The sequence below is a fragment of the Brachyistius frenatus genome, unplaced genomic scaffold, assembly GCF_029030835.1.
Source record: "Brachyistius frenatus isolate BFR_SWC_R1_liver_20210118 unplaced genomic scaffold, ASM2903083v1 Contig_3, whole genome shotgun sequence".
NCBI lineage: Eukaryota > Metazoa > Chordata > Actinopteri > Embiotocidae > Brachyistius > Brachyistius frenatus.
This window is the reverse complement of record NW_027210602.1, coordinates 4,150,481-4,294,659: the sequence shown is the minus strand read 5'-3', so window position 1 is coordinate 4,294,659 and position 144,179 is coordinate 4,150,481. Positions and strand designations below refer to the sequence as shown.

The 144,179-nt window shown below is 39.1% G+C and overlaps 1 protein-coding gene across 1 annotated transcript; it reads right to left on the bottom strand.

The window, feature by feature from the left end:
* Positions 1-81,501: 81,501 nt before the first annotated feature.
* Positions 81,502-138,836, bottom strand: trabd2a (TraB domain containing 2A). Its single transcript, XM_069703988.1, has 7 exons — positions 138,102-138,836; positions 136,335-136,895; positions 112,086-112,232; positions 111,290-111,464; positions 89,377-89,467; positions 87,232-87,498; positions 81,502-83,089 (listed from the first exon to the last, which is right to left on the bottom strand). Exons 1-7 carry the CDS (start codon positions 138,204-138,206, stop codon positions 82,903-82,905), a joined length of 1,533 nt encoding a protein of 510 aa, XP_069560089.1. The 5' UTR covers positions 138,207-138,836; the 3' UTR covers positions 81,502-82,902.
* Positions 138,837-144,179: the final 5,343 nt, after the last annotated feature.

The following is a 144,179-nucleotide window of genomic DNA, read 5'->3' as shown; positions in this document are numbered from 1 at the left end:
AAACTGTGTGTGAATATGTCAATAATGCTTCAAGCTTCTTTTTTGGGACACTGAACTGCTGGTGAAATTCTACTTGCGAGTACAATAAAAGCTACTGTTCATTGTCTAACATTGAATCCACTTGCAGCCATAGAGACTTTCCACGACAGTGCTACAGAATTAATTAAATGAATAAATAAACATAAATGAAAAAGCAACCCCCAAAAATTTAAATATTAAAGAATAACTTTTGACCTTTATGACTTCTAAGAAATGTTTCCAGTTTCTCAGAAGCTTCTGATACCTCTCTTTTGGGATTTTAGCTTGTTCCTCATGGAAAAACTTCCAGCATCTTTTTTCTTTAAATCCTGCTAAAGATTTTCAATGGGATTCAAATGTTGGAGCTTAAACGGCCACTCAAGGACATTCAAGGCATCATATCCTTCTTCACAAACAGTCGTGTATATCAAAGAATCCATGATGCGAAGCACACTGAAAAGTTTAGTATCTCTTGAAGCAGCAAAATATCTTTATAACGGGACCAACCCTCTTCCATGGCTGACTGATGGGATGGAGTTTTTCTTGTCATATAGGCCATGGCAGCCATACTGATCCAGGGGTCCAAACAGTTCCAGTTTTGTCCCTTCACTTTCTAAAACAGACTCTATGAACTATATGGCCTTGTCTATTTTTTTTATATCATATATTCATATTGATTTTTTTTTTTTTTGTTACGAATTGAGAGTGATGAATGAAGTTTACGGAATGAAGGGTATATTTACTGTTGTTTACTGTTTTTCTCCTCGCCTGTACTGACTTAATTATGTTCTCTTTGGCTAGCTCTGGTAGCAATACATTTTGTATGTTACCTTACCTGCCCATTATATGCTTTCAGTTGGCATCAGGACCATAGATACGTTTAGAAGTATCCTCCACCTCCTTGTCGGCTGAGGCCATTGTCAACAACAAATATGACCGTTGCAGATTACCAGGGACAGGTGTACCGGACCTCGGTCATCCTGTTAACAATAAAAAAAAAAAAAAACATGTGGTTAACAGTGTGGTACAGTCACAGTTTGGTTGAGTTCATTAGTCTGGGTTAAAATAATATGTTTTACATAAGTTACATACATTAACTTGAGATAAATCAACTTCGACTTTTGTTTTCACTCAGGACACAAACATCACTGAGTGAAAGTCCTGTGTTTTACCCATCCAACCACCCCAACCTCCTCCCTACAGCCTTTCTCAGTCGTTATACTACGTCACTCGACTTCCTTCTTTCACATAGTAGGTGCAGTTTTCCCAGTCTTGAACATATTTACTGTATGAAAGTAGTGACAATGGATAACAACTATTTAAAGGACTGATAACATTCGAATTTAGTGGTTCACTGCTGTACAATAATCTCTTATCATACCTATGATGGTGCCACATGTATTTCCAGGAGCTTCAAGTGTCTTGAAATCTTTCTTTAAACCATTGCATGTTTTGATGTAATGAAAAGAGGACACCTGGATAGATGATATTTTCACCATATGTGCATCACAGGTAAAGCAATTCAGAGTCATTATAGATTTTTCTAAAGTATATTTGCTTTTTTGAAATATTTTGGTAGCCCTACATATAAGAAATTGGTTAAACAAAACAGTTACATTAAATAGTGGTTAAATCATGGCATGACTATATTACAAAAAAAAAAAAAAAAAAAAAAAGTTCACTCAGGTCATGCAAATATAACAAATAAATAATCTAAATCATCAAATCTTTAAAGTGTAATTTCTTACATACTCAACAGACAGGGTTGAATCATTTTGATTTAAACTGTACATGCTTTTAATGAAGTCTTTGCATTTCTTAAAAACATACGTAAAAAAAAAAATCTTACAAATGATTTGCTTTTAAGCTTTCCGAGTTTGAGTAAAAATTCTGTGATTTGCTGCAATGGAAGTGTAAGGCATCGTATTCATACTTAAAATTAAAAAAAAAAGCAATATCAAATTCCACTTCTAGAACAAAACTCATTTTTAATGTCAAGCAGTGATTGAAAACACCTTTCAGAGATATAGCTATAGAAAAAAGGAGCTGCTTGGCAGGCATTCGCAGTTTGCAGGATTGAGGTTTATTGACAGCCAGCAGCAGCAGAACAAACCAGGATTGGAAGGTTGTGTAATTCTGCACGTAAATCCTGCTTTTTCCCACAAGACTAGTCACCTCAGGCCAATCGCACTGATTACCAGTTTTTCGGCTTTTCTGTCATTTATCTTCGTTTTTCTCTGTTTCATGTATCCGTCTGTCCTGTAATACGTTTTGCCCTTGAACTTGTTTCTTTTGGTAATGAGCTGTGGAGGAGTTGGTAAAGAAAAACACGATGCATTATTGATTCCAGCTACACAACTCTGAAGCTGTTAATGACTGGGAAGGTCCACGAGACATAATAGTTGTACATCATATGTCTCAAAAGACCATTGAGGTCTTTTTTAAGACTAAAACTGGCAGATGGGAGTTTATGATTGAACATTATATCAAAGCACCAGTGCAACATAAAAGCATTATCTAAAAGCATGGCAGACATCTTTTTCTGGACAGATTCCAACAAAGATAGAAACATGTACATGGTATAGGTCTGTTTCCAAAGTGGGATTATATCCAAAATAAAGTGCTAATCTTGAATATGGTGTTGACAACAGTATATGTTTTCATGCCGAACATTCAGGTCTTTTCACCTAAATATTTGGAATAAAATCATTTCTTCAACTGGAAACATCTTTAGCAAACCGGGACAGTTTAAGTAAATTATTCATAACATTCAATTTAGGGAAAGATTACTGAAAAAGTAACATCTCTGTGAATTAGATAAATCATATTCTGCAGGTATGAGCCCATTCCCCTGTTCTGTTGACTGTGACGATTATTGATATAGTCTGAGCAGCAAGCAGTCACCATCGATAGCTAAACAAAGTAAGATCTTCTCAATACACCAAGCTGGAAAGGAAAAAGGCAAACAAATAAGCGTGTTGGAGAAATTGGTGATGCCACAGGTCAAATGCCAGGGCCGTAGGTAATAGCAGAGTGTCGGCCTGTTTCTGATTGGTTAAAATTAACCCGAGGTCTACACCCAGTAGGACGGAAAGACTGCGAACAATTCTGTGTAGAGAAAATTCACGGCATGAATATATGGGTCTGGACATTCCAGGCTAACTGCTGATATCGGTCGCCACTAACTTTCAAGAGCTACAACAGTGACAAACAGTCATTGTAACTGAAATGTATTTATGCATGTATTTTGTCTACATCATTTATTTTTTCTAAGCCATGATTGACTTAAAAATACTTATTCACACAGGATTTGATGAGAGAAGTTACAGTGGAACTACAACAATTTAAGCATTTACTGTGTCCACACTGTAAGTCTGTTTATTGCATGACTAAATTATTTTTGTTAAGTATATGTAAATATTTACACTTTCCTTTTTACATATTGAATGAATACGACAACTTTTAACTCCAAAAATTCAAAAGTACCTTTGAAAGTTTTTAATGAGTTCTTCACAAGTCACTGCATCAGGACTCACGGAGTCATAATGACTCAAGTGTTTGAGTGGTGAACTACAAGAGATGAAAAACAATCAAGTCACTAAATGCAATCCAACTCTATTTATTTGTGGATTAGACTAGTAAATGCACTTGCATAAACCTCTCACATTATTTTTGGTGGAACATGATTTTAGAGCCCAAGCAGAGTTAGGGAACTGATTAAGAAACCCTCAGGTGCTGGTGTCACTGATGCCAATCGACCTGTTCCAGTCACTTCTGCCTCTGTGGGAATCAGAAATTATAGACACCTAGCAGGCTACATCTGGCGAAAAGGCCGGGACATAGCTGTTGCTGCTGCTGCTGTTCACTGTGTTGCAGTAATTTATTTCCCTGTCATGATGCCATGCGGTCAGAGTGAACAGGTCAAAAATCCAGAAAATTAAACTTCAGACCTGCAGGTGCCTTATTCCTTTTATTGCCAAATTCTGCATAAAAAAACAACTCACCCTGGGTTTTTTAAAGGACACGGCACAGCTTCCAATTCAGACTGGAAACAATTGAAAATAGCCTCAGCAGGCACTGAACCCAATGACCAGTAAGGTCGTCCCACCATTAAAATCAATAGGAGCAGCATTCAGGTGTAATGGATTGTCTCTGGCCCTCACATAGCTCTGCAACTGATTTACTGTTACCAGGTGCACCATGGTAACATAGCCAAGGGTTTGTGTTGTAAAATAAAGGGGAGGAAGGTAAAGCATCCAAAGCCATGCATATTTTTATTTGCCTTTTTGATCAAAAGGACTGAAAGGACACCAGTGTTATTTTTTACTCTTTCTTTCTGGCTGGTTAAAGGCTAAAACATCAAATAAAGCATTGCATGCCATCAGCTGCTACAGAAAGATCTGGGTTGTGGAACGTAGATTAATTTTCTCCAGCTAATTAGACTGATTGGGTTTGTGAAACTGCCCAAGTTTCGATACAGATAAAATCAAAGTACCACGAACAATGTGGATGACTGAAAGCTCTACAAATTCCACCAGTGTGTCACTGGTAACTAACATAACAAAGTCCTGCTACAGCAACTGCATGTTGATGTATCGTTAAGTGGCTTCATATTGATTTTAAGGGAATGAGCATGATACTGCTGTGAGGACAGAATATTAAGACTTCAACTTTGTTGCTAGCAACTTTGGTAAATGATTGTCAAACTGTCAGTTGGGGGGCACTGGTGAGCAAGATATGGAGTAAGACGCACATTTCAGAGTTCCTGCAGACCCGACAATATTATCATCAAAAAACAGCATAAATACCAGCCTCAAAATTCATCAAGGACAACAACACAAAGGGGCCAAAAGCTGAATTATGCAAGCTGTATCCTTTTGAATGGCAGAAAAGCTAAACAAAAATACAAATATAAATCCGGCAGTAGCTCATCGCGGCATACCACGAGAACCACGAGGCAGAGCCCACCGGGTGATCTGGACCAACCTTCCCCCACCCGAAGTGAAAGCTCATTTATGGCCTCTGAATCAATGAAAGCGGACATCTTATCTTCCCTAGGGGGAGAGATTTCCAAAATTATAAGAGAGGAACTTAAAAGTGCGCTAGCGAAAGATTTCAATGTCCCCATGTCCAAAATACAAGCGGTGCGGTCCGAAATTGCTAATAACACGGCCGCCATCCGAACAGAAGTTGACCACATGAAAGCCGACATACAAGACATGAAGGGCAGCTTATCAACATGGTCCGCACAACAAGCTACAGTAACCAGCCTTTAAAGACAGGTGACAACTTTAACAGACCGATGCGAGGACAGGGAGGGGAGAATGAGGCGGTGTAATATCCAAATAGCCGGCATTCAAGAACAACCGGACTCCAGCTCCCCCAAAACAGTTGCCAAAGTTATCAAAGAAGTCCTGCAGATGGACCGTGACATAAAGATCGACCGATCGTACAGCACACCCGCCACCAGGAAACCAGGAAACCACAAGTGATCATCGCTAAAGTACACAATGACCGAGACGCTGTAGAGATCCTGAGGAGAGCCCTGGACAGAGCCCCACTGGTCTACAACAGCAACCGGATCGCTATCTTCCCTGATGTTCCCTGCGTTCACAGACATACGGAAGGCCCTACGAGGAAGGAAAGGAGTCCGCTACGGTCTACTGTATCCAGCCAGACTCCAGATTTCACACAACAACCAAGACGACGTGTTTCTGGATCTCAGCAAAGCCATGGAGTATGTTCAGAAGAAAGTTATCCCATCTACTGAGGCTGCTGACTAAATGTATCCCTACCAGCAGTGTTAATCACAGTAAGAAACTGCCCAGTAAGTTTTGCATTTTGACATATTGGCATATCATTATTTCCTACTTTATTTTATATTTAAATATATATATATATATTTTAATATTACTCAAATCAACCTGAGACAGGAGAAGGAAAAATGTGCCTCATTGCTAATATTTCATAATATACCCGTCTCCCTTACAAGGCCACAAACACTTATAGCCTACATTGTGCCTGTTATTTATATTAATATTATTTGTATCATTCCACTATTTATCTGATGCAGAACATGAGAAGTTGAAAAGTATAAAGAATCGAGAAAGAAGGGAGTGTCCATACTTATACACAGACAAATTAATTTCACATAAACACTGGTACATAAAGACAGAGGGGAGATATAATTTAGTTAATGGATTAATTGATGGCATAGAAGTGTCCCTCAAATGTCTATGCACCTAACGAAGACCAGCTGGGATTTATCAGGACATTGTTCAATAAGATTGTTCAAGATTTACAGCAATGTGAATTTTCATGGAGAGACACTCTTAATGGCCGCCAGGCCAGGGGCACGCATTGATGAAAAATAATTATTGAAACAACTTTTAATCCCTAACATGTGAACTGTGCAGAGAAAAAACTTCAAGTAGAGCCGACAAAATCTCTAGGAGGAGTTTGTTAAAGTACAACATGTGCGAATCACCAAAAATGGCGACGAAATTCAAAATGGCGGACTTCCTGTTGCGTTGACGTAATGGTGCAATGTAACTTTTTTGTACGTCAAGGTGTGATACACGTGTCCACCGGATTTCGTGAATGTAGCTAAATGTGGCCACCAGGGCATCTCTTTAGGGGGCGCTGGCGAGCCATTTGGCCACACCCACTCACGACTCCACTAGAATATGACATTTTTCGCTGGGTTTTCGCACCTTTGGTGCTCGGGCCCTAATGAAAGATTTAGACGATAAACATAAACAATCGGTGTCAGTCAGTCTCCTAAACTACCTAAATGCAACCCTTTAGAAATCAACAGCCTACTATCAGATAAAACTGAGGTTTGAAATTTAAGATTCACAAACCAAAGAGACTATGAACACGGTAACAAGGCAAGCAGATTATTAGCATTTAGATTAAGAAAACAGCAATCGTCTAATATAGTACAGAAAATAAAATCAAAAGAAACTTTTGTTACAAAACCAGATAAAATAGCAGAATCCTTTGCAGAGTTTTACAAATCCTTCTACAAAAATACGGATACCTGCTCTGATGATGCAAAACTTACACAGTTCCTAAATTCTATAAAAATTAACTGAACTGACAGAATCAGTAGCTTAGGAATTAGATGAGACCATTGAGAAATGGGAGATCAAGCAGTTGATCTCAACGCTCAAAAATACTAAAAGCCCAGGCCCAGATGGATATATTAATGAATTTTATAAAACCTTTAATGATATGTTATCACCACTGTTGCTAAAAGCACCACCACCATGCATTAAAATCTAAAACTCTGGCACCATCTTGGACAAATATAGTGGTAATTCATAAAGAAGGTAAAGACCCCACAGAGTGCCAGTCCTATAGACCAAAATCACTGCTGAATGAGGATCTTCGCATTCTAACAGCAATCTCAGCTAGAAGAGTCAATCATATAATCACTGAAATTATCCATCCTGATCAGACGGGATTCATCACTGGAAGATTGTATGGCGATAACTTACGATTCTTATTAAACATAATAACCCATCAAAAAGAAGAGAAATCAGAAGCAATGATTATGTCCCTAGATGCTCAAAAGGCATTGGACCGGGTATCATGGCAATATTTATTCCAAACACTAAAACGGTTCAAATTTGGCCCTAACTTTTTAAATTGGATACAAACCTTACATTCATCACCACAGGTAGCTGTTAAAGTTAATGGTTATAGATCACAAAGATTCACATTGCAAAGTGGCTGGAGACAAGGCTGCTCTGTATCACCCCTGCTGTTCACAATTAGTATCGAACCCTTGGCCCAGCTCATCAGAGATGATAACAAAATAAAAGGAATTGTAATACATAAAGAAGAGCATAAAATATATCTAAATATGCCAATTATAGTAAAATAATTCAGTGCATTAGTAATGACGATGGTCTACGCTCCCTCTCTCCCTGCTCAGTCGTGTTGAAAGTATTTGCATGAATGTTCTGCCCAGACTTCTCTACTTATTTCAAATGCTACCTATAGAAATTCCAAAATACATTTTTGATAACCTGGATAACATAATTTCAAAATTTATTTGGCAAAAATTGCATCCTAGAATTAGATTTAAAACCTTGCAGCTATCTAAGCCAAATGGAGGCCTTAAACTTCCAAACTTAAAATATTACTTCTGGGCTGCACAAATGAAACCTTTAACAGTGTGGGTTCAGAATAGCACATCCACTCGTTGGCTTAATATTGAGAAAAACGTATGACCAGAGCCCTTACAAATGTTGCCTTTTTTAGATGCACCTATAAAAGAACTGGCAGACTGGACTTAGATCACTCTTAAAATCTGGAACAAAAGCTTTTGGGCTTCCAAAGTTAATTTCATCATGAACAAAAATTAGATCTATGAAGACCTTCACACCTAACAATCTAGCTACTGCCTTTAGAAAACGGTCAGATATTGGACTGGTTTATCTGCACCAGCTATTTAATGAGGACAACCTCAAGACAATCGAGCAGCTGAAAAAAGATTTTGATCTCCCCAAAACAGATTTCTTCAGATAGCTACAAATGAAAACATTCCTAACAACACACAAAGAGTGGGGGAAAGCTTGTGAAACATACTCCTTTAGAAAGGATTTTAATGGAAATACAGATGGGGAATGAAGATAAGAAAACAATAAGTAAATTATATAACATATTTATATTGATGAATCTGCATAATTCCCTACAGATAAAGCGGAGATGGGAAGCGGAAATGAACAAGGTCATACCACAGAATACCTGGGAGGAGATGTGCACAGAGGCACACCTAGCTACAAATTGAAACACCTGGAGGGTAATTTAAATAGAAAATAATCACCAGACTCTTTAGAACACCAGAAATGGACACATTCCAACTTGTGTTGGCGGAACTATGGAACACGTGCTTCCAATCACACATATATTCTGGCTATTCCCTAAGTTAAATGTATACTGGAGAGAAGTCTTTGATGCCCTCAAAGAGATATTCCAACAGGTCATCCCACAAGACCCCCACAATAGCACTATTGGGAGCGATACCTGAGGGCCAAAAAAATACCTTTGAAGCATACTACTCACAGCAGCATTGAAGTGTATAACCATCAAATGGTTAAAACTGGATCCCCCCCCACATACAATATGTAACAAGACATCCTCTTCAGAACATAGAGATTGAGGTCAGTCGGAAGTTACAAGAATTTACGACGCAGGACATTTCAGATCTACAGATAAACTCAAAAAATGTCATAAAACTCACCAGGTTGAATAAAAAACATAAACTGTTCTTTCGGCTAGGGTTTGCCTCGGTCTCATGCTGTAAACCGGCTGACCTCTGACGTCAGCCCCACAAGCTGAAACTATCCAGACCTACACGTTGCATATGTAATGTTATTTAAAAATACTTATTTTAACCCAAACCATGATCTTCTCCTAATTCTAACTACGTTGTATTTGGTGCATAAACCTAAAGCAACTTATTGTTCACACCTAGGTGAGTAATGTAACACTGATGCGTTGTCCTCTGGTAGAGTAACGGATGTATCACTCACCTTGCTGTGACACCAAGTTGTAAATGGCACTGAACATATGGATCCATAAACAGGCAATTTTATCTCCTCTAAAACTAGGTATGTACCATCTTCCACCACTTCAAACGAGGCTGAAACGAGGACGACAAAAGGTACAGAAAATTGTTAATATGCCAAAAAGAGGAAATGAACTCGGATTGAGTGTAATTTCTTTGTCTCAACACTCTACATGGATGCGATATGTTTGCCATGACTTTACACTATGTCAGTAACATCGAAGGAAATTACACATTAAATAATTGGCATTTAAATGAATGAATTTTAATGAGCTAACGATAACATTCAAAGAAGTTTCTTTGGTGGTTCAAAAAGTAACACCATTAACTCAAAATAAATTGGCTTTCTGTGAGTGACGTGTATTTCTACATAAATATTAAGGTATTTTATCACTTTGCACTCCGTCAGTGTTTTTAGCATTTTTAAATTCATTCACATCTTGAAAAGCACCCGTAATTAAAAAGCTCGGCCCAAGTGCTTGGAAAGACAGAACTGCATTTAGATAAAGTGAACTCTAAGATAGTAAATGTTGATGCCGTTCATCATGTGGCAAAGCTTTTAAGCCAGTTAATGGCCACATATGATGGACTGACAGTCGACCTGTAGATTCACCTTTAGCTCGCTGCTGTAATCAGAATGTATCTGTGCAGACACAATCCACCCACAGAGTGAATGGATAAGATTTGGAAGAGTAGCTTCTTAATCTTAGCCTGTTAGAGTGGAAGCTGGAAAAGAGAATTTGCTGCTGCTTATAAAGCCTTCCAGTATGAATGTTATTAAGCAGGTCATCTACCTTGTTTTTTTTGTCATGTAAAAATCCACCCATTAAGTCCAGGGCATAGCAGGTACCCTTGGCAGTATGTTAAATGTCTGCTTATTATTAAGAAATAAAAAGAGACCTCTATTAATATGCTGAAGGCAAACCAACCTTCAGATATTCCCTACTATTTGCATTCATGCATGCGACAGCCACATGTGCTGGGCTGTTTACTGGTCAATGAGTCATCATTTGAGAGACAATAGTCTGGATTTACTAACCTTAAAACGGCACACAAAGGTCAGTTATACATGGACATTTCTTCCCTTCTACTGACAGGGTAAAAATAATTAAAGGTGCCGTGAAAGGAAGGCTGCAGAGGAGACGTTTTATTTATTTGTGATCTACTGACATTTCAATGACAGCAGTCTGACAGTGCAATATCCCTGGTATGTGAAGTTTAACAGGGACAACAAAAGACGCGTGTAAGTAGAAAGAAAGCAACGGTGGGCCATGGTATAGAGAGCACCAACATTATAGAAGCTCAGCGATAGTGCCGTCCAAAGTTTTTAAGAGTTGCGTACTTAAACTTTTTTTTTTGCCTGAGAAATAATTAGGCAATTAGGATACACATAATGAGGGCAGGTTTTGGGATTGAGCTTGTACTGCAGTGCAGTTGGAATAATGTTCATCGTTTTCATAAAGTCCTTTGGTTGTGGAGCTTAAAAGCGTAGAACTGCTGTAGTGTTCGACATAATCATCACACAAAACAAAGGATACCAACAAAGTAATTAAAAGGGCAGCGCTGCCTACTAGAGTCCCATAATAAGCATCCATCTCCATTTGCTGCGATTAGAGCCATAGTGTAGGAAAGGTTTTCACCTCGTCATCACTGAAGCAACTTTGTTCAGGTCACATAAGCAGTTTAATTATCTTGCGAGATAATTTAATACTGCTTTTCCAGAGTGATGACTTGCCAATAAACCTTTGCATCTATGTTGTGAACCTGGTCATTCTGAAACACAATGATCACTTACTAAATCCTCCCTTCATGAAGATTATAATGTTTAGTTGTTAATGCATTCTGAATGAGAGAGGTGTTGATTGATTTAAATGGTGATGTAATTTCTCGTGCAGTTTAACTGCACAGTATATTTAAAAATATATATATATTGATCTCATCTTCAGAAAACAGTTGCAACTACAGATCTTTTTTAGTATGATGTTTAAAAAATATAATCAGCTCCCTCTGCTTTATATTGAGGGCCTTCTCATTTGCTACCTGCCGGTTTGTTGAGGTTGTGGTTGTGCTATGCATCTTCACTTATTTCCATTGTTGCAGAAAAAAGGTGAATATTTGTAACCTCTTCCTTTGCCAAACATAAAATCAACAGTTTAGCTGTTTGGGATGAGTAGAGGCACTCAAAGATGCTATTAGCTGGCGCTCTGGTTGCCAAATTCTTAGATCTCCTACTCATGTTGCAATGGCCTAACATGGGTGACGCTGCCAAATTAGCAACCGAGGTGTGTGACCAGACCAGACTGTGCCTGGCAATTCTGGCAGTGAAACCAAGCTGAACTTTTGTTGTTGTTCGTCCGTCTGAACACCACAGAGAGGTGACATTCCCCATTAATCAAATTTTACACAATGTAGTCACAAAGTGTAATGGATAAAAAAAGAATCAGAAGAGGAAAACCATATTTACATGCAGAGAGGATTACAAATAAATTACTACCATTCAGTGAGCTGCTGAAAAGCCATCGGGCATCCTTGTGTTATTGCTTAATCATCATGTTTTTCCTTCTGGCAAAAGATAAACTTTTAGATTTACAGTTCACTGACTTACAATATATCAGTCCTCTTTCCTCTGACATTCAAGGTATTTAAATATAGCAAAGGAGAGTTTACACCGTATCAATGTCCTTGTGGAAGGTGTGGTGGTAATGAGGTATGTACCTGATCCTCCTGGGATAAATTTGCAACGGGGGTCACCGATTTTAAATGCACTCACTCTATTCTCTTTAACGTGCTTTGACTCGAAGTGGACACATCATGAATACTGTCAATTGTAATGAGTTGTGTCTCCCTGTCTAAATGTATCATGGCAGAACTGTAGAGTGGCGGAGACAGTGGCATTTTGATGTTTTTTTAGGTATTTTTTTAAATGGAAGAATATGCATAAGTTGATGAACATAAATTATATATTAATCGCCTGACCACTCTTCAATTTGAGACCAACACTGCCATGGGTTCTAGATGATACATTTGCTCTTGAAACAACATGGATGCTGGACGAGAAAATGACAACTGCATCGGTGTGAAACCAGCAAAGTTACTTGCGCTGAGTGTAAGAAAAAGCCCATATTATTATTTTTTTAAACAAGTGTGACACTGGTAGCAATGAAAACCTGTCCTTATGCCAAGAATGAGAGTGTGTAACTGTTAAACAGGACAATAATTGATAAAACATGTAATTTGTAAAGTGTACTCCGAGGCTGAATGTAACATTACAGTAAGTGAATGAGAACAGCAAAGTTAGACTTAGCATAACTGGCAAACAAGATTAAATGAGATGACATGCAGATGATGGTGGCACGGCGGTGCAGTGGTTAGCATTGTCGCCTCACAGCAAAAAGGTTCTGGGTTTGAATCTTTGGGCCTTTCTGTGCAGAGTTTGCATGTTCAAATTGCCTGCATGGGTTCTCTCCGGGTACTCCGGCTTCCTCCCACCATCCAAAAACATGCACCTCAGGTTAATTGGTGGTTCTACAAATTGCCCTTAGGTGTGAATGAGAGCATGAATGGTCTTTGTTTCCGTCTGTCTCTACGTGTTGGCCCTGTGATGTGATGGACTGGCAACCTGTCCAGGGTGTACCCTGCCTTCGCCCTAAGTGAGCTGGGATAGGCTCCAGCCCCCCCCGTGACCAAGTTCAGGATAAAGCGGGTATAGATAATGGATGGATGGATGGACATACAGATGACAATAACAACAAAGACAATGGCATTTTGGCAACACTGGAAGCTTTGCGTGATCATTCTTGCTTTTAACTGATTGACTACAACTAAGAACAGCAAGCCACCTCTAAATCAGTCTCCCTTCACAGATGCGGCTCAATGTAAAGGTTCTTATAATGCCACGGACATCTCCCCATGCCTCCTGTTCCCCCACTTGCTGGAAATCATTTCTGCAATTGCAATAACCTATACTCTTCTTTTTTAATTTCTTCAAGTGCACCCACTGGACTCCCTCTTGCTCATGGCAAGTCTCTCGCAGATCATTCCACCCAGCCCAGAGCTTGAAAACCATCTAAATCAAGCGTGCTATATCAATACGGTTGTGTAAATCAGGGCAAAGGCATCACTCTCATCAGTCACAGGCTTTACCCTTACAGGGTCAGTGCAACCTCAGAGATTAAAAAGCCAATACTTTAACCAAGGTATTTTACTGGTCTCAAATGATTTCCGGTAGTTACATTATTGAGCAAACGATTTCACTTAGCAGTATGTTCTTCAGGGGAATTCAATGGATTTGTCTCCTTCCTTGTTTAGTAGGAAAGGATTTTTTTTATGTCATTAACTAAGATCACAATTAAAATAAAATAAAAACCTAATAATCTTTGGGAACATTTACAGATAATTTTGCATTTAAATCAAATTTGTCTTTACTATTTTAAGTATATATCTCAAGGCTGTTTCTGTGCGGCACACTAACACTCCAATTTTCACATCTCTGTCTGAGATGAACTTCTTGTCTTTGAGGTCAGATTAATTTTATTTTTTCTTTCTTTTTTTTTTTTAAGTACAGCGATGTTGGTTCATTATATCTAAATGCAGAGATTTTTTTCAGTCCAATTAGCTCTGTTGAACATTTTTCTATAATGAAGAATGTCCTTGCCATTCTGTGAATCATAGCTTCGAGATTGAATCGTTCTAATCACATAAAAAAGGCTCTTTGTCCAGTTTGGAATATTAAATTCACTCCAATGATACTCTATGTGTGCTGATGTTTCCAGCAGTGTAAACAACTGAATAAATGAAGTCATAATGCTGATACAGATAAAGTGTTTTTTTTGTGTGTTTGTGTTGTCAGTGTCACAATTTCCTCATTTGCTTACCTTCCATTTACTTTTCATTAAAGAAGCATCAGGCCTGTGATTGGAACTCCATTTAGCAAAACAAGGCTCCTCTCAGGGGGAAGGAAATGGCATTAAGAAGGAAGTGTGCAAAACGCCTTTTAATGGTTTGTAATAAGGCTGGGAAGCCAGAAGCCTTGCAACATCTATTTCTGCCTAAACCCGTCTGCCCCCTGATCCATGACCAATCTGATCAGCGTGGCTTGCAGAAGAAATAATATGCAAAATGTAATAACCTGTTTAGGCGGCTCTTTGGTTCTCACAGTGGAAACAGAGCAGCGCCTCCCAAAATGGCAGGGAAGGAGCAAACAGATAGAGCTTTAGATCTATTTAGCAGTGCCTTCGAGTCCTGAGGGGGGGTTTATCTTGTATGACTCATAACAATGTGTATGAAAGGCTACAAGTCCTCTTAGCTTCTTTATTTTTTTTAGTTTTTCTATCTTTACTCAGCATTTATGTTCTGTCAACTCATTCTGCTGTGTTTAACATCAACTCATGCTCAGTGGTTGTCCCCTTGGTCTGTGGCCCAGTTTCTTCATTTCTCTCTCTTCCTCCACATAGAGAGAAAGAAAGGGTGAGGAAGTAGCGTATAAAAGAAAACACTCAATTTGCGAAGGTGCATATTTCTAAGCACATCATTTGTCAGGGAAATAATTCTTGCATTTTAAAGCCCATTCTGAAGCCACCTTCAAAGACTTGACTCTTTTTTGTTGTTTCTTATTGTTCTGATAATTTAAGGCATGTAAAACATGATGTGAAGTGGCATATTTGGCAGAAACATGCCACTTCACATCATGTTTGTACTAAAATGATAGAAAACAAAGCATGACAGGTTTTGGCATGACATTGTACGAGTAGAGTGAAATACACAGAATGCAACTAAGCACAATGTTTTGAGCTTGAAGTAGGGTTATCAAGGTTTCATTAGCTAATGGAGAGCATGTAAACTTCTATTACAAACCTGTACAGTATGCAGGGAATTATCACCGGTGTGATCCAAAATGCTATATGATTGTAATATGCTATAATTCCCCCAAAGGTTTTTCAAATTTGGGTAACGGAGGTCTGTCGGGGGAATCCTGCTTTCTGTGTGCTGTGTTTTAAAGTGTTTCCGGTCTCTATGAGCTGCTGCTTGCTTTTATCTAACTACTACCACTACCACTTTTATCTGACAAGCTTCTGACTTACAGGACTGCCATATCTATGGTCTAATGCATCAATATCTCTACTAATGAGTAGCTCATATATTCAGTGACAGTTGTACCGGACCTTTGTCGTCGTGGTAACAATCATAAAGACATATCGCAGGTAATATTGTAACACGTCACAGTTTGTTTAAGTTTAGGCACCAACACTACTTTGTCAAGTTGAAGAAAAGATTACGGTTTGGGTTAAAATAAGCACATTTGTAGCATAAATTAGGTTATGTAATGACTTAAATGAAATACATTATGCAAGGTAAACAAAAATATGTACGTTTAAATAAGTGAATTTTGTCTTTTGTTTTTACATGGGACACAAACCGGGGTCTCCTGGGGGAAAGCTCTGAGTTTGATCCAAACATCCCCACTTTCACACTCTTCATACTCCGGTACTCGACTTCCTCCTTTGCTCCCTTCATAATTACTGCGGCCACTAAAACTCTGACATAGACACCATCATTTAAGCCCCCTCAACCAATCAACAAGTGCAGTCATTTTCTGGTGAGATTCGGCAGTTTTTTTTTTTTACCTTCTCACTGTCCAGAGGTCTTCTGCCTATTTATAACTGAACTGCCTTGATTTAAATTATGAGGTGCACAACTTGCCCTTCATTTATGAATGAACTACTGTAGATAGTGGTCTAATTATCATATGACAAATAATTTAGGACAGCATATTGAACTATGTAAAGTTCTCAAACTTGTCTCTATTATACTGTCTGTGAATTTAACATTTGCAATTCTTTCACTGCTTAATCTGAGCCTCGATAATCTGAATACTGGCCGTGACAGGGACCTGGAGCCTATTAAACTGTGCTTTCTCTTACTGCTCAAAAAAGTGATCCACATTACTCCACTCATCGTCCCATTATATGAATTGCATCGACTGTGTTGAAGGATCTGGGTTCATATACCAAGCCAGTGCTTTTCTGTTCTGATACTAGATACTAAAGTTAAGAGGTCACCTCTAATTAAAAGTAGAATGATTCAACTTCTCTGACTCTCTCTGTCCCATTTCTTAAAACATATATTTAATCTTAATATACTGAATTTATTCATGAGCATACACAGGAATCAGAGACACTGGAATCTCCTTGTTTCTGATTTGAAACATATCGTATAAAATATATATAATTGCTCCCTTGAAGTAAAACCTTTTTTTCCGACACTGTTGGACCTGTGGTAAATAGTTTGTCATCAGGTGCTACAGTTTGAAAGCTGTTACTGTAATCAGAGCATTTCATGTCCTCAGTGCTGTCTGCAGAGAGACAGTCAGCATTTGGCAGGTCAAAACAGTAATACCATGAGAGGGAAGTCAAGCGTGAGGGGTGAAGATAGACAGAAATAAACAGACAAATGAAGCAACGCAGGAATAAATGAGAAGGGTTAGACCGAAGGAATGAGACTATCAGGATGAAAGAGAGCACAAAACAAAATGAGGGAGCAAGGGTGGTGATGACTATCCATCATTGTAAGTACTCCCAGTGCATTACAGGGTGACATGACTGATTACTGAGCGTGTCTGGACGGTGTAGACCAGACACGAGTATCCCCTCTGACTGTTTCAGTCATGAATGATGGTTGTTGTCTGGCTGTTCTGGCTGCAACTCAGGGCAGAGAGGTGGCGATGGACAAGTCAGACCTGCCACCAGGTGATCTGAACTATTAGAATATATTTCGATTATTAATAATAATGATAATAGAAGGACAAAAGTAACATAAACTATTCAATTATTTTATAATATTCTAAAGTCTATTCGAATATATAAAAACATGGCCTGAGGACTGTTTCTGTGGCATGGTGCGGAAGGGGACATGTTTTTTTGCTCATTAAATCATTTATTTGATTTGATTTGATTTTTTTTTATTTCTCAGGGAAAGTAGTTTTGAAAGTAGAATAGTTTTATGCAATCCATAAATTCAGCATTGCACTTCCATACGGTAGCTGGACTCCCAGTGAACAGTTAAAGAAAATGTGATGGAAATTGATGCAGGAGAACCAGAGATATTCTCGGTGTTTGTTTTGTGGGCTATTCGTCCCACCATTTCTGAAACTGTCAATATTCACAGTCACTTCACTGTGGGATTGACCTGCTCTGCAGGGGTGAGGAAGCATCCAGGATTGGAGTTTTCAGCAGTATTTTCTTCACATTTTAGTCAACTATTTGAGGCACTTTTCATGCAAACATTTGTTTGACAGTATGAATGTCTTTCTGGAGACACAAAAAATATGCACCATTTCCCCTTTCTGAGAGCTGGCTTTTCATTCCGCCTTCAAATTTAACCGTCCTCAACAACTTTTCATTTCAATCGGGCAGCACTTTGTGCAACAATTTCTGAGCTGCTAATCTCGAACAGAGATGAGGACCGTCTTGTTTTCAACTCAACATCGGTCCCCAAAAGCCAGTTATAGCTTTAAACAACAAAATATTCAAGTGCGATTTAAAAATGTTTTTTCATCTTTGGATCGCTACAGCCAGATCTTACGTAGAAACATAACATTTGCAGTAGCCCAGTCATAGAATTGTGACACCATGTCCTAAAGTTTATATAGATACAGTGGCTCGGATATGATCAATTTGATCACTTTTGATCAATTAATCCACTATGTCTATATGCAAAGGAAAAAAAAAATTCTAAAACTGCACTCACAAAAAAGTATGTAACTCAGATGCTGCTGTTGATCAAGCGACAAAACTTGAAATACATACTCACAAAGGTTATAGCTTATCCCCTACTCTGTGCACGTCGTAGTGCTGTGCACCAATCACACAAGAAAAGCAGTCTGAACTTTCTGATCCAACCTCGAATATATATGCAGTAAAAATCAGGCTAACATAAAAACCACAATCCTAATATCAGATTAAGAAACCTTCAGATTAAGAAACCTTTCAACAAACTGCAAAAGAATGATCCTGTTCTTCTTCCAGGCAGAGAGTTCGATAGATCTCATTTCAACACCAAATATTGTCTACAGCATATCATTCAAGTCAAACTCCTTTACATTCACCACTTTTTTACTAAAAAAAAAAAAAAAAAAAAAAAAGACTAAAAGCTTGGATGCATATTGTTCAATGTACTCATACGATGAAAACACTGTGCAGCACATAATAATTTACGTATCTGCTTCTATCGACAACAGAAAAGTGAAGACACTGCCCTTTTGCTGTGTACGTTCTGTTATTACAAACTGAAGAACTTTTGATGCTACAGTATCTTCAAATAGTTTACACTGTTTGAATTGTGAAGTTTTGTGCTTTCAAAGAACGTGTAGTTTGTCTCATTTGATTGATAATAGGCTGATGTCATTCAAAATATAGTGGCACAACGGGGGAAAAAAGGGCGCGGGGGGGAAATTGTTAAGGTTTGGAGGTTCATTTGATTTCTGAAAGATCTTTTACAATTTTATGTATTCAAAAAAATTAAAGAAACATCAGTTTTACATTTATTGCGTGGTGAGATCTAGGGTGTAAGAGAATCAAGTATTTTGAACATATGCAGACTTCACTTTTTACATCCCTTGGGGAGTGTTGCATATGCAGAAAATGTGGCACCAGATTCACTTGTTGAAGGAAGATACAAACATTTTAATGAAAAACAATGTTTTATTATTTCTAAATGGAGAGAATATTGAAAAAAAGTTGTATATAATCAAGGATGCTAGTGTCATTCAGCTGAAAGACATAGCCGGAGGGAGCTCTGCAAATTCTGACAAATTGATAAAGTGAGACCAGTTAGCGTACTGTTGGCTGGAACCGATGTCTGCAAATTTCAAAATATTCTAGGGGTGTAGAGTTAAAATAAAAACAAGCATAAGGTTTTTCTTGTCAGCTGCTCGTCTCTCTGCTACGAGCGTAACACCCAAATCTCTCAAGAGTTGTCAGTGGCCAAGTTGGCCAAACATCTGTTATTTAACATGAGTGCTTAATTATTAAAGTACCCTTTTAATAAGATTTATGCAATCAAATATGGCAAGAAAAAAATGTAATTGCTCGGAAAAAACACATTTTGAATATATTTTGTGATAAAGTTAAAGAACTCTTCCACTCTTCTTTCAGCTCTCTGCCAAAATGTGTGCAAAGAATATATGTCTCAGAGGGATACAGAAAAAAACAAATTCCTTACAGCATGTACAATGTGGTGATGGAGTTCCCTAATTATGTTGTTGTTTTCCTTCTGAGCTCCCTGACTAATTCATAATCTCGCCTGTAGAATTGCCATGGATAAATGCTGAAGTCTCCTGGGGCAGTGAGCACCCATTTACTCAAATTGAGCGGAGGAATCAGACGAGAAACAACACAGCCCAGAGGAACTTTCCACCTGGGGGTAAAAATACGGTGAGAGATTTTTGGTTTATATTTCTCTGGGAGGGTAGCCCTTATTCTAAATTCAGACACTGAAACTGACAATATTGTGAGCCAGGGTGGTGTATTTAAAGGTGGTATTCATAGAGTGCCACACCAGAATGCAGGCTTGTGTTTAGAACATCTTTGCCATCAATGTTTGGAGCATCTCTGCTGTCTATTGTGTTCATATGCTGCTATGAGCCCTGAAGCCACCGATGGTGAACAGGGGACAGGGAACGGCAGAGCAAAACAAGTGTAGAAACAAGTTTGAAAGTGAGCACCTCTCACTGTGTTGCTACATGACATGATCATTTTATCTGAATCTCCTTTTACCAGACGTAAACCCTTTATGAATGCTTTCAACAACTTGGATACCTAAATGGACGATACAAAACAAGCTAATGAGAAGCCAAATATTGCATTTCATCTTTCACAGCATGAGCCCTAAATCTTACCAGATTGGGATTCAATTGAATTCATATTGTGTCACAGTGTAGATTAATTTGTATTTTACAAACACCAATATATCCATTACATTTTCTGCCCCACCCCTTTCTATTTAAATCGATATAGATTTGCAACTCCTCTCCTGTCTTCCACACAAATAGTAGGTTTGTATATTTTTCTTTTCAATCTCAGTGAATGCTCTGAATTGTGCATTTTAAGAAAGAAACACAGTATTTCACTTTTCCTCTGGGCTATTAAGGCTGCATGCCAACAAAGATCCTATAGAAGCTTTTTGGTGTCACAGAAAACATTCTGGTGTATAACTTTGCTTTCTTTTCTTGCCCTTTCTTGCCTGCTGTGCTCGACCATTTGACCGATTTTGAGTCGTCTCAACACAAACACACATTTTCCCCTTTTTATCGCTGAAGCACTTGCAGCCTGAGAGTTCTTTTCATGTCCCTCTGCAGGACAAAAGAACAAAATGGACAGCAAACAAGCGGTGCTGGAAATTCTACTGGTTTAAAATGTTTTAGCTGGCCCTGTGCACTGGCACTCGCTGACAAGCCTCTGGCTCAGCGGACAACAGAAGTGCTCTGGCAATAAACAGTAGCTGTCCCAGCTGAATATCGCTCTTCAATCTGCAGGGGGTTGCTGCTGCCATGAGACTGAAGGCTATTTCTTGGGGCTTTGCTTACCACTTTTCTGTGAGGACTGGACCTCCGTTTGCCAATAACTGTACCTACTAACACATGGCTGTCAAACTTTTCTAACAAAGGATACCGCTGTGGCTGTTCTCGGGTAACAAACTCTCCATTCCTTAGAAAAAAGCGGAACCACATAAACTCATGTTGTGCTGCCAATACCTTGGAGCTGAACATGCAAAAAAAAAAAAAAAAAAAATAAAAATAACCTGTGGTGATCACTTCCAGAGAGGCCTTTCAGATTCCTGTGGAGTTCATCATTTCTAACAACTTTAAATGAGGCAACACCATCTGTTAAATACAAAAGCCAAACAAAGCAAGTTTCAAGAAGTTATTTTAACGAGACATTTCACCCCAATGTTCAGTGTTCTCTCATGGAAAGTTGGACCGGGGTTTGAAATCTAATTTCGGTGTTAAACACCTTTACTGTGAGATTACAGAGAAGCAAGCTTTTGACTATAGGGTCGCCGGTTTCCTGCTTGTTACCGGTCCTAGGCTGAAGTCCAGTGTATTGTCTACACCACTGAGCGGATAATTGGCTGTCAGCTGCCTCCTATTAAATCCACAAAGTTAGGAAGAATAGGTTGGCAGAAGGCACTTATTCTGCACACAAAGACAACCAACTTCACACTCCGAGGTGGTAGATGGTAGCAATTATAGATTTAACCACACACAATCTAACTGACCCTTGTTTTCCCCATTTTACTTCATCTCATTATGAATGTGACCAGAAAAACAAGAAACACATTATGCATTGCAGTTGCACGTGTTCCCAAATTTAAAACTTGTGTGCCATAATTGGTGTAAAGTTACTGTGACAGCAGTAATTTAACTTCCTTAAGTTAAAGGCTGTTGTGGCTACTTTTATCAATTTAGAGGAGCACCAGTTACATGTTGTTACATTTTGATAACACAAATACTGACATTTATTCCTACACATTTGTCAAGTTATGTCCTCGTCCACACAACACTCAAAATTGTATTTGTTCGATACAATTACATACAATCTTTAACACAGGAGATCACTGTTCGTACCCCATTCCAAACCAATAGTCAATGTTACTTTTAACAATGAACTTGGCATAATGCTAATCGTATGGCTATAATTGTAACCATGACAACAAATATTGTCAAGATAAACTCTGTTATTTTTCTTAAATCTAAGCAAGATATGTTTGTGCCTAAAACTAGCAGAAGCATAAGGTAACGAACTACACTATACCATGTTATGAGACTATGGTTCGTATTTAAATGGAACAGACAACCTGAAGAGTAATTACAGTTGAGGGACTTGTTGGCCGAGCCTTATAGAGTTTAAAAAAACAAAAAAAAACATGAGCAATCTAATTTAAATTAATCCCCTGGGTTTAATGGGATTGTCTTTTATTATGAGAAACTTAAATTATGATGTTACATGCTTTGACCATTAAACAATATTTTCTTTGATGTTTCTTAAAACCAGGATAAAAAAAGTTGAGTTGATTACAAGATCAATACCATATAAGTTAAAGGGGAATTCCACCAATTTTACATGTCAAAGTCTGTTTACAGGTGGTGGGGAGTGTTATTCCATATGTAAAAAGATGGAAATTATTTTGTGGCTTGAGAGAAAGCTACATAAAATCATAGTGATGTCACTTGAGTTATTGCTGGTTGGACTGAAAGACGACGAGTTAGGAAATGCGAAATTGGAAACATGACATGCCAGATCTCTGTAGCCATCTCCTCATCTCTGCTTGAGGCCAGCAACTTGAAGCCTATACTAGCATAACACAATCAAATTTCCAAACCAACGGTCCATGATTGAGTTGCTTTGTTATGGAAGTGTGAGGTTTGAAAAAGCTAAAAGGAAAAAAGTATCATCTCTGGTTCTGCTGTATTGATTTTGAACCTTTTTTGTTCAAACTTTTCATTGTTATGTAGACAATGTTATAGCGGCGCAGCTCTAAATCAGTGTCATTCTCTTAATTATCTCCTGGCTCTAGCTTCATATCTAATGGACAGATATGAGAATGAAATTAATCTTCTTGGTTAATTATTGGCAAGAAAGTGAAATTTAAAAAAAAAAAGATGAAATATTGATGTTAATTTATACACTCACAAGTTAATCAGAAAGCATAAACCACATATTTCCTCCTGATTATACCAGGCTCTATAAATGTCTATCACAGCCATAAAATTAATATTCATACTTTTAAAATGTGTAGTTAATTGTTGACCTTGATTCAGAAAAGTCAGAAACTTTTTTTGTCATATTTGAGGCTGTAATTTCTGGTCCTGCATACACTGCATTACAACATATTGTAACTTCGTTTGTGGCATGCACCATCTACATACAGTACTTTACATAGTATGTAGGTGGTGCATGCAGGACTTGGAATGTGGAGCCTATCTATAAAGTCCCCCAAAAAACACCAATACAGCTGCAAAATAAACCAAAGCATTGAGCCATATTGTCATATTGTAGTTTCAACAGAAGCTAGTCATTATTTTTACAGGAGGTTATTGCATTGCATTACATCATGATTTTCCATTCACTCAAAAAATGGTTTTAATAAAGACATAGCACCATACAGTGTATGCTTAGTGCCTGTCCCATGAAACTTGCAAGGTTTGAATATCAACGTATGGAGGAACGAATGCTCTAAAAAAAAATGTCTCTTACCAACCACCACAAGGCTGAATCTGACACACAAGTACCTTAAAGTGCAATGAGGCCATATGCTGATTCCATATTTCTCAAGAAATCCCAAGACAATCATTTTTTTTCAACAAGTCCTTGAGTTATTAATCACAAGTGTGTCAACGTTTGTTTTGGAAATTGTTGCTAAATACAATTTGAAGGCTTAAAGAAGACTTTTACGTAATATGCAGACATTGATTTGTTGTGGAACATCTGTACTAAATATGTATGCAACAGTACAGTCCATTATGTCAGCGGAGTTCAGGATAGGACCCAATAGCAGACCAAAGGCTTAGATGGTTATTGTTAACAGGAGTTATAGATGGAGTTTGAGTGGATAATCGACAGTCTCTTCCGAGGTGAGGCTGTGTGTGAGGGTTTTACCAGTAAGAGTTCGCAAGTAGGGGCAGGCAGAGACAGGGCTGAGTTCTTCTGCTGGGGCTGAGTCCGAAACACACTGGTGCAACAGACGTGAGACAGATGTGGAGGAACCAGAGGCGGGACTCTCAAAGGAGCAGGCTAGTCCAAAAACAATAGGTGTACACGTCCCCCCCGCTCCACACCAGGTTGCGTGGGTTTGGACCGAACCGCACGGCGGAGGACAGGTCGAGTGGTCTGTTGGTTGAGTGGCCCCGTGGACCGACACCGGGCAGCATCGACTGTGTGGAAACCGTGGACCTGCACAGGACAGCAGGCAGGGCATCAGGTAAATCCAAGGCAAGACGAGGGGACAGGGCCGGTAGATTGCAGGTTTGATGACAGGTTGCGGGTGAGGAGACGTAACAAACTGACAACCCAGGACTGGGGGACAAGGGTTGATATAATGCCAGGTGGTAATCAGCTGGATTGTCAGCAGCTGTGCAGGCTGCTCAGGGGAGCGGCCATGAGAGGTGTCTGGAGACAGGAAGCGGAGACACAGACCAAAACACGAAGCACATGGCACACCACAATAAACAGGGGAATGACATAATACACTGGGGAGGGAGATGAGGGAAACAAAGGGAAACAACACAGGGCAGACAGGGATCCTGACACATTATGTGTGAGGATCAGTTTGACCTGCATGCTTTCACACACAAGGGTGGATCAAAAAGTTCAGAGAAGGTTCCTGCTGCATGTGAACGCAGCACGTGCATGGAAAAGGGGAAAGCTATATTGTTTGTGAGTAAGTAATCCAAGTTCCATCATTTTATCAACATCAGTATGTGAGTTACACACGTTTTTGTGAGGCACGGCAATCATTATACCACTCTCTAATTGTTTGTTTTTTTCCTCAAAGAACAGGTTCTTAGCTCGGGCACATGAGGTGGAGCAATACAAACAAGATACAAACTAGCTATAATCCCTACTACACATTTCACACCTTATGAAATGGTAATATGAAAATAATTTGTACACAGTATGTATTTATTCATAGGCATTTGCTACTTGAAAACACATAACGTCTTTGTCTGTACAAATTTCTTGTTTAAGGGCATGGTGGTTTGGCTTGGTTTGGGGGAAAATGCAGAATGGACATTGTTGAAGAACTGAATATCAGTTTTGGATATTCTTTCACATCTGTGGTTCAATTGTGTGTGAATCCCTCAATTCAACATGAGACAACAGAGATTTCTCAGGAGTTAGCAACAATCCTCCATCTATTCCTTTTGAATCCCATTGTGATTTCCCTCCACCCTCCACCCTCCTCCTCCTCCACCTCCTTCTCCTCCTCCTCCTCTTTCTCTAATCCTTTGTATTCCCATCAAGTAGGCCAGTTGATATGGGACAGCAAAACAAGCCCCTCTTTTTATATGCCTCTCTCTGTGGAACGGATAGCAAGCTCGCAACACAGCACCAGGAGTTCAGGAAACATCTTATTCTTGTCTCTAAACAGTTTGTGTTGTGCTACTTGCTTCAGGGGCATAATTTGAAAATGTTTAACAATGCACTATTTTTGCAGCGTCAGTATAATGTTAAAAGGATCTGGTTTAAAGTGAGTAGACTTATACTTACAATTCCATCTTAATTGCCCAATTGCTACTGGAATGGCCTTAAACCACATTAAATTGATACAGTTTCAATTTAATTCAGCTGAAAATGAACAGATACAAAAACGATTAAAGTCTTTTTGGAGTATTTGAAAGCTAAGGTTTGATCTACAGCCTTGTTTGTCAGCTTCTAACAGCTTCATCTGAGATATTAAGTGTTTTTCTCTTAATTAAAACATATTTCCAAATTTGACAAAGACGTACTGGGGAAGATAAATAAATGTTCTCCTACGGGTTCCAGTCTTCTACACACACCATATCTTGAATATTTTTTGTGTCGTCCTCTTGTGCACACTTAGCATTGGGTGATGCTCTAACTACAACACATAGGTCATCACTTTGTATGTGACCATTTTGAGCAAGAATGACTATTAACTGCATTTTGTTGCTAGATTTTAAGAAAAAAAGAAAAAGAGAGAGAGAGAAGCCTCGAGTTCGGCATTTAGCCCTTCATTATCTTGGTTTTTATAGTCACGTATGGCCCCAAACATATCTTTCTTTAAGGCCCAATATCTGATTTATTATTGAATTATTTTTAAAAGGACCACCAGCACACTGATCAGGAGGAGTGACTTTAGTTAAAAACACCGTAATAACTTGTGGAGAAAATGTATTACCTTTGTATTTAATGAGGGAAGTAGATGCTTTTTGAATGGGAGTCTATTGGAGCCAGAGATTTTATGGATCCAGCCCGTAACGGACCTCAGTGGCACTTCTCAGAGCCAAAAACGAGGTCAATTTTTATGGTCTATTGTTAGTACAGAGAAGTGTCGCTGTATAACACCGTAGTTAAATTTTTCTCCCTATGCACCACTTCTCATTTCTTCATGGTACTTTTAATATTTGTACTCCCTTGAGCTTTTGCTCTCACTTACACAAACACTGGTGGAAATGTAAGCTCCTGCTTTTAACAAAACGCTCAGCTCCACCACATTCTTTCTCTTTCTTCCGTTGCGGCTTGATCTACCTCTGTGGTATCCTGATCTGAACTGAATATGCCAGGAGGCTGAGAGTCTTGTCAATAACTGCAGCAGTTAGATTCCTGTTTATATGTTAAACAAGACTGAGAAAATTCATAGATTTATACATGCGTTATAACAAGAGATGCTATCTATTCTGGTAATTTTGCACAGACATAAGGTTTGTATTTTTCTTTTGTCATTATTAAAGACAATATAAAATAATATTTGGTAAAATGTAATAATCAATGTTCAACATGTTGGTCTTTTAGACACACATTGTGTCTCAAACTGCAACTGGTCCTTTCACATTCAAAACCCAGCGGCCCACATGTCTTAATTTAATCATAGCTGTAGCAGTACTACCACAGCTCAGCTCACTAATTAGCTAGTCAGTGTTAATTTATAACATTAACTCAAGAAGCAGTGAAGTTGCTCAAAACAACACTGAATATACTATACTAGTCAACCACAGCTGACAAAAGAAAGGAAAAGACATATACCTGACAAGTAGCCATGAAAGAACAGATTCATACACATAACAAAAAGATTATTATGAGATCAAACCATAAAAAAAAAGTATGAATCGTGTATGTCTTTTCTACCCCTGCATGAACTGATTTTTTTTCTAACCCTCCACACAATCCTCCAGTTATATAACAGATTACTAATTTAGCAACAAATTTCTTTTAATTTAATTATTCCTTCCCGGTATTCATGCTTCATTTCAGTGACTCAGCATCCTCCCTACAGCATCGCTTGGGTGAGGTGTCCACAGTCAGACAATCATTTCGACTCAAGTGAGACTGCATAAAATAGTTAACAATTAAATAAATCGTTTCAACTGACATTTAAAATGCATGTTTAATTTTGGCCCTCAGAGACTTCACTTGGGAATAATGTTGACTGATTTATTTATCACCCCAGCCAGTCTGGAAATGCCAACTAACTCTGTTAAAACCTAGCACATTGCTATATATTGTCCAATTGTGTCCAGGGTGAGACTAGACTCCATAGAGTACATGCTTAATTAAAACATTAATTCCACTGTTCTGTAATGTAGTGTCTCTTGGTGTGTGTGTCAGTAATTTTTCAGACTGATGATAATTAAGACTAATTTCTTTTCAGACAAGACTATGGGGTATATTCAAAAATGAATTTTGCGTCCAACAGATACACTTGCAATAGATGGCAATCAGAGGAAGGCTGACTTAAATGTCCCATATTTTACATTTTTATGGAGTTTTATTTGCAGTCTAAATATCCATAAGAATATATTTGTGATTTAAAGTACCAAAAATCCTCTCAATATACTAGTTTTAGATGCTTCTCTCTGGAGCTCTACCAAGAACACTGATATCAAAGATCATCTCTTCTGATTGGCTGACACTTTTCCGAGTTGTGTCAGGTTTTACAGAGTTTCTGAATAAGAGCTGTGCATATTTCTTAAATGACTTGTTTACACTTTCACCGTATTTATAAAGCACCAAGACCTGTTTTATAACCAACAAAAAAATGGAACTGAGAATTTTCGATGAGGTGCCTTTGAGAAAACAAATGTTAGATGAATTATATTTGTTGTTAATACAATTGTATGAATGGTATTAATTTAATGCTGGTTTTTATTTTAAAACCAGACATGTTGGAAGAAATATCCTGCAAAATAGATTTTACTGGTATCTGATCAATAACTTTGTGTTAGTTACTCTAACAAATATTAGGAATGACTTTAATTGACAAAAGCAATTCCAATAGATCATGAAATATGTTAACTAAATGTGTTTACTGCACATAGAAAAAAACAGGGCCTCTGGTGTTTAAAGGGATTTGTTCAAACATTGCATAATCAGGTAATTGTTATGGGAAGAGACAATTCATGTTGGGGAATATATTTGTGGATGAACAGTACCAGAATGCCAGTAATTAAATGTTAACTCAATGCTGTGCACTGTTTACATTTTACTATAGAATTTAACTTCACAAACACGTTAATTAGTTTAATATAATCTAGATATTCTATCTTTAAAGATGCTGTAAAGTAGAAATGAAAATGAGTTTTAAGTTCATCACACCACAGAAGTATGGGTTGTTAACTACCCATCCAAATTTGAATGAAAAAAAACACAGACAAGTTTATTAAATTAGGCTTTGAAATAGTGAGAACATCATCAGTCTTCTCTGCTCTGAGACTGGGGGGGCGTGTCCTGAAGGAGACACTATAGCCCACTCGCTAGAAGGTGTTCAGTGTTCTGTATGACAGTCCTGTGGCTGCAGTTATTTTCCCCACTAAGCGGTCCGTCTGACATCCAACCTCTCCGGTGACTTCATGCATGATGTCACACTGGCACTCTGTCTCTCTGGTGGACGGAGCAGCCTGCTTTGGGAAAACAGAATAGAATCAGAATTTATTTGTCCAATGAGTGAAACATACAGATGCATATAAATGAAGTTTGTCCCCCTGAGCTGTAACACAGGAGTAAAACTGGACACCAGAGACAGCAGACAGTGAGTCTCCAACTACTTCTAACGCACCTGCATTACAATAGTGGAGATAATAAGAGCGGAGGAGTTGCCTTAGTTCTGTAACTGCAACATGCACAACGCTGCATTACATCACATGTCTATTCATTACATCACATGTCAATTCATGACATCACATGTCAATTCATTACATCACATGTCAATTCATTACATCACATGTCAATTAATTGCATCACATCAATTCAAACTTTGAACCTGCTCAGGTCGAGCCGACAGTCTTTCTCTTCCACTGATGTCCCTCCACCTCCTCCTCCTCCACCACCTCCTCCTCCACGTCCACCTGCTCTCTGCAGCCTCCTGCGCATGTACAGTAGTTGGGTTCGTTTATCCGGACCGGTACCGGTACATGTAACCGAGACGGTCGCTGATTGTAACGTTACACCGGAGTACAAAAACAACAACCCTCATAAATCGGGAGGACTAGATCTCCTCTGGTCCATGTTTACCATCACCTCGACATGTAAAATACAGAGTTACATATATTATAGTTCTTATCGTAGATAGATGGACACATAAAACAATCTGCGGTTATCTGATCATTTTCCTCTGAACTCTACTACGAGCTCAGTCAAAGCTAATTAGCACATTAGCTCCCATTTCATGAAAATAAAGTTATTCTACACAGACTAAAATCACGTCAGCGGTTTGCACCGCAGACTAAATGTAGCAGAGTTACTGTGGAAAAGTTATCTAGTACAATTATAACAAGCACACAGAACTTACACTGAGTGGTGGACTGCTGGCAGTGGTGGACGAGACTGCCGATGGTAGCGGCGGAGACTGCCGGCCAGGGGTGGACGGTGCCGGTGCGAGCGAGGTTGTTGTGACGTAGATAGGTCGTTGTGACGTAGATAGGTTAGGTTTTAGCCCCGCCTAAAAAAAAACCTGAGCTGAAGACGGATGAGAAACTGTTCAACGGTCTAACTCCACATTTCAGTGCGACAAAGTTTAAAAGCTTTGCACATGCTTTCAGCAACTCATTTCACACGTATATAATGTACTGAGAAGCAAATCTTTAACTAGATTTAAAAAATACCCTTCATCTTAAATTCTACACAGTAACTCACTGGTAAATGCCTTTTGTCAGACATAAGGTTCAGGAAAACCATTTAGAGAGCAGATAAAGGATATCAGATCTGAAGACAAAGATATGAGATAGAGTGATATTAGAAAGTCATATATTACAAAAGGGCCACGCCAAGGGTGATTCAGGTTAATCATTCTGAAGTGCTGTTTTGTGAATATGCCAAAAAAATTTAAATGAGTACGACACACTTACCTGGATCATGTCAAAAGGCACCTCAGCTAATGTTTAACAACCATTTCTTCATTTTTATTGGTCGTACTTAAAAGATATTGTCGCCTCTCCCCCTTAGTTTGCTTTGTTCTTAATTTGTCTTCACTACATATGTATTGTTGCATTTTGTTTTGCAATTTTTTTTCTTTTCATTAGAGCCTAATTAATTTTCTAATAAACTCTGAGCTGTACTGCACCTCTTCACAACTTATCACAACTTCAGCGACAGAAACCTGCTTTCACAATACGTATTTTTACTACACTATATAATGAGCTACACATGGTTTCTTGTGACTGGTATTTAGCATTCACAACAACGTGCAAGTCACGTCTATGACTTATTTGATTTGATTTCTCTGAAGGCTCTGATACATCTGTATAAGTGGCTGAAAACCAAACAAATATGGATGTCTCACATCACCAGTCTGTCAATCGACACTGATAATAGACACACTACATATTTAAAGGTGGCTAATTGAACTTGGAATTGGTACAGTATGTCTTTTTCAAAGCATATATTTTGACATGTCACGGAGGTAAATAATGAAATGAATGATGGTTGACTTCTACTTATGTGCTTAAGTTTTAGTCCTTGTAAAGCATCTGGTACATGAGCATCATTAATGTTATGAGTAACACCTGTTTTCCTACTATAAATGTCAACGTTTCTGCCAGACATGTCAAAGTAACCTTCTTTTACACAGATGGTAAATTAACCTTGCCTATCAGTGACATGCATTACCACTGCTTCAAGTGTGATAATTTTTGACGTGGGCGTGTTATGACAGCTGACAGCGTTCAAGTTCAACTGGTACATTACCGTCTGCTGGATTACAGATCAATTAAATAAAGTGTAAAAAGAAAAAAAAGAAAAAGAGACTGCCGTACACCCATATACATCTTCCATTTTAAAGATAAAAACATTTTTTCACAACAAACATTTTGACTTGAAATGTGGGAAAATCACAGGTGTAATTATTAATATTAATAATTGATTCATTACGTTCCTGAACCCTTTTTATTTGCATACTGGCTGACTGCTACAACTAAATGAGGTTGCCCTACACTAGAGGATAATTGGGTTTGTTTTTTGGACAATCTACATCCTGGCGCTCCAGATATGAGGCTGGTCTAAATCGATTATCTTCCAAAATGTTTCTGTGATGTGAGCGGTTCACACACATAATTTGTCAGTCTCCCTGATTTCCAATCGTAAAAATAAAACATGTTTCATATTTACAAGTTCAAATGCTATAGTGTTAAAGGAACAGTGCTCAATAGTCCCCGAGCAGAAACCTGCAATAACAAATGAGAGCAGCTGACTGGGAAGCGTCACCAACCGCACAAGCCCAGAGCAAAGTAAAAATGTATGTAGAGCGGCATCTCAGGTCAGAGAATGTATAAAAATGACTACATCTCTAATGACCACAGGTTTCTCACTCTCCTCCACCTATGTATAAATAACGATAACCTCAGCTTGTTTCATTATCTTGCAATAGCCCCGTTTGAGACTTACAATAAAAACTTCATTTCTAACTCACCACTAGCTCACACAGAAAAAAGGTATAAACTCAGACATCTACAGGTTTTTTTTTCCTTTCATTTTGTTTTTCAGTGCCAGAAATAGCAAAAACAAGTGCAAACAGCTGACAATAACAGCCAGGGTCCATGTTAGTTTTGCTTTTAAGTCACATTTGATCATGCAAGTTTCTCTGAGATCTGAAGTCCCTGGGATAAACACTCTGAAATGGTTAAGAAGAAACATCACCTGTGTGGTCCTTCTTCATGTCTAAATTATATGGTGTGTGCATTATTTTGTTTAAATATTAATTAGTTAAATCTGGCATCATAGTTGGGGCTTACAGATGGGGCTGACTCAGGTTACCTTGAGTCATCTCTTAGTTATGCTGCTGGGGAACCTTCCATGATTTTATCACTGACATTCTTTCTGTTAAAAGGGAGGTTTTCCTTCCTGATCTTGTTCATGTGGGTATTGTTGAATTGTTGTGTTCCTCCCTACAATATTGTAAAGTCCTGTTATAAAGACCTGTCTGTGTTAAATGCCCTAAAATAAATTAAACTGTGGTTTGGTGCTATATTAAAAAAGAAACAAGGATTCAATTATGTCTGTGGTTTCACACATTCTTTTAACCGGTTAACATTTGAAAAACCTTGAGTGTGCTGTCATTAAAATGTAATGCGCTACACACCTGTGCTTGACTGACTGTGACATGTCTGCTGAAGGTCAACTGGATGCATGGTTGCCCTCAGATCACTTGGGCGATACAGTATGTTCAGGCAAGTGTGAAACGTTCCCGTCACAAATTCATGAAGTTTAAAATTGATATCAGTAGTTTACGTGGCTGGGACACAGACATTACACACAGCTCATTATTTTTAATAAGCCTCATGTTCTTGGCCAGTTAAAGTTGGGTTTACATACGGCTGCTCTCCGTCAACAACCATTTACACCTGCCGATAACATTTAGAGCCTCTTCATAAAAACAAAACAAAACCCCAACAGATCAATACCAGAAAAATAAACAGTGCTTTTTATAGATACATTGTGGCAGTGTGACTAGACCTCCTCAGCATTCCACAGCTTGACTGCAGAAAAAAACACACGTCCTGCCTGATTAGGCAAAGCCAAGGCTCTGGTATGCACAGCGCAGATAAACACACTTCATTAATCCTCAGAAACACACGGAGGTGATGCTGGGAAGCAGGTATGCATCAATGCGCACGCGCAAGGCTGCATGGCCTTCCGTGCAGATATGGAGTTTGTCTCCTGCATATTAATCCAAACATAAACATCCCTAGCCTACAACCACCACCACACAGTGACAATGAGATACTCAGAGATCATTAATGTCTGCTAGAAAGATGGCAAGACAACAGCTGTGCACGCTGATACTCTGTTGTATGTGAGGAATCCACCCACACACCCAATAAAAAATAGAATGATAACATGACCTGCTGTTATTGACAATCTCCCCATATAATCTGTATTCTGTAACATCAGCAAATAATTATATCTACCCCAGAGTAAATGACAGAGCACACAACACTGTCTTCGCCTTCGGAACAAAGAGTCTGTGCACTGTGGTGGTGCTGGTTAAATACTCATCCATAATAATGATGTATCTTCAAACAGTGACTGTTTATAGCAAATGTAGTTCTAGCCCTGTTTTAGCATTTGGCAATAGATCTCACAAAATACAACTCAATTAAGGCAGTGGCCCAAAATAATGAGCAAGGTTGTTTAATGTAGACTGGGGCTAATAAGTGCTAATGAGCACTACCAGTCTAAAAGAAAAAAGAACCACATTTGCATGCTTTTCCCACTTCCTCCTTGGTACATTTCATTTTCAGTGAGTCAAATTCAATTGTCTTTTCACTTTTATTTTTTAAGAACTTTCTCTTAAATCCCTGCCACCTTTTTCATAGACTGTTGATACAGTTTTTATGTTGCAGTGCATTCGGGTTTTGGTACTTTTCTTTTGTTCCTTGAGCCATAACAGCTACTGATCGTCAACTATGTTCAAATTCTTTGAGCAAACTCTTGTTGTGCCTGACATTTCTCACAGAAGAGGTGTCTGCTTTGACATGTTTGGAATATAACTCAGAAAAAGCTATCACGAACTGGCTCTGTGTCATAAATCACTTTCGACAGATGAAAAATGTAAAATACTGTATGACGGCATCACAGATTATTCCTTTTGCCCATCATATTACTGTTTTACTGTGAGTCTATCACACCTCTACATTTGGAAATAAATTTGCAATACTGCAGCAACAAAGTTTGTTGGCCTCAATTTAAGTGCTTTTTTTTATTGTTATAGCACATAATTGCAAGAGTGGTGGGTGAGCAACTGTCTTTGCATGTGGGTGAGATATATAAGAGACTGAATATATGAATATTTTTTGTGCATGTGTATGTTTGGATAAGAAGATGCTTGAGAGGATATGCGGGATAATGACAGAGTCTGTATGCTAAAAACTTTGCATCAAAATAAACTCTTTACAGTCAGTAACACAACTGGAAATATGTAAAATCTTAATCTCACATGCTACTGCTTCTTTTTTTAATTAAAATTTAAAAAAAGAAAGAACCACAGATCTACACTCATATTATTGAACTAATATGGATGGATCTAAAAATCCATTGATTCATTTATTGACATTATTTTCCATGCATTGCATTTGCTAATTTACAAACTCCAGGGTTGTTTTTGCCAGTCATAAACTGAATATTTCAGAGGTCAAGATGACTCAAAGCTGAAAGAAGCATTTGGCTCTTTCTTTCTTTTTTTTTTGTTGAAGTGGATTGCCGACCCAGCATGAGAACAGTATGAGAGTTACATTACGAACCCAGTGATGGTTTTTTTTTTGAAATATTGACTGCACAAACAAACGTAAGAGCATATTTTGGAAGAACATACTGTTACAAATATACATATGTACCAAGATCCAAATGATACTCAGCATTGTCTGTGAAAATAAAAGCTGTTATTTTTTCAGTGGGCACATTGGCTCGTTGCACAGTGACACTAATTTCCCTTGACCGCCCCCCAACTGCACACCACAGGCAACCTCTCCGTCTCTCTTCCTCTGCTCACACCCACACAACAGAAAAGACGCCGCGTCAAGACGGAGTGATACAAGGAATAGCATATTTATGCTCACTCTGCTTCCCTCCTCTCTTCCCTGCTAAAACACTCAGCTGGATCCTAGACTCTATTTCTCTATATATTTTTTTCTTTCTTTTTTACTTTTGCTCACTCCCATAGCTGCCAGGGAAAGATTCTCTTTGTTGTTTATCCTCCCACCTCCCGCTACCAACTGTGGGTATTTGCCTCTTCAAACTGTCTCCCATTCTCTCTGGACTCTTCCCCCTTTGCCTCACTTTCAAACTATTCCACTGTCTGTTTCTCTGTCTTTTCGGTTCCTTTTTCTCTCTTTAAACGGCTTTTTCTGGGTTTATTTACTGACCAATACGTCACATAATGGTCTCTTAGCCAAACAGTAATCCCACACTGGGCAGAATTGGATTTATATTTTACAGGCAAGGAGAATGGAAATTAAATGAGTTTCAGGTTCATTCCGGTGTATTTATGCAAATATAGCTTTGTTCATATTCTTTGTGTGTGTGGGACCATATGGGAGCAAACACCCTGAGTTCAAAAGTCCCACTTTTGGTAAAAATTCGACACAACAAACCTGAGATATTCAGGAAAGAAGGAGGAGCAGACTCAAAGTGGAGCCGGAGAGACTGTTGACTGACTTCAGAGCAGGTCAGATCTGGTAAGTGACAGCTGAACTCTGTTACTGTTTGTCTGTGGTGTTTCTGTTTTTGGAACGGGAGTTAAAACAATACAAGCCGAGCAGGCCAGCTGTGCATATAGGCACTGAATAATTCAGTTTGTGGGATACTTGGACAAACTGCAGTTTGGACACAGAAGTAATAATGGCAGGGCCTGAGGGAACATTGCTGCAGATGCACCATTGTAAATAAAGTATGCTGTGTGGAACAGAAATACCGTTTATGACAAACAAATAACTGTGGAAACATTTTTAATACAGTCATTATAAAACTAATAAAAATGTTTTGCTTCCTTACAGAGCACAAGCGACCATTGAACAGTTTAACTTGTACAACCTGATGGTCTTCATAGTAACCAGATCCAAACACCAAGGTAGGTGTTACACTGCTGCTCATCAACCATCATCAGAACTCCAGACACTCCTGTTGTCGTTAAGACGACCTGAACCGAGATCAACTCATGACTAAGACCAGAGTTTTATCAAGACAGACAGGCCTAGACCGAAGTTTATAGACTTATCCCACAATCACATGGAGTACGTGACAAGCAGGGCAGGGGCAGCCATTAACAACGCAAACAGTTCAAATTAGAAATGAGTGATGGCTGCATTTTCATCAGGAGGTTTTACATCCAATCACAATAACGATGTTGTCGCACACTTGGACACACGAAGGGGCGTTCCAGGCGTGAGTATGCTGCGAACATTCCTTCACTGGAAATACAGAAACACAAAGCACATCAGCTCAACGTCGCTTCATAACGCCGGCCGTCTGTCTGCTAAACTGACACGCCCCTCTGCCTTGCTCAAAAGGACCTCTGTGCTGCCCTCAGTGCCTGCAAGCATTTTAATTTCAAAATGAAATCTTCTTTGTCCCAGACTGAGACCACCAGAAATGCAGTTCATTCCGCAATGAGACAAAGGCCTTTGAAGAAGACCCGAATCATGACACTACAACAATATCAGACACATTAAAGAGACGACCAAAGACTACTGCAACTGTTCTTTATATGTATTTGTCATGTTAGTTCAGTTTCGCCCGAGCAGGCAATGGGAGTCAGATTCTGTGCAGATTCTGTGTGTGGGGAAGAAACCACATCCTGCTGTCTGCTTACAGACAGCAAAAACAAAACTAGTCACCAGAATCAGTCAGTGGACAACAACTGATTTTTAGCGAGCATGAAGTTATCAGATATTTAAAATTAGTACAGACTAGAGTTGAACAAAGAAAAGTATGACTTTTAACAATACAATTTGCATTGTGAACTGTTATATTATTTTCACTCTGAGGAAGACACTCTAGTTCAGAGCTGAGTTAAACCTCTATGACAGAGACAGACTGATAGGTCAGGAGAGAGTCAAGGTCAGTAATAGATAGGCAAAAGCATATTCCTCCATGCCTGAATACTCAGTAATAGAGTTTAATTAAATGCTGTGGTCCAGACAGGAGTTAAGCTGGGTGGACCTGAATTGAGCTGAAAATGAAAAGGCTGATTTAATTTGATGTGACTACGTGTGATCTGCAGGTGAAGGAAACTCTAAGCAGTTTCCATTTTGCCAGCCAGCGGGAATTAGATCCTGTGCAAAGCCAGTCTCGCCACATCAGTATTGCACTGGCTTGTCTAATAGCACTGAAAGATTAATATCAGTGATATGAATGTTTTTTATTGATATGACATCACTTCCTCCATGTGTCAAGGCTAGGCAGGCGATGCTGCATGGCACAATAGGAGGGTTATGTAATGTAATACGAAAGGAGAATTTGTAAAGTGTAAAGGGGAATCGTAGAATTATATTTCACTTGCTTTGCTTAACTTGTTTAAGGTCATTCATCACTGATGTTTATTCTTAGTCACACTACTCGCACAGTTATATCAGCAAGTTAGTTTGAAAACACAATATTTTTGGATGATATGGCACAAAAATATAAGACAACTTTTGAACTGTACTGTTTGAGCCCTTCTATAATGACTACAGCTTAGTCACATATGTGTTTCTGTCTTTCACAAAACAGTTTTCAATTCTTAGAGTTATAATTGACAGTACTGTTAACTAATGTATTTTTCCACATGCGAACATGCACCATGTTTTAACTATACTGCAGTCAGTGTGGAGTGTTTTTCCTCAACACTTATCTTTACTGTTTCTTTTGAAAGATGAATCATTTGTCTCAGTTCAAAGTTATAAAATATATAAGTTCATACAATTTTACTGCAGCTGGTAATGTATGGGCTTCTGAAGTTTCATGCTTTTTAAAATGAACCGAGCCACCAAATAAGACACCTTCTATTTCTGAAACTTTTGTTCACTAAGGTTGAAACATTTGCTTTTTCTGCTGGTGTACTTTTGAACCTTTCGTCACAGCTAGCATGAGGAAGTAACTACCACAATTGTGTTTTATTGCACAGAACAATGGAAGGAGCGTTTATGCATATAAATACCATTTTTTATGGTCAGTACAGTTTTATTAAATTTTGAAGACCCCTTGGCAAGAAATCTCTGATCCCTGACTCCACTTTGAGAACCACCAGTCGACTGATCCCCTGGCTTTTCCTCTAGCTCCAATATGAAATTCAGGTTTTTGGTTTTGAGTGTAACGCCTAGACTTAATTTGATAGTGACAATCACACCCCTGTCAGCATGAATTGCAATAATTTTAGTGATCGCCTGACTGTTTATCTTGTTATTTTGTCCAATACTTGGGTTTATGACCAGAAAACTGTAATAAATAAAGTCAATAACACAATTTAAATGTAGAAAAGGAGAGTTTATTAAAAACGAGTTTTGAGAGCTTAAATTGGCCATTTATTTTAGCTTTTATTTTCTGATCAGTTAATTCCATCACTAATTTATTCCCAAAGCTATTTAAAGGGCAAAAATGCAGCAAAGTTGAAGTCAAGGGAGGTTGTTTGTTTCCAAGGTTGGCAAGTGTCTCATGCCAGTTTCAATTCCCTCAAACCTTACTATTAGAGCTAAGCCAGAATTACCGATGATAACAAACTCTCATGCTATTCCAACACATCCAAGCACTGTCAGAGGCACAAACACTTTCCTGAGTGAGAAAACAAGCCATAGAGCGTATTCGGTTCTCTTAAAGTACAGATCTTTGTAGGATTGTGTATTAGATTAACCAAATATACATGTTCTGTCATGCAAACAATGACGTGTCAGCATTATTTCAAACTTGCAAGCATGAATCATTTCATTTTATTGCACTGGTCATTTTTTCCACTCATTCCATATTTATTTTATTTGGTTTTTTGTGTGTATAAAGTCTGTGTGTGTGTGTGTGTGTGTGTGTGTGTGTGTGTGTGTGTGTGTGTGTGTGTGTGTGTGTGTGTGTGTGTGTGTGTGTGTGTGTGTGTGTGTGTGTGTGTGTGTGTGTGTGTGTGTGTGTGTGTGTGTGTGTGTGTGTATTAATTCATTGCTCTTTTTCATATTATATGCATCCTTTTTGTTCGTTCTACGCTGCTGCGATGACCGAATTTCCCCACTGTGGGATCAATAAAGTCTTAAATCTAATGATAATCTGTAATACCAGCCCAATAGTGCACCAGACTATTTGCAGTAGTTGTAGTTGCCTATAGATAACCAGTCTACAGTCACTAAGGAAGCCTCTGATTGGGTCACTACCCAGGAGACCACTGTAATACTGACAACTCGTACTATATTTAACCTAAAACATAAAACAAAAGGTACAAAATCTTGTCATATTCTCACTTGCAGGCCATTGATTCAAGGTAACCTTAAACGTGCTGAATTTAATCTGCTGGTCATTAAGGAAAGATGAAGGTGAAAGAGACGTAATGTACTAAAAGGATCTAAATTTTGAATAGTGTTAATTCAGTAAAAAAAAAAAAAAAAAAAAAAAAAATTTGATAAATAGCTGAGAGTAACTAAGCACAACTGTTTTTTTTTATTTTAATATTAAAATGCAATTCACTGACACCCTGCATTTGATACAGAATTAATGACAGGGCTTCTTTCATTATCACGATTCTGATAGAAAGAAAACTAAAAGAAGAGGCATTAATACTCGTAAAAGAGAATTAAAAGACAAAGTAATGTAATGTATGGCTAAATAAAGCAATATTTTAGTTTATTTTCATTTCTTAAGGATCTTCTCCCGCTTTCAACACGAGGAGGCTGTTTCACTTTTTCATTATCAGAGGAGAACCACCATTTATCTGAAATTTGCAGCACTGCAGTGATGCTAAACTACAAGTATTATGTGTTTAAGTTAACAGTACATAATTGGGTGAAACACATGTCAGTAGTGTTCCACAGGATGGATTTTTCCTGAAGGTCAAGATAATACCTTATCAATTATGTAACATATAGCAATTACTCATTCATTGGTAATTAGTACAAAACCCTAAAGAATATGAAAGTAGGACAAATGCACACAAACATAATATACCGTACTTTTGTGAGCCATTCCTCCATAATTGCTCTGCAGAATAACTCCATTGCAGTCCATGTTTGAGAGAAGTTTACTGCTGTAAAATGAAAGCCAAACAGGTCACTAACATTTTAGCTTGTCCGAACAGCTAATTGTGCAGTTACTTCAACTTTATAACTTATGGTCAGCGCAGAACAATCGATTACACTGAGGGTAGGAACAACGTCAAACGTGTGCTTCACAACCGAGTCAATCCGAACCAAAGATTGCAAGAATATGCTGTTTCTAGTACTCCTTAAATGTGTAGAACCAAATTTATTTGATCTTCATTTAAGTCAGAACTTGATCCATTTTCACTCATGACTACTGTATAACATAGGGCGGAAATCCAAAATTGAAAAAAGAAAAGAAATCCTCAATGCATAAAATTAAAGCTGGTCAGAGATACAGAAGAGAAGTAAAACACATGTTTAAATGCACAGGCAGCTTCAGTTCTTAGTTAACACCCAAAACATAACAACTGGTCCGACAACCATATTCAGTATCATATTACACTGGATGGTATGTTGTTGTAATTGCTGGTTTGTTTGTTTGTTTGTTTTCTTTTTTGGCAGATGGTCCCCTGAGTACATTTCTTGGATGTTTTCATATACCAGTGACATTGAAATGTCATAACATCACAGGGTTTATCGTGGTAATGTCCTTTCAAAGGACCAATAATATCATGATGATGATCACTCAACCCATTAAGCTGCTAATAGAGGCAGAGCAGTTTTCTAATCACTTGATTAACGGGGCTCAGAGAGTACACTGAAGTAAACTCAGAGCCCCATAAGCACAATGACAATGACACACTTTACATTGTTTTTGTTTCTCTTTTTTTCCACTGTAAATATTCATTTTTCTAGATTGTTTTCAATCAAATATTCCATTTATACCTATTGTCAGAAGTCCTGTACAATATGTTTATCCTTGTGTTTGTGGCCTTGGTTTATGTTTGTGTGCACATGTACCTAAGGTTGCATGAGTTTGCAAACATATATGTGTGTGTTGCTGTGCATTCATAAGCAACAGCTACATGAATCAAAGTGTGCATCATTGCAAGCCCCTTTATGATTAGATGTTGAGACCCGCACACTTAAGTTTATTATGTACTGCACAGAATTTGAAAAGTGGGAGGTAAGTGAAGGTAAATTTATTCATTATTGATTCTCAGCCTTCTGATGTCGGATACACATGCATACAATTTGCAGAGTAAAGCATTGACATATTCTCCTATACAAGGTCTCTGAACAAGGTACAAACTGCAATGGGGAGGTACTGGACGATATTCATACAAAATGCTGGAGGCAGGATATTGTTAAGCTGTTGTACTGAGGTTTGCCAGCCTAAATGTACCAACCCAATGTCATAAACATGCTGCAACCTCCCATTAATATTAAAAACCATTTGGAATTAAAGTCTGAAAATAAATGTGAAATGCAGGTGGGACTTTTTGATGCACCCTAGTCCTGCTGCCACTCTAACACAGAGACAGACACAATCCCAGTCATTCCAACAGTCATAGCTGTGACTCCAATTCATCCACCCTGTACTGAACATAAGAAGGAAACTGGAACACCTGCTGGAAAACTGACACCAACCCAAAGGAAAACTGCAAATTTAAACAACCACTGGGTTCAAGTCAAAGAACATTTTGGTGTGAAGTGACAGTGGTAACCACTGAGCTACCACACCACCTGCAGTGTGTACTATCTTGACATTGCACTCTGCATCATCATTAGGAGAAGCTCAGAAGGTATCCTGCTGGTATTTGCTTCTTTAGTTAGATTTAAACAGCCTGGGATCTTTGACCATTAAACTCAGAGAATCTCTGGAAATTTCCTTTCAAGTCGAGTTATGTAAATTCAGTTGGATCAGGTTCAGTTGAGTGAAGTGCAGATAAGAATTTCTCAATACTAAATATGTTCATCTTTTCATCTTTTTAGTCTTCAGCACCACCTAAGGAGTTGTGTAGGAGGAAATGCACATTTTCAATTTGAATTCAGCATCTTCCACAAAGCCTGGTGTGTAAAAGTCTAAAATATGCCAAGTACTTATCCAACATCATTAAAAAGTATTTGCAACGCCTTCTTTTTAACTATAAAAATCACATTGTTTACATTCTGCACATCAGTCTGTCTTCTTGTGTAAACTGCAACTGTATAAGAATGTATAATCAAAGAATGCACTCAATTATGATATTACAATGTCTTTCTGTGCTAAAGAACAACTATTCATCTCTTACGTTTTGCTTCCTCCTCTCACTGCTTTCATGTGCCACTCCACCACCCTCAGCCATGGTGCAGAGGTCTGCCAAACAACAGAAAATATTTCACAATTCCATCCACCCTTAAGTGCAGGTTTCTGGACAGCATTGTCTGAAGTACAGGAACTGATGCCTGGATGGTTGGTCTGCAATGCATTGCAATTTTACCACTGAACTGGAGTGGAAGGATAATCTAGTTTTGTTACAGTTTAGGTTTTCTGTCCTTTTAGTCCCTGTTTTGTGTGTGTGTGTGTGTGTGTGTGTGTGTGTGTGTGTGTGTGTGTGTGTGTGTGTGTGTGTGTGTGTGTGTGTGTGTGTGTGTGTGTGTGTGTGTGTGTGTGTGTGTGTGTGTGTGTGTGTGTGTGTCTTCCCTTAATTATTCCCTTGCCTCATCAGTCACTCCCATCTGCCCTGTTGTCCATTTTTGCTGATTCACCTGACCTGACCCATCTCTCCTCTCCACTCACCTATTACCATTCCCATCAACCCCACAGTATTTAAAGCTTCAGTTCAACACGGCTCCCTTGTTAATATCTCTGTTTGCCAGCATTCTATGACCTGTGCCTGTTTTTGACCTCACCTGTTCTACCTGTTTGACTCTGCTTTAGATTGCTTCCTAAATTTGGTTAGTCTGTGTAGTTTTTGCCATTCTTTGTTCAGTTGTTTGGTTTGTTTTTTTGTCCTGTCATCTATATCATTACAGCATCATTATGATTGAACTAACTAGCTTTGTGTCGAGCACTTGGGATTGCCATGTGACAGGTTTGTAAAGTTTACTTGTCAATGTATTATCTCTTGTTCGCAGGCAACCGTACTTCATTCATTTTTTTGGCTATTTTTTTCAAGCAGTGTTTTAAATATTGCACAGTAGCAATAATGGTGAGAAACTGAAACCCATTTTCATACTTTTTGTGTTTGGATTTTGTTAATTTTACGCCCTGAGCCTGATCCTGAAATATATACAGCAGGGATTCTCCCTGATTTATTGTGATCGCAATCCTTGTAATGCTGCATTGGAGCATTTTAAATGGAAGGCAGGTACTTAGTCTTGGGTTACAAGTTTGTAGCAGTTTATAAAATAACTGCCATTAAAACCACTGAACACTTAATAGCCAAACTGAACACAGCAGAGTCAACAAAACAAGAAGGGACAGGTACAAATTGGTCTGGAGCTTTAAATGTCGACAACAGCTTTATAGTCGGACACACGTCCCTGTTGCCAACAGTGCTTGAAACAGGACTAAATTCAGGCTGTATTCCATAAGATATGTTGGTACATATACATACATATATATATATATATATATATATATATATATATATATATGATAATTTATTTCTGGTTCTCTTTATAATTACATCAAGCGCCAGTCTGTTTCCTTTGATTTCTTTTGTTCTGTACAATATGCTGCTCCATTGTTGCTTTTGCTGGCAGCAACACAGAATGATACAAACACAACAAATAACTTTGTCTGAGGCACATTATTACATTACATTACATTACATTTCATTTAGCTGACGCTTTCATCCAAAGTGACTTGCAATAAGTACATTTCAACCATGAAGGTACAAATTCAGAACAACAACAATCAAGAAAGTACAATTTTCTTCAAGAAATCCAAACTTGAAAGTGTTAAAAGTAAGTGCCATTTTAAGTGCTACTATTCAAGGTAAAGTCTGAAGAAGTGTGTTTTTAGTTTGCAGCAGAAGATGTATAGACTTTCTGCTGCCCTGATGTCGGTGGGGAGCTCATTCCACCATTTAGGAGCCAGGGCAGCAAACAGCTGTGATTTTTAGAGTGTTTAGCTCGCAGTGAGGGAGCAACAAGCCAATTGGTAGAAGCAGAGCGGAGGGAGAGGGCTGGGATGTAAGGTTTGACCATGTCCTGGATGTAGACTGGACCCAATCTGTTCGCAGCACGGTACGCAAGTACTACTGTTTTGAAACGGATGCGGGCAGCTACTGGTAACCAGTGAAGGGAGCGGAGGAGCAGAGTAGTGTGAGTGAATTTAGGAAGGTTAAAGACTAGTCGAGCTGCGGCATTCTGGATGAGCTGCAGAGGACGAATGGCACTAACAGGTAGACCTGCCAGGAGGGAGTTACAGTAGTCTAGGCGTGAGATGACCAGAGCCTGGACCAGAACCTGCGCCGCCTTCTGAGTGAGACGGGGACGTATTCTCCTGATGTTGTGCAGCATGTATCTACAGGAACGTGTTGTTGCAGTAATGTTGGCAGTAAGGGAGAGTTGACTGTCGAATGTCACGCTGAGATTCCTAGCAGTCAGGGTCGGGGCTAACACCGAGTTGTCCAAGGTAATAGTCAGGTCATGGGTGGGAGAGTCTTTCCCTGGAAGGAAGAGCAGTTCAGTCTTGTTAAGGTTAATTTTCAGGTGGTGTGAGGACATCCACTGAGAGATGTCAGTCAGACAGGCAGAGATTCGTGCGGCTACCTGTGTTTCAGATTGGGGAAAAGAGAGGATCAGTTGGGTGTCATCAGCATAGCTGTGGTAGGAAAAGCCATGCGAGTGAATGACAGAGCCGAGAGAGTTGGTGTACAGAGAGAAGAGGAGGGGACCCAGGACGGAGCCTTGAGGGACCCCAGTAGTGAGGATACATAGGTCAGACAGATCCTCTCCAAGTTATCCGGTAAGTGCGGTCGTTGAGGTAGGATGAGAACAGGGAGAGAGCAGAGCCTGAGACACCGAGGTCCTGAAGGGAGGAAATAAGGATCTGGTGGTTCACTGTGTCAAATGCAGCAGAAAGGTCAAGAAGGATCAGGACAGAGGAGAGAGAGGCTGTTCTAGCAGTGTGAAGTTGCTCAGAGATAGCAAGGAGGGCCATCTCTGTTGAGTGGCCTGCCTTGAAATCAGACTGGTGAGGGTCAAGAAGGTTATTATGGTGAATATAGGAGGAGAGTTGATTAAACATTACATTATGCTGTTTCTGGAGGTTAGATACCTAAGCTTGCATCTGTCCTGGTACATAAACAGTGATAGATATGCCCCCCAGGAGAGATGACACATGGTCAAAACTGTGCACGCACACGCACACACACACACACACACACAGGTTTACCTTTTTTTTTTACACTCCTTGTTTTTAACTCATGAAAACAAAGAGTGCATCTAAAAACTGAGCAAAGTAGTCATACAATACAGTAAGCATAAATTCTCATTTGTGTTGAACAGTACAAGACAGAGTAACTGAAGGGTATTCAGGTAAGTAGCCAGCTCATTAACAGACATGCTTCTCAACAACTGTTCTGTTTACTGTTTGGCAACAACCGCAGCACCGAAGGCTATGGTGAGGACAAATAAAGAAGTGGGCAGTTGGCAGCAATACAATCTCATTTCAGCGGAAGCAGAGGGTATCTTTCCCCACTGGAGGGCAAAGCTGTCGAGACATTTTAGGATATGACAACACCAACTTTAATAAGTGTTCCTGAAACTGGAGGAACGATGTTAGTTGTTCTATCTGCAAGTCTTCAGATATTGTTAATAACAGGCTCTGGGTACCAGCTGTATCTAAAAACAATAGGATTATATGAATTGGACTGAATAAACCACTGGTTGTCAAGGTTGATGTAGTTCCTTTTCTTTCAGAAAAGGGCCACATGATGTAGGCATGACGCATGACTGATGAGTCCCAGTCAGGAAGTGAAGTGTCTGCGTCAACATTGTTAAAAGTCTCCATTTCTGCCTGTCCAAACAAAAACACAATCATGGAGTTACAAACTAAAACAGGGTCAGCAGGTGAACCAAGGCTCACTGAACATCTGATGTAGTGTGCACATTTAAACACTTGATTCAAAGGCCATTCTAAGAATTGTATTTGTTGCAATTAAAGATTAACAGATGGATGGATGGACAAATAGATGTTTTTTTCTTCAGGGTTTCTCTCTTTGTTCTGGTGGTTTGGAGAGAGAAGAGGCTTTGCAGGCCAAAGGGGGTTGGGTTAGATAACATCCTGGGAGTACCCATAGGCATGACTCACCCAGGATGTGGTACTAAAGGCAGTTAGATGTGGGGATCTCAGGTGAGGTTAGGTATCTAAAACCTGTGATTTTTTTTTTTTTTGTCAAGTCTTTGTTTTAGGAGTTTGAAAATGATAGAGGAGTTGCATACTGAGTGCAAACATTGTACAATTTTGTGTCTTAAAATAATAAGTTATTAGTGTGGATGTATTCATAGTCAGGGAGTGCTGACTGATATACTTTATGATAACTAAATTACAGCGCGTCAGAGAAGTTAAGAAGCTGGTTGTTCAAACCCCTCCACCCCCAGCCCCCCAAAAAAAGAAAAGAAAGGAGACAGTTCCACCTGATCCTGAGTGTTGTTTCAGGTTACATGAGAGACACAAAACTTTCCTTGAATATATCAAATATATGTGTATGTGTAGCTTTGTTGACAGTTATTCTACCCACCAATCAGCCCCCAGCATCTGAATTGCTTCAATTAATCACTACAGAGTAAGAGATGAAAGACTTACAACACCTCCCAGTGATACATTAAATTCTGCCTGGAGCATAAATGATTGATTTCTCGCGATTGGATGCGTTTCTCTTTCTTTATGGATGTTCAGACTAAAACTCCATCTTCAATGTTCACAAGGGGCCTTTTTAGTACACACAGAGAAACAAATCATCACAGCAGTACCTTTCATAGGGCTAATGCTTCTGCACAGCAGTGATACAACTCAAAGCAAAATGTAAATGTATCAAGTCTTCAGACCACAGAGCACAACAAAGTACTTCACTTCCATCCTGTTACCATTTTGTCAACCACTGACTTCTACATAGCACAGAGCGCATAAGAAGTGGCATGCTATAATGTGTTTCATGCACTCATTCATTTTCAGATGCACCATTGACGCCGCACCATTTCTATGACAAATGTCTTACTTTTCAAGAAAACGTCATGTCACACATTAACATTCAAAAAAGTAACCAAGTCAGAGCAAAAACGTTATCAGACATGTCAAAAGAGAAAAGTAGACCCCTCATCACTTTGCATCCTGATAAAGGATGCTTCCATAGGGAACAGAAGTTACAGATTATAATTGAACCCACTGTCGGATAGCAGTTTCAGTCATTAGTTAGTTTTGGAAAAGTGTAGAGTTTACAGAGTCTCAGAAAGGCCCTTGTTTCTCTACCACTCTTAATCCTTGTTCGCCGGAGGCCTCATTACTCAATATTAGTAGTGAGACACATAAAGCCAAACAGCAAGTGCCTTCTAATTTTTTCTAGACAGACTTTGGCCACTGATTAGATTTGTTTATAGCGACTCCTTTATTAGTGTCCGGCACAATCGACACATTACTGACAAACACTGAAGTCACCTCTCAAACCTACTTCTGGGAAAGAGCAAGCAATTTCTTATCTTTAATTAACCTTTAAAGGAAGTTGGGATCTATGTGCCATGTAGCAGGGAAAGAAAGACACGCTCTCATCTCAGTGCTTTGCAAAGGTAACTTCCTGCAACTGTGTTCCTCTGTAAAGTGTATGAACGGATGAGAGTAGAGGATGAATTTTAATAACGAACTGAAAGAAAAAGGAAATTCACTTTGACTGCTTGTATCCATAAGCTCATTCTTGCGGTCACTGCCCACTGCACACGGTCACTGATCTTTGATGCACATTTATGGCTCTGCCTTCTTGTTGTTCTTCTATGCATAAAGATATACGACCCTCTGTGTGAATATCATATTGTGAGACAAAGCGCAATTGTAACTGATACCTCAGCCTCTAATTCTAATATTTTTTCAGCTTCATCTTCCTCGTCTTTTAAATTCACACAAAGAAAAGACACTTAAAATCGTATTGCTTATGACAGCGTGTTCACAAGGTCAAAAAGTTACTTCACAACAAAAAAACTGCCTCTTATTTTGCATTTCTTTGTGCTTCGTGCTGCACAATACACAACCATGGCAACAACATCAGTAAACCAAAAGTTTACCTGGAGCTGAGTGTAGTGACAAACCTGACACAAGAGAAGGCTATTCCACAACCCTTGCATTAACACCCTAACATAAGGTTACCTCGGAAAGAGGCTGCAGGCAGAGAGCTGAGACCCAAGAACAATAAGAAGGGCAAAAAAAAAAACGGAGAGGAAAATTGCAACAACAACATGGGACGCTCCTACGTGATGGATTTTATTACCACCGCCACTGGGGAAGCTGATGAATTGAAATTTCTCTGGGTGTGTTTGGGGGAGTCGTGCGATGAGTTCGGCTTGATGTGTCGAGGGGTCGTGTGCTGAGAAGGCTGATGTGGATCACAGACCACCTTAATGTAAAACAAACCTGTCATTCTGACAGTGATGAAGCGTCTCTTTAAAGCCACATATGGAGGCAGATTGAAATATATTAGTGCCAAAGTGGATTGAACAAAGGGTCATCTCTTGAGGATGAAGGGCTTTCACTACAATAATGTGTACTCTTTTACCTTACAACACAGCTGCATCTCCAGACTACATGCCTCACATTACTGTTGTGGGCCTTTGTGGGCCTGTGATGTCGACAAATAAATGGGGACCTCAAAATGCTAACTTTTGTCAGATCAGTTGGATTCCTGATAGACCCTCATACATTTGTATATCAATTTTGTTTGTAAAATAGTTGACAGTTTAATTTTATTTTCATTTAGTACACAATACAAAACGATTTTCAATGATAAAGTCAATATAACAGTTACATACATTTTAACATAATAAAACAAATTCTACACAACTTTATGTTAATTTGTTGATATGTTCTCCCCTTGTTCTACATCTCTACTGATCTTCTGCAGATCTTTTCAGTGTATTTCTGGTCTCTTGCTTCCAAATTATCTTCTACTTTTTAGCTGGGATAACCTGTAGAGTTGTTAGTGCTCGTGCCCGATATGCTATCAAAACTATGTGCCCGCTGTCGTCCATCAGTTATTAACAATAACAGTTAGGAGTAGAATTAACATCAGGTTGAAAACATTTTCAGCAAACCTGACTTTACTTTTTGATTACTACATATTAAAAGGGTATCCTTCATTGCTTCCAAAATCGGAGCTAAAAATAACATTACGTCCTGCAACCAAACTGGAGCATTGTCTGAGGAACTAACATGAGTGTGTTATCTGGAATTTTAAAAAAAAAAACCCACTCTCACTGGCTTATCCGTGTCCTTCATAATGTCATAAAATCACCAACTGTGCGGTTTCAAAACTCCTGATTCAGTAATATTACATGATCTTTTCAGCTCCCTCTCCCCTTTGTGATGGAGCTCCTTTAAGCTCAGTCACAATGAAGTGACAAGTACAAAGGGGGAACCTGACTGGTCCATTCAAGAGGATTGGTGTTTTGCATTTTAGGTCTGTTTTAATGCAAAAAAGTAAAAAAATCAACAAATGCAAAGCCTAATGATCTAAAGTAAGACCTGAGATTACAATCGCCCAAACACCCAAAGATCCAGACGAGTGATGAGGAAAAGCAACTTGCTTATATAGGATTCAGGACTGTGTTATTCTGCATTAGTCTTAAACACCACAGTATTGTATTGTATTGTTTTGTTTTGAATATGCTAATACCTTATGGAAATGAAGAAAGTTTTAGATGAGGCCCTAAAACAGTTAGGATCAAAACTTCTCAATCCTTTTTAACATACAAACACCCAACGGTGATTTGGTAATTAAAACTTTAATTAATTCAGTATGATTGTAGGGGTCTTGTATAGAAAGCATTGAGCTCATTATGCAGTAATTATGTGCAATTTGAAGTCTATTTCACAGCTGAGCAGGCGACTGAACTTTGTCTCTGTGCTTGCACTTAGCTGTTTGCCACCACAGTGAGGAGCCATGGTCTCCGGATGAATTCTGAGAGGGACCAGGGAGACTGCTCAGGACCAGATCAAGCTCTGGTTTAGCTGGAGAGATTCAAATGGCTTCAAGTCCAAATATACTTTGTGTTGTTTATCAAACATCAGGTGCATAGTGCAATGAATAACATTAATTCTGCTCTGCTGTCTGTTTATTTTACACTAAGTAAAATTGGGTGGAGGAAGCATGCAACAATGTGTTTTCAGGTGTAAATGCGAGATAAAGATTTAGTAATTAAACATAAGTTGAAATGGCAACCATCTATCAACAAGAATGTGTGCATATGGCTATATCTGTGTGCTATGTTAATGTTTGGGGTTTGTGTATACTGTGCAGATGAGTGTAAGTGTGGGACTAATTGATGAAACACAACGCTGTCATTTTAGATTAAATAGAGGGGCATGCCTCACTGCTTCGTTTTACAGAAGACTCCATTTGATGAAAACTCCCACATACATGCCAATTTTATAATATAAGAGCGCAAACAGTACATATTATATTTAGGACAGGATGCCTCATGGGGATAGCAACATACACACTGACATGAACTGCAACATTGAGGTCCTCACACCAGACTTTTGACAAGGCACTTTTATCATCATGTTACTTTTTTTTAAAGTAGTGTACAAGTTGATTTTTTTTTTTTGCTCATGCTTACACACCACACAGCAAAAAACACTAAAATAACAATAGCCTCCTTCTCCTGAAACACAAATAAATCTCGAAAAAATGAATTGGCCATATTTGGGGATTCTTTTTTTTTAACCTTGGTGGATGGCAGTGTGGAGAAGAAAAGGTGTTGACAGATCGCAGGTAAAGGAGAAAGAAAGTCCGGCGAAACAGTCCTCCTGATCGGTTGGAGGTTTAAGTAGTGAAGGGGAGGTAGTGAATCCCTCGGGACTACTACGGCTGAAGGGACGCCGCAACCGGACCTCGGAGACACATATACCAACCGCAGAAAAGTAAGCGCTTGACTGTCAGCTGACTGCTGGTGTCGTTGCCGGTAGAGCTGACTCACCCACTGAATGACTGACTGACTGACTTGTGCAAACATTATTTCCCTTTTTGAGTGGATTATGAGTGTGTTTTTTTTCCTTGGACATATCCTGAAGTGGACTCTTTTGTTGGCATTTCTCCTTTTTATTTTTCTCTCATTGAACTTTTTTTTTTTCGTCTCTTCTCTTAGGAAAATAAAAGAGACTCATTGACAAGAACTGTGCATCTCCTGTGGTTGTTTTGTCATTGCTAAGGACTGAAAGATGTCTATTTTTGTTGTTGGTACTTTTCTATCGAAATGTATTTTTAGGTTGTGTCAGAGTAACTTGGGTTATTGTTCATACCTCCCTTGTGTTGGCTTAGTTTAGTTAATTTAGATAAATTATTGTCAGGGTTCTCCCTGGCTGGCACCCCAGGAACAAGAATACACAAAGTGTAACATTAAGCCCTCACAGTATGAGGATAGAAAACTATGTATAGGCAGTAATGTAGATGGGACTAAACTTCAAAGAGAAGGTTTTTGTGTGTGTGACTGACCAGTGTAATGTTTACAAGTGTTTAGATGGGAAAAAAGGATAAGAAATTATCTTTACATTTAATCATGACAACAAATCTACGCAATCATGATAAGGGGATAGCAACATGATTGTTTGTCAGACTTGAGACAGAGAATCTAATTTCATTTTGCTATTAATCTTAGTTGAAAGACCTGAAAACATAATCTATGCCTGTTACATTTGAGGGCAAAAGCCATATTGCACAATATTTTTTAAATATGTTTTGGAATAAGGAAATGGCAGATAATATTGACAGAGATATGACTAATAGGAGGAGCTAAATCGTCCATTCTAACTACCGTCAGTAGAAGAAAACGGGTATTATACTTTACTGGAGAATTGACCTGAATGTTGTCAGCCTATATATTACAAAAAGTTATTTTTAAGGATCCCAGAGGAACTATACAAAGAGGATAACAAACTGAAGCAAAAATAAACTACATGAAGTGTTATAGAGTTACAATGCCTATAAACAGTATTCACCCCCTTAGATGTTTCACCCTTTTGTTGCTTTTATACATGAAATCATGGTCAATATAATTTGGCTTTTTTGACAAGAATTTGGAAAAAAAAAAAAACTCTTTAATATCAAAGTGAAAATAGATTTCTACAAAATAATGTCAATTAATTAAAAATATATAAGGTAAAGTAAATGATTGCATAAATATTCAGCCCCTTCAGGTCAATATTTAGTAGATGCACCTTTGGCTGCAATCACAGCACTGAGTCTGTGTGGATATGTCTTAATCAGGCTGGCACATCTGGACACTGCAATTTTTCTCCATTCTTCCTTGCAAAACAGCTCAAGCTCTGTCAGGTTGTTCGGGGATCGGGCGTGAACAGCTCTTTTCAAGTCCAGCCACAAATTCTCAATTGGATTGAGATCTGGGCTTTGACTTGGCCACTCCAGAACGTTCACCTTGTTGTCTTTGAACCATTTCTGTGTAGTTTTTGCTGTATGCTTGGGGCCGTTGTCTTGCTGGAAAATAAATGTTCTCCCAAGTCGTAGTTCCCTTGCAGAGTGAGTCAGATTATCCTCCAGGATTTGGTGATATTTTTCTGCATTCATGTTCCCCTCTACCTTTACAAGCCTTCCAGGGCCTGCTGCTGACAAGCATCCCCAGAGCATGATGCTGCCAACACCATGCTTCACAGTGGAGATGGTGTGTTTGTGGTGATGTGCAGTGTTTGGTGTTAGCGTCTAGTCTGATGGCCAAAAAGCTAAATTTTTGTCTCATCAGACCAAAGAACGTTCTTCCAAATGACCTTGGAGTCTCCCACATGACTTTGGACGAATTCCAGGTGAGATTTCATGTGATCTTTTTTCAACAGTGGCTTTCTCTTTGCCACTCTCCCATACAGCTTCGACTGGTGAAGAACCCGGGCAACAGTTGTTGTATGTACAGTCTCTCCCATCTGAGCCACTGAAGCTTTTAACTCCTTCAGAGTGGTCGTAGGTGTCTTGGTGGCCTCTCTCACCAGTCTTCTTCTTGCCCGGTCACTGAGTTTGTGAGGACGGCCAGCTCTAGGCACATTTAAACAAATGCCATACTCCTTCCATTTCTTAATGATGGCTTTAACTGAACTCTGTGGGATGTCCAGTGAGTTGGAAATCTTTTTGTAGCCATCTCCTGACTTATACATTTCAATGATCTTTTCTCTGAGTTGCTCAGTGTTCTTTTGTCTTCATGTTGCAGTTGTAGCAGGAATACTGATGAACCAGAGACTGGACCTCCCAGACAGGTGTTTTTATACTACAATCACTTGACACACATCAACTGCACTCAGGTGATATCCATTTCACTAATTTTAACACTGTTGGCATCAACTAGCTGGACCTCTGTTGAATTAGGTCAGTCATTTTAGAGGGGGTGAATAATTAATTTACATTAGTTTGTAAAAATTTGTTTTCACTTTGACAGGAAAGAAGCTTTTTTTTGCAAATTCTTGTCAAAAAAAGCCAAATTATATTGATTATGATTTCATGTATAAAAGCAACAAAAGGGTGAAACATCCAAGGGGAGTGAATACTTTTTTATAGGCATTGTATATAGTGTCCTGGAGCCACCAGAAGAACTTTAGTGCTCAAAGTCTGGCAGTGAAGTTTTCAGATTAAAATGTGCCATAAATTTTCATTGGAGTTGAGTTCTTGTGACCTTGAAATCATGAGTCACATCATTCAAACACTCAAAACTATTCAGTGATACCTTATGTCCTTTGTGGAAGCGTCAGCATTCATGTTTCTACACTTCTATATTGAGGTCGTTCCTCTCATTTGTGACCATCAGAGCAGAGAGAAGATAATGTGACAAAAAAAAACCGCTGAAGAACCCAGTGGTTAAAAAAGGTCGAGGAGAAGCATCAAGTAGGGTTTAATTGTAATAAAGATCTTTCCAAAAGAAAAATTTCTTTGGCATTGCAAAATTACTGATAAAGATAAAAAATAAAATCTTATCCTTCCATGTGCCTACAGCTGGTTGTCACAGTACAAATCCATTCACAAGAGCATTGATTTCCTAACATTTGAATATGTTCATGGCACACAGTACATCGTTTTAAATATTGTCATTATAATCCTCCAAAATTATGTAAAACAAAGCAGAGGTTTCAGCCAAAAAAATAAAAAAATATTCACCTGAATGTAAGCATGCAAGATCCGAAAATACCGAGCTGCCTCACAACAACAAAACACAACAGCACAATATTCCCTGTACATAAAAACAGAGCGAGAAGGAAGGAAGGAAGAGCAGCGATTGACACTGAGTGGGTACAATCATACGAGTAGAAAATATACAATCTGAAGGAGTGTTTGGGGAAATAAAAACTGCAGGATTTATCTGTTACAAAAAGCCCAAGGTAAATTATTAGTCCGATGATGTTTTTAGGCAAATTCGTATTATTTTTGGCTTCATTAAAAGCTCTCATTTGATGTTGTTGGCCATTTTTCCAAACCACGCAGATGTTCGCTGCAGAGTTTGTAAAATAACCCTGTGGACGTCTGGATGATGGAAAACTCAGGACCCAGAGTACTTTTCAATCTTCTAGTTGGTTTATAAAGCAGAAAGTCATGGTATGATTCAGTATATATCTGCTTTTTATTTGTCTAAATCCTACAGATAATTGACTTCCTGTGGGGCCATGTGTGTTGCTAAGCCGAGGGGGTTCAAGCAGCCAATCACAAACAGACCCAAGTGTGTTGATAAGATTTTCCCAACCTGGATATGAAGCACAAAGTTCAGAGGAAACAGTGGTGACAGGAAAAATGTTGGGCAACACTAGGCACTTACCACATACATGTCACACACGGTGAAAAAAGGCTGACAACCATCGCATTATTGGTAAGACGCCTAACAGAGAGAACCAAAATAAAAGAAATGAGAAGAAAAGAGTGTGACGGGGAGAGAAAGAGTGAGGAGATGGAGGTGAGAGGGAAGCTGTAAACATTGGATAAACAATTGCCTTGTGTGAAATGAAAGCATAGAGCAGCTCCAACAGTTGCATTAGTGGCCCCAGGAGAGAGCGACTGTTGGCGACAGAGGCACACACTCAGTGGAAAACACAACTTTCAGCAACTGCAGGTAACAACATCTCTTAAGGTCACCTACTAACTCTCAGCATGGGGCCTTTTTCGGTTGTCATTGTGCTTCCTTTGGTAAAAACCAATCGTTTCATGAGTTTACTGTTATCGCTTTTGCATGTGCATGTGTGTTTTGTTGCTTGGAGTCAAGTTATTTGTGTCAAATGAGGCCTGGTAATTAACAGAATGCCCAATTTTGTAAAAGTCTGAGTATGAAGAGTGCAGAGGAGAGCAGAGGAGAGAGGAGAGGAGGGGAACAACCCCCTTCAACCAAAAAGAGTTTAAGTACAGGTAAAAACAACATGAAATACAGCCAAATGTGTTGCACAAAAAAGGGTGCACAAATAAAAAGACAAGAGCGATAACAAAATCTAATACAGGCAAAACACAGAGTGAAGTGGCAGAGCACAGGGAGAGATAAAGAAGATGAAAAGAAACAGACTAAGTACAGCATAATAACTCTGCTGTCTCTCAGAGGACAGATTATAGAACAGCATAATTTTTTTCCTTCCTGTTTGCTACTCTCCATTTTAGCAACCCTACTTTTTAACAATGTAAATTGTCTTCCATCCCCTGATCAGCACATTAATTGTGAACAATGACTGTGCACTTATGGTTCAGTCGGTAGTTAGTAGGTCAAATTACTTTAAATGCAAATATAGACATAACAGCTCAGTGACTTGCTGTACAGACAAAACGTTTGAGTTTCCCACTATGAAGTTGTACTTTGATTACAAGCAGAACATTTTCGTCATATGGTCCATCTAATAGTAGTGTTTTTGTGAAACTTTTAAAAGTGTGGCTGACAGTAGTAACCTTTTAATTTAACTGCAATTAGTCAGCCATGACAGAGATTTTGTCAGTAATTCTGCTGTGATGAATTGAAAGGTGGCCCAAGTCGTAAGATAGGCTGGCCACTTAACGTGAGCTGGAAGTTACTGATCACCTCCGCTGTGAGGTTATGCTCTCGTGGCAGTTTGTTTGTTTGTTAGCAGTATTACTGAGAAACTACCAGCCCGATTCATCTGAAACTTGGTGGAAGGCTGCAGCTTGGGAAAAGGAAGAGCCCATTGAATTTTGCAGTAGATTCAAATCACAGGATGTATCCATTAATTATTTTTCACTTTCATTAAAATTGCAAAATAGGGAATGTAGGCCACAAAATGTCATACATTTTCAAATCCAGTAGCTGGTTGTAAAGTTCAATAGTGGCAAAACATAAGAAACCACTCTAAGGAATTTGATTACTCTGTATCACAATCCACATTCACTGGTACCAGTAATACACTCAAAGTTATTACAGCAAGCAGTCGTTATGGAGCACTCGGGAACAGCGGTTTCATATAAGAGAACTTGAACTGGTGCGATTGTAACATCGCCATAGTTGCTTATCATTGTGGAATATTGGCCCTGGCAGAAGTCTGTGCTCTCAGAGTGCCCTTCTAGTTTATGGGGTTAGACGTGATTGCATAATGTGTACATTAAAAATTCATGGTATATCCTAACAAAATTTCAATGTAATTCCCTTCATTGTGGTTGACACTATGACATGCTACATGCACCTAATTATTGTTTATTCTTTGAAGCAGTTTCACAAAGAACTTTTGGACATCTGTTGGCATCTTTGCATATATCTGCAGTTTGTACGGTTGTACATTTTTTGTGACAAAGCTCCAGAGCCTGGTGATAACGTGTTCTTATTCCTCTTTAGTCGTTAATGGTGGTTGGCATACAGCTTTTATGTGCATTACTGCCACCTTCTGGCAGTAGTAACGCATTACTATCGGGCACTGGTAAAAATCAGACAAATAAGATAAGACAATTGTCGCATAGACAATTAACATTTTTTACTGACTATTTGAAAATTTGAAAATCATGACCCATCCCTTGTTCATTTTTAAAATGATTTACTCAGACAATTTACAATTGACACAATAAGTCCACTAGAACTCGTGACATTTCAGCAGTGTAGATGCTCATGAATCTTTACCATATCGACTGTCATGATAGTAGATTGATGGGAAAGCAGGGAAGCATGCATGCTAAAAGTCAGACATTTCTGTTTGTATCTGGGAAAGAGCAGTGAAACAAAAACAATACTGGAGCCTTGTCAATTCACCTAATGATGATAAACACGTAACAGAAAATGACAGCCTGTCTTCCATCAATGTAGCACAATCAGACAGCCATCTGTGAGGAGTGATGCAGTCTGCCTGGTCTCTGCTCCCTGATAGTTACTCTTCTGCTCAGTTATTTATTTATTTTTCAAACTGCATAGTCATCCAAGATCTGCTATTCTGGGGATGATATCAGCGCACAAATCAGTTTTGTTTGAATTTTTCTCAGCCATCATAACTTAAAACACCATTTTAATTTGCTCCAATGCATACAAACACTATACATCTTGCATTTCAAATTTTATAATTTTACACTGAGCGTAGTCGCTGCTGGCTTGAGGCATAATCAAGTATCTGTGAGCTGAAATATTCAACAAAAATGTAATTTCGGGCGTTAAATGTTTTAAACCATTAACCGGTTGTACAAAGCATGTCCGAGGAATTTAAATTTAACAAGACTCAGTCTAGAGCGATGCTAGAGGCTAGCGCTTGGCAGTGTACCGGTCCATCCAATATATCATCTTTTAACACCCACAGAGAATTAATTTTTTATACATCTCCACCAGTGCAGTGCAGAAATAATAAATACAAGTTTATATTCGGCCACAAAAAACTGGAGATGCTTCCAGATGCCCAATATTTGAAGCACTGAGCGCTTTGGAGTGCCGTGTAGAATATATCGAACGAGGAACCTTCTCACTAAAAGTTAGAACTTTTAAAACACAAAAAATGAATAACACAACTAATAATGTTCTACCAGGGCAACAAAACCGTGGCACACAACAATTTGTGACACATAAACAATTTGCAACACTAGTCATTTTGCAGCAACGAGTGCCATGCTGTGTGCACCATGTGACTGTTAACAGTGAGGAGAGGCTCCGTTGCCATAGAACATTCAAGAGCGGAAAAGAGATATAGAGCATGAAGACAGCGACCGGAGGAACCTTTGTTGCTGTATGTAGTAACTTAAGCAACTTATTCCATTACCTCAGCAGAAGAGATTGTTTGTTTTACTGTATTAATTATTTTTGATCTGTGTTCCAGAAAGCAACACTAAAATTTAAATGGTTACCTTAATGCCACGCAAACTTTATTAGCACTATGTCTGGCCTGGTGAGCTTTAACCCCTCCCTGACTCAGAAATTCATTATGCTATTCAGAAGACTACAGTTTGAATGAAAATGGCCTTACACAGTGCCATCCAGCACAAGGAGTGATAATCCTCCCTTTAATTTTCTTGATTTTCATTTCCCTTTCTTCTTCTTATACCCTCATCAGCTCTCCTTATCATTCAATGCTATATTGCACTGCCCTTCCACAACCTCGACCGACTTGTATGGAGATACGGAGGCTCTGGACAACTCAGATACCGATGGATGAAAAAGCAGGAAGTAAGACGCCTTTGTGTATATGTATGTGTGAGTGAGCGAGAGAAAGACAGACAAATAGAAATAAGAAAAGTCTGTGAGAAAGCGACTGTCATGAAACAGAGTTCAGACTATGTGACTATACTCCTATAGCAGTGTGAATTGGATCACTGTTGTCACGGCTTATAGCCTACTGTTTCCTGCTGAGCAAATGAAGGTGGTAGTATGCGCCATGCAGACAGCCTGCCAAGAATATCAAAGAAATACAAGATATTGTTTAGACTGCTGTCAATCTGTCAAATGTGTCAGTAGATTTCTAATGGTTTGATTTCACATTTTTGTAGGCTATTAAAAGACATGAGTCACTATAAGTGGCCACTAAACTTTAAACTTGTTATTTCCTGTTTGCTGGATGCATAACCTCCACAGTTAAAGGCAGCATTATAGTAATACTGTTCATACAGCAGTATGTTAAATCTAAATTACAAGTCTCTATACAAATATTTTAGCTCCCAAAGGACAAAGAAAGTTTCCCGTTTTACTTTTCAGGGCTGCAAATAATTCCTCACCAAGATTTCTCTGCACATTATCTGCGCTCGACTACTTCAATAGAAAGCCCAAGGGAAGCCAGCATTACTGTGCTGTAAATTGGATAATAAAAATGTTTAAAAGATGTAAAGCTCCTAAAAAGACAAGTGGGGCTGATTCACCTCCTCTGCACTATTGTGCTTAACTCAGTAGAGGAGTGTGGCTTAATTTGGAAGAATGGCTGCTGAAGAACATGTACTCAAAAGTAAAATAGGGTAATACGTTTGGTCAGCAGTCAACAGCAACACATTTAAATTATGTTGCTGTTTGGGGTTTTGTTGAGGATTACAGTTTATGATGAAAGTTTGGAACATAAGTTGTGTTTCTTTGGATCCCCTTCCTCTAACTTTCTGTCTTGAAGTAAAGGAACATGTGATTTTCCAGTCTGTCTTCCGGAAACACTTGTGTCAAAGAAATCAATCTGTCTTTTTGACTTGCTTCTCAAGTTGTAGAAGATCTTTTCTGTCACGAGTATAGTTGTAGTTTTTTAAGCATGACAACATGGCCACTGATTTTGAAGCGGCGATCTTGACTCACAGAAACTACACATCACAAACGTCACGTCAGAATCGATTTACAGATTCAGACACATGTACACAAAAGGTGTGACTGAATCTACACAATTAGAGCGGAAACAAGTGGACAAGCAAAGAGAGGAGGATCTGATCTTCTGTAAGTGAGAGAGGCACACAGTGAAAACAATTATGGATGGAGCACGATGATGATGCCAAAGTCAAAGTATTACATTTGAAGAAGGCTCTTATTGCTAAATGTGTCCATTTCCATGGTAACAGTAACAGTGATGCAAAAAATGGACCTCATAAACCTTTCAAAAGGTCTTTCAGCCTCAATCCTGCAATTTATTTTACGTGAACCCACAAAGAGTTATTGTCCTACTCATTAATAGCATACTTCAGCTCATAGTGTTGATTTTCCTGATCAAAACTTTAGTTTCAGTTCACTCTTTATACTTGTGATGTTGTTTTCAGTGACAGCAGCAGCTGTTTCTACAGAAAATGCATATTAAAGCGTTGTTAGCTAATTGCCCAAAATCACCAGACTCACACATAAAGTTAGCAGCTACTAGCTGGAAAAATAATAGTTAACATCATTTCATCAGGTGGCCAAAAACACAAGTCCAAATTCATGTTCCTATCTGCTAGATGCACAATCATATCAATTTGAACGGTTATATGTCAGTGATGTGTTCACAGCTTTCATCCGCTACCTCCACTTGGTCAAAAAAAAATCTGTAATTGCAGGTTTAAATTGATCTTACGTATTTGGTCCATTCATTTAATGTCACCAAACTACATCTGAAACATAGTCCACTTCACCACCTTTGTGTTCTCTCTCAAAGCACTTTTACAGTTTGCCTTACATTCACCCACTCACACACATCCACACACACTAACACACACTCACTCACGCACACTAAAACACATTCACACACAAACGGCGGCGGAGCTGCCATGCAAGATGCTCGCCTACCATTGGTTGCAAAGTGGGGATCAGTGTCTTGTTCAAGGACACTTTGGCATGTGGAACTATGTGATAAGTGGGCATCTGCTGTACCAGCTAAGCCGTCTGCACACACTGCTTCTGTGATAATCATGATTCATGTCAGTAAGTCTGAAAGAACAGGTTGAACAGTATCTATCCACAGATCAATTGCATGTTTTGCAAGTTAAAACTGCATTGCATTGGTAACATTTTACAAATCATTAGAACCATTACCATCCCCAGATTGACTCTGCACAGTCATTAATTTGTCATTTCCTGCCACAGTCTCATGACGGTTGTGGTTTGTGTGGGATTGTCTGAGTCTCTCTTCCAGACAACCCTCTGCAGACTTTGGTTTCAAGATAAAAGTTCTTCACGCCATTCACTCCGAGAGTCTCTCTAGTGAAATGAATACCAAAGCACAGTGTCTATTCATAGCTCATTAAAGCTAATATAATGCGTGCATAAACAGCTTGGCCAGACAGAGCTTGGCAACATCATTTTGAACGTTCATTAGAAGAATGCAATCAAAGCGGTCGGCTAATTGGCTTGACTACTGTATTAGGATCAGTTTGCTATTGCGAAACAGCTCTTGCTGTGGTCACTAATGACACTCACCACAGAGAAGACAATAAACAGAATATGTATGACTGTGTGCTGCAGTGTATATGTGTGTGCACTGATCCCTGCAATACAGTAGGCACAATAGTGCGGCGTATACGGGCTTGATTTTCTCTTGGCTCATTTAAATATATGAGTTGAATTCTTGGATCCAGACATACTATTGAAAGAAAAAAGCCTGAGCTAGCCTGCTTTGAAGTCTGATTTCCTGTTGGACTAATGTTTAAGCTTCACCTTTAGGTGTCCCTTCAAAACATAAAACACAAGAACACAGCCAGAATGTTTTTTTTTTTTTTTTTTTTTTTTTTTTTAAATGAGACATTAAATTTTTTTTTTTAAATAAAATTAATATTACATAATAAATCAGAGCACCAAAGAACACAGAGTGAAACCTTTTTCCATCTCTATACCAAAGTTAATAGGATGATGAAATTATTGTTGATTAGTAGGTGGTCACCAGCCAAGGAATTTGTATTCAAATTGTGTTTACTTACCAGTTTGGTCTTGGAAGAAATAAAAGATGCTTTATTAATTCTGTTTTGTTTTACACTCGGTAAACAACCTCAATACATTAGACAGTTTGTTTTATGTTGCACTCAACTATTGCTTATTTTTTATCAAAGGAAAAGCTCTGTGACGCCCTTTATGTTTGTCATATATTGTGTAGCGTTCAAGTTTCTGACAAATTTTAAGTCACATGAATGTTTTGACAAGCCAAAAAATGAATTTAATGGGAATAACTAGGTTTTAAGAATACATTTAAAGATTAGAACAATACATTTTTACAAACGGACTCTTGGATGGGTAAACTTTAAGATCATGATTATCTGCAAGTAGTTGGCTTGGTTCAGAAAACCTGCAAAACAAATAACATTCCAGTCTCAGCTGTACTTTATGTTCGGTTCAAGATAGCAAACATTAGAAAGCTATAATTCTGAACTAAGAAGATGAATCTGGCATGTACACAGTCCCCATTAATTACTGTGTAGATACTCACGTGAGTCATTTTCTTGGCTGTGCAGGCGATCCCATTGCTGACATTGCGGTGGGCACGGTGGAGGAATCTACAGCAAACACACAGGAAGAGAATTCAAATGAAACAGGAAGCCACGGGTGATAAATCTTTGTTAGATATTTTACAGTAGCTGCATGTTACTGTTGCGTAGCACATATGCCATCTTCTACTTGCTTTGTTGTTCCTGTCATCTTTACCGAATCTCCCCACTGTGGGATTAATAAAGTCCAAATCTAATCTAAACACAGTGGTTTTATGTTTGCCAATGTGTTTTCAAAGGAAGCGCAAGAGGAAAAGATTGGGTCGGGGATACCAGCAAGCAATCAGTAAGAAAGAACTGTGTGCGAGTTGTACTGTGGAACCCTTGCTGCTGTTCATCCTGTTTCCTTGGCCATTAAGAGCATTACAGGTAGTTGGTAAGGGTGCAGAGTACCAATTTGGAGAGAAAACAGTTGAATTGGCACAGCATGTTAAATTCATATGATGGACCATCAGAATGAAGAGAGTTGAGAGCAAATATTAAATCTGTAATGCAAAACCTCATGACATTCATGTCAAATCCAATTCGATTTTGGATAGCTAAATATAAATATAATGTAAAGATGTACAGCTGACTATCACAATACACAACAGAATAAGTCAATCATCATCGGTTTGGAGTACGAGAAGAAGAAGAAAGGGATGCTGGCAGAGAGAGAGAGAGAGAGAGAAAACTCTTGAAATGTGTTTTTATAGCTCCTTTGCACACACACAGGGAAAGAGTCAACCAGACAGTCGACGGCAGAATTTAATCTGGTTTTATCAGCATCACTAGACTCGCTGCAGACGTACAGGGTGACTGGCCCACCAGGAACAGTCCCGTCTGTCCAGATGGTCAATCCACCACACAGTGTGGAAAGTGGATAAGGAGGTATTGTAGGGCTGTGACGTGTAAAACATTTTAGTGGGCATGTTTTGAATATTTGAAGACATATATATATATATACAGTATAATGATACAACAATGACGACTGCTGGTGAATGTACATAATCTTTGAATCTTGATATAATAAACAGTACACAGACAAAACAATTCAATTTGAAATATTTTTTCATTATTCCCTATTTTATTGTGTAAGAGTGACAAATTGATCTTGTGAATTGTGGATTCACCACCATGAAATAAAAAGGTTTCCGTACCCCCAAATCAGATTCGGTTTATAGCCCCCATTCGGCCTTGGGCTGCACTGTTCTGTCCTGATCATTAATCAGAAGAGACTCGTGTGTGGTAACGGTTCACCAAAGTACAGCTCCTCGCAGAGCTGGAAGCATCAACACTGCCACCAACAGGTCACAATACACAGGCATTTCTCTCTTGCTGTAAAGCACTGTGAGCTGCATTTCTTTATCATTATTAAATGTCCATTTTTTTTAATCCAATATCTCAATCCTCCTTTCCTACAAATAAGGTGTTCTAAGTTCACCTATCATCCTTTTTTCTCCTCTGTCTTTTTCCTGGTTCTTTCTGATGTACTCTCTTTCTCAAAATGGCACCATGAAGAAAACTAAAATTACCATCTGTTTGTTCTGTCACTGAGCGTGGCAACAACAAACAGCTGAAAACAAAGTGAGCACAGGATGAGAAACCAGAGGAAATAAGACTCAGAGAAATAATGATAATAGTTGCAGAAATTAAATATGACAGCATGAAATGGGCAATATCAGAATTGTTTACTTGTTACTCCTATTGAATAAAAAAATTGTGTATCTCTTGGCCTTTTATTTAAAAAAAGTTAAGTATTGAAGCTTTGGACAAGAATCTCCACCTATACCACCTACAAAGCATCTATTTTCAAGAAATTATATCTTAATATCTGTAGGACTGAAAAAAAAAATGTCAAGGACATAAAGAGGACAGAAGAATCACCTAACAAAAACTAACAGACAGAAATTAACTAATGTAAAATGCATAAAATGGTGAGCAAATTGAAAAGAAGTGAACAGAAGCAAATGTAAATCAGTAGATGGAAAAATTACACATTTTCTTCTAGAGGTTATTTTTCAGAGATGCAAATGAGAAGCGTAGACTACACTCCAAGATGAAAGATTAAAATCTGCATCATGATCTTCATAATAACAGTATCACCTCATAATATATTTAACTTTCTGTGCTGATTTTGAAGAGACACAAGTGATAGTTCATGTCTGGACTTGTTGACTGGAACAAGAGGCAATTCTCCATAAATACTGCTCTTTCATTGAGGGCCTAAAACTCATAATATTTTGAATTGCAACCAAGTTCCCTTATAATGAAATATCCACAAGTGCTGATAGAAAAAGGCAAATCGATTCTTTGTTATGTTCTTCAGGCGTCACCGTCCCTCCAGGGTTTCCATCCTGATGTGCCATTACAGCTTCTATTATCAGACCTCTCTGAGTTTACAATGAGGGGATATAAAAAATTACTCTATTCACAAAGTGTTGTTAATTTTCAGGTTTCAGCTCAGCCCAAAGATCTCTCAGTGTAGCTTGTTAATATTCTTCTGAAGGGTCCGTCAGGTAATTGCATTGGAGTGAATCAGGGACTGATGAATATGTGTTGCATTCAGTGCACGGGAAAGCCAAAAAAAAAAAAAAATCATCATATTACAGGTTGGTTCCACTTCGTGCCAAATGTATTCATGGTCACTGTGTCCTGTGAAATATCCCTCAGGACATCACTACAGCTGGGTAACCCACCTGGCAGAATGGGCAGCTGCTTTGGCTTCTAATTTGACTGTGTCATTTTGGTTTGTGTCTGTTTAACTGATTTGTACCACTTAAAATCAACAGCGCTAACACGTTTTAGCCAGTTTAGTGCTTCTTCTAATCTTGTGCATTCAAAGCAAGTTTTGAGATCTTCATTATTTTAGCATATACTTTATATGGCATATACAGAGTGTAATGAACAAACCAACTCAGGAAACTTTGGACCAAGATAGGAGTATCAGCTGGTTGCTGATGATTTAAGAAAAACATAATAAAAGTGCTACTTTTAGTCTGCTGTGTGCACTGGATGGAATGACAATTTCAGGAAATGGTGATGGGGTACATACACCAAGCACAGAAGAGCAGGAGGTCGGGTCTCAATGGAGGCACAGAGGTAAGATTTTAAGCATGAGCTGCCTAACGGGTTGACTCGGCCGTGGTGCCTTCTAAGTGCTCTCAGGCAGGTGAGGCTGAAAAGGAGCCTCAGATAAATACCAAGTTAGTCATCAGCTAATAAAGACTGGGTCTGCCAGGTGACTGCTCATTTGTCTGTTGGGCTGATAATGTCACAGGATGATAAAGTAAGACTGTCTGCCACCGGAGCACTGGAGTCACTGTATCACAGCTCCTGAAGCATTTCCAGGTTTTAGAGGAGTGGTTGAGCAAAATATAATGCTCGAAAAAACTAACAATAACAAAACATACAGTCACAGTACACATATTAAATACTCAGTCAGTGGAAGGCAATCAAGTTACACTTTTGGATTTTCCCTTTGCTTACAATTGTTATGATATGATTTGTTTAAGTTAATCAGTATGTATTTTCCTTGGGGATCAGCTCTATTTTAAGAGAAATATACCTATTTATTTGAGATATTGTCCAGTTTGAGTCAATTTTTTCCTTTATTAATGTATTTTAGGTTATTTTAGAATCTTTACATTTAACCATGACAGGAGAAAACCACCCTCTAATTAAAACATCAATAAAGGACAACATTGGCTACTTAACTCTTTAAATGCAATGTCACTCAAGCAGGAAATATATTTTATTTCCGAGTTGAGTATTTCAGCTCAATAGTTCAACTGAGAGTGTTGAAAGTCCTGATTCAACCCCAAAAGTGGTGAAGCAGTAGGCTACTCAGGTGAGTCATACCGTGTGCAGGTGAACCGGTGGCTGGGATGTCTCCCATTGAGGTTCGTCATCTAATGTCTCCCACAGTGATACATACCTGTGAAAAGTCGGACACCACAATTAAGGCAGAAACCCACCTGTCCGACAGGTCACACAGAAAATTACATTTGTCCTTTAGCACCACTCCTTTTAATGCTTCTCTAAAACTTTAAAATGGCAGCGCAGAGTATTTTCCCTTCAACTGATGGCTCTTTAATTGCTGCAATTACACAATAAACACAGAAATGCCAGGAAATATATATCTTTACACATATTTCCTTATTAGACTGAAAAACATGGTTTCTCCCTTTCTAAACTAAAACAAGCTTCAACACCATGTTAACTTTGAGTAAAACACACTTCATTCAAACAAAAAAAAAGTAAAACTCATCAATATCGTCTTGGTTTAGCTTTCTACTGCTTCAAAAGTCACCAACTCCTTTTTTTTTTATTGAAGTAAACCTGTAACTCGCTGCATTAAAAATGAAAATATTCCAGCTTCTCATCGTTGCTTTCCCGCGCTGTTCCTCACTTCCGCTGTCAGCCTCACGTTGAGCTCAGCTAGCTACAGGCAGAGGTCGAGGGGTCGGGGCATTCTGAAGGAGAGGTCAAGTTCATTTAAAGGGGACTTTCAACCCTTCTTTTAACCTCAATCAATACTTGCATGAGATCAATAGTGCATAATTTGTGGTTATATGTGGTTTGAGGGAGATTATTACCATGCAAATTATATTTACTGTTATAAGTTGCATAATGCTCTGTTTGAAACCTGGTTAGGCCACTCTAATGCTGCAACTATGGCCAAGATTGTAAAAGATTTATCATAAGGCTACAATAGAGAAACTAAAGGTAAATGCAGCAGTGGCCAACATGTGCTTGCAACAGACAAGTAGTGTGCTTCTCTGTATGAGGATTAGATAGCCTATGTCACGTTACAAAATCAGAGACCATGAATGAGAGCCGTGAACCTGCAAAATTAAACTTCTTTTATTTTGTTATATTTCTGAGACAATAAGTGAAGGAATAGAAGAGTACCGTTTTGTATCATTTCTGACTGATTTAAACCCCAAAACCTTGTCATTACCTTTGAAATTTTAAACAAGCATCTGCACTGTGTTGCTCCTTTTCCTACCTAGACAAACAAAAACACACAGACAAGCTGAACTATAATTAATATCTCAGACAGAGTTTTGGAAATCAAACGAGGCCTAGGGCAATCAAAACCTGATCAGAATGTAGAGGGATGTAAACACAGCTTCAATCAGCATCACCAAACAACAGCAATTACAGTGATTGCTGGTAAATACCTTTCAGCTTTACCAAAAAGCTGCAGAAAACAATACTCCTCTGTGTCAAACTGCCATCTAGTGTTCAAATATTTCAACTGGAGTACAATTCCCAAAGCTGCTCTCAGTCTTTTATTTCCCCCCGTGTAGACAGCTTTATTTTTTGCCTCCCTCTGCTCTATTGGTAAAAATCGTCCTTTATGTCATGCATCATTGCAGTCAGTTATAGAGTCTTCTAAGTAATCATCAATTCTGGACAGAGGTAGTCCTACCTGTTTTAGGGCCACTGTATGTATCAGCTCTGACATGCGATTCCTCATCTCCTGTTCTGTTGTCAGTCTTCTTCCTGCCTCCCCGGCGCTGTCACGGTTGGGAATCAGCGAAGCCTCCAGGAGTCGATGAGGTTCATCTGCTCCAGCTCTGCCTTGTCAATGTCAGTTATCTGAGCCTCACTCTTGAATATCAGAGGAGCCTTGAGCCGTAGCACAAGCCTCAATCATCTGCCTCACCCTGGAACCGAGATGAGCTCTTATAAAGGTTCAATCCTGCGTAGCGGTTAAGCCTACGTGGATATCCAGGAAATGGTTAAGCTATTAGAAATTATTCCTTTTGATTGATTGGATTATCCTGGGTTCCTTTTTTCTGGTTATAAGCTGTCCAACAAGAGCTGAATATTTCATAGTACAGAGCTGCGTTTTAATGAGATTTTCAGGTCAGAACAAAAGTACAGAGGTCGTCTTTTCCATTCTCTTAAAATGATCCCGAAACAGGTTTTTCTCTCCAGACAGAGTCAGTCTGTCAAGGTGAGGGGAAGAGGTCAAAATCCTTGCATTGTCAAGTGAAGATAACATGAGGTTTGATCCATAGAAATTAGTTTAATCCATGAGTCTCTTATTTTAAACTTTTCTAATGATCTAATTTAGTCTACTGCTAATAAAATTAGTCTCACATATTGAACATTAAACTTGTCAGTCAAGAGCAGAGAGAGCACCATTCCTCCATAGATGCCAGACAATGATCCTTTTGTTGTGTAAATCATTTTTTTTACTGGCTACAACTTTTGTGTTATCTGTTTATTTCTGCAGTCTTGGAATGCAAATCAGTCCAGGTCAGGATAGGTGGCATCTCTTCATTTCTCTATTTTTGATCCTCCTGAGTTTGTTTTGGTAGCTATCCGTCCACCGGGTCTTTTAAATTGCCACGCTGCATTTAGATGACAATTTCCCCCCAATGTGATATTTGGATTTCCATGAAAACATGATGAGGTCTGTTCACGGTGAGCCTGACCGGCAAAAGGAACTGTAGTTGGAGTGTGTTCCTTCCCTTTTCTTTTGGAAACTCAATGTGAAAGCACAGCACGACTGTGTTTTTTCCATGCTGCATGGCACAGATGCAATCACGAGCTCTAGCAGCACAGGTAGCTTATTAAGAGAGGTAACAAAGTTGCAGCAGCCTGGTCTAATGAAACCCTCGACACTTATTTGAAAAGAAAAGCTTTTAGCTGAAAGTAGTGTGAATAAGTGGAGAGTGCTTGAAAGAAGACAGTGTTACCACTAAAACATGTATTTTGAAATCACAAAAGGTAGCAGGACACTATACCACCCCTTTTCACTTGTATGTTCACTTGTATGGAGCTAAAAAAAAATTTTTTAAAAAACACTTCAACACAACAAATACTTGTATGAATTCACCTCACTCACAACAACGTGAAAAAAAATAAAGGAGTAACTATTCATTTCACGGAGAACACCTGTCTATCTCAGTAATGCTACTCAAAGGCCAAGGAGAGACAGGAAATACACAAAAACCAGAGTCAATAGACGCTTCATTTTTAATTGCCGTCTCAACTGGGCGATGCCTGACAGGCAGGTAAACATCCAGACTATTAATTTGCCCTCTCGTATTGTTTTGGAGGCTTGAGCCAGCAGAACATGTTTTTGTTTACACACTGTCTCGGGATATTGTTGCCCATGAAGACACAATTTAGCTTATTTTCACCTTCGACTGGAATTCTGAGATCGAGGTCTTACATCCAGCAGGGGTTAAATGATTAGACCTTTGCCCACTTGGCTTGATATGTAAAGTTCATTCAAAGGCTAAAAATTGTACAGTAGCAAACACATGCCTTCACATACCTGCAGTGGCTTTGTAAATAAACCCTATCCTTTGAGATTTTTCAGGAGGAACTGCTATAATTGTAGGTGTATTTGGTGGACTGAGTGCTATTTCACAGTTTCATTTCAGAGTTTTTCACTACTTTTTCAACAGCCTCTGACTTGAAATTGATCCTGGCAGGGTGAGGAGCCAGTCCCAGGTGCATTATATTCAATAATGTTATCTCCGTTTGCTCGGAAAAGAACCTTAGGTGAGGAAACGGGGGGAACTTGGAGAGACATCGCACTCACATTTGAGAGGTGGTAAAAAAAAAAAAAAAGAACAATGGTTCGGAATTTCAGAAGAGGCTGCTACAGCACTGCTATCCGTCTCTCAAAAAAGGGATGGATTCAGCCCAAAGGAAGGAGCTGAAATGTCTTAAGAAAGGTTATACTGCAGAGGTTTTATCACTGGATCCGTGTGTGACAGGAGGTATTTTCCACCGTGCTGTGCTTCTTACTCCACAATCTAAGTCAAGAAACAAGCAGTTTACTGGAATGACAGTTTAATGAACACTGTTGTGTTCAGCTGAAGGACTGTGAAGGGCAAACTTGGAAAACATTCATTTCAGAGAAGTGCTTTGTTAAATGTATCCCATCAAATCCTAATGCATACTTTGTGAAATGTAGCATGCTTAATTGCAAGTGTGTCTCAAATCAGAATTAATGCACCTCATCCGAGTGATTATTCATTTTCTTTGATTATATGATGCGGCGGTGGTGGATATTAACAATACATGCTGAAAATATACATATTATATATATATATATATATATATATATATATATATATATATATATATATATATATATAAAAACGTACACATCCACATCACTCTGTGGCAGAGCTGCTGGATGAAAAAAATAATAATAATCATATCAAATTCAATCATGTGTATCAAGATGTCCTTGTTACAAGGAAAACAAAAAGGTTTTACAATGAATCAACATGCAAGTATCAATAAGTCTCGCACTTTCAATCAATAGGTCAAACAATACAAGAAATTGAAAGCCATGTTATTAAGTGAATACAAGTCGTTCGGTACATGGAGCAGGGTCTTGTTCTTCTGATCACTGGCTCAAAGAGATTTATTCACTTTCTCTGTACCCTCATATATCAAAGTGGATACAATGACTGACCAACTTTAAAATTAGCAGCTGGAGGACAATGTTGTACTCCTGTGTTAATATTACAGTATCTGAAGTGAAACATTACAAATAACATGAAAGTGAGGTGTGATTCCAGTGTGCAGGTAGTACTTGTACTGCAGTTTCACTGTAGCTGAACTGTCATGTTGATTTGTGTGCAAATGCATTCATAATTTTTTGGAACTCAAATGCCCCTTAAATCTCAAAACTCCACCTCTGCATTATTCATGCTGGTTTTCCAAATGCATTTGATGTAACTCTTGCACAAGGCGGTGAATATGTGACAGCTGTATCGATGAAAGAAAATTCGATGTGATGGATTTATGATCCCCTCTACCTCCAGCCACACACACAAAGGAGGGAGTATGGAGACTTATCATCTTTTTATAGCAGTGTTATTGAACTCAGTGGTCTAACAATCAACTGTGCTGTTGTTAAACCCTTCCACAGTGTGGCTGTGTGAAGACCAGATCCCTGGCTCGTTTAATTAAAAGCCATTATTGGTTACAGTAATGGTAAAAAAAAAAAAAAAAAAAAAAAATAGCATTCATGATACCATAATCCAACTATAGTTTGTTTTATGTCTATTCCAGTCCTTCTTTGAACCAGACAGTGAAAGCACTTGTTAGACTTGTCCCTCTTTGTTCATGTTCTAATCAACAATATGATAAACCTACAGCTTTGTGTCAAGCAGAGCTCATCTTTTGCTGTTTGTAGAGTTTGTGCAAGAGGCGGTTACTCTGCAGGGATCTATGAGGGCCATTAGTGGCGGAGTGACTCCCATTAAAAGCACAGGTATGAGTGGGAGCAGAGTTGGTTCTATAAGCCGAGACACCATTTAGATGAGCGAGGCCTCAATCCTTGCCCTTGCGTCTGTGCTGCAGGGCTGTAAATAACCACTGGGTTAATGAGGTGTTCCATGTGTGGGAGCTTACATTTACTTTCCAATAAACTCATGCCAGAGACAACATCGCTCCCTATTTCTTATAATGGCATTTTAATAGGCACTCATTTCAAAACACCTCTGCACCATCGGTTCAAGGGATGGCGGCAGGTGTGTGGGGAGGGGAGAAGGATGGCAGAAGGGCATGTGGGTCCACATGGATGTATCAGAGCCCGCCAAGTAAGTGCAGCTAATGATGGGATGGACAAACTGACCTAACGAGAGAGGACACAGGAGATAGATCATGACATCTCTCGTAATTTGACAGCACCCGAACCTACAAATTTACACTGAGAGGTATAAATCTGGACGTTGATGATGCCAATGACCTCGTATATCAGGCACGGCTGTCCTCTGTCTTGAGCCGAAAGGTTAACAGGCATTTTGCAGGTTTCAGAAAAGGTGAAAACATTTTTATCATTTTGTTGTTTGTATCTTGAAGGCTGCAAATAATTGAAAGTTTGATGCATTTAAATGAATAGGTTTGGTTTGTGTGGTTTGTTTTCAGGCTAAATTAATACAAGTTAGGCAGATGAATACAAATAGAAAATCCCACGATGGGAACGTCGTATAATTCAAAATAATTCACCTCCTAATAGGCTAAGTTTGGGGCAAACAAACCGTTGCAGATTGCACATAACAAACTCTTCTTCTGCGTATTTGGATTATGAATGACTTACTTACAGTGTGTTCATCTGAATCCATCTGCCAACAGGGACAATACATCTTTATGCTGCAGCTGAGTTCATTTTTCCTCAACAGTTCAATTCAGGGCCCCAAATAAGAAATTGTGTACAGTGTATAAGGAATAAGCAGTGGATGTTTTATACCGGCGAATACATTGTGGTTTGGTCTCTAATGAACACAGTCCCTCTTTGTTAAAGGCATTTTACTTCCCCAAGGTTAAAGTAATTTCCTTGAAATTTGTACCTAATTTTCACCCAATAAAGAGCTGTACTGACAACTTCACTGAACATAAGAATTTATGGCACCTAATGGCAAACGTCTCCACTGACCTCTTTAAAGAAAATATGAACATTTAATGATTCTTGTGGTGAAATCCAATGGGGCAGTCAAAAAGAAATATTACAAGACCTAAAATATACATAAAAGAAAATAAGCTATATCAAATTTTGTTTGTATAGTGCTTCACATCATAAAGACCAACACAAGCACTTACATTAAGATAACTGAAATGAATATAAAGCACACCTGGATCTGTGCTGTACCACTTAAAGCTAAAGTGAGACCCAATTTAGTGAGGATACAGCAGCGTGCCTGTCAAACAGAGCAATCAGAAACAGGGACTTAACTCATTTGTTTACGTATTTGTATAATAAATTTAAAGTTGTAATTCAAGAATTTCTTATGCATTAGCTGGTGAAGAGATTTATCTATCTTTTCTAACTTGTTTTGTGTGGCCTTTATCTTTCAAGTGCATCTCTCCTTGAGATTGAAGTACTATAATCAGCCTGCAGTGCTTCTCTTATGGAATGGTTTCTTTATAATAGAAAGCTGGTCCCTGCTTTTTTAACCTGTAATGAGATGTTTAAACAGCTAATTTTTATTACGTTATAATTGTTATGATAACCTCAGCATGATACGCCTCTCTCTCTCTCATGAGATGTTTTCACAGCATGAAAAGCCCAGGTGCAGCTTACAACCTTAATTATGATATGATCATAACACGTGTCTTTCATAACATGTAAAATTATAACCTGTTATCATGAAGTCACAGAGTTGTTTCTGCAAATATTCGTAAAGGCTAAGATTTTGTTTGACTGTGACAAAGTTCACTTGGGATTCAGCTGATGTTTCTGGGTTTGAGTATCACCAGCTGCATCCACCCGGTGCGACTAAATGATGCAGAAATATCCATCGTATTGTAGGGACATAGTGCATAATGCAGAATGTCTAAAATGTACCATGTGAGTTTATGGCTTCATTCACAATTGCAGCATGATCACAGATCTGAATTTGTTGTATTTCTGTCAGGCATAAATCCTCCCTCTATAATTACTAGAATAACAGAGGTCGATAGGTCGACTATACGAGCAGCTTGTTACATTTAACGTGAGCTCTAGTGGCTGTTGTAATTGTGACGAGAGCAAAGGGGAAAAATGGAGTGCTGGAGTATGAAGAGTGACATAGTCCACGAAAGGATTGTCGCCGAGAAGGCCGCTGCCGGTGTCCTGTGCGAAAACAAAGGCCAGTGTTGAGTTACCCATCGGATGTCATGCATCAATATGTCACATACGTAAAATAACAAACGTTCTCATTTTACCCGAAAGCATGATATGGCTCTATTCGTACCCAAGTAGTTTTGGTGTCTAAACTTAACGAATTTATAGCTGTCACTACATTAAACACATGTTAATTATGGTTACCATGACGACAAACGTCGTTATATATGTCGTTTTGGCAAATGACCTATTTTTTGTTTCGGTACGAGGACGCGTTGGTCCTTTCGAGGGCGCCGAAAACGCTCATGGTCAAAGGACCAGGCGCCGGTACCACAAAGTTAAACTGGTTATCCAACCATGTGTCAATCTTGTTTTAAAACAGACGGGGGCGGGGGGGGGGGGGGGTTGTTTATCATGATATAGCCACATAATGACAGTATGCATTATAAATGCAATATTCTTTCATTCCCTTCAGGACTCCTGACAGTGTTGATGCTTTTTCATCACTGCACTGCAGAGTAACATGAGTAACACGAGGAGTCTTTGTTTAGCCCTTTGTTGTCTTTTGTTTTTTAAAAAAAATATATATATATATTATATGTCAATTCTCATCAAAAATGTACCATTTGTCTCATCCTCTCTTTTATTTGTTTCTGCTTTGACAGCAATATCATCACATATTCCGTTTGCTTGGTGGTTCAAGCCCCAGGACTTTAATGGTCTGAAGAATATTTACAACATGGAGATTACACATCAGCATTTGTGTTTAGACTTTTATCTTTACAAGAAGCATGGGGCATGAATATGGAGCATGACAAAGAACATTTTTAATGTTTTTCAAAATGAGGTAGGCTTTGAAGTTTTAAATGTAAGAACAATTAGATATGCACACTGACTTGCGCTCTTTCGCTTGAGTGACATTCAAGTGCAGAAAATTGGAGGCAATTACAAATTTGTCTGTTCGGGGGTGGGGGGGTTTACTTAAGTTCGCCCCCTTCTAAAGAGCTAGACAAAAAGTTAAGTGCTCTCAGAATCAGAATCAGAATTGTCTCTGCTGTATTCATTTTTTTTTTTTTTTTTTTACAGTAGGACTGATGTTTCAGACTTTACAGCAGAGCTGTCTGTCTGTTTGAAGAGCAGGCATGGTGGGAAGAAAGCCAAACTGAGTCGGCTGACCGTGGCTGTCCATCCCTCCAAAATAAAATATCAGATGTTACCCTGTGGTTGCTTTTCAGAGCTGTGAAAAGCAACCATCCAGTGTTGGTTCCTATGCTGCAGCACAACTCTGCTGAGCTCCGAGAAGTTTTGACCTCTAGATGCCGACTTTTTCTTTTCAAGTTAGGAACATGAATTGTAAAAGGAGACATTGGCATTGAAACATTTGAATTGTAAAAAAAAAAAATGTAATGGAACTAAAAAAAAAAATGAATTGGGACCGAAAATCCCTGCAGAGAAAAATGATGAGCATTAAAATTATACAGATATTGCACTCTCATTACTGCAGCCCCTAAAACCCTCCTCTCCATGTTAAAAGAGAGATGAAACTGAAAACCTCTGGCCCCGAAAATAAATCGTATTCATATAAAATCCTATCCTGTCTTTTTTTTTTCTGCCAAAGAAAAGTAAGACAATTCAAAGTCACACAGTGAACAATTATGTCAAATTATTTTTTTTAATGAAAAGCTAAAATGTTTTTAAATGTCTGTATTTTATTTATCAGAAATACTAGTTTTTAGCAGTGTAAGTGCATCTGTTTTCAATTTGTCCTTTTTTTTATATCAGGTTTTGTTTTCCATGCCAAATTTTATTTTCAATAGCAAAACTTGTCAATGTTCCGACTCCATGCAAAGCCAATTTATTAAGAAAAGAGTGATGGAGAGTTGCCCATTAGCTAAAACTCAGTACCTCACTTCACAGGCAGAGGGCAGCATTACACATATATTTACTTTGTTGTCCTCACCATAAAGCATTTAACTCCCAAGAGAAGTCCTTGGACATTTTACTGCAAACGACAATAACATGTGAGGTTATGAACATATATCCATACATATACATGCATATATATATATATTGTATAAATATATATATATACAAATGTAAACTAGAAAAGAGAGACTTACTATAATACAAAGCAATAAAATCTCTTAACAGCAGTCTAAAATCTCAGCGACTGAATCTGTTGAGATGACAGCAGCAATATTTCAGTCATCATGACCTTTAGCTTCAACTTTCTCCCTCCCAGGGCCTGTTCTGACCCCGCGCTCACATTCTTAAAGAAAAATCTGAGAACCTATGAGGGGGGTAACTTTTAATCTGAGAGGAAGAGTATATTGAGACTCAAAATGGAAATGGCTTTCAACCAAAACCACTCAAATTCTGTACGGGGTCCATTTGGACTCTGTTAGCCTATGACTTCTGTGATACAGCCTTAAATATATACAATGGTGGTACGACGCGTGAGCGTGTGTCCTTGTGTTTTCTGAGTATTACTCCCTGCGTTTGTGTGTGTGTCATGACTTCAAGTTTGAGCTCCCAGTGTGGGCTCCCTTCAATCCACAACTCTCCTCAGAAAAATGATTCCTGTGAATGGGATCCATTGACCCAGGCTGGAACTGAGTGACACCCCGTGGTGCGGTGCCAGCACAAAAACGGCTCATTTGTTTATAAGCTGACAATCACAAGCTGACTAACCCTGAGAGGCACTGAGAGACATAAACAAATGTTCTTGCTCAAAACTTCCAACTGGACTGAAATATGGATTTTATGTGGACAAGGCTGACATATGTGGCTGTTTTGATGATTTCTTTGATTTTCTTTTAGAAATGAAAAAAAGAATAGAAATTTAGAGTGTATTTTTCTCAGAAGTAAAAAGCTCTTTCAACTAATTGCTTCAAGATTATGTATTTAATTTGATTTCTAAGGAGAAATTAATGTTAGTGTTGCTTATTTGCAGACTCCGCTGTGGTAACATTTACATTTTAAATATGAGTACTCGGCTCAAATGAGTATCCGGTAACGATAATGTACCCTTGACGAGTACGAGTATCATACGAGCAAATGTGTCAATATCAGTGGTGATGAAGGAAGATCTCCATTGATAACTACCGTCTCTGGTTTCTGACAGATGTCCAGCTGTGTCCACACATCGAGGCCGGCAGCTTTCGGATAAAAAAATTTAAAAAAAGGATTCAGCTAACCCAGGGATGTTTGAGCTGTCACAGAGCACAAGTTTGTGTGGATTTAATTTCAGTTACTTTACAAAATTAAGAAGCATAAAATAACTTATATTACAGAAGTGAGATTACTTTCGTAAAATATATATACACCCAAACCACAATATTTTCCTGAACCTAACCATGTAGTTTTGGTGTCTGAATCTCAGAAACTTTGTTCACATCTCCGAGATGCCAGCAGGCTGTTACACGTCAGTGTTTTGACACCCTGGGATAAGAACGGGTTGCAGGACAAGACACAGTGTGTAAGATGGCACAGAGGGAACAAAGCAAATGAAGAAAGAGCGAGCAGGAGACAAAAACGCATGTAATTCCCAATGCTTTCCTCTCTGTGTTAAAAAATTTGATAGACAATCCAAGAAAAGACTCCAATATAGACCTACCCTGGTGTTTACACTGTGAGTTCTCATTGGTCAAAGCTCCAACCTGCACCGATAACTTTTGATTTATAAGCCCAAGGAGATTTACTATGTAAATATACTAAAGACTCAGTCAACAGAGTGCTTATTACCATGGGTCTCAGTTAACACACTGCAATGACTCTTAGCCTGATGTAGTGATAATAGCCACAGAGAAACCTACTCTACACATAGGCTTATTTGTGCAGGACTGTGAGGGATTGACCAGAGCTGCATCACATAAACAATAACACGCTGTGCTTGTTTTAACAATGGGAAAGTGATTTGGCCTTTTGTCGTGAAATGTACAGAAAGACTGGCTCTCGATGGAAGCATTATTGGGTGAAAGAATCCTTAAATCGGGTGGTAATTGTGGGGGAAAATAAAATCCATGTCCTTGTGATAAAAACGTGAGAATTACTGATTAAACACTGTCTTTTAAAAAAGATAGGAAATCATCAAAGAAAAAAAAATCTGCTAATAAGTACAGTAAATGTCAATGTTAGACATCAGAAGGTGTCATCTTCGCCTTTAGCTTTATTGATAACTGCCAGTAAAAAAAAACCCTGACAAATCCTGTTGGTTTTTTTAATTGTTAAGTCGTCACAAATTACCAACGATTTTTGATGTTAGGTTTTTATTTTTACCTCCAGTTTTCCACTTTACAGGAAACAGACGTCCATGTAGACATCTGCTTTCAATTCCTGCACGTTTGCTCTGTCCAATCTGGCAGCCCCACCTCCAAGTCCCAGTGTGGTGTGTTTTTATAAGACCCGTTTTCTTATTTGGTTGTGTTTCAGGCAGTACATGTCTGTCGGGAGAATTTCTTCTTTTTTTTTTTTTCATATTGTGACAAATGAGGTTATAATGAGAGCACGAATCCCCCCCAGCTAGTTTAGCAACAGATGGAACAAATTCGTCATATTCACCTATCTAAATACTTTGTCTGCGTGTTTGTGTGCATTTATGTGGATATAATTGTTACATGCATATACATTACAGTGTTACGCAGAATTGCTGGCGTTTCAGGTAACTAGTTGAAATACTATCCTCCAGCTAATTCACGTCTGTCATGTTTGCCGGCACTGAACTGAGTCTGGAATCAGAATCACCTGCCAGAAAAGAAAAGCTTAAATTACATGTGGAGTTTTAGATAGGAAATAAAAAGAGTTCAAACCAAGGTAATGGTCAGCTGATCAGCGAGTCCTGGTCTTGGATTCTTGCCTTTTCTAGACTGCATTTAGCTCCTACAGTACTCAGTTTGACACATGGCATTCACACTATTCTTTATACGGTGTTTCTAATCGTAAGTGAGCTGTAACATCTGTCAGCAAAAACACTCAACACGAGGCAATTAGAGGAGAGACCTGTACCTTTGTTTGTTTGTTTTTTTAGTGAACGATGGGAGGAACTTACGAGGTTTTGTGTTACACGGAGCAGAGGAAAGATGTCGTTTAGAGTCGCACTCTATTTTTTAAAGCAATGTAAGTTGAAGGCTTTCAGCCGTTGCACTGACTACAGGTATGACTTCCGTCTGTGGTGTGTTAAACCAAGGGTAAGAACCCAAATGCATGACATGGGAGAAGGAGGTTCTCACAAAAACAAAAGTCTTTAATATAGATATATATACTGTATAATATAAATAAATAATAAGAGTCCACAAACGAACGAATCAAAAACTGAAACACTGATGATACCACAACACAAAGTGAATAAACTGAGCAGCTACGGGGAACTAACCATCGGACAAAGAACTTACTGATTCCCGAACAACAAACAACAACAAGGGAAGGAAAACAAGAGACAACAACAGAAGAGACAGGAACACAAAACACAAACTAGACTCAAAGACAACAAAAACAAATAAGGTCCAAACCATAACAGTATTATAAAGTCAGTCTTCTTTTTCCTTCCAAGTTTTCTTCACTCAAAGAGATATCAGTGTTCTGTTGGACTTTAAAACTTCAGTGGCAAAAAAGTCTGTGGTTCAACTTGTTTAGGAGACAAAACAAAAAAATGCCAGCTAATTAATCAAAGTGTCAGAAGTAGGGCTTAAAAATGTGTTGAGTAAACGTGATCAGTCTGTAATGCTCTCTGTATTCCAGGCGGTATTCGGTGACCAAGTGAAGTATTTTACCTTGATGTAAACTTCCCCATCGAACTTCCACTTGGCTGGACATGGCAACGGTTCCCTGCATGTGTTAGTGAATAAAACACAAGAAAAAAAAACACATTGACGAACAATAATGAAATGTAGCCAGTGTTATTCAGAAGTGTTAAGTGTTGTAAAACAAGAAGACAGACATACCTCAGTTATATCTTGTTTGTGTACTTGATACTTGTTTTTGAAATCACTTGCCTGCCATTCCTCACTTATTATAATCTTCTGGTCTTGACATTGCTCATGCACACCGGCACATCCAGCTCACAGCCTCCTCTAAATCAAAGCACAAACTAACAAGTCAATTAGCTTTCTTTTCCTGTTGATAAAACAAATCAATTAACTCTCATTTCCTGCATATCTGAAGAATCCGTTCGCTCCGGTTTCCTGTTTGTTTCCTGCAGGGACGACATTTTTGCCAGCAGAGCAAGCTGCCTTGTTCGTAGCAGACCACATGCACACATCAAACAGCTTCTAACAGCAGCCTTATCAGAGCACATTAACATTGCATAAACATGCAATGAACCCTGGGTAAGGGCGTGGGGGGGGCGGCAGCATGTGTTCGTGTGTGCGAGTATATACCCACCCGCTCTTTGGTTCAGGTTAGCCAGAACACATGATCGTACTGTTGTGAAACCAGACGACTTAAACCTGCCTGTGACATAATAAAGGTGGTCAACATTAGTCTAATATTCACTCATCTCTGATTTAGTTTCCACAAGCTCACGAGAAAATAATCTGCCCATTTAGCTACTAAATGCTCTGTTAAATTCACCAGCAAGGAGGAAGGAGGAAGGTATGACCCTCAGCAGGAGGGTTCACAAATTCCATCACTTGTTCAAAATCACATGCTGTTGTGAGCAGTGGTCCAGATGCAACGGTTATGTTTTACACACCTGGAACTTTAGCAGAGAGCGAACATCAAAGTTTGTAACAAATGATTGAAGAACAGAAAGAAGTAGTAGGGCGCAAAATGCAGTGAGTAGGAGTGTTAGGGAGCGACTCGCATATCCATGCAGTGAATTTGGGTCTATATAAATAGCTATTGCCATCACAGAGGCATAAATATTGATTACAGCAGCTTTAAAGACCGTTAAAAGGCAACACATGTTGATTATTATTAGAACAATAATAAGCAGAATAATTATAACAATAATTTTGGTACTCACTGTATATGAATCTACATAAATACTTTATTGTTGTCATGGTAATACTATTACAATCATCTCATGCCATAAATGAAATGCAAGACCGAAGCATTTCGCCGAGTGTGGTCTACCTGGGTAGACAGCTCTATGCATTTATAACTGAATCATTATTATCATCAAATGCAGTTGAAATTATACTTATAAGACATTTGACAAATGACAAAAATAAAAAATAAAAAGCTTGGACATCATGGTGAAAAAAAGTATATTGAAAAATAAAAAGCCATAGGGAATGTTTCATATGGCCTACAGCAAAACTACAGTAGTTAAATAAATTAAAGAAATGACGTCTATGTGAAACACACACACACACACACACACACACACACACACACACACACACACACACACACACACACACACACACACACACACACACACACACACACACACACACACACAGATTCTTTCAGCAAACACACACACAGCAAAGCAGGTGATAACACTGATACATAAAGTACAATACAATCATCTGTTCCTTTCAAAACGTTCCTCTTAGTGAGACACATGACATGGACTATGGTGGTTAGTTCCTGATTTTCTTTCAAAAATATACTGCATATCTATTTATATATTCATATAAACAACAACAATGCTTCTGATCGTTTTAATTTTTCTTTTATAATCTAAAATACATCTATAATATTTAGAAACAATATGTACAATTTTCCCACCGCAGTAGGTTTTTTTATGCAACCTTAAAGAGATTCTTCAAAAATGGAATAAATTAAGGTCACCTCTGTTTTTACGCCCAAGGGGTCTGAGAGCTGATAGACTTTGTTTGTCTGTCTCGCGCACACATGCACATGCACATGCACATGCACATGCACATGGACATATGGTTCCAGTTGTACTTGTGGAAGGTATTTGATATTCAGGATGGTATTAATGATATTCTCGTTTTTATTTGCTGAACGGTCACTTCAGTGAAACGTCAAACTCTCCGAGGCGCTGAATGCTGAATAGTGAGTGTCTGCTAGATCAGTGCAATCCATCAGGGAGCTGCCTTGTTGTGTAATGTCTCTGAGATGTCTGACAATACTTCCTCTTTTTAAACTGTCACTTTTCCTTCCTGCTGTGCGTAAAATAACAAGAAACTTCCCGTTATATGAATTTACACGCTTATCTGGGCCTCAGTTTGTAAGAGACATCTTCTATTGATGTGATTTCCCATCAGAAACAACTTTATCTAGCCTCACATCCAACTGTTACCCCGACAGCTACAGCTCATATTTCCATGTTTTTTTGCGGCCTCCTCGACGTCTTAAAATGTGCGATCAGACCAGACTTTACATTAGCACGTGTGAAACCACTTTATGTTTGGGTTTATATTCAGGAGTCCCAAGAAATGCTCTACCAGAGGAACACAGTCCATTACTGTGGGACCATGGTAAGAAATACGCAGAGTAAGATGAGCAAAAACAATGAAGGCATGGAGATGGGTGACGCTGAAGGTGTGTGATGGTAGTTGTAGTGGTTGAGGGCTCTGTGAAGCGGCTGCACTGTGATGTGACCGTTGATGATGCGAACCAATGGGGGAGGCGGGGACTGCACCATAGAACTGTGGAGAGAAGACAAATAAAACCATGTTTTTATTTTAAATCACATTTGTCAATTAAAGTCCCCAAAAACTGATTTTCCACTTGGGTTTCTCGTTGGAAATGACAGGTCCCACATAAAGAAACAACTTTCTGTTGGAGCAGCTTGTAATTTGTATTTGAGAGGTTTCTGTATTTGTGTCTTTGTCTGCGGTCCTTTCACTGGCTTGAACCATAAAAATACTACAATCAGGATTTAGCAAAATGTAAATCAGTTGATTGGTTGTTTGTTGATGTTGCCAGACCACTGTCAGTCAAACGTGATAACCCACTCAGTTCTCACAATAAATTTGAGTGTTGCTTTTATTGGCATGATAATCTAATGTTACAGAAAAACACTTCAGACATTTCAGGATCTTTAAAGGAACTATGAATGCATGTTGTGAGTATCACTATACAATGACTGTAATTTCATTGCAAACACTGGTTCCTAGTTGTCAATTTAATGTTTAAAAAATGGGTCCAAACAAGCTTTGTGTAATCTCTTCATGTCGTTGAGTTGCAGCAGTCTGGGTAATGCCTTATTATTTCCAGACTTTTCCTTTACTTCTTTTAAACACAAAAGATTTTGTTCTCTATCAGCACTGTGCCATTCTCTGGGTTTGAAGGGGAAATCACAGTATAATCAGCAGAAGAACAGGGCTCGCTCTCTACATCCCCACATTGTCCGCAACTGGCAGAGAAAATATGCAGAGTGCAGGAAGTAAACAATGGAAATATTAATGAGGATGAAGGCTACAAAGGAAAATTTCTCTTACAAAGCTCGTAGCCGTGCAACTCTGATCAGTTCATGGCTATAAACCAACTCCCATTTATTACTCTGTTTTTTTTTAACTGTTCTTTCTCTTCAAAAATATTCTGCCGACCACTCTTTTGTTTTTGGTCCTCCTTTTGTCTTTCCTTGTTTCCTAAAGAAGATCTCCAATTAAATTATCTCTTCTCTTCAGTTTGAGAGAGGAACTGAGGTGTTAGTGTGGTTTTCACTGGGTCCAGGCCAGGAAAATACTGCAGTGTTTCCATTTTACTAGATAATGTTTTCCCTTTCAGAAAAAAACACATCAATTTCACATGTGCAAAAACCCAAAAAATGTGATTACATCTGATTGTGCGCATGTGAAACGTGTATTTTGCACATAGGAAATGTGGTTTTGGAACATTTTCATGTTGTAATGTGTGAAGCCCATGTAGAATCCCATGTGAAAACCTTTCCACCTATTATTCCCAAGTTATCATACGTTGCAACATGTGGTAAATATGTATCATACATGTGATCATATGTCTCCCATACAGAAAACATGGGAAACTATTTTCTGTAAGGGCTTATGAAGAGAGATATACGAAAACACCTCTGTCGTAATTTTTTTTAAAGTATCCAAAACTTCCATTACCAGTCCTCATTTGTCTGTCACAATGGCCAAAATATGGTGTTACAAATAGGCAACAGTGCACAGTGTAGAGACCAGCGACGAGCTCTACCAGGCTGTCTGCTGAAAAACAAAAGGTGCTTTCACACCTACCTTGTTTGGTCAAGACCTTTGGACTTACTAGTTGGGTCTGAATCAAAATAACAGGGGTGAAAGGTGCTTTGGACCACAGTCTGGACCAAAGTACAAAGTACCAGAATTTGGTCAGACCAAGAGAGGTGGTCTCAGTTCAGATCAAACTTAACCATGGTTCAGTTCATTTGCAGTGTAAAAACAAGTCAATGGACAGCTCAAAGTTTTGGACCAATTACAAGTTGCGGCTGGAGCCAAAAATAATTTTTTTATATGGATGATAACTCTAGACCAAGCAGATAGCACATATATAAGGCATACCTGTAAGTAAAATGTATATTTTCAGAGTTTCTGTAAACTGAAGCAGGTTTTTAAACATGCAGAAATAGGTTTTGAGTTTTTTACGAAAGTTATGAATTTATTTAAGTTTGAGGGTCTGAATAAGAGCAAGGGAACCATGTGTGACACGTTGCCGTGTAATCATGCATCAAACACAACAGAGACCTGCGGCGCTGCAGTCACCTCGGTGTTTTGGACCGCCTTCGCCTTCTCTTACACCGCCACCTTCTCAGACATTAAAATATACAAAGACGTGCAGCGAGCATATTTTGTAACATGCGCACACAAACAGTCTGTTTCCTCTCCGATCAAAATACGTGACCTTGCAGACATAACGTACACAAACGTTCACAAACCCCCTCTGTTCTCGGGATGAACAGACGCTACCTGGTTGGATATTTTATTTCCATCAGTAATTTGGAATACTGCGTACTGTACATGGAAAAATACAAGTTCATTCTGGGGTGAATGAGACCACAAATCAATGACCATATTATCCACAATGTTTCTAAATTGATCAACAATCTTAAAGAGATGACGATATTAAAAACATTTTGTCATGTGACAATGTAGGAAAACAGATTTAGATCTGCTCCTTATCATGTGAAAACATGCAGCTAAGTATATTCCCACAGTTTGGATTCACCTTCTCCACACGTCTTTGGACTGCAGGAGAAAACTGCAGCAGCTGAGGGGAAGGCAAGTGAACATGCAAACTGCAAATACCGCAATGCTCTGAGCCTTCTAGTATGCGGATTGAAGCCAATATAAAGAGAATTTAAGGCTGAATGTGTTAACAGAGGGAGAAGAAAAGTGAAGAAAGGTAACATCAACACAGAAGGAGATAAAAATAGATCCACAAGAGAAGTACAGCTGGGAATTTCAGATGTGATGACATCTTAGAAATTTCAAATGACATGTGTAACAGTAGCATTTTATGCTCCTGTGTAAACAGTCCAGGTCACCATATGTGTAATGGTAATACCAGATAGTCGTAGTACACAAGCTCTATGGGCCACATGGGCTGAGTTCAGCATGCAAACACATGCTCCTTCATCAGACATAGAAAAAACAAACAAATAATACAAATATTTAATTTGATTTATCTTTAACTAAGAAGCCAAATCTTCTTGTCTGATTGTACTTATTTACCTGTTTTGGGAATATAAATGAAAATGTTTATATTGTAGGGGAAATTTTCTACCATATTAATATGAACTGCCTCAGGACAGTTTTCACAAATTGCTCAGTTAATTTAATTTTCCTCAAGAGACCATGAGAAAGTGAGGGATGATTTTTTTTTTTTTTTTTTTTTTTCCCTCCCAGCAACAAGGGCTTTTTTGTGTGAAGTTTACATGTTCTCTTTGTTCTCCCTTCGGTTGCTTTAATTTTCTCCTACAATCCAAATTTGTGCAAGTCAGGTGAAACTGGAAACTCTAAATTACCCATAGGTGTGATTGAATGCGGTTGGACTATATGTGTTGGCCTCGTAATGGACTACAGACTCTCACGACTGCGCGCTGACATGGCCTCCAAATCTGAACAGGAGAACGGATGCATTGAGGGTTTTTATATTAACCATTTAGCTTCCTGCCCGAGAGCTCAATGACGTCTGTGAAAACAACATTTTGCTGTTACAACAGAACTGAGAGAAGTTTCAACACAGCAGACCACACCTTGTGCAGAGGGCTCTTTTCTGTCTGAAAGGTGAGCCTGTTTTGTTGTCCGGTTAGTCCCTGCCTAGAGCTACTGTGAGACCAAAGCCGGATACTTAGGAGGGATTCCCAGGTTGCTATTTTTACATCCAAGACACTTATACCAGTTAGGAACTAGTCTGGACTAATACCACACTTCAGTGTGTGTGTGTGTGTGTGTGTGTGTGTGTGTGTGTGTGTGTGTGTGTGTGTGTGTGTGTGTGTGTGTGTGTGTGTGTGTGTGTGTGTGTGTGTGTGTGTGTGTGTGTGTGTGTGTGTGTGTGTGTGTGTGTGTGTGTGTGTGTGTGTGCGTGTGCGCAGACTGCATTAGGAGCATGGTGATGTGATATGGTGACTGTTTGAGCCTGCGGCACCACACCAGGAAGTGTCAGTTTTATTCTATAGACGAGTCTGCATTACACATTTGTCATTTGTCCTCTCACATCCTCTCCATCTTTCTTCTCTGTGCTTTTACTGTTATACTCTTTTACTTCCTTTTGTCCTCACCTCTGGCCTTTCAACTCAAGTCACTAATGACTGATATGTACAGAAGCAGGACTCCCATTTTTCAATTACCTCTCTTCTATTCGAACCCAGAGGTCGTTAAAATGTCGGTGCCGCTGTTTCTTCTGCTTGTTCCTCCTCTTTTTCTTCAGCATTTTTCTCTCTGCTTTCTCGAGCAGCTCCAGGCTATCCGGCGGCAGAAGCATGTGGGGTAACAGATCCTCCTCCAGAGGATGCCCCTGATCCCCCTCCTTGTGCGGGAGCTCGTGGAGAAAAGGCTCCAGGAGAGGGGACTCGTCGTGGTGGTCCTCTGACTCTGGCGAGGCAGGTCTGGATCTCCTGTAAGATACACAATACACATCACAGCACGATGAAATGTTTCAGAAGGAAACAGGCAGAAGATGTGTGAGCATGTAGCATTAACATCTACCATATTATATTATACATATTATTGGGTATTACATACTGAATAAAGGTTAACGGCAGAAAATATTATTACATTTAGGTGGGTTATGGTTGTTTTGATATGTTTTGGCTGCTTTTATTTCTGTGACTCCCTTTGGAATCCACCGTAACTGAATCCAACCTGACTAACTATTCAGCCTGGTATCATGCCATGTCAGTGTCGTGTTTTGCCTCATGAGGTGTACAAAGTACATGCGATGGAGTACAAAAAGTGATAAAGTCTGAGTGTGGAGGAGGTCAGCGGTGGCTGGATGTAACACTATTGTCCTGTGGACTGACGGGTATATGACACGCGTTGGTGTGATGCAACGTTGAACGACAATAGTTGTCCTTAATTAAGGAGCAAGTTTTAGTTCCAGTATCTTGCAAATGTAACAGTATGTGGTTATTTGATATTAATTCTAGAGCTTCTGTGCTGTATTGCTTCCTGGATATGTCCTTGTGAAAAACTTAAGTGCCAATGAAAAGTTTTTCTTTCCTGAAATTTGATTCAACCATGCCAGAGTGAAGTTTAAGGCAAGGAAAGGAGGGGATGACACTAAGTAGAGGAGAAGAGAAGAAGAATTCCGGCAGTGCAGGAACAAGAGGCCGCGGATGATCCAAGAAGCAATATGCAGTTTAATAGAGAACATGTTCAAGATGTTCTGGAAAAACAAATTAAAGGTCTGGAATGGGAAGTATGAGAGAAAAACCAACTCTCATCGTTTTGATTGAAAACACTCTCTGCTTCTGAGATCAGTAACTATCTTTAACAATCACCACACACACACACACACACACACACACACACACACGCACGCACGCACACGTGCACACACACAAAGACAGAAAATACACTCACACCTGCACAACTCTGATGTAAATAGATAATATAATAATTTAATGATATATATATAATAATATATTGTAAGGGTATAATTTAACAGCTGTGCATGGACATACAGTTGCAGCCCTCGTGTTAATCCATGACAGCAATCAGGTCACTTCAGGCTCACCATCCCGCATCATCGGTTTTGTGTGTGAAAGTTGATTCACTCATCCACTCACTCGCATACAGGAACAAGAACACAGATTTGAGCTGAGATAGCCACCGGCAGTGTGCCATGGTACACTGCACTACATGCTTCACAGCAGGAGCTATATGAACCCTTCTTAAGTGGACCTTTTCAACGCCGCTTCATAGGTGGCCTGCAGGGGGGATTTGTCAGATTTATCTGCAGTACGATCAATAAAGTGTAAACAGCAAAAGACACACAAAAACCCTAAAGCATGAGAGACGTCAGTGAATAACCCAAACATGAGATCCATGATTTGGAAATATTTCTTCTTGTAGTGTCTGCTAACAAGGTGGTCACGCAGCATTGCATTCATTTTACAAGATGAAAATTGTTGTGGCTAGTTGGAGATCTGGTAGCTATTGGAAACATGATTTAACCATTTAATACATTTCCTGTACATAGAAACAAATTTAAAGTTGTATAAAAATCAAATTCTGAGAAAAACATTCTGTTGATTTTTGAGGATAGCGCAAGTTACAGATATTTTGTTAAATTTGTCACAAAAACCAAGTCCATTAAACGTTTCGCTAGATGATGATGCATCTGTGTGTGTGTGTGTGTGTGTGTGTGTGTGTGTGTGTGTGTGTGTGTGTGTGTGTGTGTGTGTGTGTGTGTGTGTGTGTGTGTGTGTGTGTGTGTGTGTGTGTGTGTGTGTGTGTGTGTGTGTGTGTGTGTTTAACGACGGTGAATTTACCTGTTTATGGGTTGCCCAGCAGGGGTGTGCTGCACCTCGTATCCTTGGCGGTGAAGCACATCAATGACTGTATTGTTGCCAAGAAAGTGACCTGCCACCAAGAACAAGAAAACTTGATGACGCCCAACTTTAGAGCTAAAGCAAGCAAGCTCAGAAAAAAATAAATGTAATATGTTCCTTTTACTGCACTGTTTAGTACAAATATAGGAATCAAGCCACACAAGATTAAATTGTCATACAGGAATAAAGCCGAAGGAGCCCATTGAAGAGCTCACAATGAGAAACGCACACTAAACTCAGGCTGCGGGCATCATTTCACAATGTTCATGTCCATTTTTGTGTTATGTTGGAAATGCACACACACAGGAAGCAACTAGAGGCCCTTGTATCAGATGATAGTGATGCAGTTTCAAGTTAATTATGACTGGTTAAGATTTTTCTTGGGAGAAAAACCTGGAAAAGCACAAGAAGAGTGAAGATACAGATGAAATCATGAAGGAATCCCAACCATTTCTTTACATAGGGGGCGCTATTTTGTGCGATTAATTCACACATCAAAACATTTTTGCAAACTATATTTTGGATCATGAGTGCAAATATTACATGAAAAAAAAAAATACTCTTTATTCAGAAGGAGGTCAATTTCTCTGCGAATAAAGGCATCAGCCAATCACGTTGTGCGAAAGCAGAACAGACATCAGGTTAAGTCCTAACGACAACAGCTGAGCCAAGATCTTCATCCCTGGATGATGCTGAATCAATCATTGTTTTCTGAAGACTGAGATGAATCTTTTTGAAGGCTGTCACAAATTATCTCTGCTGCTGGAATAAACTTGATGTGAAATATTTGCAGGTGAGTATTTCAAATTGTTATGTTGCGTATTCGTCACACCCCGTGGCGGGTAAAGGCCTTTAGTCTGTTCAACATAAAGCTGAGAGGCCATTAACCTGGTTTAGCATAAGGCAGTCCAGGCAGTAGAAATGCAAGCAACAACTCTATTATTCGTTACATCCTCGCTCAAACACTTCATATTACGAGTGAGGTAAAAAAAAAAAAAACTTACAATTTCTCTACATATTTAATAGAGTATAAATATATAAAATTCTATTTAAAATATTTATGATCCCATTCTTGTCATCTGAAGACTTATTATACTCCGGTTGCGTGTTAGAGCAGCTCTATTTTTCTCTGCATCTCTTTTAAAGGTATGTCTCCTCTTCCTCTCTCTTTACACGGCATATCCTTTGTTTTCATTTCTCTTTATCTCTCTTCATTTATCCTTGATCATTCTTCAACCCCCCCCCCTTATATTATACCTCCTCTCTCCCCCTTCCATTTTCATCTCTCCATTAGTCCTTATCTCCAACTTCCCCTCTTCTCCCTTTTCCCCCCCTCTCTCTCTTGCTGTGACCCTCTCAGCTAGGTGAAGTGGGGGCATTGAGGCTTCAGGTTGCCATGTCAAGAGGTCTCCATTCTTCCTCTCACTCTGACAAAGGGGAGCAGGGTCCCATTGTTTGGGCCCTGTCAGCCATGGCACCACAGAGCTTTGTAAACAATGAGCCCCGGCACTTTAATCTGGCCCAGAGCCATCGATGGAGAGAGGTTAGCCTAAAATGCACATGGGTGCTGTGATGCTGCCCCATGACTTGAGCTAAAGGTTGGTTAAAACAGTGTCACAATATGCAGTAACCACAGTAAAAATGACTCAGGAGGTACTAAAGGAAAAGTTAATGTCAGCATTTGATCCGGCACAGACAAACGTGATTTAAAAACTAATTTTAAAATGAATTTTATTGGTGAATCAGACTAAACTTTGTCTTCTTAGACACTCAAAAATATACAAAGAATCAAGTTAAATGGATCATTACTTTTTCAAACCAAGCTGTACCGTTTTAAAAGTTTTGGCACCATAATTTATTTTTTATTACCAGTGTATAGTTTTTGTTTAAAGTATTCATTCCCAAACTACTCGTCAGATCTCAGTATACCACTGGTGTGTTTGAATGGAAAAATGTTAACTTATGTTTCCGCATATCTTGACGTTCGGGTCTATTTATACAATTAGGTTCTCTAAACATTTTAGGGGCTCTGGTGAGTTAAGAACCACAGTTGCCATGTAAACGAGACATCTGTACTTTAAGCAGTACTCATTATCGATACAGGAGGTCAGATAAATATCCAGAAGCCCCTGAAACTCTCCATTAGAGCTGGAAACCAGAACGAAACAGAGAGACAGAGACGGAGTTCTCGAGCCAGCCCACGTTTAGAAACAACTCAGTGTGATTTATGCAAGTTTACGTCAGGGGATTAAGGTGGGACAAATGGAGCTGTTCGGCACAATGTAGGGCCATAGAGAGGTGGGCGGACTTCAAAACTTCAAAAGGACGCACAGACGCGCGCGTGCGCACGCACACACACACACACACACACACACACACACACACACACACACACACACACACACACACACACACACACACACACACACACACACACACACACACACACACACACACACACACACACGAAAATGCAAAGGAGGTAAGCCATCAATTCTGTCATCTCCCCAAAGGCCAGTGTGTTTCGGGGGATCGGGTCTGCCTTTGAAGAGTTGAAAAAAAAATAATAAATTGCTTTTCTATTCTTGAGACTACAAACTTTTTTTTTTTTTTAAATCCTGTAAAAAAAAAAAAAATACACAAAACAACGAACAAAAAAAATAAAGAAACAAATGTGACATTTCTGTGCTTCAATTCTTAAAACTAAGAAGAAAGAAATTATAACTTTTTCTTTCGAGATCTTTAAACATGCAAGTTTTACTTGGTGTGACCAAATTGGGAAGTGGATTTTTTTTTTCCTAATATTATCTTGCCTTCATTTGAAAGGTACACTACTCCACTGGTCTCAGAATAAAGCAATTTCACACACTTTAAAAAGGGTACTTTATATGAAATGTGGACCCTAAAGTGAGGACGATGCTACAAGCATGTCACATGAGGACCATTTTTACAAGCATCTATGCTGCTTAACAAGAACATGTTTCATACAAGAAAAGGGAAAATGTGCCGCCTGCCCATGTGCCAAAGTCATGGAATTACAAACAAAAACAAAATGTAGACATCTTTGATTAAAAGTGATTGATGTTGTGGAAAGAAGTAAAAAAGTAGGAACTTAGAAATCATATTTTAGAAGGTCTGCATTTTCCACAAATTAGGCCCCATGTCTGACGTAGCCTTTGGCAACTGGCATCAACTTTAAGGTTTAAATATGCCATGTGATTTGTGACAACTGCCTTCCTCTGTTACTCTCGCATAGTGCTAATAATCAAGGTTTCTGTCACAAAGAAAGAAAGTTACTATTTGAAGAGGGAGTCAGTTACACCGCTTGTGATTTGACATTTTAACAGACTTTATTCAAATGCAAATCTTTGAGATTGAAGTCAAGACTTTTTGTATCCCAACATTACAAAAGACAATAAAAGGATTTTAATTTTATAGTTTATCCGAGGAGAGAAGGGATGAACCTTCTTCCTCTGTCCCGGTTGAATTATTTAAAACAAAAACAAAAATATCACTGCAGTTATTGGGGTATTGTGAGACATTTGAGTTAAACATTTTTTTTTTTTTTTTTTTTAAAAAGGCCCATCCTGTATGTCCCAGTTCCTTGTTGGATAACACTGGAGAGAACTGATGGTGTTTTGATGTTTTCAAGTTATATCAGTGCCGTCAAATTCTACACTGTCACTATGAAAAGCCTTAATGGTGATAAAACTGCTATGCAGCCATCGTCCCTTACACTTTGACACAACAAGCATGAATATCAATTTGGTGGTCACAGAGAAGAGTTTTAGACCAGTTATATCAGTTTTCATCTTACAACAAACAAAACACACAGGATAGCTGTGAAGCAGCTAATATTGTGTAGCTACCATGAATATTGTAGCATTGTTCTTTTTCTGCCGTGGTGGTTTCACAGATCGTTTCATCGCATGACTTTGTAGTTTTTCTTGTTATTGGTTGCCTCAGCAGATCAAAATAGAAACATGCCTTTTTATTCTAGCCATAAACAAATGCAAATGTTTATTTTTTTTTACTCGTTGTGACATTTCCACGATGTGTAATCTCAACTCAAACATTTTGATTTGGAGGTTACTCGAGTTTTACTCTCAAAACTTGCCACTTCAGTGTTGCTTTAAGGTCCCTAAGTAGGCCGTAGTAGTCATATTTATTTATAGGCTCTCACTCGAAACAGACCTGCAGCCCACGTTACAGCCCAACCCATGGCTTTAGAAGCACACTTCTGCAGTAACATGTGTGACATCTGACATTTATTTCCTCCGATTATTTATTTAGGCCAATTTCATACATTTTAAATCTACGAAATGGGCCAAAAATATGTACACCAATGCATAATATGTTCACTGTATGTCTATTTAGTGGCACTGAAAGAGGGGAGATGGTAAAGATAAAGACCCGGGAACGACCTGAAAGCTCTTATTCACAGCAAACTCCCTACATGCAGTCGTATTCATTCATGAATGGACTGCTGAGTTAGAGGGTCACAGATTAGCTCATGTCATGGTTATAAAACTGAGTTTACTGCACTTTTCTGTCAAGTGTCAGCTTTTTTATAACAATCCACAACAGTGTCTAACAATGAATGAAATACAACACAAAAAGTATTTCAAAGCCGTCTTTCCCAATAATAAGTACAGTCCAGTGTCTTAAAACTGTTTATCGACTGCTCGTTTGTTTGGTCAAATACATTTTGGAGGAAACAGTTGCGACCTGGATTGGGTTTACTGGCAACAATCATTTCTGTTCATAAAGTGGGACACACAGTAATGCCACAGAGTTGTAGGGAGGACATAGGAGTGTGTGGTTGGGTGTGTCAATCCCAACACTTCGCCACCAGAAGCCGAGGTCCACGGTCTATGTGTAGTTTTAAGAATAAAACACTATATTCATTTTTTTTTTTGCAATTGACTGAATAGCCCTCCACTTACAGGCATGTGAGAATCAAAGGTGGTCGTGAAACTCGTAAAAAGCGCAAAAAAGGATTCAAACGTCCTCATCTCGTATGGCAGTCCCTGAATAATGGTCAACCCTCCTACCGCCTACTGGTGCGTAACAGTCGCTTTTATACTTGCTTTCATGACCTTCATTGCGGTACGATGGTAACATTATCCTTCGTCACGTGACATTTACGTGCTTGTAAGTTTCACACATAAAGACATTGTAATACACACCCCGGCCCACTTCAGCAAAACGTGTAACTCCACACCTACACAGTCCTGAGTGTAGCTATCTCACATTCTGCAGTAGTAAACCGACGTGTCTATTTCCGCTTTGCCGTGATACTGCGTTGGAAACATGGCGAAGCAACATGGAGCGCTCCAGAGAAAAGAGCTCATGTCGATATAGGAAGGGCTCATTCTTAGGGAACAAAAACACAATGATTCTTAGCTTCAGAATATTTATATACTAATAAAAACATAACTATGAACATTACACATAATTTATTTTCATGAAAGGTGAAAACATTTTGTCTTGCCAATGGGGGCAACAGCTCAGGAAACGCCATGTCTCACAGTAGAGGGCATGGACAAACAACATATTGTCATATTTGGGGGACAAGTTGCTCAAATCAATACTCAACCAAGACGACCATTACTCAAAGGTTATCAAGTTTTTTTTTAATGAATATGACATGCAATGAACCTATACTTTAGGTGCCAGGATGGGATATTGTCTGTAAAAAATTGCAATAAAAAAGGGTGAGAAATGATAAAACATTTTTTTATTGTTGAGCGAGAATGAAATCTGGTGGTTTATGAAGTCCTGGTTGTAAAGTTGAAATAAGGTGGATTTCATTAATGAAGTTATTATAATGTTTAGGCATGATGTTTTATTTGCCTGGCTATCACACACAGATTATTATTTAAGTTGACAGTACTAAATAGGAAATAAAAGTTAGAAGCTATGGGACAGTAAGGAATACACACAGATCTGAAACAGATTTTTCTTAAACAAAAAAACCCTCTGCACGCTCTGAGCGTACCTGCACTCAGTCAGAGGAACACCACACAAGAACCACAGCGGTGTTCGTCCTTAAAAAGACATCCAGTCTCCACAATCAGCAGCTCAAATTATTAGAACATATGGTAAGCCTTAAATAGTGTTCCTTTTCCATGCACATCAATATTTACATTACAACTTGTAACCTGGGCCTAAGCAGCAGTTCTCATAACATTACAGCATGTTGGATAAACAAACGCTATAGGCAGCACTGAGGCCATTCTGCCCCATACAGCCTTTTCTTGCTGTTTATGTACACACGTTCGCTGCTAGTCAGCTGGTCCCAGCAGCCCATAATCACCACCACTGAGCACTGAATGAAGCCTTTTATTGAGGAGTGTGACAATAAGTTGTACGGTGTCTTTTCCAGTGTTTAGTGTGCAGCGTTTTGGTTTGATTCTCCACTGGAGGACACTTTTATTGCCCATGACATATAGCCACAATCGTTTGGATTGAATACACCTCACATTTGGGCATTTGTTTTTTTATTTCTATTCTTGTGTAGATATTTGACTACAGTGGTTTTAGGAACATCAATCATGCATAAATTACAGTACACAGACATAAGGAGAGCTATAAAAAGACAGAGTTAAGCTACTCAAACTATCGGCACAACAGAATGTTAGACTGAATGTGAAGATCTGACAGTTCTAGGACATCGGAAGTGCGAACCGGCCAACTGACTTTACTGGAAAATATCCCTTTTGGCTCGGCGAGCTGCTAACAGTCAAGTAAAACCTCAGTGTCTTCAGCTGTCACGGAGACTCAGCTATCCCTGAAAGTGACAGTCACGTCAAAGACAAATAACAGGAAAATCACTAGTTATCCGCTGGCATAAAAGTCACACGGTGGTTTTCAAACAATGCCAGCTCTATATTACCACACATATCAAGTATCTGGAAATGCAGGATGTGCTGACATAGCACGTTTACTTATCCCTGGCTAAGTCATAGAGTTATATGTCCTTGACGGACAGACAATTCCTCCCTGTGTTGAATTTAATCCTCATCTATTATCAGTCGGGTGCAATTTGTTTGAAAAGAACAGGAGACTGTTGGAAATCGTCTCGAAACAGAGGTGGTATGATTAAATGCTGTCGAGCTGGTTAGGTGTAATTACATGTGGTAGCATTGTAATGCAGTCGATCAGTCTTCACTTCATCATTCTTTAATAATGTAAGGATAAATAAAGATGTACATAGCGTACAGTCGACCATACTGTATTTTCTCCAGGTTATTTATGGTTTGATTCACTGATTTTAAAGCAGGCTTCATGGCTAATGTTTTTTTTCTTCGTTTGATGGAAACCAGACGATGAGTGTGCAGCCATGCTAACAGTTCTGTGAGTCTCTCCTGAACAGCGCTGCCAACTATTTCCAAGGAGCCAAAGACGGCTTAAAGAGTCTCTAAGATGTAGCTATATGTGCTAAATTACATATCTGTGAAAATAATAACATCACTATGTATATTCAATACTTTAAGGTAAGAAAGGTTAAACAAAAAACAATGCTGAGGTCAACTGACTCTAACAAGTTTTGTTATTGGCAATTGTCTTCCGTGCATCTAAATCTACTTCTAACTTCTTAAAGATTTTATATAGTATGTCTAAAACAGTTTATACAGTATTTTGTACTGCATGTATATTTTTGCTGACTGTGAAACCCAAGTGTCATGCATAGGCAACATCCAGACAGAAAATTAAGGACAAAAAGGAATACAAAATTGCAATAATTAAAAATGAAAGAGTCATGTAAATACTAAATCAAAATTAAAATAAAAAATTTAAAAAAGGAGGAAGAATTTCCACGTGAAAGCACATCATCCACTCTGAAATACTGGTTACTGTCTTCAAGTAGAAGGCAACACTTTGGCACAGTGACGTATTGGATGACTAACATGACAATGCAAACATTCTGATGTTCAGTTGATGCTATATTTACCATCTTAGTTCAGCATGGTAGCATTAACACTTTGCAATCACCACAAAATAAAGTACAACTGCAGCTGATGGGAAAAATATTCACTTTGCAGGTTTATGGTCATCAACTAAAAAGAGCTGTTCAAATTAAAATGTTGGCATGATGTCACTAAATACATTGTTAATTGGTCATCACATGATAACTATTGATCCTGAGGGGACACTGGTGTCTTTACAAATTTAACAGCAATGTAATCAATGGTGAAAAACAAAACTGTTAACCTCATTGCGGCATTAGATGAAAAGTTAGGGGATCCCAAAAGACATTAGGATATATTGCCTGCAAAGGATTAACGTCCATGATAATCCATAGAGATATTTCAATAAAAAACAAAATTGTTGTTTTGGTCATCCTGGACCAAAAACAGTGGAAGCCACTACTGCACCACTTGCCCGGCGGTTGAAGGTAAGTGCTGAGTGTTTAATATGAAGACATCTTAACCACAATTTGATTACTGCATAGCAGCAGTTAATGTTGTTTAACTTTTATAATTTATGTGACGTAGCCAGCTTGTGGTGTTGAGACTCACTTAATGTTAATATAATATATATCCTTGCAGGCACCAAAGTTATTTACCACTGGATGGGCTGCAGGAAAAAAAAAAGCTTTAAAAGTGAATTTTTTTTTGCCTGGAATCAATTTAGTATGATGTTACTTGCAAATGTATGTTGTCATTCTGATCCAAACCCCCTGTAGGATCAGGATACTCTAAATATAATAGCATGGTGGAGAAAGTCGGTAGCCAAAACCAAGATATGTTTGGTTAAATGAGTCTGCATACAAGGCCACAAATTCAGCTTTGGTCCTAAGAAAAAAAAAACTCTGTTATTGGAGCAACCCGCTTAAAATGTATAGCACATTACATTTGAGCTACAATCGGTTTCATCTCTTTATAACCTTCCTCTGAATCTAAAAGAAAAAAGTAATGGTACCTCTGAAAAACTAAACTGTATACGGATAAAAAGAAACGTACAACCAGAGAAGTCCAGTTTAAGGGTGAAACCGCTGACCAACTCATCTTCCACATGTTGTTTTAGATATTCTTGAAAACTTCTCCTGAAAATCGGGCCAATTTTCAATTCAAAATCCGCCAGCATGTGGTTTTGAAGATGCCAGCGACGGGATGATAAATGGCTGCGATATGGTTGTGACAATTTGAAAGAGCATAAGCAGGACGGATCGCATAAAACAGCAAGCTGAACACGCATTTGTTCCAAGAAATAATCCTTTGTTTAGTAGAGCCAAAGAATGCTAACATCTCAACCAACACCAAAATATCTCTCGTTCATAGTGAGACGCACAGTTCAGAAAGAGGCCAAATTCAATGGGTCACTCCTTCATTGTAAAATTCATACCGAGCACCATTTCATAAACAGATACAGCATGTCGAAGGAGCAACAGGGGGAAGAAGCAGACATGGGACAGATGTAGATGCAGACAGAAAACAAGACAATTCAAGACAGAAATAAAAACAAAAAGAGCAGAAAAAGAACTGGCTTTAACTTAAAAACTTAAAAGGAACAGACGTGCAAAACAAATGACTGTGATAGTTAGGGATAAGGACATCCTGTATTGTTTCTAGTTTTAGAACTAAAAGACACAAATGAGACTATGTCGAATTTATCTGGATGTGATGCCCGTGTAAAATCTATCATTCCAGCCTGCCGGTTTTCCAACCTTTTTTATTCCTGAGTTTCATTTTCTAAAACCAAACCAGGACAACTGAGTCTGGGAAATGCAGAAAACATCTGAAGAAATGAGAGCAAGATGTGAACTCTTCAACTATAAAAATCTGATATCAAACGTCAATCAGACGGAAATATGTTCCACCTCATCTGTAATTTTAACATCAGGACACTTTGTTGGTTGTCGTCACTAATTTATTATATTCAGAGTATCAAAGTCACGAATGTTTAAGACTAATGCTCTCTGAAAAAGCATCGAAGTGAAATGTATTATGGATGGTATTGTAGGGGAGTGTGGCAGAAATGATGTTGAGGTGTTTTGTTTAGCTTACAAACCAGGCTTAATGAATAAAATTGCATGTAAAGTGTATAATTTACTGCAGCGCTCTATGCACTTGTGAAAAAGAAAAAGATGGATCATTAAACATTTACCATTTTAATTACTTGGTCTTGCTGTTTTTTAGTTGTTTTCTTTTACCATGAATAATGTAATGTTTGTCATTAGTGTAAAAAACTGCTCAAGTGTCTGCAAGAGGTTTTCTTGAGATTGTGCCGAGAAACTTCAGCTTTGAATTTATATTGAGAATAAATTAAAAGCAGGGCACATAAGAGGTCTGTGGTGTGAGGTTGTTTTTTAAATAAACCCACACTCGAAAAAATGTTGGTGGCACACGGCACTTTGGAGCCGTGTTAGGGATTACATCTGTCAGGCTGCAATAGTCTCGACACTCTCTTTCGGTGCAGTCCTCACTTTTGCTCCTTCTGCCAAGAAATTATGGCACTTGAATACACACCAGCTTGTTCGCTGTGGTCGTATGAAAGAGCGATCAAAGTTAGAAAATTCTGTAAAGGCGAGCAGCTCTGACTAAATAAAGCAGCGCACTGCCAGCTCTGAATGTCCCCGCCACGGAATGTCTCATTTTTCTTACAAATACAGTCTCAAGGAATATTTCAATGATAAAAGAAAACTGTAAGAAGATTTTATGAGCAGTTTTAAGAGGGGTGGGGTAGAACTTGTCCACCTGTCCACCTACACCGACTTTAAAGTAGCATGAAGTGGAAATACCCCAGTAAAGCTCCTGTGCACTTTTCATATCCAATTCAGTGTCTTTTTGAAAGTAAGGCGCCATTAGACAGTGTTTGAATGTCCATGGTTGTGCAGCCTCTATTACTGATCCACATTCTGTAACTTTCCTGTTTGCTAAAGTATTTTTTTCTGTGCCAGTGAGGCATGGGACCGATGTTTTTCAACATGCAAAGGTTATATAAAAGCACAATGAAGAAATAAACAAAAGAAAGGATCACCATTTTTCTTTAGTAGATTTCTTGGTGGCAAGACTAAATTGCTTACAAATAAATGTATGACTATGAATGCTGCCCAGTAGAAACACAGGCAGCGTTCTTATTTCTTCAATGTTATAAAAACTTTTATCATTATTATTATCTTTTCTCAAAAGTCTGTTCACAATCTGAGGGACCGACAACGGGTTAAAAGCTGTGCGTATTAAAACTAAAATATGTTTCTATTATTCTGAAGGAAGAGGAACAAAAAAAACTGTTCAAAGACGATCTGCATTAAACTGGAGTAAGACATGGAGAGTGTCCGCCAAATGTCATAATCAGTTATATAACATTTTGGATCAAGAGCAAGTCGCAGTGCTCTCAAAGGTCTGATCATGATCATTAAGTCAGCAGGAGTCCTGAAGCTGTGTCAGTGTTACTTTTTTCATCCAAATCTTACCAAAATGTTCCTGCAGTTACATACTGTGGCCTCAAAAACCGCTTCCTCTAAAAAAAGAAACACACACGAGCCTCTGCGAGCTGTGGATCCCGCTGCGCGTCTCCGCTCAGCCTTTCAACTGTCTCAGGCCAGAAAAAGGATACCGAGGGGAGCTGCATGCCCTCTCACTTCTTAAACAGCATTCCACATCATCGTTGTTCTCTCGCAGCGCGTCCATCACAAACATGTGGCCTGGAGTGCAATTTAGTGCGTATCTAGTTTGAGTAATCGGCACGAGATCTTATAGATGTCCAATGAGGCCTGCGCATCATCTGTGATTTCGGTCTAAATTATAACTAAGAGCAGATTCACAGGAAAGAGTCCTGCAAATGTTCACAGGCTTTCTTTCTGGCTGTCTTGCTATCGCTTATTACTGCACTGTCAGTCTTTTTTTTTTGTTTCCTTTTTCTGCCAAAATTTGTTACTATAACAACATTTTCTTCTTTCTTTGTAAATTACCCTCGTGTTCACAAAATGTAGGCCTTATCGGTCTTTTCTCTATCCCTCACCAACTACAACCACAGTGCACCGTGGGCTTATTTTTCTAGGTCACCTGCCTTCCTGCAAATACTTCAGCAAAACAAGGCCAATTTTTACATCTGCAGCAAACTAAAACAGCCTTAACGAAGACGGAACGTTATGATTTTCTGATTAAAATGTCTCATTTGCTCCAAACCTCATATGATGCCAAACAGAATTTACAAAAGCCAAAAAGTCATCTTAGCACAAGGTAATTAAAATGGAGCCTGTTTGCATTGAATCCAGAATATTATTTAGTTACTGTTGCATTGATAGTAAGATAATGGCAGCACTTTTATTTTTTACAAAACTTTCTTTTTCCTTCATTTTATTTTCGGTTAAAATTTGGGACAGGTGAAACTCTTGATACTTTAGCAATTGTTAACAATAACTATAAATAACATTCTTCCCCATAAAAAAGTATTTTGCCCGCTGGCATGAAATGTGTTATTAAATTAGTGACTTCTCTGCAAAGGCTTTAACAGCCAAGATGATTAACTCTTACAAGAAACAATGACTATAGAAAATCCTCTTATGCCGAGGTTGTTTTTTTAAAAAAAACAACTTTTTAAAACATTCATATCCGTTTATATATACGCCCAGAAACTCTCATATTTCTGAACTCTCGGTCTCACCATGAAGCTAAATATAAGGTCTGGATGTATAAATAAAATGAAGCTAATTTGATAGTAGAATCTCCAACTAGTCCTCTGTGACATCCTCGCATCCTGCTCTACTTGTGTGATGGTACACACTTTGTGTATGGCCAACAACACAGGCTCATTCATACAGTGAAGCAGAAAACTCTCTCTCTCTAACTGAGTTATTGAATACTTTTTAGTTTCGCTGAAGCAGAGAGGGAGAGTGACCGAGAGAGGGAGAGAGTGGAAGCCACAAATCACACAAGTCATGTTTTCCTCTGTCTCTTCATATCTTCATCCCCTCTGGGTAGTGAATTGCTCTCCTTTATGTTTTCACCCTGAAATGAAAAGGGACAACTACTTCACAACAATTCCCACTCAAAATCATCAATAGATACACTGCTGCTCGCTCGCTAAATGTATAATTTTCCTTCCCCTTTCATATAGGAGTGAGGTATTTCTGGTCCAAATGAAAGCTGAGCCCCTGGGCACGCACGTAAAAAGCCTGTTCCAGGTGGATAAGGAAATACTGCTGGGTTTGAATGGGGTCAGGGGTGAGGAGTTCAACTCTTTCAATAAATCACAGCAAGCTGTTGTGACAAGCATTGACTGCTATGACTGAGAGAGGAGTGTGGGCTATATGAAATATGTCTTTCAAGTACAGAGAGCGAGGCCTTTGACCAGATGAGTGCTACAAAATGTATATGTTTAGGGGCTTTTCACTCAGCAGCTTAACAGACAGTTAGTTATGAAAAGTGTCTGACAGGTTTATCTTCCTTTTATCCTCCTTTAAGAAGAGGCAGGTGATACATTACAGATGCTCCTGACATCCGACTGGTTCCGTGTTATTCACGTTTATCTGGGTTGTGTTTAGGATCGTAAAAATGTAAACTAAGATTATGGACACTTCCGAAGAAAAAACACAGCATAGGTTTGTTTGGCTGCACTGTAAATAAATACAGCAGTTTCTCTTCTGTTGTATTTCCCACAAAGCCCAGTATCACGCCGAAGCCTGTAATACACCTGTCAGTCCACTAGGGGATACCGTGTCAGTGTCACTTTTTGCCTCACTTATGCCTGAAAATTACACACAGGGTTGAAGAAGGAGGTCATGTGATGAAGTACAAAGAATGAGAAAGTCCGGCACGGTTGGACAATACATACACAGGACTCTCACTTGGGAGACAAATGTTCAACTCCCTGAGAAGGCAAAAGTCAAGGTGAATTTATTTCAAGTTACGTATGCAGCATGACGTATATAGCTCATGTGACTTAAATGAATTTACATAAAGGTACTCATTCTAACCCAAACTATGATCTCTTCATAAACTCAACCATTTGTTTTTTGGTGCGTAAACCTAAGGCACCAAAATATGACACTCACACAGGATCATCTAGTGGTCTGATGGGTGTATTACACACTTTGGCGTGACACCAGATTGTCTGACAAGGTACCTACACAAAGTGTGTTTGGCCACCTACAAATTTGTAGCGTTAAACTCCACTTGCTGTTTTCACCAGTGAGCATCACAATTAACACCTAGTGCCAGCTGTTTTTTTTGGGGAACCTAGTCTTCAAAAACATTATAAACCTGCTGAAGTTTGAGTGCTTATTAAGTGACAGTTACCTACCTGAATTGTAAACGAAAAGTGGTAGTAATAGCGAAACATTTGCAAAAAGAAGAACAACAAATAACATGCAATAAAAAAAACTAAATCCTCTCTATTCCAGTAGAAATAAATCCGAGACGCCGTACCATTAAAAAATAAAAAACATTTTTCTCTAAAAAAAAAAAAAAAAAAAAAAAAAAAGGTTTGAGCATAAAGGTGTCATTCAAACCTAAATCCCGGACATAATCCAGGTTTGGCAGACGGTTCGCCCCTGCCTGCCCACTTCCCTGCCCAGTGTGTGGTAGGTCTGGTCTGGATTTTAATGGTGCTGGATGACATGTGTGTACTCGTGTCAGCGACTACCCCAAACAGTTGTAAACTGGCTGTTTATGAGGGTGAGTGCTGTGAAAAAGCACCACATTTTTTCGACTTTCACACCATCTGGGGAAGAAGAAAAAAAAAAATGAGAGGGCAGACGTAGTGCTCATAGTGTGAAAACACAGAGGAGGGATTTGGGCCAGGCACGTGGAAGGTTTAGTCTGAACAGTCAGGACAGAATTTAAATAGGTATATTCAGTCAATCAGCTATAGCGAGCCTCACATTTCATCCACACAGGGGTAGTTAAAGCTAAGTTTATATACAATTGCATGAGATAAAGGAATTCTCTTAAAATTACACTGATGCATTATGATAGTTACACATTTTGTTCCAGCTCTTCATTACAGCTATATGATGTTTACACTGAGGGAGATATTCCAGCAGTGAACAGTGGGAGTGGCTAAGCATGATGACGTTGAAGCAGCAGTTGCTAGCAGTTGTAGCAGTGCTAGAAACTATGGAGAAATTCAAACTGGAGCAAAAGCAATGCTTAAAATGTTTAATAAAAAAATTAAAAAAAAAAAAAAAAGAAGACGGAAAAAAAGCCTGCAATAGTCATTTACTGACATGGCATTGCACTCAGCTCAAATTTGGGAAGGGTGTCTGTTGTCACGTCACACACAATTCTGGTAAATGCTGATTGGTTAAAGGCTGCTCCAATAGTTTCAACATTGACCTGAGGTCTACGGCCAGTAGGATGCAACAACTGTAAACAATCCTCAATGGAGCCAATGGCCAGACCCGTATATTCACAAAGTGAAATTATGTCTGGAAGCCATGACATGCAATTTTGAAAGTAAACATGGTAAGTTGATTTGTATCTTTTACCACATTTTACTAAGAATATAACAGCATCTCAGTAAATGTATTTTTTTTTTTATTCTTATTTATTTAATGTATTGCAACGTATGTCTAAAATCTCACTTCTACCAGTAGTTCCAGGTCAGGGTTTGCCCGAGATGCACAGTATGAGTCAGTAAATGAAAACATGGGAGCCTGCTGGTTTTTTACTTTTGTTTTGTTTCTATATTCTTATTTTCAGATCAGATCGAAGGCTATTCTGCACCTAAAAGCAGTTTTCATGAAGTCATGCTTTGTCTTTACCATTATAACTGTGTCTGCAGACTGTGCTGACTCTTGAACTACACAGAACTACAGTCCATTAAGTGACTATTTCCCCGCTCCAGTAGAGCTACCCACACACTGACATGTCAAGGTGCTCCGTGTGAGTTATGAGTTCATGTCAGCCTCTGTCATGCCGCAGCTCACGTGCCAAGACATCCATTTATTACAGCCTACCCACCCACCGCACTAAACAGCTCGCTAACCGAGGGGTATTCACTTTAGCGGGGCCCTACCCAGCTAAATAGCAAAAGATCCAAAGGCAAACCTTAATTGTCTGTGAAGAGAGTCAAACATTTCAAAGTACAGTAACCGTTAGAGCCTGTCAACCACTCTGGCAATTACACTGCCGCAAATATTTAAATTTGTGGTTTTGGAGGGGAGTTTGGGGAGAATCATGGTGTACTAAGCAGCATCAGGCTGAGACCAAAACATGGTTACATTCAAGTTCAGCCTGGAAAAATAAAATAAAAAAAAATAAAGAGCAGGCAGAAACGGAGCCCTCAGCCTTCAGCGATATGTAAACACATCATTTTATTAAGTCAGGAGTGCCAGAGTATGGCAGAGATTATAAAGGGAACAAGGGTTCAGATTGTATACATGGATTGGGTTACTGTACCTATGGAGCAGAGCAATAACCGCTTCCATATGTCTGTCTGAACATATGGCACTTTTTCAACATCATCATTTACGTTGAGTGATGGGTGTGGTATTTCAGACAAACAGATGGGGGGGGAAAGACAAATTTCTCGGAGGTATTTACTTACAGTACAGTAAAGTAAAGCAAGGCATGACAATGCCCTAATACCGAAAAGCATGGAAAGACGGGGCAGCAGGAAAACTGGAAAGAAACTTCATATTTCTACGACTACTTTATATTCGATTAAAATTACTCGTCTCACATCACTGCAGGCCTGCTGAGATACAAATGCTTCGTGACAGAGTGTCAGAACTGGCAAATTTTATCTGTCAAAAATACTACTCCAGCCAGTAAGTAAGGTTTGGACTTATGTTGCTCAGAAAACATAAAGCAGATCACTGAAAGCTTTTCCAAACCCACAGTCACAACGAAGATTGAGGCAACATTTCTGGTTCCCTAATAACCCTGTTTTTGTTACATTTAACTCAAAGTTACGCATGACATGGTGACGAACTTTGTGCTGCAGATGTGTCATGGTTTGCTTCTAAAAATTATTTTTACAACAACGCAGATTACTGGGTGGTCATCATGATGTGTGCTGCATTAAGGCAATATTGTTGTAAGTAACTCTTATCATCTCCCGGTCTTTCAATTTACTCTTTCCTCTTATTTGTAACCTCTCTGAGGTAAAACAAAATCAGTCAGCAGAAGTCTTTGGACGACAAAGTGAGATGGAGACACAATTTAAGAATGATGGCGCAAGTGTGCAGAGTAATAAATGTGTGTGTGCGTGTTTCCCTGAGGCTGAATGTGAAGTCTGAAGTACTTAGCAGTGACCACTACTGCTTGTTTGACTGTTACCACTATTCTGTCCTGACCACTGAAAAAACAAATCTGAGTGCAGACTCAATAAGAGAATCCGTGAACTCAAACTGGAATGAAAGCACTTGAGTAGTAGTTGTAAGATTTTGCTGTTCTGCAGCCTAATGTAACACCTGCATTCAATGAGCGGTTTCTTCATTATTATTGTTACAAATTAAAGCAGAAAGATCTTTTAACATCTTGTATTATTGTGAGGCGAGAGCTTTTACCATTTTAACCAAGGACTCATTCCCTCTTAAAATGAAGACAAGCAATTGAACAATTTGTCAGTCAAACAGTTAGTTAACTGTTTTACAAACATGTCTATTTTATATTCCGTCCCATTAGCTTTTTTTAATTTATTTATTTATTTTTTTTTAAGTTAAAGACACATTTGGCAGGACCTTGTCTCCACTCCAGTGTAAGAAGTTCAGCCAAATCATAATCAATGACTTGAACAAGTCCTGTTTACAGCAGATATGCTGGATTTTTATCGATCCTTTGTCGGACATGTCACTCTCTGGCAAAGTTAATGCTAACTTTAGGACCAAGTAAAGTTCAGTTGCTGTTTAGTTTCATGTTTTGTAGGTTTATTTGCATTTTTAATTCTTTAATAAAAATCTATTCTTGGCTATCAACCAAATGTTAAACTGCTTGATTTACGTTTGTGGTAAATATTTGTATTCAGCATGTGCACTTACAAACAATTACATTACACATCGTATAATGTGTTCCAATTTCTAGTTTGCTGATTGCTCTGGCATTGGCATGTCAATTCATCTCAATAAGTGGCACATGGTTTCAGGCAAATCTGTGCTTCTGGGTATAAAACTCTGCGTGTGTGCGTGCGAGTGCGTGTGCATGTTGTAAATACAGGAAAAATCATTTGGGGGTAGAAATGTTAGCTCTGGTTTGGCAGTGTTTGACTGTCGACCATTAATGCTTTCTCCATAAACAATTTCCACCACCACCCCCTAACCTACAAACATTTTTCCCACAGACACAGCTGACAATAAAAAAAAAGCACATTTATCATATTTTCTTTGATACTGTTTCTTTTGTTCTATGACTTTTTCTTGCAGCCTAGGTCTGACGCTCAGCTTAATTAAGTTATGGTTTTTATAACACTTATTGATAATCTTCAAGGCACTTTTTTTTCATGTTTATATTTACCTCATTAACTGTCATCAGTAATCCCAAACAAACATGAATGCCACTTCGACTTTTATGCTTAACTCTTTTTCTTTCTTCAGTCTCCTTTGGCAAAGCCCAGTTGAAGTCTGAACGGGCAATTTGACAGCGAGTAAATTATAATGGATAAATTATTTTTTTAACTTGTTGTGGCAATAAAGCTTACTGAAAGCAAAAATGAAAACCCTCAACAATTTTCCGCATAGCATCAGTCAGGAATCTGCCGGTCAACCCCCGCAGGGTAGTTGGATAATTGCTCGGGAAGGAAATATACTAAATATGTCACTGCTCCTTCAAAAGACCCAACGACGCTCTAATGTCTCTGAATCCAATTTATTTTGTTGTCAAGACCGGATGAATTTCAGGTGATTGTGCATTTTCTAACACAGGATTTAACTTTAGAAGCTAAAAACTGAGTTTTGTCTCAGATTCTGGTCACTGCAACATGTCACACTGACAGGCAGTAAATTATTAGTTTGAAAATACACTAATACATAATGCTGAATAGACAATAATTGAACCTTTATCTGCTGAGACATCTTTTTGTACTGATTTTAGAGAGACATGAGATGACCACTGATATGCCCGGTCTCAGCTGATGGTAACAGGGAGGCTGAGTTCGCTGACATAATGGACGCCATTGTAGTGTGTGTGTGTGTGTGTGTGTGTGTGTGTGTGTGTGTGTGTGTGTGTGTGTGTGTGTGTGTGTGTGTGTGTGTGTGTGTGTGTGTGTGTGTGTGTGTGTGTGTGTGTGTGTGTGTGTGTGTGTGTGTGTGTGTGTGTGTGTGTACTGTGACCCCTTCAGGGATAATTAAGGACACATTTTACTCAGGTCGGTTTTGGGTTTGGCTTCTGGCTGGTGTGTGTATATATGTGTGTATTTTGTGTGTGTGTGTGTACCCTAATGTGCTCCATCCCTTTCCTTGTACACGTCGACCTAACCTGCCCTCTGTATGTCTAAGACTAGTGCTTCTTGGCTGATTGGCCGTATCGCTTTCACTCACCGGCTCTCACACACACATGCACACAAACATGTGCGCACGCACGCACGCACGCACACACACACACACACAAATACACACCAAGGTACACACCTTTAGAGACCAAGCCCTTGTAAAGGCGCCTCCTAAGGGATACGCTGTGAAATGTACTCCTTGTTAGGGTTGGAGTGTGTGAGTGTGTGCGTGTGTGTGTGTGTGTGTGTGTGTGTATGTCTGCTTTTCCTCAGCTGTTTCCTGCCAGCTCAGAGACCAACAGACTGTGAAGGTCTCTCTCTCTCTCATTCTGCTAAAAGCTCACTGCTTTTCTACTTCAAAATGACCAATGAAAACTCTGGACGACGATGTTTCTGACTTCATTATGAGGAAAGTCTGACATGATAAATGTACGCCACTAAAATCTGATCCTCTTTCCTGACACATCACATCCTGAAGAAAGTCAAATGGAATCTTTCTGCCTTTCACTGGAAACTTATCTCATAAACGTTTTTCAGGTCTTTGTGGTTTCATTGACTCACTGTAATAGTACCTTTATTTTTTTTAACCAAGATATGAGTATAACATAAAAATCTATGACAAGAAAAAATGGACATGTAATCTAAGCTTTTAGCCAAACTAAATATTCCTTAAATGATGTTGACACTGCTACATGTTTCCCTTTGATGACTGATTGTAACATGAGGCAACATTCATTCTAGATAATTTTTATTTTTGCTTCCTTTGCTCTTCCTCTTCCCTTTACGTTTGCTGTATAACGTGAAGAAATTTGTATTTCAAACTTGCATTAAAACTTATAAATAAAGTCTGATTTAAATTGATTTGATTGTTTGATTTTGATTTTATACACTTTATTAATCCCCGAGGGGAAATTTGTGAAGAAAAAAAATATTTGGTAATCACACTGAGTGGAAGTCAATAGAAACAAATCATTGATATCACTGGCCTGAATACAACCATATGATTGATATATGAAAGTCCAAAATTTAAAATGTATTGAAAAATGAAAAAAACATTAACGATTATTATAATTTTATCATTAACTATGTCCATAATCGATACATGGTTTATTCAGCTCCTTAAATGTGAGAGTTTGATGCTTTTCTGTTTTACATGTGATATTGAGCCAATTGAATACATCACATTAGTATGTGGTACCTGAATTTATAGTTGTTGTTTTTTTACGTGTTGGAAAGATGCCCCGTTATATTTTTGATGTCCGATATATAGCAGCCTCTTGTGTGAGACGGAAAACCTGCCCGAGTTAAGTGATCACACAAGAACCTTGTCTTCTTTATTAGGTGTGACTAATGAGATGATTGAACAACCAGAGGCAAAACAAACCCAAAAGGACAAAGCATGTGTGCCTTCAGTTTACACTGTCCGACCACGAAGCATGACTACAACGCACAGTGGAGACACATGCACTCAGAGGCATCCATGATTTATCAGAATGCTCTGTGGAATCTTCTCCGCTGTTATCTGCTCCTCTTCATCCTCCCTGGCTTAACTCAAGTCTCTTATCAGTCGGGTGACACTTATGAGGTTGCTGCATAGTTATAAAAGAATTCAAAGCATCACACTGGTGTTTGTAAATGACTCAAACAGGCCACAAGTCTGTTTCTGGTCAGTCCTTCATTGATAAACTTCAGTTTTATTGAGCCTCTCCTTTAAACCCCAACTATTTGGACCCAAAGCTAAGAAATACCATCAGCTGTAGATCAACGTGTCAGCCACTGATCAGCAGAGCTGCTTATCGGCAATCAATAAAAAATGTATTCTCATCATGAAAGTTGCAGATCGGGAACTGTTTTGAGAAAACTGTGAAATCCGAAAAGACAAAATATCTCATTTAGATGTCCAATAAAGGAAAGTGAGTCAGTATCAATGAATTTCTATGTATATTTGTGTTTCTATAATGTGAAAGGCTGTAGACCGACTTCCTATTTCAGAAAAAGCAGCAAAATCCACTTTTCCAATCAGAGGATTTCTGCATCCTCTTTCCTAAATTGTCTTTGTTTTCACCTCCTCTCCACGAGTTTGTTAAGCTGCTCAGACTAAGACGCCTTCTTTCTCCTTTGCAGAAGTGCTCTTCTAACAAAGACAGGAATCTAAGCCACACGGATAAAAGTAATCTTATTGAGAGCTTTGATGAATGAACATAGAAGTACAGACTAGTGAAGTTATCTTTTCTCTGATCTGTTATCCAGAAACACTGGAAACTTTGGATGCCTCTGGGTCACAGAAACATTATATTGACGTGTGAGTACATTTTTTACCTGGTATGGCAGGCTGCTGACTCTTAAAAGTAAAGAGCCTGCATACGGACATCATTTAACCAACCAAACACTGCACATTACCAAAGGAACATCATCAACTTTGATCAATTCTTTCTCATTTTGTGCATTTTAATTCCTTTATGTGACCACTAACCGGCTCCGAAGGCGAAGAAGAAGCTCTTGTCAGGATGTTCCTCCAGCAGTGCCTTGACCCTCTTGCCCATCCTCTCATTTCTCTTGTAGATGAGTTCCTGTCGGAAGTAGCTGTCTATTTCCTGGGCGGTAACCTGCTCGCTGGGTGGCAACGTCACATTATTGAAGTTAGGGACCTAAAGTGTCAGCAGTGACGTTCAGTCGGGCAACGAAGGGGAAAAAGACCAGAGGAGGTTCATTGTTTTTACTCTATGGCAAAACTTTGATTCAGATTTTTATAATGAAAAAATCTTAACACAAATGACTGATATTTTTGATTGCAACATGACACTCCTAAACAAAAGCCAAAAAAATGACAGTAAAAAAAAACTATTTGGACTGACACAGGTTTGTGTGGATTTTAAGGAGGAAGACGTGGCAAAGAGGATGAAGGAAAAGCAGAAAAATAATTTTGCAATAGTGTAGAGACACTTGTGGAAGGGAGGTGAAGGGGATGGTGAGATTGGTCAAAAGGTTAGTGGTGAAGGTAAAAGATCAAGAGTTGTGTCAGTGGGACAAGGGGTCAAAATGACTCTTATTATCTTACGCTTATTAAGTAGAGTGAAACTAGTCATGTGGCAACGTAGGTTAGATACAAAAAATAAGATTAGATCAAATGCAATAAAATAATCTAGGATAAAATAAAATAATCTTAGGAAAAAAAATAATTTTAGATCAAATAATTTAAGATATGATAAAATAAGACAATCTTAAGACAAGATAAGATCAGATAAGATCAGTTTCTTTCAAGAACTGACCTGTGAGGTGTCATGATTGAAGATGATGGAGTTGAGATCTCCACAGTTGTAGTGCCTGATGAGGTCTTCAGTGGTGTATGGGACTTGTAGGCTTCCTGCCCTCAAAGACTCCTGCTGTAATAAGGTCTGATTCAGGGCAAAGATCACCTAGAATGAAACAACAGCAACCAGTTATTGATCAGTTTATGTTTATACAATTTTTGTATTTATTTATTTATTTTTATTTATTTATTTTTTTTAAATTAGTCAAAGAAATAATGTGGCTCCTTTTCCATTCCTGAGGAGGGGTTATAAATGCAAGCATCTCACAGGTTGGCCATTGGAAAGCTTTCAGCGTTGACGCAGCAACAGCATCAAAGGTTTAGCTTCCATCAGAAATAACTTAACAGCTCTCAAGCGATAAAGGATGACCAGTGAAGGTTTAATGTAAGACTATTATCCATCTGACTTGTTCAGTGACGTCACAGTGTGTTCGTACGTGGTCAAAACCAAAGTGGGGGATGACAGAAAAAATATATATTTGAACCAAGATTGGCCATAAAATTGTTTGTAAATTCATGAGAAAAAAAAACTGTACGTCATTGATAATTTTGATTTATTTTTGTTTATTCCTGAGTGACAGAACCAAAGATGTGATTTAAGCCCATTGACTCGTTTAACTTCCTACAGGAAGGCGTGTGTGTGTGTGTGTGTGTGTGTTCCTACAGGAAGTTAAACGAGTCAATGCTTTAGATTTACTGAATTAACAATTAAAGTAAAGGATATTGTTTGAGTTCTTCCTGCCAAAAAACCCTCTCAGCTTTGCTGCAGAGATTCGGCTATTGTGCGAGCGTGAAATTGGCCACTGTTTGGTGAGAGAGGCCTGGTGAGCCTGCCGCCCTACGATCAGCGCATATGCATACATGCACACACAAAACACACACATCCATACATACATTCACACATGCGAGAGACAGACATACAGAAAGCATCGCCTCTCACCTCAGTACATGGTCTCCCTCTGATCTCTCCACCACACACACACACACACACACACACACACACACACACACACACACACACACACACACACACACACACACACACACACACACACACACACACACACACACACACACAGAGATGAATACACACACAGATGCACTCTGAATTGTAAAAACATGCAGACATACTATAGATACATTTAGTTCCACAGCTGACAAAACACATTTCCACTTTGACTGATTGTTCCCTGTGAGAAACAAGTAAACCATACAAACTTTCTTCTTTCATGGCAATCAAGATCAATGGCTCGCAGGGTGAAAGGTGTGCATGTGTGTGTGTATGTGTGTGTGTGTAGTCTCAGATCTTGTGTCAAATGAATTCTGTATTGATATGCATGCCCTTACGCCAACCAGGCCAACCCAAGCGGCTGTGTTTTTTTTCATGTTCTGTTTTCTAAGGTGCTCTGATGACACTTTTCCCTCTCGGCTGTCCCATTGTGGGAGCCTCGGTGTAGCAGGAGAGGAGGGCACCGTGGAGCAGATGCCTTCTTGTCAGGGGACAAAGAACCCCTCCGTCACCCTCTCTTCTGCTCTCCTCTGCGCTCCCTCCAGCTTTCATCGGCCGCGCATCAAAGTGGCGCTCTGCATATGAAAAGGGCCCCGTCTTTATGCCACGCAAATTAGCCTATCGCCGCCCCTCCCCGACTCATTTCACAAAAACACCCTCACATCTGTGCCACGTCCGTGAAGGAAGGCCCTCATCTGCAGGGTCTCCCCTTTTTTTTCAGCTCTCTCTTCTCCTCTTTCTCCGCTCGCCATGCCTTTCAGCCCCTTAAATTATGGTAGTGAAGGGAAGAGGAGGAGGAGGAGGAGGGGGGAGAAGAGGTGGAGGGGGGTGGGAGGGGTCAGTCATATATAGGCAGACAAAAAAGAAAGAGTTTTAAAAGGAAGGGGGGGGGTGTAGACAGGAGGAAAACACTGACAAGAAAGTGAGGAAGGAAACAGAAAAAAGGAGGTCGGAAAGAAAGAAAACCTTCAAGAGTGATTTCTTTCTTTGCGCTGTGATCCTCCTCTTCTGTTAGTGCACCGTGGGTCAGCGGGTGCATTTTCCCACTCGGCTCCTTTCATCAGGTTCCCCCTGTTTCTTCTTCTCCTCCACGGCTGCCCCCCCCCCCCCACACACACACACACACACACACACACATATATATATATATATAGACACACCCCTTGCTGATATCAAAGCAAGCGGAGCCAATGAAAGTCAATAATTGTCCTTTGTCATGGAAATGTCCCCTCTTGTTGAGCTGGAGTGGGGTGGGTGTGCGCAAACATCATCACATTCAGATTCCCACATGTGGAGATTTGGAGTGTTCAGCAGCTCGGTAGAAAAAATAAAATAAAAAAATCTTGCTGCTCTTGCTCTAGAGTGTTTTAAAGTTAGGATTTGCAATAAAGCAGCAAGTAAGCTTCGTAGAGGATCTTTTAAGGAGATAACACACAAATTGCATTTATGAAAAGATGGCAGCAGTTTCGCTTTAAATCAAGTGGAGGGAGTTTGCGCGAGACACAAATCCTGTCCTGTCAAAAGTTCCACTATAACACACATGCAATAAAACTGTTGATATCATGGGGTTTGATCCTTACCGTGACACATCTGTTACCATGACAACAAGTCGCCTGTTCCCTTGTCATCTTGCGGAGGCACCAGAAATGAACACATCACCATAAATTTGAAAAGAGGAATAACATTGGAACTGTCGTGGTGAGACGACGGCACAACCGCCAGCTGCTTTCAACATCAGTCCGCTCACATGTCACTTCATCCTCAGTATATTTCACCAACACTGCCGTCATTCTCACCGTAATCACACCACAAGCAAAAATTGACTTAAAGTATTAAATCTCAGCAACACATTTTGCTTATATATAAATGTCTAGTAAACTGTACGAGAAGTTATGTCACAATATGAATCTGGTGTAATGTGAACAGCATGTAAACATGCAGACATCCTCCTTGTATGGCGAAGCCTCTGTCAAACTGTTATCCTGATTGTAAGTGCTGGCACTGGTTGTAGAGAGTGTTTCAGAACCTTAATTTCCGATTCAGTTTTGATGAGACACTAAAGAGGAGCATGTGTGCGCCTGGATGCAACTATCTCTCCCTTTTTGTGTGTGTTTGTCCTCGTTTCCTGACCGATTGTGCGTCTACGTGTGAGCATGTGTTGTAACAAGTGTTTCCAAAAATTGTCCGTCCACACTGCCGACAAACCATGCACTCCCACAGACACATACAGCACTTGAAGCCCAATATAACGACTCCTGGCGATCTACCAAGTACCAATGAAGACTTCCAAACGCTCCTCTGTTTCCTCCCAACTCTGCGATGTTATCAGAGTAACACAACTCTCTCTTTCTTCCCCTCTTCCTATCATACACGCACATGAAGAGGTATGAGATAGAGAAGAGACCGGAGTACGATTTCTAACAGAAATCAGAGGGGAAAAACAAAGAAAAGTACAGACAGAAAAAGAGGAATAGCTCTCAGTGCTGATGTTATCAATGAAAGCTCAGAGGAGAAGCGCGTAGATGGAGATGAAGGCGGAAACGAACAGGCAAGAGATCCTGAGTTACTTATGAGTGATGTTATCAGTGAAATGTCAGTCGGCCCTAAAACAAGACCCGTCAGGAGTGCGGCAGCACTGGCAGGATTTTACAGAGCAGTCACTATGAAACTTTCTGCCGTCAGGTAGTCCAACATTTACACACCAACACCTGCTCGTGGATTTTCTTTGAAATGCAGGAAGTAACGTGTCCTTTTTTTTTCTTTAAATCTTCCAAACAAGGCAGGGTCAGGTTTTCATGAGCAGAAGAAACACTTCTCTTCTCTTCTCTTCTCTTCTCTTCTCTTCTCTTCTCTTCTCTTCTCTTCTCTTCTCTTCTCTTCTCTTCTCTTCTCTTCTCTTCTCTTCTCTTCTCTTCTCTTCTCTTCTCTTCTCTTCTCTTCTCTTCTCTTCTCTTCTCTTCTCCACAGTGAACAGATGCATCAAAAGTGAAGCAGAATAGAATACAACACTCATATGCAAGCAATTATGGTGGAAACTGGTGTAGCTAACTGGGGATATTAAGGCCAACATTTACCTATGTATGTATATCAATGACTCTGTCAATGATAAATGATCAAATAAGTTTTACATTTGCAAAGATAGCGATGTCAACAGAAGTGAAAAAGGCATTATGGCTGCAAAAAATGGGCTTTGTTTTAGGAAGCAGGCACTCACTGACAGTCAGAGACACACACACAGACACACAGACACACACACACACACACACACACACACACACACACACACACACACACACACACACACACACACACACACACACACACACACACACACACACACACACACACGCGCACACACTACGCGTACATTACACGTACATAAATCTTTCACCAGTGCACAAGCGGTCACTTTCTGGCTGAAAACCTACCATTTAAACACAGATACACACACCTGTCACTTTGAGTTATCTGTATTGTTTCTACACTCCATCCCTCTATCCTCACCTTCTTTTTCTTCCCCCTTTTCTAATCTTTTGTACTCCCTTTCTTCTGACTCTCTCTGAGCACATTTTCTCTTACTTTCCTCCTCCCTTTGGCTACATCTCCACTCTCACTCACACATCCATCCTCCCATCATTTCATCCCTCCCTTCCTCTCCCCTTTGATCCTGTATATTCCTTCCATCCATCTCTCCCTCCCTTTCTCCCGCTCTCCTTTGATCCTATACATCCCCTCTATCAGCCAGGTCTTTTAAGATTTGACCCTGCATTCCTCGGGTCACTAATGACCTCCTCGCTGCCTGCGTGCGTGCGTGCGTGTGTGTGTGTGTGTGTGTGTGTGTGTGTGTGTGTGTGTGTGTGTGTGTGTGTGTGTGTGTGTGTGTGTGTGTGTGTGTGTGTGTGTGTGTGTGTGTGTGTGTGTGTGTGTGTTTTCATGCATGTAAGTGTGTATACACCTGTACAAGATTAGGTCTTTTCTTGGTATGTTTGTATGTACATGTATGCCTCCGTCCATGTACATGTGAGCGTCCATGTACATGTGAGCATGTGTGTGTGTTTAAATGCTTCATCATCATGGATTACTGCAGCCTCCGCGGAGCTCAGAGCCGACCTTTGAAGACGGGTTTATTAATTTTACAATACGATCCGAAAGAAAAGGAAAGCAAGGAGAGAAAGAGGAGAAAGTAAAAAAGAGGAAAAGAAGCCAAACCACACAGGGAAAACTCCCTGGGCCTTTGAAAATAATCACGACCAAAAACTGTTTTTCCCCATCTTTTTGAAAAGAAAATCCATCCCCGGATATAATTGATATATCCTATTCCTTTTGATCTGGGACAGTTCAATCAATGAATGTTGACATGAACAGCTCGCAGAGCCAGATACCTGAGGTCTGTGTGGCACAGAGACACAAACAGACAGACCCCCCCCCCCCCCACACACACACACACACACAATGTCTCTTCTTGACAGTTTTCACTGGAAAGGATATATTTAAGCATTATTAAATGTATGATGTATTTTTAAAATCATTTTCTGAGTTCCAAAAATATTTTTTGATCTATAAACCCCCCAGAGTGCACTACGACATGTTCACATTCCTAGTTAAGGTTGATCAAAGGCCCCAAAAAAACCTATTTGCAATGACAAAAACAGAGAAACACTTGTCAGGTGAAAACCTTGAACCACTGAACGTTTGACATTTTGATACGTGTTTTTGAAAGGTTGCACCAGTTAAGCAATTATTTCAACCCATCTGCCATGAAACTGTTAAATGCTCATTATGTGTCGATATTTTTTTTGTTTTATTTTGTTTTGTGTTTTATTTGATGTTCAAGTCAATGTGCACTATCACAAAATCTCAAATCTAATTACTGATACATTTTCTGCGACTTTCAGACGAGGTAACGTTTTACATGAACCCCCTTCTTACAATGAAAATTAACACTTTTTTCTACGTAGATCACACAATGGCTTTGTACCGTTCAAAATGTCTCCATACCGACATCGCTACTGAAATTTCAACTTTGATCTCCCCACTCACCACAACCGGTTGAGGTAGATGGTCGCCCACCTCCGAGCCTGGTTCTGTCTGAGGTTTCTTCCTGTTTAAAAGAGGTTTTTCTCCCTTAAAGGAGTGTTTTTTCCTCATAGTTTACGTGGAAATTGTTAAATTGTTGGATTCTTCTGTATGACGTTGTAAAATTTTGTTTTAAGGACTTTACTGTGTTCAGTGCCCTAAAATAACCTGTGTTGTTATTTGGTGCCATATAAATATAATTTAATTAAATTGAATTGAATATATACCAGTTCCTGAATGATGCTATTTTGGATACCAATTTCATAAAATCCATTTTAAGAAAAACAAATTACATTACATATTACGCCACAAACCTTTCATTTCCATGCAGTTTAGATTGGGAGCATATAATCCTGGTTGTTTTCTGTAGCTACAATATACAGATGTGCCCTAAACACCTAAAATCCAAGCTATCGCTAGAAGTTACAATTTACTGATGTTCTCTAGATCACGTACTGTCGGTAGATGCTAGCTAGTTGATTCCAGTTAATGCAATGCGCACAACTCAGACAGATATGTAGCCACAAAAAAAAAAAAAAAAAATCCGTTTTAAAAGGGTGAAATAAGTTGAAAGATGAAGCACAGTTATTTATCTGCCCAAAAAAATATGTATTATCGTGGGGATGTAGCCTTGATGTCAAAAGGCATTTTTTCAATAGTAAAATTGAAGCAATTCCAAGTCGGGTACCCGGCCCTCAATCGCGGCGACTTCTGTGAAACCAGTGGCAAAAACACATAAACCACATGCATATGAAACTGTGACTACAGTTCTCCTTCTCTTTCTGTCTGTGTTCTCTGCGTTTTTCTCTCTTTATCTCTGTCCAAAACCTGACTCTATCCCTCCCCTTCTGTCTCGCCCTATAAAAACATTCTTGCGGGGTGCATTTACCTTGGTGCCCGGACGCGGCCAAATATTTAGGCTGTCACAGGGAATCAGCCTCAAACCAAATGGCTGGAGGTCGGTGTGTGTCTGTGTCAGTATGTGTGTGCGTATTGAGGATTGTGGTGATTGAAACGTCAACTTGTCAAACCCCCCCCCCACTCTATCCTGCTTCACTACACCCCGAACAAGATGTACGCGAGTCCCAACCAACACGTGTTGAATAAAAACACACACCATTTGAACAAATCTATCGTAAGGAAATGTGGAATGACAGATCCATCAAAGATTCATTCCTAGTCAGTGATTGATGACTGAATATCAACGATTCTGATAACTAGGCTAATTCATAGTCAAGTAAAAATTCAGAATATTTGAAATGTTGCAGCTTTTCTGACATTTTGTAGTCTAAACAACTGGTCAAAAACATTTTAGACTGTCACTTTGTTTATTGACTTTACAATTTGATGACTTGGGTGTGATTAATATAGTCAAATATTGGATTAACATTTCCACCTATTTCTTACACTTCCCTTAGTTGTAAACATGACAACAGTAACCTGGGACAAAACAAAACTCCCTTATTATTATAGAAGTATTGTGAACACACACATATGGTGGCGCTCGCCGTTACACAGGCTGACAGTGACCAAACAAGAGAAAAGAGTTTGTGAAAGTTGGCAACTACAGTCATCCACTGTTCACACATTTTTCCTGCTTCTGTCTTTCTGTCTGTCACTCTTCCTTTTCTCTCTGTTTAGCCCTCACACAAGCAAATAAAAAAAAAAAAAAAACAAGCCCACATAGGAGCCGGACCGGCCACTCGGTCCGTCACTACACTGAGAAACAACACGAGGATCTCGAAAACACAGCGAGCCACAAGGAAAACAGCCATCAATCTCCACGACTCATCTGTCGACTGAGAGAACGCTGTTAATTCAGGACAGCACGAGTCAAGAACAACACTGCAGAGCTGGACCATGCTGAGATTCAAACCAAGGCAGCTGTGCACATTTAGTATGGACACACACACACACCGACCATCTGAGAATTCGCATTGTGTGCATGTGTGTTGTCACGCAAACAGGGAGAGAAGAGTAAATAAGATCAAGATTTTCTGCAGGCAAAAATTAGCCACGTAGCAATGACGGACAGCCAGAAAGACTCTTCATCACCTGGAAACTAGACTTCAGTGACACTACATGAGTTACACTCATTGCACATGTCTTCAGTGCAGTACAACAATATCATCAATATTACGTTAACCTATTCTGTCAGTTTACAGTGCCATAAAACCTTCTATTCATCCCCCAACTCTAAGTCTCAGGCATTAAAACTAAATCAACTATTTATCACTTTAACTGTTTTGGCAGGCTTTATATTTTAGGATGGGGCGAAGAACAAACACACAGTATTAGACACACAACTTTGACCTCTTCACGACTCTAAAAGCTCACAAATGGACTGAATTGGGCAAGATGCAGTATACAAAATAGAGGACAATACTTTATTTATTCTGTCATGCATGTGAATGTGAAGGACAACGACTAGCAGAAGTGTAGAGTTATACAGAGTGTTAGGACCACAAATCGTTTTCTGGTGGGTTTAACAATGTATTTTTAATTTCAATATCCAAAAGTTAAGGATAATAAGGAGCTCTGACTGCTCCCACGTGTTGGATTACATTTAAAGTTATTTTTTTTCCTGAAATATCATAGACTTCTTCTATATTTTCAGCATTATTTAAAAAACAATTGTATTTCATCGCCATAATTATATAACTTTATTTATGGAAGTATTTCTATTTTTCTGATTTACCTGTAAATGATACATTTTTGATCTACCTGAACATGTAAGACTGACATAAAAATCAATATTGTGTGGCTGGCCCCAATGTTTAAGGTCCTGGTATCTGATTCAGATTTTTTTTTATTTTTATTTTTTTTATTTTAATTAGCTGCAGGATGAGGGTTTCTCTTATAGTTTGAGAAATGATTTTACTAAATTAAACAAAACATAAATAAACCATTGGATTAACTGTCACAAGGCTGACAGCAGAGCTGGTTTGGGTAAAAAAAAAAAAAAAAAATGATATTCAAGGGGCATTGATGATGTGGATGTTTAAAAGGTGCTGAATTTCATGAAATAAGGCATTTTTCCCCATTTGCTTTGTTTCAGATTTTAGTCCAAACTTACTGTTTATTATTCCATAAAAGGTCATGTAAGAAAATTAGTGTATGGACTGAAAGACTCCCTCTGCACAGGATGATGGGTCTGATTTTGTTAAGCAAACAGTAAGATAGTAGTACCAGAAATAAAATCTCAAACTTTCGACTCTGCACAAGTCAGATAGAAAGACACAGCAGGAACCAAAAACCCACACAGCGCTATTTATGCGTATCTGCATTTCCCTTAAACCACTGGCCAAGACTCAGAAGCAGAAAACCTCTGGCAAGAAGAGGCCATTGACACACACCAGCACACACTTGTTCATATTAATATGCATGTAACCACGTTCAGCCAACTTGCCTCAATTCCCTTCTTCTAAACAAAAACGCAGACTCAAAGCACAAGACGCTCAACCTCGACCTTTAACGCCATCATCAAATGCTACACCTCACACACACACATACAGAGTGAGTCTATGTAATGGAAAATAGGACATAGTAGCCAAACATCTGAGAAATATATCTGTTTAATGTGCTGACAGACTGATCAGTAAAGGAGACAAAGAGACTAAAAGACATAAACAGAAGGAGAAAACAGTTTTGAGAAGACAGGCAGCGGGAGAAAAGAGAGAAGGAAAGAAATCAAATTAAAAAAAAAAGGAAGCAATAAAGGTGAAAATACGGAAAATCTAAAAGGGAGTGATGTTTGTTGTTGTACAGACGTCTGCCACGACCCGTAGCCTTACAACCACAGACTTGGTCAACAAAATATGAAAAGCATCCAAATCAGTTTTCAGAGAAGTGTCCCTTCGCAGTCTTTGCTGATGGTACATGATCCTGTCATTAAGGGTTTGGCCCCCAAAAAAACAACCAACTGTCAAAGCTCAACATACAATATGAGATGCAATAAAAAAAATAAAAAAATTCTTTGACCATTTTTAGATCAGGGGAAGAAGTGGTGTGGGAAGAGTCACCGACAGTGAAACACTTACAGAGAGACGCAGGGGAAGAGAGTGGTTTGCATCCAATTTTTTTATCAGTTTGGGGATTCAGCTGTGAAGGCTTTGAGAAAAACGGATTTTATATCGCAAATGTTTCTCTAATGTTGCTCCCTAAGCAACACTTTAACATGGTCATAAGTAAAAACAGACTATTTGGTCTGGAAAAATGTGAAAGTGGTGAAAAAGACTCATCACAACTTCCCACAGTCCATTAAATGTCGACATCTTTTTTTGTTTTGTTCCATTATCGGCTCAAAATGCAAAGAGATGACATTTACAGTTAAATATAAAAAGCAGCAAATAGTGACATTTAAGAAGCAGAAGCCAGACAATGCTTGGTGCTTTTGTTTTATAAATGACAGTTAAACAACTATTTTCATCAATTCACTTGCTGTCAATCAGAAAGTCAAGTAGTTGTTAGATTACACTGAACTTCAAATGTACAAAGTTACTGTTTTGTTACCTCCCGCAAATGAAGCTATGTTTTCCCTGCAGTGAGTTTGTTTGCTTGTCTGTTTGTCAGCAGGATTACAGTAAAACTCCGTCCAATTTTCATGGACTTTGGTGGAAGGCTGTAGCTCGGTCCAAGAGAAACCCCTTAAATTTTAGAGTATATCTGAATCACATGGTTGGACTCACGTTATTTTTTTTCACATTTATTCTACTAAATGCTGGTAGATGGTAATGAAGTTCAATGGTGACCAAACATAGGCCATTCTAGAAAAACGGCAACTCCATCTCATAACCCACATTCTCGGGCCCGAGTAATCCTCTGGGTTACACATGTACTTGCTCAAACTTAATACAGCAAACAGTCGTTCGGGGACGATGGTTTCATGATGTGAGGCTTCATCTAGACACGAGCATATTTTTTTAAATAAATTCAGACATTTATAGTGGTTGCAGTTGCAGATTTGCATATCATCAAAGTGGACTATTGGCCTTGATGTTAAGCGCTCACAGGTTTAATGATCTCAGCTGTGGTAGCTGAGTCAAAACCCCAAAACATAAACTGAAAAAAATCAATAAAACCTTAATACACAGAGTGGAAGTGACTCTGGGTGGTGGGAGGAATCTGATACACGTGTTTATGTATGTGCTGGTCTGACCCGTGGACGATTGTACACAGCAAACTTCTGGAGTGAAATATCCTGGAGTTAAACAAAGAGTTAGATTTTGGGAGTTTATTTTCAAAGTTAGATTACAGCTTGTGTTCAGTGTTACTCTTTGGTGGGGTAATATTTTGGGGTTCATTTGCTGAGTGTTGAGGAGCATGATTCGACACTACTCCCGGTGTTGACTGCACAGCTTTGTTGCCGCATTAGCATTTCCCAGCATGCTTTAGTTATTTCTTTGTAACTTTTTGAGAATATACGTAACATGTATACCAATCACAGTGGCACTAATAAATTGGTTAGTTTGCAACTTGTTATACAAACTTTTCATGCAGCATTAATAGTTGCACACAGCATATAATGACACTGCATATAATTGTGAAATATAAATTTGTGTCAAATATGTTGTCATCTTGTAATCGGTCTTACCTAAATCCTTTATAGTGTGATGAAATTGTAACTCCATGAATGTCAAACAATACACAATTTTAAGTGTTGACTGTTAAGATTGTGAAAGAGTTCATATTCAAACAATTCAAGATTAAAGTACATTTTTACTCTTCATTAGAGTCGAGTTTTAACTCAAAGAGTTTAGGTTCAACTCCTGAAAAGTGTTAAAAATCAACTCCAAGAAAAGAGTTACTTTCACTCTGCTTGAGAGTGAATTCGATGGTCTCACATGTACAAGCAAAAAGACTTGATTTGAACTCGGAGAGAGTTTATTCCAAAGATGTGAATTTGCTGTGTACGAATGCTTAAAAGCATGTGTGCATGTAATAGTTTACACACACTTCTGTACATTCTTGTATATGTTTGTGTGTGTGTGGCACAGATGGGGGAACTAAGAGATAGAAATATGCAAAACATGCAATGATGCACCACTGTCACTTGTATCACCGGTGATATTGAGTCTTGCACTATAATTTTGAAGTTCCTTGTTTTGGTTTCTTACATGCAGCACATGGTGAGTGTCATGAAGTGATCGGATAACCAGGAGTTCTTTATGTTCACCTTTTATTTACCTGTACCTAAAGGTATGCCTATATACAGTGGAGGCTAAAGTAAATGGATATGAAAAGTCATGATTATTTCCTTAACACACTGACAGGTGTCACTATAAGTAGTTAGAAACATTATTTACTATTTTCTCCATAACTTCACAGATAAAAATCATTCAAACACACTCATGGTGCCCGAGAGATGGTCAGACACGCAGACAGAAATGCACAGCACACAAAAACACAACCGCACACCACACATACAACGTCTCTCTCTTTCCTTCCTCAACGGGTTCAAAACAAGTCAGAGCAGCAGACCATCACATTTCCATTTGTGTTCAGATCAATTTCTGTCAGTCATCCAAGAAAAAACAACTATTAATCAAAGGGAGTGTTCCACTGAAAAGATCTTATCTACAATCTACTACTACAGGCTGTTACAGTTGGCAATAGTGTTTATTCACTGATTTTTACAGTACATGAAGGGAAACTGTGCAGACCATGTGACACTACAAACTCCAATTCAATCAACTCTGTTAAAGGTGGCAATTAGATTCGAAACATCTCTGTTCTCAGTCAATTACAAGAAAGATCCAATAATGTTATCTTCTATTTGAGAAAGAAAATGAGGCAACAGCTTGTAAAAGATTCAGAATAGATGAGCAAATCAAGTCCTTGACTGACTCGATCTAACAGCCATGGTGCGTCGGGTACATTGATGAGCATTGAAGTCTTCCAGTGTAGTGCATCACATTGAAAGAATATCCAAGTCCACATCCAAAATGCCTCACAAGAACGATATTTTTCCAACACATCGTACGGCTCTACTTGACTCAACTCTGCTCACCTTTTTTGGCTTTTCCTTTGGGCAAAAGTTGCTGGCACTTTTTTGTTGTTGTTGTCATCTCTGTCAAAGCTCAAAGCGAGCTGAGCCAAAAGGTGAGAAAAAAGACCTGGCATTATTTAGACAGTGAACACAACCGGGCATGACAGGTGAGCGATGAGACTTCAATGTTGGGACGGGAGTTTGCAGTGTAGCTTGAAAACCATCAGCCAGCTGGGAGAAATTCTTGTTCGTGTTTAAAGCAGCTATTTATTACACTCATGCGAAGCTTTGCAACACCGTCGGGACATTTTTCCTGTCTGCGTCTAAGTCAGGTCAAAACATCTGCGGAGAACAGAAAAGTCTCACAAAACCCTCCTGTGTGGTGCTCACCTGTGAAATTCCAGTAAAACCACAAACATGGACTAGAGCCAGAAGGAGTTTAAAAAAACAACAACTATGAGGGCCGGATCATAACTCATTCAGTAGTTATTAATAATATTATTTGGCAAACTCCAATATATATTTCTACTGATTAAAACCCACAGGGAATAAAGAATTACAAATGCGGTAGACTCCACACACGTTAAATTAGCTTAATAATCAAAAGGAGAAAAATGTATCATCTACAATTAGAAATAATAAATCAACAAATATGCAATATGATATTCCACATTAAAAAGTGGCTGCTACACAAAGCTTTTCGACAAGTTCCAGGTGACGCTCTGCGAGGAAGCAGGAACTATTAATCCTCTGTGTCGGAGCTTGTGGACAGCTTTGGCCTTGTTACTGCTCAGCTGAAGTCCAGCCAGGTTTGGCTCATTTCTAGAGGCGGTGAAGAAGCTGGCATTAATCCAGACCGGCCACAAACCTCGCCAGCACACAGAAGGCAGAAGCATACCAGGCACAATTAATGAGATGTCATGTCAAACAGCAAAGTTTATTTAAAAACTGAACTCCGGTCTGAAAAAAAAAAAAAAAAAGCATCTTTCCCCCTAATTTGTTTGAAGTTTGAGTGTTTTGGTCAAGAACACATAAGATTCCTTTTTCCTATTTATGATACGGAAGTGCACCTTGAAATAGCCATATTGGATTCAGGCATTTAATTTTAGGTATTAAAATATGACTGCATGCAGGAAAAACAAATTTAGGTAATTTTACCCTCTACTGCAAGCTTGCTCAGAGGTCACTTTACCACAGGTCAGACGATAAGATCACAGAGGGATTGATTCGATGTTAAACCGTTCAGCCTTGAGGCGTAGCTGCATGTAAAGAAGAATCATTATTCACGTCTTATCTCAGCTGACATGTCCATGATCGATAAGAAACACCGGAACATTACCAATCCACTGTTACAGGTAAATGTAAGTGTAAGTCAAAGTGTACCAAAGTAGCGAATCCCTGCCACATTTTATTTACGTTGAAATGGTAGAATGGATTATTTTTTAAACTGTTGTAGCAAAGCAAAAAATTAAATATCAGTTCATATTTTCTTTTAATGTTAAAGTAACTACTGGCGGTTATTATTAAGGTAAATTAACAATTTATAATGAAAACGTTGCAGCCTGTAAAAGAAAACGTTCATTCTGTATCGTTTATGGGGAAACACAAAATAATAGGTTAAGATTCATCACATTGGAGTCTAAATTCCACGTAAAAATATTTGGACTTCTCCAGGCTGAGACATGTTAAAGCAATGGAAACCTCACACGAGGGATTTAATGTGTTTGAAATCTGTAGTGTTTTGATGTAATAGGAGGAGCTCTTTAAGCCAAAACAGAAACTGTGAATTGAAACTCATAGTTCACTACTAGTTTATCTTAACACATTTGCTTGTAAAATGTTATTACTGGTATCATTATTGCAAATTAAATGTTTACATTTTTCATTATGCAGGAATGCTTCACCCCAAAACAAGCATTTATTTGTTTTTATCTTTGACGTGCTAATGAAATGCTGATCGTTTGTGGCTTAGTACAAACAAAGACCCTGAGGGCCCGAATGCATTCAGCCTGCAAAAATCGCACCTTCAAATACAATAGAGGGAATGAAGGGCAGCAAACAAATTGAAATTACCACCGTAATGACTCTTACAGCTCTTACCTGTAACTTACATCAAATATGTGAAGGCTGCAGTTAGAGAGTGTGAAGTTGATTTGTGGATGCTGAGATTTTCTTACTTAAATTGAGGCAGCCGCACATTGCGAGACAGCAGAATGAATTTGCAGTGTTTTTCCACGAGCAGTTTATCTTCAACAAGGTTTCACAATCATGTTGGAACGGTGGATGGAAAAGTTCCTGCTAAAATAGGCAGTGGCAGAGATATCTGTTATTTCATCTGTAATTACACCCACAGTTATTTTTACTTGTCTCATGTGAGTTATTATACATTAATCCTCAGAGCAGATCAAGTCAGTGATTAATTAATTGTAATGAACTCTGTTTAACTTGAGGGTTACCATGGACCCACCGGCCAACTAAATCATTACCGTGAGCTGGATTTCGCATGATCAGAATTTTTTTTTTAGACACGCTGAGTATTTAGTATGTACAAAAACAGTTTACAAATAAACACATCTTGACAAGATTATTTAAAGGAAATTTGGATAGATATTAGGGTAAAAATGTGTTGTGTGATGTGATATCAAATTTTATTTTATTTTTACTTTATTTCAAAATAATGAGGAGTTAAACATGATTATGAAGATAAATAAAGGCAGCTTTTTATTTTCTTATGTAAAGTGCAGACAATGAATTGCTCCTCTTTGAGCTCTCGGACACTGTAAAAGTTATTCACGTAGCTGAGCTCCACCAAACCAGTTGAATAAATGTCTTTTATTTGAACAATAACTAATACTCAACACACACACACGTGTAATACTCTGAAAGGACTCTTCACTCACGATCAGGTGTGATATAGTGTGTTAGTTGTGCAAATGTGGACAAATTGATTGTGCTGAAGATTTTTGTTTAATCATCAGTAATGTGGACACAATGACAGAATGAGTGAGTAAAAAGGCAAATCATAGAACAGCTACAACAGTTTGGTAAGTTCAGAAAATGATATCGCTTTACTGCAAAACAGCCCCTTCAAACAAGGATAAGACAACACTAATGCCATATCTTGATATTATGATATCCATGTAGAGATATCAATATCATAATCAATATATTACGGAGCCCTATGGCATGGTCAAACTTCGATTTCATCTAGTGTTGCACAGCGAGTACTTTTGCATTTTGTGTACATTTCAATGTCTACTTCAGATTTTGTGTGTTTTCTAAAGCTTTCAATCGGAGTGTTATTTTGAAGTATCCAACGTTTGTTTGGGTGCAGCGTGATGTTGGTGCTCTGAAGCTCCTGAGCCTACACAAATTCCCATGAGCTGCTGTAAAGTCACAGAGACAAGCTATTAAATCCCTATTTGAGCTGCAAAAGCTGGTGTTACACGACCAAGAAAAGCCTGCGGCGATATCCAGAAGTCAAACTCGACTCCAAGGGAGTGTATTACTGTATATACTTTAAGGGGTCTGAAGTTCTTTTTCTTGGAACACAGTTAACACCAACCAGCTGCATCTGATCCGCCTTCAATCAAATATATTTGAAAAACAAAACAATGCAAATGTTTGGATTTACACAGGGATGGAAAATCGAATTTGTAAAATTACTTTGTTTGATATGACTGCAGCAAACACTTTTTCATACAAAAACAGTTTTGCGAGAAATCCTCTAATGATGCAAACATTTAAGGAAACAGAAACGCAGAACTGCTATGTGTTTCAAACAGATTACTGACAACAGAGCATGGGATTACAATGCACATTTTAAACTTGATGATTGTGAAATTTCAAGCCTTGAAGTGGTGAACAGTATCATCTTGAACCCTGAAGTTCATGGGACCGAATTTAATCGCTTGTTTGTGTACTACCATGAACAAGATGATCGAAGCAGCTGCACACATTCAAATCCTCCTCGTGAAAGGCAAAATCTCAGGTTTCTTCTTCTTTAGTTAGCGATTAAACACAACACAGTGCATATCCTTTCTTTTTGCTGAAAAAGTCAAAGCAATCAACACAACTCATTCTCGTTTGTCCATATCAATAGTAAATGCAGCAAACAAACCAGACTGCTGACCTTGCTTTTTAAAGTTCAGTAGCGTTCCTTTTTGACAAGTTGTTGACAGACTTTACGCAACAATTTCTGTCTATGAAGATTTTGAAAGAAAAGAGGGATTTGAGAGTGACAGGATCTCAGCATCTTTGTCTCCGGTGTCACATATCCAGACAGATGGACAGATAATGTCTGAGGAAATGGCAGACATCTAATATGGGACTGTTTGGTCAACAGTGGGGAGGAAATCATGCACCTCGGTGCGACATGAAACCGACGACTCAAAGGAAGCTGTGAGGACATGTTGGAAATTCAACCATACAACTGTATATGCACAGAAAATACACATGCTGTGCACAACAAACACACATTCATACCCAAACATGAACTCTTTGCAAACAAGAAGGGAAGTGCACAGATTTGCATGGAGATATTCACACACACACACACACACACACACACACACACACACACACACACACACACACACACACACACACACACACACACACACACACACACACACACACACACACACAAATACGAAAATACAAAAACAATTATATGAGCAACGGACAAGTACGCCCAGCGCCCATATGAAACATTGAAAGTTTACTTCCTTTGATCAAAGAAAAGCTTTTTAGGAACTTTTTAGGAGTGAAAAAAAAAAAAACATTGCACGTAAAAACATAAATCACTTCCTAAAGTAAAGATTCAGCTACACACTGCAAGACGTGACCACTGTATGCAAGGTATTTCACAATATAACATCTTGCTGTCCTTTTGGCATGTCTACTTTGTCTCCTTTTAAGAAATTACTCTACAAACTTCCTGTTAATATGTCACAATGACATTTTCTTGGCACTACTGTTTCATCAGTTATTTAAACATGTCCACATGACACATCATTTGTCTCAATCACAAATTAACATCACTTAAGCCGAGACAATCATTTATTAACTTCTTCTTAAAGAACACCTTAATGAGCTTAATAAATTTGAATACAGGTTAAGATTTATAGCTGTGCTTGTCATTTGTTTGGCTGTGTGGACATGCAAGTACACGTACACATTTCATCACTGCAGGCCATTCTGCTCTGATGCTCGCTGAATCAATAGACTGGAGCGTTACGGTTCTTTCCAGTACAGACAAATGAGATCTAATCAGATTTGCTGCCTGTGTATTACTGTGTAATACTGTCATTGTGAAACATATATGTTCAGTTTCTCGCAGAGTCAGATGAATGATCAAGGTCACTCTCATATCTACACAGGGTCAAACTGTCTGGTGTGTCCAAAGGTAACAAAATCACCCAAGTAGCTCATCTGAAGTTTACAAATTAGCATAAGAATTACAATATATCACGTTTGTTCAACATGTAGAAAATGACAAGACCTTATGCTGTCAGTTGATGTCCCACAGAGACAGTCCTACCCATGATGCCTCTTAAACCACATGTAGTATTTAAACGTCATACTTATTTTGTACATATTAAACAAACAAGTTTAAACAGGTTAATTGTTGAGCTTTGGCGGTGTTGCTCGCGCTACTTTTGTTATCTTTGGACAAAGCCAAGCTAGCTGTTTCCAATTGTTTTCATTCTTTGTGCTAAGCTAAGCAGCTTAGCATTCTTTCTCTTTTTTTTTCTCGTGCACACCCGCATCATCGTTTTCAATTTGCCATCTAATCTCATTACAGAGGGGATTGAGAACGATTTTCCCTGGTGGGCGAACTCTGGGAATCAGTGGCGGCTTGCCCAAAGCGCTGCCCATGCTGGGCAGGAAAATAAGGATGGCCATTGTGCTGTCTGCGGTGTGTGTTTTCACTTTTAATAGAATTTACATAACCAACACACTTAGCAGTCATCATGACTGGGACAGCACACAGCGTGGGAGTTCAGAGATGCTCACGCTTTGTGACAGCGTCTGTACTGTCCAATGAGTTTTGATAGAGTGAGCAGCCTGCTCGGGAGTGACCTCGCACAACTGAGTGATGATACGAAACATTTTCCCATAAATCTGCTGACTCAAGAAGAAACTGCTTGGGTTGATTCAAGGGTAAAGTTTGCATCCTCTAACCAAGGGAGATTTGCCTTTTTGCTGTAATTAAGAACAGACCTTACTCCCTGAGAGCAGAAAATATTTCTTAACCTGGAAATAATCCCAAATTCTGAAAGGTGTCATGTGCCGCAAGCCAAAGCAGGAGACAGGCAAAGACAGATGTAACAGTAGGAGTCTAAATTACAGACAGGCAGGAGTCAATGATAATTAGGTTAAAATTACTGGTGCTACTGATCATCATGTTTAGTTTCACATCAGGTGAAAGTCATGTTTGCTTTGGGTTCGTGAAAGAACATCTCTGAAATCTTCTGCTTCTCCTCAGGCGCAGAAAGAGAAACCCTAAAGAGAGGGACGAGAGAGGAAAACTGAAACTGTAGCAAAACTCAACATCTCCATCGACATGATATTGTTGCATCTCTCTGTGGGTTTTGTTTGGATTTCATCAGACCTTGCCTTGTGAAATCCTACAGATCCAGAGCCCTGGACCCTGTCAGCTCCCGTGAAAAGGAAATGGCACAACTGGAGTTTCAAGGTTGTCAAACAAAGGCAACGTCATGATACCTTTAATGGAGATGGAGTCACGCCTTCTTTCCTTAATGGCTCTTCCACTGGTCATGAATGAACCAAACGAGCTTCAAACATTCCTTCCCTGTTCTCATACATGTACACTGAGACCTGCATTCATCACCTCTCCATGCACCATTACTCCCAGTGATGGGAGGAAAGAAACAACACTTTCATTAGCAGGTCCGCTCCACTGAGGTGTGGAATGTCCCATGGGTTTCCAACAACAGTGATAGAGAAAGCCGGCCTTCATGCAGCTATTGTTGTCCTCAACAAGCTCACTTAGTGTAATGGGCAAGGCTGAGCCCACTCTTCAAAAGACTAGGGGCACTGCGCAAGAATAAGAGCAGCGATGCTTAGCCAGATTAGAGGTCTGACAAAAGAAAGTATAATTCATTGTGGTTTGAAAATAATGAGCTAAATGGGCTTAATTTATATTGACAGGCGAGCTCTAAAACCAACACGTTGCTTGTATGAAAGAAAGATGTCTAGTTTTAAAATGCATTAAGTTATGTAGATGTTAGGCAATTTGATACAGTTGCACAAAGCCAAGTACATATATTTGAGGGAATTCTCTCCTTATTGAAAATCTGTCAAGGGAAAGTGACACTCAAAACCATCACAAAGTCAAAAAAGGTATCATGGCTTTGATGAATTGCTTGTTGGCTCTGAGCTGCGTCCAGTCATTTTGGTCACTTTCCAAATCTGACAGTCCAACAAGCCCACTACACACAGTGATGGAGCTATGCAGCATCTGAACTATTTCATAATTTAAAATGCTCTTAAACTCGGTGCAACACCATTAATGCCACCAATGTGGTACATTATCTCTTTTGTTAAATCATTATTTTGTCTGCACTTGCTCCTGTTTGAAATAGATACACACAGGTCAGACACTGACAAATTTGTCACGTTTCTTTTGACGCTACCGCCCGTAGAAACCATCTAATAAAAATCAATCATAAGCTGGACAACTCGACTGATTACAGGAAGGGTTGAGGTCAGTGGTTCTCAACTGGTCTAGCCGGAGGACCCACAGACTCATTAAGTTGCAACCCAAATTTCTATGCCACTTAAATGTATTTCATGAAAATATAGTAAAGTAACACACACTGTCTTCATTCACTGTTAAAAACACGAGGAATTAGTCATATTTGCTTCATAACTTCATAACAACAACATAACCAAGTTTCAAGAATTGAAATTGAACTATTATATTAAAAATATTAAATATTTATTTAAAAGGCAGACTTATTTCATCCTAACCCTGTTTAAAAATGCTGAAAGGAGAGCTAACTACGTTGGCAGCAAACAACTTACTGCTGGCAACTGAAGCATATGTCCTTCAGACTGAAAGCACATCAGCAAAAAAATTCTATGGACTTCAAAATAAAAGTTTGACTTAATTTTTTCTCATTCCACCCAAACATCCACTGGTTTAGATTACAGCAACCAAAATGCCTTGCCGAGATAAAAAAAAAAAAAAAAAAATAAAAAATGTCCTGGCCGAGACAGCAGATGATGATGTAGTTCCCCACCTCTCAGAAATCCCCCAAATTTGAAAACCATTTAAACTGTGAGCTATACATGTGAAATGAAAGACGATGGCGATGCCTATTTGTCTCAGACTATTTCAGTTCAGTAAAATGCCTATGATTTTCCAGTGTGGTAATCATTAAAAGAAAAAGACCCAGCCAAGCGAGTGGAGCGTTCATCCAATCAGCTGTACAAAGAGTGTGTGATGATGGAGACTGCATCATCTGTGGCTAGAAATCTTAAACTTAATTAGTAATGTAACTACATTTCACCACCTGAGCCGTTGCCCTAAACAAAGCCCGAGGAGAGAACTTTTCACTACTTCAGTGCATGAAATATTTTTATTTTGCTTAAATGTGTTTCGTGCCAGATGCAAATGGCCAGTGAAAACATTACAGAGACCATTAAAAGCCATAAATGTGCCTCTCTAGTTGTAGCCTGATTAAACTTTTTCACTCAAGAACAGCGGCTGAGGCCGCAGTGTTGTTTCACCAAGCATGTATCTCACTCAGCACACTTTATCTGGAGAACTTACAGTTGAGTTGAGCTAAAAGGCTTTAACTGGAATTGCCCTTTTCAACCAGAAGGCAAAGCCGTGAAAAAAAAAAAAAAAAAAGTTTACGAGAATGAACAATATTAAGCGGGCTGCTTCAAGCCAGCGTCCGTCAACCTGCTGTTGATTAGATTGAAACTGAGTGTGGAAATTAAGGAGTGCCAAGTTGTGCTCCGTTTTGGTGCCCTGTCAAGATAGGGGTTGTTTTCGGGACACTGGAGTTCATTGTTGAACCTTCTGGTAGCTTTGTGGACTTAAGTCAATGAAAGCTGCGATGATGGAAGGTTTACTCTCTTTACAGATCTGTTGACAAACCTAATTTTAGCCCCTGCACTCTTTCTTCGACAGCCATAACAACAAGTCATTGTGACAAAACAAGATCATTTATCTATGTCTTATGAAAAAAAAAATAAAGACCAATAAAACCATTACAAAAAGGATTCCAAAAATACCTCACCTCCTTTAGGATAATAAACTAATGTATTTGGTGAAGGCTTGAGAAAGATGGCAAACTGCAGTTTACGACAGTTAAATTCAGGCAAATCCAAGAATTCAACACAAAAAGAATTTGAGCAGTGTAATAAACACCAACAACGGCAACATTAACAACAACAACAACAAGACTCCATTTCTGCCTTTGCGTCTACACAGTAATCATTTGCACGACCACAAGAGGACACTTGTCAGATGAAGGTGAACCATCAGCTGATGCTGTCAGATTTCTGAGGAGGATTTTCTCATCTCAACACAATCTACTCAATATTTAAAGCGACACAAGAAATGTAAGCATCTCAGAAACGTGCAAGGTGTTTCGGACACAATTTAATCCTCAATCAGAGAAAAAAAAACAAATCTACACGTAGTAATTGTTGACTGTTCCTCACTCCATGTGTTTATTGAGGCATAAACACTGCCATGGGAAATGGTTTCTATTTAACTGGCTATGTAAACACGGGACAAAAATTGTCAGTAATTGTAATCATGCAGTGTATGCACTGTGCGATTATTGACGTTCCCCATTCTTCCGCTGGAGAATGCTAATAAAAGTGCTGCTGGGCAGCTTGTGCAGAGACTTATAGTCTGAGGGGCCAACAAGACCTGCTCTAAAATAACAACACTTTAAGCTTCTGGGTGTTAGGGTAAATGGTCAAGTGTAATCCCTTTAACTCCCGACCAGCATTAGCAGAAATTCCTTAATAATATGCGACATGATTTCGTTGTGACTACTGCCTTTGAGAAATGTTTGTAAAGCTGAAAGGGTTACGGCGGGGCACAGACAGACAGACAGACAGACAGAAAGACAGAGTGGCAGACAGACAGACAGACAGACAGAAAGACAGAGTGGCAGACAGACTGGCAGGCGGGCTGGCAAGGAGACTTCAGTACTCTAGTCTGAGGAACAAGGTGCCTTTTTTTCTGCTGATTTCATACTCGAGTCATTAGGATCCATTTTTCTTTAATAACAAAGGACATAGAGGAGCAAGCGACAGAATGTTTATGCAGCTGATTATGAACACCACACCTTTCTCCACTTGACTAAGAAAATAGCGGAAAGAGGCCTCTGTTGTAAAAAAAAATTAAAAAAATAAATCTGAATTTTCACATCTGGTCTTTGTCATTTATATCACACATCCTTGTGTCTTGAGCTGACATACAAGGCCTCTTTAGCACTGCAGATATGACATTGATCTTATTGAAACAAAACTAGAAAAGTGCAAAGGTTAAACGCACCAACTGCATCATGTAAGAAGACATCATATGGCGTCTGTAGCGTGCAATGGAGCACAGTCTCACATCAACATGTGTTACAGCTTTGTTGGTCCAAGAAAAAAATGTCGACATCCCCCTATTTTCAAGCCGTTATTGTGACACTAAAATGTTTTACGCTGCACACCGACGTAGAAATTACACATGATGATGTGAGACTCTGTTGGCAATGGGTGCCATTCAAACTACTAACTACGAGTCTAAACTCACAATACCGAGTACCAACTCAAATGAATAGAAAACAGTAGCTACAAGTGTAAGGATGTGAGTTACTTGCTCCCTGTGTGTTGCCCAAATGTCCTCTTCAAAGTCATACTCCTATCACCTCTAGAGGGAGCATGTTCATTATAACTGATGATTTCTATAATGTCAGGAAGTTGCAACCGTCTTAAGCCCATTTCAAGGAAATCTAGCCAATCATTTCAGGTTTTTATGTCATGACAAGATTGATGGAGGGTCACAGACAAACACACAGCAGACTGCAAACATTGCTGAGAAACCGGTAAATCTGAAGCTTGAGCTCCAGTCAGAACATTTTCAAACTCACCTGGGAGAAGTTGAGCCCATTAAGTGGATGGCATTGTTCCTCCACCTTCTCCACAGCCCCGGTTCTTTTCCTCATCCTCTCCGCCTCCTGGGCCAGGTACAGGTCCAGCACCGGCACCCCTCGCGTCTTGATATCAGCCTCTGTTAAAGAGTTCACCATCAGCATCACCCAAACGGGTCGCTTCCTCTCCCAGTTCCCAGCGATGGCGTTGAAGAGGTAATCCGCGTAGAGTCCCTTCCCCCTCTGATCCGGGGTCATCCAAGAAGGCATCATGAGTTTCACATACTCCAGGTGTCTCTTGAGCCTTCTGTAGATGTCTCTGGGGAGGACGTCCTGCAGGTTCTCGCCTTGAGGGAGCATCTGGCAGCTGGTCAGGGCGGAGATGGTGTAAGGGTCGGTGAGGTCCAGCTCGAAGTAGACGATGTTGCTCTCCTGGAAGGCCTGCTTGGAATTTTCAGGGATGAAGTCCCAAACACGCGTGTAGGGAACGTGGATTGTGCCATAGAAATATGAGGGAGGATCCCTTTTGATCATCCACAGGAAGGAGTTTAGGTCAGTTTGCTGGGGGGGGGGAGATGAGAGAATTAGTAGGGTTTGAACAGACAGTTCTGTTTAGTATTGATTAATGTGTTGATTATTTTCCTGATTAATCTATTAATGGCTTATTACATATCAGAGCAGTTACAAGGTAGCTTCTTCAAAATCTTAGTTTTGACAATCTTAAACCCAAAGATACTCACTTTATAATGATATAAAACCCAGAAAGATTAAAGCTGAAAACGGTTGTAATTCTCTGTTGCTTAACTAATCAATTTACCCACCAATTCAGAAACAATAACGCCTGTAAGAAAGAGGCAGAGGGATGAATCTAACTTTAACCAACAGCCACCTCTTCCTCTGCGAGAGGCTGTTTATTACAGACACTGTTAACAGACTGGTAATGACTTATTAATAGGCCACTCAGAACCTGAGTGCCAAACAAACAATACAGGTGTCAGTGATTGTCACACTACGGCCTGTTCAAAGTTTTGCCTTCCTGTTGCTGGATCTGACCTCAAATGGTCTCTGTGCCTCTGAGGAAAATGATGTGAAAATAAAACTCATCAAAAATAAACTGAGGTAATCAATAAAAGAGGAGTTGAGAACTCTCATTCATTTGTAAAATATCATAGAAATATACCCAAAAAAAAGCCTTGATTTTTTTTTTTAAAAAAGTTACTTTTTCTGGAATACAGTCATCCCTATGTACAGTAAGGGAACTGCATGTTACACATTGCCAATCACAAAACTAGTGCCGAAACAATGGATTTGTCGATTAGCCAACAGAAAATTAATCAATAACGTTGTTTATTATTTCTTTCAATAAAAGAATGCTCACCAGTTTCATTTAGTTAGTCTCTGAACTGCTTTTCAAACTATTTATCCAGATTTTAAATGAACAAAAGTATTAATGGATTAATGAAACAAATAACATGACAAAATAATGTAGATAGTCAGCAGTGACACAAGACAAAAAGTAATCAGGGGTTTCCTCCAGGCTTACTTTACAAATATATTGCAATAGATTCACTTTGATAGTTGAAAGGAGGTCAAAAGATCAGACATTTATTCCAATCAGGAGAACATGATGTCAGCAAAATGAGGGTCACTGACACAAACCTTTAGGAGATAGAAATTAGTGTAGTTGAACAGGTAAAAGTGAATAGGTACTTCTGCACCACTTAAGGAGTAGAATCAATGATTACTTCTGGTTTCAGAAGAACTTACTTTCCTGTTCAACTCGCAGTTGGCGGAGTCCTTGAGCCTCCACTGGTCTGCCCGGACCAGCAGAATGAGACAGGACTGAATGAATGCGCCCAAAGTGCCCCTCATCGTAGATCTCTCCAAACTGTGCTCGGGCAGCCTGCGTTCGCTTCGACCACAACGTGTTGCAACAACTATTCCCCAGAAAGCATGGATTAAGTCCTATTTCCACAGCTCCGGCTCCGTGCGGTCACGTAAAATGAGCTGACAAGTATCCGACAAACCGCCGGACAGAGTCATGTTGACTTGGGGAGCCTCAGCTGGACGCGGCGCTGCTGTTTCAAGTGTGTTTGAGAGGCGGTCAGAGGAGTTTACACAGGGTCACATCATCCTCTCACTGCTGCCCGGGCTGCTCTCTCCACACTCCACATTGCATTGAATCTGCAAACAAAACGCAGAGTTTATCCAAAGGGTTTCCCAGCCAAAGTGAAGCAACAGGTCCGCGCCGCGTCAGCACCTGAAGCCAAGAAGTAAAATTAAAAAAAAAAAAAAAAAAAGTGAGACTGTGCGCAAGCCCAATGTACTGGTGACGAATAGGAGCCTGGTGTGAGTGAGCAAACCGAGTTGCACTTTTCCAGGGAAAAGTTTTTAAACACCAAAACTTCTCTGCACACTGCTCTGTCTGCCTGCCAAGTCTGCACTGTTCTGCGACTCCCTCCCTCCCTCTCTCTCTCTCTCTCTCTCTCTCTCTCTCTCTCTCTCTCTCTCTCTCTCTCTCTCTCTCTCTGTGTGGTGTGTGTGTGTGTGTGTGTGTGTGTGTGTGTGTGTGTGTGTGTGTGTGTGTGTGTGTGAGCATCTCCACCACCTACCCCCTAGGTTGCCTGCATAACCCCACCACTACCACCCCCCCTCTCTCTCTCTCTCTCTCTCTCTCACACACACACACACACACACACACACACACACACACACACACACACACACACACACACACACACACACACACACACAGCAGTAATCTGATTAAACAGCACCTCGCCCGTCTCCATTCATATAATCCAGACTGTTAAAATGAACAAAACTAAAATCAATATCATAATACTTTAATCTATATTTTTAATAACTACCTCAATTAATGTGTGTGTCGATGTGATTTCAATAAACAGAATCATTACCTTTTAATTTTCACTTGGACTGATGATGTCTCCTGTTGTCGCCCTACAGGAGGCCTGAGGGCAATCAAGGCTGCCAGCGGAGATCCCGTGGATAGATTGTCATGGCCTCGTAGTTAATGCCTGGCTGACTAGAGGCATTAACATGAGAAAACCTGCAATGACACCGATTTACATCGGGTTACATTTGAGCACAGAACTGCACCTTTTTTGTTTAATAATGGGGAGTCAGCGCACACTGTCCAGCTGCTGGGACAAGGTCACTCATGTGATGTTCAAATTTTAAATCACCAATTAATGAGGTTTATGTCTCAGTAGCTTCATGGATTCAAATCTAACAACAACGGTGTTGTTTCTTATTTTGTTTGTAGCGTTAAAATGTATATTTCTGCATATTAAATTAATTGAAAACAATTTTTTTTAATTTTTTTTTTTTTGGTATACATTAAGCATTAAAATACCCAAGTGCGCCATTTATGGATTGCACACAAACCAAAATGTGGGCCTTTTGGTCGATTTGTCTCTGGAGGCCGATCTATGCGCTGCGTTTCTGTGCTCCGGACGGTCAGAGTCCTCGTTCACACGAGCTCAGACTGGGAACACATGTTGATGTTGTCAGACGTCTGAGTAAATACAACGCGGCTTGTTGACGCCGTCATGTCGACAACGACTTCTGGGCTGCATTTTTCGTCGGTTCGCTGTTTACACACAAACACAACCGGCTGCAGAAATCAGGCTCGTCTCGCATGATAAGTGGTTTCGGGAGTGTCCGAGACGCGTTCACGGCCGCTGAAAAACCCATTGGTTGTTGAGATGAGATGAGATAAATTCATTCAGTTTTGAGTCAACGCCGGCTGGCATTTTGCAGACTAATGGTCATTGAACCATGTCAAACTGAAATGATATAAAAAGGGGGAAATTAAAAACACGTATGTGTGTGAACATAACACCGGTGTACATTTTCATGCATAGAGGTTATTCATACTTTAAAGACAAATTCTAGTATTTCTCTTGTCTGTGTGTAATGATGGATTCATGGTTGTAATGTAATCCAACGATACTCAGGCCTGTTAAAGCTCCCCCTAGTGGACACAATTATTCCTGCCAGCTGGGACATTTTATACTTCTCTATTTTGTCTAACTTTAAACTACTCTGAGCTTTGGAACCATTGCACCTTCACCTTTCTACACAAGACAGAGAAAGAAGAGCCAGAGATGAAAGACAGGATGGAGGATGCAAAGTCAAAACCTAGACAAGAAGAGCAAAGAAAGAAAGGCAGGACACACCTCTATGAATCTGCCTATTTTTTGACAGCACGGACTCCTGGTTCGGCCATACTGGGCATCAAAAGTCTTCCCGAAATGTCATTCAGTCAGACAAACGGCACATTTTATCATACTGGAAGGGGGGGGATCAAGGAAAACATCCTTACAGCGGAAATGCGCTGTCTTTCTTTGATGAACATGCTTTTTTTAACATCTGTTCCTGCAGTGCGATACCAGGACAAAACTACTGCGAGGGACCAGCTTTTCCTACAAAGTGGATCCGTGCATGACTTTTAGGGATGAGAAGAAAAAGTCAAGAACTTAATCTGAGCAGTGGAGGTCTGTGCATATTTCTTGCCACCTCTTCAGCATCTAAAAACTTAAATCTATAAAAAGCCTGCCTACAGATATGAATGGCAACACAAAGCAAAATGCATGGTGAATTCCTTACTCTAAATGCAATCACATTCCACTTATTCTGATGGACAGCTCTGAAGAAAGGATTCTTTTCCAGCATGAAAATCACTGCGTGTGTCATTTCATGTTATTGTCTGAGTAATTGGGAAACTGTCAATCATCTACATACAGCCTGCTCAAAATTACTTCTGTCTGAAGCCAAGTCATCCAAGCTGTTGACAGATCGCAGTGAAAGGAGCAGGACGTTTCTGTCTGTTTGTGTTTATGATGACGTTTGTGTTGTGCATCTGTAAAAAAAAAAAAAAACATTCTGTGTGCAGCTTCACACATCATCATCCTCTCTCGCATCGCATACAGTAATGCCTGATGTTAGACCTGTTAATTGATGGTTTTTTTTGTTTTTCCATCATTTATGGTTCTTCATTATAGCAAAGTTCAGAAATCAAGAATCCGTGAACTGACACATCAGCAAAACTGTCATATATCAAATCAAAATGTCTCCATAACTTAAACCCATAAGACACACCAGCATGTGGAGTTAATGATAAAACATTTAGTTTAATCTCATGGTTTGAAAAATACCCTTTGTAATCTACCTCAATTTCCCCAGGTAAAGATATTAATATTTTTATTATCCTTATTTAGTTTCTAAGTAAAAGTTGGGTTGATTAAATCACAATTCTATTTTTTAAGTACGCTATAAAAAAATGATAGACATTTTCCAAGTGCAAAAATAAGTTAAATGACACTCTTTCAAATCACATAAAATAATAAAATGTGAAAATAGAAGTGCTCTATAACCCGTTCCCCTCCAACATTTTAAAGCAATCCTATTATTTTATGAAAGGGAGTCTGTTTGAAGACCGTAATGGCTTTCAATGACCCCCTGTCAATACTGATACCACCGTACATCTGTACATTTCCACTTTAAAGTGTCTCTGTTTGTGAAGATCAAACAGAAGACGGCTCTTCTGAGAGATCCCGAGCAAACATCTGATTCTGCCTCTTTAGAGGAATCTTCAAAAGGATTTTACAATATGGAAATGACCACATATGCTTCACTTTATAAAGACTGGGTGGGAGATGTATTTGATCCTGTCAGGTGACTCTTTTTTTGCTCTCTGTGTTTGGAGTAATTCATAACATGAGAAAACACTGACAAAATATTTGTGGGTTAAAAATTACAGATCGCAGAAATACTTTTTAGTAGGAGCTTAAAATAATAACGTAACCTGAATTTATGATTAAGCCTAATTGGGAAAATATAAATAACCGGAGGTGCAGGGTGAGTGTAGCGATACTTACAAGCTCACGGCTGTGTTGGAGTTCTGCGTTGAGACGCTGAGAGGAATTCTGTTTGTCTGGATTATCTGGGTGGAGTCCTGGAGAGGATGTCTCCTCTGGGGCGATTCAACGTCTGTGCTAGACATGGATTGGCCTTAATGAACATAATGTTTGAGCATAGGATCGTTCATAAGTGAAATTGTGTGTACCAGAACACCTTAGGTCGAAGGTCAATGCTTGACATTGTGGTAGTGAGGGTGAATAGGGAACGTCTGGCTGGGGATCCTGTCCATGAAGTCTTTTAACTCCACTTTGACATTTTTCGCACACTCTATGGAGATCGGAAACGTGGAATCGAAGCAGGCAATGTTCAGAAGCTCCACCGGTGGCAACTTGAATCTGTGCTCAGAAGGTTTGTCGGTACCGGTTGGTCGCCTCGAAGGACTACACCTGTGATGTTAATAAATACAGGAAGAGAAGAAGAGCTCAGTTCACATTAAGGAAGTTCTGGAAAACTGTCAGCCGACTCTGGCTGTGTTCAGTCAGGGAGAAGAGCTGCTGACCTGGACTGAAGACATGGCTTAATGGTCAGAAGAGCGTTTTAAGGAGCTGATGAGAACAGGAGAGATGAGAAGCATATGGACTGTGTCAGCCTTCCAGTAATCGTCTGAGTTCATATGACTCGGTGCATTTACACATGGTCAGTCATATCAACCATGGTCTACTTCCTTCACAGCATATTAAACTCTGAAAAGTCCTGGCTCGATCTCCAGCACTGGATGTGTATGTATTCGACTGTCTGCATGCGAGCACTGCCTGTCTGAGCAGTTTGGTGAAGGTGGTCATAGCAGGCACTAGTTATATGAAGCAGAGTATTTTTATATGCAGTATCTTCAATCTAATCTCGAGGGGATTTTTAACACGATAATACTGATGTTCTCATTAAAATCTCCGCATGAAATCAAAGCAATCTATTTCCCAAATGTCAAATTATTCCTTTAAAGCCACTTTGTATAGAATATGCACAGCAGACTATGCACTGATTTTAAACCTTCGATCTCAATCCGTTGGTCAACAAACTCAGGCATTTTTTTTTTTAATCATATATACAGAGGACCTGCCTTAAAAAGAGTTGCTTGGGAATTTCAACAACATATATTTACTTGGTTTATTATTTATATAGTGTATATATAGCAGTCAAATGTCTGAGGAGCAACATTTGTGTCCATTATCCAGCCCTTGTGTTTTTGCGCGTTTCCATGTAAGTTGGTGTATTGGTAGTTTTCTAGAACACAACTAGAAGTACTTTAATATCCTTTGAGTAAAATCATAGTATGACTTGGTTCAAAGCAGACTGACAATCTCAGCAGTGTCTTCCAACAGTGTCCTTCTACCTTAATGGATGCAGGTCCTGTATTCAGGCCACGATCTGTCCCCTTTTGGTTCAACCAGAATACACTCACAGCCTTATGGATCGGTCAGACACCGTGAAGAGACCGACAGACAAACAGACAATAACAAAGCCATTTGTGAGGGTTGAAATCAGTTGGTATGCAAGTGTAACATCTCAGAGTAAAGAGGTTTTCCAGGTAGACACAGTATGTAATTGGTAAATGCTGTCTGGACTTTCATCAATAGAGACATCATATACAAGACCATCTTGAATTTATTCCTCCTGAGGACACCAGGCTTTAAGAGACAGGAGACTGACCTTTTGGGTTTGAGCCAGATCGCACAAAATCTCAAACAATGAGCGGACGTTGATACTCCTCTGAATATTAGCTGACGTAGTTTTGGCTAATCTGTCCAAACTGTCTCTGCATGACGCTGTCTGTTGACTTTGGGATTATATTGACTGCTTCAACAACACTGCGGCAGGATTCCTCAATGATGCATAGGAAAATATAACACCAGAAAAACAAACCCTCTAATGTCTGATGTCTTTCGATTAAAGGTTCTTTAT

Coding starts and splice junctions, on each gene's coding strand:
- trabd2a (XM_069703988.1), bottom strand. CDS start 138,206: ATGAGGGGCACTTTGGGCGCATTCATTCAGTCCTGTCTCATTCTGCTG. Junction 111,465..112,085: donor TCAATCATGACACCTCACAG/GTCAGTTCTTGA, acceptor CTGACACTTTAG/GTCCCTAACTTCAATAATGT. Junction 83,090..87,231: donor TGGGTTCGAATAGAAGAGAG/GTAATTGAAAAA, acceptor TTCTCTCCACAG/TTCTATGGTGCAGTCCCCGC.